Source organism: Camelus bactrianus, chromosome 25, assembly GCF_048773025.1.
Source record: "Camelus bactrianus isolate YW-2024 breed Bactrian camel chromosome 25, ASM4877302v1, whole genome shotgun sequence".
NCBI lineage: Eukaryota > Metazoa > Chordata > Mammalia > Artiodactyla > Camelidae > Camelus > Camelus bactrianus.
The window spans coordinates 5677515-5821693 of record NC_133563.1 but is presented as its reverse complement, the minus strand read 5'-3'; the positions used below and the strand labels follow the sequence as shown (position 1 = coordinate 5821693).

Here is a 144179-nt window from a genome sequence, read left to right as displayed (position 1 = left end):
TGACCACCAAGTAACATGGTCACAAGCCAAGGAATGCCGTCAACCACCGGAAGATGAAAAAAAACAAAGAATAATTTCTCTTCTAGAATGTCTAGAGGGAATGTGGCCCTGCTGGCACCTCGATTTCAGCCCAGTGACACTGATTTTGGACTTCTGGCCCCTAGAACTGCAAGCAAATAAATTTCTGTTGTTTCAAGCCACCAAGTTGTGTTTATAGCAGTCACTGGAAACTAACACGCCACCTAACTATTTGGTTGAATTATTGCAGTAGCTGTGTTTATAATTTTTATTTGTTTTTAAAGCCATTGCTCTCATTCATTATGTCTTCTAGAAAAAAAAATTCAAAATTAATGGACCCAAGATTCAACTTATAAGTAGCAAGTCTTGATGCCTTTTTATTTGCATTTACTGAGCAGTAAAGAGTCATTTTGCTCGATATGAATCTTCTAATGAGTTCTTCAGAGCTTCAGTACAATTTACATTTTAATACTTAGTTTGTATTTTAATCTTTAATAAAGAATCTGAATTTAGAGTTTTGCCGATCTGAGAGTTAGGTAAGAAGTTATTTTGTTTTCCTCATTGTAAGTTGTTTAAAAAACCAATTACTTATTCATGATGTTTCTAATAGAGTTAAATGCAGAAAAAGCTGGCTTTTACTTTACTATGAGGTTTAGATTTCCCACAGTGAAATCACGGGCTGGAAAGCTGTAAGACGCCTGGTTGTTCTTTTTACCTTGCTGGAAAAGGTTCCAGGGACAACTGAGCAGAATGTTTTAAACTGTGTGTACTCAGTGGAGGACCACAAGTTCAGGGACCCCGGGACTGGCCACTCCCTCCACCTTGTTTGTTGACCAAATAAATTCACTTGTTTGTGATGGAAAGAGGGTTCCTGTAAAGAGATCCAGGCCTTTTCTCCTTGTGAAGGAGCAAAGAGAGTTGGTTGTCATTATTTGTAGTACTTACGTTCTGTAACGTCACCGCAAATACTGAATCAGCAAATACTGAACCAGGGCTTCTAGGGGAAACATGGAGTTAGGGTCCTGCAGGCCTCTGGTCACACTTTCATCAACTGATCAAAGCGTAACCTCATAGCTGTATACTTTTGACACCTTACTGAGTATACACTGCTGATACTGTAACACTGAACTCACAGCCAACAGTACTGCAACTCACACCTGAATGAAGCTCACCTAACACAGGTGTGCATCAGGGACTCAGCATTTTCTTTGCTCTGCGTGTGTCCGCGAATGACCGCGAAAGCGCTTGGCGAGGTTATAAATACACTTCCAGTAGGAAAATTTGACAGTATAGGATCTGTGAATGATGAGAAGCAAATGTATCCCACAGTAAGCCAGCAAAGCGGGTTTTTCCCCCAATGTTTGCAAAACTTGATGTCAAGTGACTTTATCCACCACTGAACCTGAGCTCAGAGGAAGATGTGGTTCTTGCTGTCCAGGAGCTTAGAGTCGGGTTAGGGAGCTGGGCATGGAAACAGATGCCCGCACCTCTGGTGCCATCACAGGGCTGGGTCTGACACCTCAGGGCACACCGCAAAGAGCCGTGGCAGTGCCCCGCGGGCTGGGAGAAGCAGGCGTGGCGGGGAGAACCACAGAGAGCCCTTCCTGACAGCAGGTCTCTGTAAGAGACAGAGGAAGCGTTCTAGGCTCTGGGGACACAGGGTGGTGTCAGGGAAGAGAGGGGCCACAACGGGAGATTTGCTTCCGTCACGGTTTTGTTTGGCGTCCATGCACTGTGTAGTATTCACAGGTGTAGAAAGGTTTTAGACATGATTATCATCTGATTAATTGTTCTTGATAGAGTCATAGGAGAAAATGAATTATAAAGAGGATTCAGTTCAGGTGAAACTAAAATGCTTTGTGGAATGATTTAAGTCCCTGAATGTAGTTTCCATTACCCAGGACCTAGCACTCAAGGGGCATCAATCCTAATCAAGTCTTATTTCTTCACTTTCCAGAAAGGATCGAGTAGTTTGTCCCAGGTCTTAAGAGTGGCAAGGCTAGAATAAGGGTTTCCTAATGACAATTTCCACTCTGCATCATTTTAAAAAATAGACTTCATTTTTTAGAACAGTTTTAGGTTCATGGCAAAACTGAGCAGAGAGTTTAGAAAGTTCCATATACCCCTTGCCCCGATCCTCCCTCATTATCAGCATCCTGCACCAGAGTCATACACTTGTTACAGCCCACAAACGTGCACGGACACATCACTAGCAACCAAAGTCCCGAGTTTCTAGTCAGGCTCAGTCTTGGTGATGTGTATTCTCTGAGTTTTGACAAATATGTAGTGTCATGCATCCTCTGTTACAGCATCATACAGAAGAGTTTCGCTGCCCTAAAACCTCTGTGCGCCACCTTTTTTCTCCATCTCCGCTTAACCCCTGACAACCACCGATCTTTTACTGTCTCCGTAGTTTTGCCTTTTTTCCAGAACGTCACGGTTGGAATCGTACAGCCCGTAGCCTTTTCAGATGGGCTTCTTTCACTTAGTAAATGCATTTGTTTCCTCCATGTCTGTTCATGGCTTATTGCTCATTTCTTTTTAGTGCTGAATTGTCTCAACATACTGCGGTTTATTTATACATTCGCCTACTGAAGGATTATCTTGGGTGCTTCCAAGTTTTGAAAATTATGAATAAACCTGCTATAAACAGCTGTGGACAGGTTTTTGTGTGGACAGAAGTTTCCAGCTCCTTTGGGTAAATACCTAGGAGTGCGATTGCTAGATCGTATGGTAAGAGCATATGCTTAGTTTTTTAAGAAACTGCCAAACTGTCTTCCACACTGACTGTACCTTTTTACATTTCTACCAGCAATGAAAAATGAGAATTCCTGTTGCTCCACATCCTCACCAGCAATTGGTGGTGTCACTGTTTTGGATTTTCACCATTCTAATAGGTGTGTAGTCATATCTCATTGTTGTTTTAATTGGCATTTCCCTGAAGACATATGATGTGGAGCATCTTTCCACGTGCTCGTTTGCCATCCGTATGTCTCCTTTGATGAGGTATCTGTTAAAGCCTTTGGCTCATCTTTTAATTGAGCTGTTTGTTTTCTTATTGTTGAGTTTTAAGAGTTCTTTGTATATTTTGGATACCAGTCCTTTATCAGATATGTTTTTTGCAAAGATGTTTCCCTGATCTGGGGAGTACCTCCTCATTCTCTTGACCCTGCATCATCTTTTTAGCACAGTGTAGATGCTCAATGGCTATTAGTTAAATGAAATGAGTTAACGGCATCATATCTCTGAAATTAAATTTTCCATATGTTACATGTGGCTGTTCATTCTGGTCATTCATCAGGATATATACATTTTTTTTTCTATGTAGGTTAAAAACTTCAAAAAAATTAGAAAAATAGAAGTCCACAGGAAAGCACAATTTGAAAGACAAATGTCCAGATTATATGAACTGTCTACCTTTCTGAGAGAGAGAGAACTAGAATTTTAAAGTGATCTTAGAAATAATCTAGTCCAACTCTCACATTTTATAGATGATAGTACTTAATTATGAAGGGACAGTCTGACCTGTCACTTCAACTTGGGTCTCTCACTATGGGCAGAATCCCAACAATAAGCCAACAGACCTAGAATCACCTGCTAGTTGAGCCTCCATTTCCTCATCTGAAAAGTGATGATGATAATAATACACAGGCCATAGAGCTGTCATGAGGATCAAATAAAAACAATGTATGGGAAGCACCGAGCCTGCAGTGGTGCCGAGTATGTGCTCGGGAAATGCGGTTGTTAATATCACTGCTTTTGTTACAGCCCCATGCACAGGACTTTGCTAATAGCATTTGTCTAATTAATACGTACTGACTTCTATTCTGTACCCCATTTGGAAGAAGGTGGGGAATGATGGTCGTGGTTTTAGCATAGGCCAAATAGGATAGCAACCGTTCAAAAATTTTAGAAGACTTGCTTGGAATCTAAAATATCTGCCAGCCACAGGAGTGTGTACTGGTAAATAAATGGATGGCATTATTTCCAGGATCTTCAAATGTTCATGTTTACACAATGAACGTTCAGCATTTCTTGGCATGCCAAGTCCCCACTACTCACTTGCGTGCTGGTCCCCCCAACCAGCCTTGCAGAAGACTGTCAAGCTGTCACCTCCCACAGCTCTCAGATCAGCTTCCCACCTCTCCTCCCAGCCCCTGACCCCAAGGCCGCTCTCTGGGGTGGGTGTCACGGTGGCCACCAGCTTCAGAGCATCCTCAGAGGGAAACTCAGCCCAGAGCTTATCTCTTATCTCTACTATTCCTAAAGGCACTGCACGTTCATATTTTTAATAAGCATTTACTAGAGTGAATTTGTTAAACATCAACATTTAAAACGCACTACGTTTAAAAAAACAAAAGCCTGTTTTGGCATTTCCTCATTTCTACCAGGAGCTTAAAAAAATCCAAAAATGGCTTAGAGCCTCCCTCAGCCTCCTGAAAACCCTGTCACAAGGCCAGTAGTAGCATGACAACAATAAACTTACTAAGCAGGAGAGCAGAGGGGTGAGGAAGACCGTGGGCTCTGGGCCCCAATGACCCATTTTCAATACCATCCATCTTCTGGCCAGTGACCTCAGACAAGTCCCTGCAATTGTCACACTTATGGAACAATATCTTCTTAGTACGGCGGTCAGGAGGATCATGTGAATTAAAATATAATGCACTTAGAACACAGCCTGGCCCCTAACGAGCACATGATAAGCAGTCAAATAGAGAGAGAGAATTTTTTTTTTTTTCAGTTTAAATGTGGTTTCCCTGGACCCCTAACAACTCAGCGAGTTAGGTAGCATTGTCACTCTAATTTAATAGATAATAAAACTGAGGCTTAGAGAGATTAAGTAACTTGCCTGTGGTCACATCACTAGCTAAGTGGCAGAGAAAGAATTCAAACACAGGCTTCTTGTACGGTCAAGTCCACGTCTATTACCATTCTGCCCTGCTGCGTTATTTATAATTGTAGAAAATTGAGAAACAACCTAAAAGCCCAATAAAAATGAATGGTTAAATAAACCCTGGCAATTCTGCACAACGAAATGCAGCCAGTAAACGCTGCATTTGTAAACCGGGCAGGCGGCCTGCAAGCCCTGCCCCCTGGCACAGCAACGGCCGGGCGGCCGCCATGCTGACCACAGCGGGAGAGCTGTCCTGTGAGAACTCCCCAGCTCCCATTCTTGTCTTGCTGAGGTTCTGAGATGGAGGCCCCTGACGCGAAATGCCTGCTTCTTTCCATCCTGTTGTAGACCATCTTCGCACTCCCTGAAATCTCCATCCTTCCGCCTCCTCCAGGAAGTCTCCCGAGTGACCTCAGCTTAGGAGAGCCTCCTTCTTCTGTCCCCTGTTAGCAGGTAGGGAGTGCATTTGCATTTGGCTCTGGTGCGAGTGGCTTTTTCCCATCTCACCCACCTCGTGCTAGAACGGACACACACGGAGGATAGGAATTGCGTCCTGTATTCTTGGACTAATACAGTGTATTCAGTAAACATCACGTAATCATACTAAGAGTTAATATCCGTTAACAGCTCACTATATACTCAGCCCTGTGCTAAGCATTCTATGTGCTTTCAGGAAGCCAAGACAAATAGAAAAGGAAAAGGGTCAGAGCCTCTCCCTACACCCCCCACCCTGCCAGAGAGGCCTCCCACCCCCGGCAGATAAGGAACCACAGATTCAAACCAGTTCCCGGCTAGAATGTGAAGCGTCCAAGGGGAGATTAGACCTGGCTCTGTCACTTAAAAACCTAACCCGTATTTGACCTCCCTTGTAGAATGAGTGTAGTACTAGGACCCGACTCACGGGGCTCTTGGGAGGTTTACAGTTTAGCTTTTAGCACAGGGCCAGGCACATGTTAATCACTTAACAGACATGGGCGCTATTTCTGGGGACCTGGGGCAAGGGCCCCAGTCAGGGCTGCAAGGCAGAGATAGAAGGAGTATGCGAAAGGAGGAGGGGATAGCCCAGTAGCAGAGAGCATGCTTAGCGTGCACGACGAGGTCCTGGGTTCAATCCGCAGTGCCTCCATTAAACCAACCAACCAACCAACCTAATAACCACCCCCCCTCCAAAAAAAAAGAAACAGCATGGGAGCTGCCATTTCTATAATCCCCACCTAATACCAGCGAGAGAGAGCAGCACAGTGTCTAACCAGCGTCTCCCAAATTCAGCTGGTGAAACAAGAGGGGGCAATAACTGTGAAGAGCTGCCATACGTCCCCTCATCCTCAGTGGTCCTGAGCAAGATTCAGAAAATGTGGTGACTGAGGCAAGGGGGCCCTGGACCTTCCCCCGACCCCCTGGGCGCAGTGCCAATTGTTCTGAACTTTTGTGATTGCTTCCGTGGCGCCCCACCCCCACCCCAGCCTCCGCACTGCCTACGGAGAGGTGGGTCCAGCAGGCTGAGGGCGCCTGGCTGTTTGAGACTTTTTCTGGGGCCGAGTTGAGGCAGGACGAGTAGGGAGAGGATGAGGATGGAAAAGCTCACAGTTTGATAGATCAGACATTCATGTCAGACTCACTCTATGCCGATACTAAATACGTAACTTGTTAACTCATTCCATCCTCCTGGCAATGAGCCCGAGGCAGGTACCATCATTTCTATTCATGCTTTTTGGTGGGAGGAGGAAACTGAGATCGAGGTCCAAGCTGGGAAGTGGTGTAGCCAGGATCCCTGCTCCTCTGCAACCCCGACTCTTTCTCTGCCAGTCACACACCTTTCACCTCAGGAGGGAAGCCAGGCCTGCAGAATGGATCCCACCACCAGCGAGGTGCATCCAAGGCAGGACGGCAGCCCAGCCCAAGAAAAGGCTCCTGCGGTCTCAGCCCGCAGGGCAAACCCGCCACGCCAAGAGCGTCCTTCCCAAGCCTGGGCTTCAGCTGATTATGAAGTGTTTTCCTAAAATGTGGTGAATTTGACCTGTTTTAGGTGTTGAGTCAGGAAGGTAAGGAAAGCAGAGAGCTGCATCTGAGGTTTATTTATAAGAGGTGTTGGTTTGGTCTGGAGTTCAAGGTGACAGAAGCTTAACGAATTCCCTGCTCACGGCAGCCTTTCAGGGCCGGTTTCGCAGCTCAGCGCCTCCTGCTCTCATCACCGGCCCGGGTGTGTTTTCTCTGGGGACTGTAACCCCCTCACGCCCTTCCTTAGAAGGAACAGAGGGCCGATGGGATGGTGGATTTCCGGAGCAGACCTTGTGCTGACATCTTACAAAGCTTATCATCGGGAGTCAGAGTGCCTTGCTGATTTATAATGACATGTCACCCCCTTGGCAGCTGCTGAAAGACAGGTGTGTGTCTGCGGTGTGGAGGGGTAATAGGAGTAAATTGGTTTTATCTGCATGCCTGATGTAACGACCAAAAGCCTTGGCCTTCCTCTGGTCAAAATAGGAAAAGTCCATCTACAGTAATGCCTACCTTTGTGCTAAATTCAGATCTGTTTGCCCCATTCTGTTCTTTCAGTCCTTTCTCCTGCTGGGTCCCTATGGGAGCATAAAGGATCTTGTCCCTGGTCCCCAGGCTAAAGGTGAAACATCTTTCAAACATTTTAGTCCACTGAGAATATGCCCAGGGAGAGGAGGGACCTGGAGTCACAGCAAGGATGCTTGGAATTCCCCGGGCACCTCCCATCTCAGAAAGGGCAGAGGAAACCCGATTTAACAGGAGCCCCGTGCATGCATAGGAGCCCTGTGACCCGCTGTATGGCCACTCTTGTTTTCAGTTGAATCAACCACTCCAAATATATTTAAAGTGTTTTTTTAATTACTAAATAGTTCAGATATACAAAAAGGCAGAGCTATTATTATAATGACTAGCAGTTTACCAATTATCCATCTGAAGAGTTAAGATGTTACCAGGATGGCTGAAGCCCCTGTGTACCCTGTGTTCAGATCACATTCCTCTCTCTCCATTCTGGAGGTCGCCCCTGAACTGGCTTTGGTGTTTACCAGCCCATCTGATGGCCTTATATTTTTATAACATCTTAAATAGTCCCTACACAGCACATTTTTGTGGTTTCACTTATTTCAGTATTTCTTTTAATGGGATTATGTGGTGTATATCCTTCTGAGATTTGGTTTTACTGTGAAACTTTATAAAAAAAAGATATCGTGCTGGTACATGAGGTTCTGGTTTATTTTATTGGTCCAGTGTATTCCATTGTATGACTATATTATAACTTATTTATTCATGTTTCTGTTACTAGACAATTAGATGATTATGTTTTTGTTTGTTTGCTGTGTCAGTCATAGCTCTGTGCTGGGCAGAGGTGTGGGAGTTTCTCTGGGATGTCTACCGAGGAATAGAATATCTGAGTCACAGAGTTTGACCATCTTGAGCTTCGTAAGATACCGCCAGGGGCACCGCAAAAGTGGTTGGTCCCAGTGGGCACCCCCGCCAGCAATGATGAGAGTTGGCATTTTTCATATTCTGTGGGGGAGTAAAGATGATGTCAAGATGAGAATTTGCACAGAAGTCAGTTCAAGGTTTGTTTTCTATTTCCCTGAATCATGTGTTTATAAGTTTGCAAGGATTTCTTGAAAGACGCCCGAGGGCTCACCTAAAGGCTAGGACATCTGGAGAGGGGTGAGCGACAGGGCACACAAGGAAGCATGACATCACACAATCCCAGAGAAGGAAGGGCTCTCAGAGTAAATCTAGTCCTGCCTGCCAGCCTAAGCCTCACAGAAATCCACATGGAAGCGTCGCCTACAGTCATGCATTCATTCATTCAATGCGTGTTCTCTGAGCACCTACTAAATGGCTGGCCCCATACTGGGTGCTGGAAACAGAACGAGCAAGACCTTTAAGACACGTAGCTTAGTGAGAGGCTGGAGTGAAACCTCACACGTACGGAGCTGTGAGTGGACGCAGGGATGTAAACGGGGCAGTGGGAGTATGTAGGGTGGGACGGGGCTTCCTGACTTCCTGAGGGTGCAGAAGAACATTCTAGGTGCTGAGGGAAGAAAGAACCTGGGTGGTGTGAGGAGGAAGTCCAGTGTGGCCAGAGCCTCATGAGATGAGGTTGCTAAGAGTGGAGAGGTGCAGAGGCCAGACCGTGCTCCATGCGAGCCTGGTTAAATGTCTTGGTCTTTATCCTAAAATCAATGGAAGTCACTACAGGATTTAAGCCAGGGAGTGATGTGATCAGATTTGCATTTTAGGACAGTCCCTCATCTACAGGATGGGGAGTTGGTCGGAAAGGGTGTGAATGGATGGGGAAGACTAGCTAGGAGTTTATTCTGCTTCCCAGTGAGTAATGACAGAGGTGGCAGAGAGAAAAATCTAGCTGCAGACCCACTAGGTGTTAATTCTGTGACATGATGTACATGCATCATCTAACTTAACAAGACCTCTGAGTCCCACTGTCATCCCCCGTGGGTCAGTGATGAAACTGAGGCTTGGTGAGGTTAAGAAACTCATGTTTACACAGCTTGTTGAGTGTAGACCTAGGGTTCAAAGCCAGCTAATAACTCTTAACTCCTGTGGGTGAGGGTGGGAGAAGAGGGGTGAAGGCTGACCCAGCGAGCCCCCTATCCCATAAAAAAGAACAGGCTCAGGGAAATGGGGTGTAATCTATGAGCGTGGACCAGGAGGTTGGGAGATCTGATTTCAGTCCCAAATCCACCACTGACCTTCTTTGTCTGGGTGGCATCCTTCGTCCCTTCTGACTCTAAGACTCTAAGGTGACTCTATAACTTTGGGAGAAGGCATCTGACCTCTCAGCATCTCTTCTCTGCTTACTCCTCAGTTAAACAAGGATAATACCTCTAAGCTGAGATGACACATACGAGAGTGCCTTGGAGACTTTAAAGTGGTTGACAGACGTCAGTTGTTACTAGAATGAGCACCTCATAGGGCAGTCCATTTATTTAGGGTCAATTTTCCACATCAGAACGGGTTTCTTCATTTTGATGTGTGTTGGTTCACAAACTGGCCCCTGTACAATGAGAGCAAGGAGAGAGGAAAAACAGGGCAAACCACTCCAGGTTGGTTGGTGGCAGGTTTAATAAGCAAAGAAATATACTTAGAAGGCTGGTCTCGGGCGGCTGCAAAACGCCTAAGAGTGGTGGACCCAGCTCCTCCGTAGTCCCCACTCTCCACCACTTCCCTTGCAGCGTGCAGGAGTGCAGATCATATATCGCCAGGCGGGCAGAGGGCTCTGATGTGCATTTGAGGAACTCGTGACCTCCTCCTGCCTTCCCAAAAGGATGCATGCTATGCATTCTTAGGGGATTTAAAGAAAATAAAACATACGAAATACTGGGCTTTTTAGATGATCCAAATAAATCATAACGAAACACATAAGCGCATCTCATCCTTTCCTTCATTGCCAAAATCATGTGGCTTAATTTTTCATGTTTCAAAATTTCTTGTAATTTGGGAAAGAGGATTTTACTTGAAATTTGACAGGTCTGAATAGAAAGGTGAGTTTGGGGCAGGACGTAGACGTTAAGGATGATGGGAGATGTTCCAGCTGACTCTTACGGATGTGGGAAAAGATCATTTTAAAAATGTGATGCTGGTCTCCAGTATCGCCTCAAAAATGAGTTCCAACACTTTGAAACTTTAAACTTAGTGCTGCATCCTCAGTAAAATGCATGTGTTGTCTAAGTCAAAAATAAAAAGTGAAAGACCTCTTTCACTGGTTTCCGTCAGAGAGTTCCTTCTTTTCCACCTGAATTGGAGAAGGGAACATATATTGCATCCTAGTAGGTGGGAATACTTTAAATGGGGTTTTCTTTTTTAATATCACTGATGCTTGCCACAAATCTACTAACTAGAAACCGAGATACTTGATTAAATTTGCGCCCAATGGAGTGCTCAGGTAGTTATAGATGAGATGTACATAAAACCAACTGTAGTAGCCAGATATTTTCCACCATAACATAAAACCCAGGTACAAGTGATGAAAAATTCCCTTTTGCTTCATTTCCCCACATGCTGCCTTCACATCAGTACATGTTGTGTGTGCTTTCTCTTCTCCGCTGGTAACATTATGACATTTTCTCTTCCACACAGTCAAAATTTAATAACTTTACGTACAGTCAACATGCCATTTCTGAGAGCTAAGGCTCCATTTTATATGCTTCTGGCCTACTGAATAGACTTCTTGGAGGAGATGCCAAAAATATGTGATGCTAACCCAGTGGAAGTAAAACAACTGGCTCAGAAAAATGATTTTTTGCAAAACCAGTCCTTCTGACCTTAGCAATTACAGTGGACGAGGCAGGCTGTGGACCTTGCTCCTTGAAGGCGGGTTTCCTAGACAGCCTCAGAAAGGGGCTCATCAGGGAGAGAAACCTAAAATTGGATTTCAGATGACCCCCCCCGCAAAGCCAGGTGACCCCCATTTCACACAAGGGCATAGTCTTACCAATAAATTAGGTATTGGGACTCAAACTACCCTTTCTCATAGAAACATCAGGGCTAAATACCTGAATCTTTAATTAATTAATCAATTCACAAAACACTGGGAATATATCACGGCCATCCTTTGAAAGCCCGTGCTCCACAGTGCGTCTCAACTACATGCATCTGCACATTGGGAGCATGTCCTCTCACCACTCTCTTGCAAGAGCATCTCTGAGTGTGTCTGCTCTGCATTTTCCATCCTTGTTTGGCTGGCACCCGAAATCTGAGTTGACAAATCTGTGTTAGGACGCTCCAGTTTCCAACGTGTTCCTCATTTACCTCTGGGACCTCACCGAGAGCACTGTAAGCATTTATATTTCTAACAACGCTCTCTTCATGATGGTGGAAGCTTTCTCTCCATTTCTCCTCTTTTCTTTCTGAGCTCTTACCAGAATTGCTTTTAATGTTCATGTTCCTATCAGCAGTCTCTTTCAGGCAATCCAGGCTTTTTCTAACATGCACATCAGGGCTCTCCTACCCTTTTATCTAACACCCAGTTCCAAAGCCACGTCTACATTTTTAGGTTTTTTTTTTTTTTACAGCAGTACCCCATTTCTTGGTACCAAAATCTGTATTGGTTTGCTAAGATCATCATAACAAAACACTACAGACTGAGTGATTTATACAATAGATATTATTTTCTCACAATTCTAAAGGCGAGAGTCTGAAATCAAGTGTCAGCAGGACTGGTTTTTTTTTTTTAAGGCTCCTCTACTTGGCTTGTGGACGGCCGATTTCTTCTGTTATTTTCACAGAGTCTGCCCACTGTACCTGTCTGTGCCCTCATCCCTTCTTCTTATAAGTGCAGTCACATTAGGGTCCATCCTAGTGACAAAATTTTAACTTAACCTCTTTAAAGACCCTGCTTCCAAATACAGTCTTTTCTGAGGTACTGGGTGATAGGATTTCAACATATGAATATTGGGGGGACATGATTTAGCCCATAACATCATCCACAAACCAAATTCAGAGATTTCCCTCCTCCTTTAGCTGATCATCAGCATTTTGCTTATGGCTGGGAGCCGGGAGAGGTTTTCTCAACCAAGGCCCTAACTGCTGTAGTGGGCATTTAGCTCTCTTTGAAAGTTCAGCTTCTCTATTATGTCCTGGACTTGATCCTCAGTTTCTCCAACCCTATGAAGAGAGTTGATGAGAACTTCTTTGTGTGCAACCCAAAAGGCCCTTGGAGTTTCACAGCTGGCTTTGGACTGTGACTATTTCTCGTCTTTTTGTAGAGCATCAGTGGTGCTTAGCAATAGTCATTCAATACCTAAGAGTTACTGTTTTCTCCAGACATCTTCAAAGCCTGATACGGGTGACTTCCCTCTCACCAGCACAGCCTCCCAATTCACCGCCAATGATCGACACCTGTGCACCAGGGGCTGCCTGCCTACCGCCTACCACTCTTGATGGAGTTTCCACTGCCAGTTGGGCAGTGAAAGAGTTCGCCTCAAATCCTAACTTGTCAGCTACTTTCGCAGACCATGCCTAGCACCAGCTGTTACAGGTTCATTTCCCCAGAAGCACATGCTGCGTTGGAACTTAGGGTTCACAAGGCTTCTTAGGGACTAATGCCTGTAAAGTAAAGGGGATTGTAGCAGGGCAAAGAAGGATGCTGAGATGCCGTCCAGGCCTGACGATGTCTTAGCAAACTTGAAAGGTGGGTCTGGAGCAAGAACATAAGGCTCAAGTGGAACAGGCCTTTAGAGCCCTGCCTCGCCCAGAACTGGGTGCGGACAGGAGCCGCTTCCCCGGAAGGGGCGTGCTTGGCTGAGGAGCTCCACTCAGCTGAAGGATATAAAGAAGGAGCTGCGAGCGGGAAGCTGTTTGCTGATTTCACTCGATGCCTCTGGGCAGCAGGTCCTCCTTTGAAAGGAGATTTTGGCGGTCAATCTCCAGGTCCAGCAAAGGTACGTACGTCTTCTGAGTTTACACTTCAAAAGTAGAATTTCCGAGAGATAGAATACGTGTACCTTGAACTTTAGCCCGCAGTGCCTGCTGTGGATTTTGAGGGCAGTGAAACTGTTCTGATTAATACTATAATGCTGGATCCATGTCATTATACATTAGTCAAAACCCAGGGAACATACAACAAGAAGAGTGAATCCTAACGTAAACTATAGATTTGGGGTGATGATGTGTGAAAGCAGATTCATCGGTTTTAACAAGTTTTCCACTATGGTGTGGGATGTTGCTGGTAGGAGAGCTGCATATGGCAACGGGGGCAAGCAGTATATGGGAATTCGCTGTGTTTCCCACTCAGTTTTGCTGAGAACCTAAAGCTGATGTGAAAAATAAACTGGAAGTGTTTCCCGAAGCTGCTTTTTCCAAGTCCATGCAGCTAATAGTTGGCCGAGTCTCCCCAGAGGTCCAAGTGACATTTGAGTAGAGCTGCCATGTGTCTCTTGTACCTTTGTTTTCTTAAGCTAAATGTGTGAAGGTAGCTAATAGGACAGTGGTTTTCAGACCCTTTTCTCGGTAGGGATTCCAACCCCCCTTGAAATGTGGGGGTTGGAATTTGTCATAAATGCCCTGAACTACTGCAGAGATTGCCTGACCCTTCTCCTGGGACTCTAGGAAGGCAGCCTAGCAACATGTGGTTTGGGAAATGACGTCAGACGGTGGGCTCGCGTTCAGTGGGGCAAGCCACACTGAGGGACACATTAAGAGCAAGACATCTGAGATGGCCCCCAATTGCTCTGACAATAACCTGTATCAAGGAGAATTCAAAATGTGATCACGGAAACAAGGTCGTACTGTAGAGCACAGGGAACCATATTCAATATCTCGTAATAACCTCAAATGAAAAAGAATATGAAAAGACATATATATGTAACTGAATCACTATGCTGTACACGAGAAACTGACTCTACTTCAATTAAAAAAAAATGAAATGTGACAATGAGAAAGGAAGGAAGGGAACAAAGAGTTACTGTAAGTCTGCCACCTGGCAGGAATCGTGCTGAACGCTTTGTATACCTAACCTCTTTATACACCTAACCTCTTTCACTCTCACGAGGACCCTGGGAAGCAAGTATCACGTGAGTTCCTTTGGGTACCTGTTTGGAGAAGAGTCCGACTGCAAATGGCACACAAGCTGACCAGCAAAGACTTAAAAGATAGAGATCTATCTGAATTGCGACTTATTTTGCAAGCCTGGGGGTGGGCAGCGCAGGGCTCGCTGGGAACCCTGTGAGGTCATCAGAGAAGGGGCCTCCCTCTTCCTGTTGAGCCGTCCTTAGCCTACGGGTTTGTCCTCCTGTTTGTCACCTCACGGTTATGGGGTGGCTTGCTGTCCCTCCAGGCATTGTGTCCAGGTTCTGGGGGAAGTCCTTGCCAAGCCCAGACTGTCCGTTCGGAAACAGCCTTCAGTCAGCTGTGCTCCGTGGTTTCTACCCCCGGCTCGCGGCCGGTGTCGATGGGAGAGTGGAAATGAAAAGTTTTATCTGGCACATTTCAGCTCTAAACAAAATCAGGGTTTTATTGGTAAAGAAAAATGGGAAATAGATATGGGATAAGAAGTGATGGTCTGCAGTACTCTGTGTCACAAATGAGAAGTCGGTCAAGAGACAGAAAGTAACCGTTCACGTCCAAGCAGCTGAGAAACGGTTGAGCTGAGACTTGAAGGCAGGTCCCCCCAGGTCTAAAGCCCTCGCTCTTTCCATCCTGCCATGTGGCCCTTCAACAAGGCACAAAAGGGGTTTCCCTTCCTAACACTGGCGGGAAGCAGGGCTTCTCTTGCTCCGGGCCACTTTACCAATAGGGAAATGGAGGCACAGAGAGATTGAAAGATTTAGGTTACAGAGGATTTGAACCCAAGCAGTTACTCTAAAGAGGAAAGGCAGAAGTAACAGCATTAGTCTGAAACCGTAATGTCTCACGTACCAAAGAGAGAGACAGGGAGAAGCCAGAGAGAAGGAAAGAAATGTGAGTTAACGTGGAGCAGGAATGAGAAACAGATGTGAAGAGAATCGGTAGCAACTGTAGCTGGGCTGTGAGCTGCTACCAGCCCACCGAGGCGGCGGGCTGGGAGACAGCAGGCTAGGGGACAGTGATCTTGACATTCAACCTGGGGCTTGCAAGAAGGACTGATACAAGGGTATCGACTGATATATTAAAAATATATGTAGTCAGTTATTGAGATCCTGTGAATGGTTTCAAAGTTCTTCAGATTGTGTGTATTAAGTTATTCCGAAGAAACTCATTTTGGCTTTAACATTTTCAACGTAATGACCCTCAGGGATTTGGTTTACAGCAGAAATACCAAAAGCTGAGTGGAGCCCACTGTTCAGTTTTTCCTCCAAAGTGGTGCCTGTGCAGAGACAGCTGATCCTAATAACAACAAGCGTGTATTTAGTGGGAACTTAGTGATAAATGCTTCACATTTTTCCTCTCGTTTAATCCTTACCCATCTCTGGGGAAAGACGTTCTATTTTTCTCAATCTTCTGATGAGAACTCTGAGGTTCAGTGAAGTGAAGGGACTTGCTCTAAACATACACGTAGGCAAGAGCAGGGCTGGGGCTGTAATCCAGGCAAACCCCCCCCACCCCGCCCCCATCCCATCACCAGTGGCCCCATCTGTGGGGAAGTCCGGCTGGGGACCAGTAGGTAGCCTTACAAGTAGATGACCCCCTGAAGGCACTCATGCAGCTGAATTTTCACAGCTAAGTGAAGGCTATTACATCCGTCTCTTCTCATCTATAGTTTGTTAATTCAGCTCAACATTTTAGCCTGTTGAGATATTTTTAGACCAGCAAACCAGTGCCATTCTGAGGATTAAGCTACTCCAATTCCACTGCACCTCCCAACATCTGGCAGGCAGGTTTTTAAATTTTTATGCAAAAGTAAAAGCCAATGAAAGTTAAGAAAAAAAAATTTTTATTTTTTTTTAAACTTTGGCAGTCACGTTGCTTCCTTCCAGTTGTTCACAAATGAAACACACTGGGCTGGTTTCTGAAAACCAAAACGCCTGGAGAGAAATTTATGACTTCAAAACAAAATTTCGAGGTTGAGGGTTTTAGCCGTTTGCAAGGAACATAGAGCTAAGCTGGTGAGAAAGGCTGTTCAAAATGTCCTGGCCTGAGGGGTCAAGGTCTTTCTCAAAAGTCCCCGAAGAAGCTCTTAGGCTTCTGGAAGGGTGCAAATGAGGAGAGAGCATTCTGAAGACATCTTTCTACTGGGAGCTGGCACTGGCCAGCCTGTGCGTTTTCCCACACAAATGGGCTCGCCCTTCTGCGAGCGAGGCATTTCCTGTGCACCACGGGTTTTGTTATCCTTCTTTTTTTTCCCCCTTCTCAGGGAATTATCCAAGATTTGTAGCCAGCCGTCCCAGCCATATTTTCTCCCGGCGCTTACACTCCCATATATGGAAATCCTTATCACATAGCTCACTCCCTAAAAGGGGACATTTTATAGGAAGTGTTTAGTGCACTGTGAGCTTTATAAACTAATTCTCAGGATGGATGACACCACCAGCAGACATGGGGGTGTGTGTGTGTGTGTTTGTGTGTGTGTGTGTGTGTGTGTGTGTGTGTGTGTGTGTGTGTTTAAATAGCCTTTTTTGCCGCTAGGACATATCCAACCAATTTAAACTCAAGCCTTCGTCCCCTTCAGCAGTTTCTGGATTGCAAAGTGAATTTCAGCTATTTAGAAAGGAGTCCCTGCTTACTGCCTAGAAGTAAAGTTGCAAGGCATGATGGGGGATGTTCCCCGTGATAAAGGATTTCAAATCCCCTCCGCGTTTGGCTGCTTTCTCCGCCTAGGCAGCAACGGCACAGGGTTAGAAAGAATTACTCCATCTCAAGGGTAGTCCAGCTGAAAGAAACAGAAATCAAATGAATTTCACAGAGTGGACTTTTGGCAGATTTTCATGCCTTGGGAAGAATGCAGAAAGGCAAAAGTGAAAAGCTATGGCTTTCGTACATTTATGTGATAACTTATGCTGTTCAGAGAATTTGCACATCATTTAGTCCTTGTGCAAACTAATTCCTCTTACCAGAAACCTGAGCTTCCAAAGGACAAGTCATTTGGTTGCACATACACAGCTGAGACCACTCCGCATTCAAAAACTCACATTGGCTCCCATTGTTCAAGTCCAAACTCACTAGAACAGAATTTAAAGTTTAACAAGCATTTAATAAGCACCTACATAGTGAGGTACCTGTGGTTAGGCACCACGAGGGGCAAAGGTGAGTAAGACTAGCTCTTGGTGAGCTGTAATATAAGTGAAGGAATCTGCCGTCACACAAGTAATTAATTGCAGGAATATAAATGTCTTAGCCTGCTTGGGCTGCTATAACAAAGTACCAGAGACTGGGTGGCTTAAACAAGACATTTGTCACTGTTCTGCAAGCTGGAAGGCTAAAATCAAGGTGCTGGCCAATTCAGGTGCTGGTGAGAGCCTGCTTCCTGGCCTGTAGACAGACAGACACCTAGCTGTATGCTCACATGGCCTCTCCCGGTGCAGGCGTGTGAAGAAAGATGGAGATCTCTCTCTCCTCTTAAAAGGGCACTAATCCCATTTTGAGGGCCCTACTCTCATGACCTCATCTGGACCCAATCACCTCTCACAGGCCCCACCTCCAAATATCATCCCATTAGTGGTTAGAGCTTCATCAGAAGAATTTTGAGGGGACACGAACACTCAGCCAATAAGAAGTGAATGAAGAAAGGTGGTCTGGGATAGACATCTGAAAACACATCCTTCCCGATGGTCCCTCCCACTCACTCGTTTCTGGGTCTATGAATAGCTTCCTCCTGCAGCGATGGGCGCATCAGAGGAGCAGAGCAGAACGTGTTACATCACTTCCACAGGAGGACATGTTTATGCTTGTCTGTCAGACTTTCAATCACCAGATGAAAAGAGGGTCTGAGTTGTGGGTGAGGCCAGGCTGGGGAGGAGGGGGCGAGGAGGGGCTGGCAGGGAAGACCGACACAAGCCCATCAGCAATGGCCCTGGAAGGGGTTTCCCAAATTTCCTTCAGCGAAGATGGTCTGTACATTTTAGTCAATATTTTGTACACAGAATATGTACTTTTTTCTGAGCTGTGTGAAATTTTGAGACCCTCGCCTAAGCTGAATCCCCAGGGTCAGGGAGGTAGTTAATAGATAAATGAGATCGACTCCCAGACGTGATAAATCTTTTCTATAATCAGTGTCAGGTTCTGTGAGTCAAGGTTGCCTCCCGGCCTGTGTGCTGTTGGCCTGGGGCGGAAAGTATTTGCTTTGCTCTGGGAGTAACTGACCCCAGGCGCACTTCACCTGGGCAGAGTCTTGAAGTGGGCAAGGGTCTGTGCTCCGGAGGAAGCAGATGGACAGAACTGCCTGGGGGCCAGTCCATCAGCCTGGAGCCCAGCCATACTTAAGCCCTCCGGCATACAGGTGCCAGCCTTTGCGGGGGTGGGGTGGGGGGGGACCCTTTGCCTGTTCGTTGTGCTGCATAGGCTTGGATGGTTTCAAAAGCCGTTTTGAAATAATGGAAGCATCATATACAATTTCTCTTGGAAGCAAAATGCTGAGAAGTTGTATGGTTTGATCAAGTCAGAACCACACAAGTTAGCTGCTTTCCTATAAAAGCCCAGAGCTACACCCTCCCTTCCCACCTCTTCCCTGCTTCCCTCCCTTCCTCCCACTTTGATTGAACTCCCACCATGTGCTGGCACCGAAGTGCACACATGACTGAGGCGTGGCATGGCACCTGTCCTCTTTCATTCTAGAAATACTTACCGGAAGGGGCAGGTACTCTACTGCGTTATGCACTAAACAGGAAAGACAGACTCTGCACCATCCACGTCTCGTCCGGTAGGAACGATGTTGAATAAGCAATGTGGAGCATCGCAAAGGTCACAAGTGAAATGAATAGGGTTCCATGAGGGTGTATAGCAGGGGGACCAAACTGAATTTATGGGATCAAGCAGTTCATGCTCTAGGGCAGGAGCATGAAGAAAGTGTTTAAAACACGCTTTTAACAAAGTAAGCTGTTTTAGTTTATACTCTGTCTTCCTAAAATTGACCATCAGATTAATAATTAAAAAAACCTATCTAATCAAATTATTTTGATTATAAGAGTCAAGCAACCAGTCTGATAAAGGAATTAGTTGCTCAAGGTTTAGGTAGACTTAGTCTTAGAATGACTGACCTATTGAAATATGTCTGCTCAAGACAGTTAAATGTCCTAAGCTCGTATAGTAACTATGGCTGGCAGGATTCTAACACGGTCCCCAATATTCTCCTAGTTATTCAATCAAGCACTAAGTTAGGAACTCTTGCAAAGGGATTCTGCAGGTGTAATTAAAGTCAAATCAATTGACTTTAAGATAGGAAGATTATCCTGGGGCCGGGGCTGATCTAATCAGCGGAAACCTTCAAAGGGACTGGGCTCTTCCTGGTGAAACAGATTTGGTAAGTGAGACAGACTCAACACTGGCTGGCTTTGAAATGGGAGGGGGCCTTGTGGAAAGGAATGTGAGTGGCCTTTAGGAGCGGAGAGCAGCCACCAAGGAAACCTCAGTTGTGAAACCACAAGGAACTGAGTACTGCCACAATCATGTGACTTTGGAAGATGACCTTGAGCTTCCAAAGAGAACAAAATCTTGTGGACACCATTTAGCTTTGTGAAATCCTGAGCAGAGAACCCCGCCATGCCCTGCACAGCCTCCTGACCTATAGCCCTGTGAACTCACAGATGGGTGCTGTTCTAAGCCATTACGTTTTTGATAATTTGCTAATAGCAATAGAAAGCTAACACAGCAACTATCCTGCTTCCCTGCTCAACATCCTTCCTTTCAGTTCCTTCTAAGAATAGGCTCAAATCTTTGACAACAAAGATTAAGTGATGAGGCTGGTAAATCGTCATCTCTCTTGCCTCTGGGCATAGTGATTGGCTCGGGTGTTGGGCACCTGACCCAAGCTGTGCAATCAGTATCTTTACCTGTGAATTTTCAAACTTGAACTTGAAGAAGAGAGCTAATTTTCCTCTCTGGTCCTAAGCTGTAGAAATGTGAACCCAGAACCACCAGACAGCCATGCCCCTCACTAGATGGTGTAACTGGTCTAGCCCCTGACACCCAAGAAGCATGAGTCTTGACAGTGTTTGAGTCCTTGAATTCATTGTTCTTTGTCACCTGACCCACATTCTTTGAGGGATTTGCTTATGAGTGCCTAGGCCCCCCCTTTGGAGTTATGCTAAGTCAAGTTCAGTTTCTTCATTGGTGACCAGAGTCCTGAGCAATATAGCCAGAGAGGAGTCAAGAACTGTTAACTGGAAACACCAGTTCTGCTTGTCAGACAATTGCAAAGCATGGAAGTGCCTCTTTGCACATAGCCTGGGTTTTGTCTTTTTTAATCTGTGTTGAAGGACATCGCATGATAGCAAAAATGCTAAACGCTAGCTCAATCATCGTATTATTAGAGCTGCAAGAGACTTCCGATGTCATCTGGTTAAGGTCCCTCATGTTCTACATTCAGAAGCTCAGGCCCACAGAGGAGCAGCTAATTAGGGAGAGAGCTGGTCATTCCAGAATCATTGGATGAAAATGACTCCTTATTGATGTTGAATGATAAACAATGCTGCTTGCATCTAATCAGCTCTTCTCTTCTGCTTTCGCTGATTACTTGGCTAGTTCTGCCACCATTCCAGAGTATTTTTCTCAAGTTTTCTAAAATTGTGTCTACTGAGTGCTGTGACTCTCCAGATCCCTGTGGTGTATTTTCAAGTGAAACCTCAGCGTCTCTGAAACTCTGATGGTATCTCAGTTTCCCAGGATGATTTTTACTTGATTATACCAAAAAAAAGGTGTAAAACCCTTTCTTCCAGTACTTACTGTTAGAAGCTTAGCCTCAGCACGACTTATCTTTGTGAAGATTGCGTGGAGATAAATTCGTAAATGATTATCTCCCTTGAGTACAAATATAAGTTGTTACTATAGATACCTGTTCACAAGACTAATAAGACAAGTGTTTTCCAAAATCTGCTTGAGTGACACCTCTGACATATGAAATTATTAACTCCTTATTCTACCTGAACATAGAATCACAGATTGCTAGGGCTGCTGGGGGTCTCAGAGATCATTAGGCCCAGCCTCCTGCTGTTCAGAAAAAGACAATGGGTTCTAGAGATGAGGAAGGTCTTGCTCAAGATCAGATTCTCTCGATTTTAAAACATCAATCAACAGTCTGCAATGCCTTTAAACGAGATGAATGGGTAGAATTTTTTCTTTAAAATTTGCAATTTCTGCATATATACAAATAAAAATAAAACTAGCAAAAAGTATCGATTAAGATCATCCACCATCTGGATTTTATGTTTTCTTTTAAAAATATTTTATTTATTAATTATTGTATTATTTAATTATTTTAATTTTGCTGGAGGGGAGGTGGGGAGGTAATTTGGTTTATTTATTTTTAGAAGAGGTACTGGAATTGAACCCAGGACCTCGTGCATGCTAAACATGTGCTCTACCTCTTGAGATAAACCCTCCCCCTACCATCTGGATTTTAGAGCAACTTGGGAAAAGTTTGTTTCTAAAATTAAGAAAAATCTTACCAAGAAGGTATGTTAAAATGACCTATTTGTTATAAATCTACAAACTGAGGAATTGGGAGAGAAGGATTGCTTTTCATTATGAAAATTTGTACCAATTTACTTTTAAATATTTAGAAAATTCCAAGCTGTAGAAAGAAATAAGAAGGAAAAATGATCTTGATTTTCACTACTCAACAAAACCACACGTCAACATTTTCCATGTTTTTTCTTTCACTCTTCTTTTTCTATGTATAGGAAATTTAGGGGGCTGCCAGTCACAAATATTTTCCCATGTTATTACATCTTCTTTATGTCTAGTACAAGCGTGTGATGTGTTTTCCTTTTGCAACTTACTCTTCTATTATGGGAATGCTGGTTTTAAAATAACCTTACAGTGAGCATCTTCATGTATAAATAGCTTTTCCCATACTTAGGATTACTTTATTATTCCCCATAAATGGAATTTCTGGGTCTTTCTTACAGTTGGTGCTTAGCTCAGCTCAACAGAGATTCATGAAAAGAATGAAATAAGTATACTAATCAGAATAGGCTAGGTAAAAGCAGCTCCAATGTCTCAATGACCTAATAAAATAAGAATTTACTTCCTAGTCGTACATACATCTTTGGGTTCAGGTTACTCTCTGAAGCTGCTCTCTTCCATCTGCGGACTCTGTTCAGTCTTTGGACTCTATCTTCTCAGCAGGGGCCTCCTCTATGATCACATCTTCAGAGGAAAGTTCTTAAATGCTTCAGTCCGAAAGTAACACATCGCCTGTGCCCACAATCCAGTGGGCAGAACTAGTTAGCGTGGCTAGTTCTGACTCCAAGAGAAGGTGAAGCAGAGTGAGGAGGTGCAGCCTTCCCATTTAAATAACTAAAAATACAACTACCGTGAGACCCAGAGTTTCAATCTTAGGTATCCATCGCAGAGAAATGGAAACATGTTCAAACAAAAAACTGTACACAAATGTCCACAATAGATCTTCTGTTAGCACCCCAAAGCTATAAACAACCGAGATGTCCTCCCGCAGGTGAATGGGTAAACCCACTGTAGTACATTCATATCATGGAATACTTCTCTGTGGTACGAAGGAAGGAGCTATTGATACACATGACGATGGATGAATCTCCAGGGATTTATGCTGAGTGGAAAAAAGCTAATTCCAGAATGTGACCTACTGTATTACTATGTTTATATAACACTCCTGGAAGTGACAAAATTATAGAAATGGAGAACAGATTAGCAATTGATGGACAGGAGTTAAAGACGAACAGTGGAGGGAGAGGCAGGGGGCACGGGTGTAAAAGGATGGTAGGAGCCCTCTTTGCAGTGATGGTTTGCTCTGTAGCTTGATGGTCTCAATGTCAATATTCTGCTTGTGATCTTGTATTATGGTTTTGCAAGATGTTACCCTTGGGAGAAATCGGAGAAAAGGGTACACAGGATCTCTCTGTATTGTTTCTTACAACTGCATGTGAATCAATGATTACCTCAGAATGGAAAGTTTAATTAAAAAAATAAATCAAAAGTCGCACCCCTTTATCACCTCACAGTTCTGTAGGGCAGCAGTCCAAGCATAGCACAACTGGATTTTCTGCCCAGGTCTCACCGGGCTGAATCCAAGGTGCCAGCCAGGGCTGTGGTCTCATCTGAGGCTTGGGGGTCTTCTTCCAGGTTCACTCGGGAGTTGGCAGAAGTCAGTTCCTTGTGACTCTAGGACTGCTCTCCCTGGCTGACCATTGACTAGGGACTATTCTCAGCCTTCTAGGGCCTCCCTGCTACTTCCTGCCATGTGGCCCTTCCCATACTCCCTTTCATACTTGGAATCTACTTTCTGGAAGGGCCCAGGTCCACTTAGGGCATCACCTGATTAGGTCAGGCCCACCCAGGAATCTTTTTTTTTAATTAACTGCAAGTCAATTGATTAGTAGCCTAACCATGGGCGTGATACTCCATCATATTCACAGCTTCTGCCTTCACTCAAGGTAAAGAAGTTGTACAAGGTATGTACACCAGAGGGCAGGAATCTTAGATTTTGGCCCACCACAGACCTTCTTGGCCCCAGAGCTCTTGGTGGGATAGACTGAGGCCTTTGCTGGGACTGCATCACAGTGCAACTCTTCTCTCTGCCCAATCCTACTGCCTTCACTCCCCATAGTCATTGATCCCTAGAGCACTTGCCAATAAGTTTTCTGCCTGTGAGTGTTTCCCAAGGAACCGTGCTGCTGTATGGCTGAGCTAGAGGGTATGGAAGACAGATTGGTAACATTTTAAAAAAAGCTCTGAGGCAGTTAGACATGAGACTCTACATAAACGGATGCTGACAGAGCTGTGAGGAGTTATCCCTAGGTTGTCAAGTTAAGTCAGGGGCACCACATGGGTACTCGTTGACAGTGACAACCAAGTCACTCAATGGTCTGCCTCCAGATTCAGCTTATTTGAATCTTTTCTTTTTTAGGTTTTTTTTGGGGGGTAATTATATTTATTTATTTACTAATTTTTAGAGGAGGTACTGGGGATTGAACCCAGGACCTTGTGCATGCTAAGCATGGACTCTAGCATGTGAGCTACATCCTCCCCTTCAGCTTATTTGAAAAGTCAGTTCTCCTTTATCATCATCATCATCATCATCACTATGACAGCATTCTTACTGAGAGTTCACTCTGTTTCAGAAACCGTGCAAAGCATTTCACCAGCCATCTGGTGAGCCGGCACAGTGGAGTAGTTGAGAGCACCAGGGGTTAGGCTACTTGGTGCTGAATGCTGGCTTCTCTGTTTGACAGCAGTATGGTGCCAGATACTTAAGCTTTCTAAGGCTCAGTTTCCTCATCTATAAAATAAGGATCGTATCTGTTTTATAGAATAACCCTTCATGTAGAACTCTTAACACATGCTCAGTACAGAGCAAGCATTCTGTAAATGTCAGCAATTTTATAGCCTCATTTAATTCTTATGACAGCCCTGCAAGAGGGTTTATAGCTGCATAAGCTGAGGTTCAGAGAGGTTAAGCAGCCTCCTAGGATCTAACAAACAGCTAAAGAGTGCCAGAGGTAGGATTTAAACCAAGCTCCTTCTGACCACGAAGTCTTAGCTTTGACCCTTACTCTGGCTTCTCTCACACTGTAGGTGTCAGCGGGAGCAATGAAGCCAGCACAGCCTTTTAAGCACAATGGAGAAAGAAAGGAAAAAAAATGAAAAGGCACATGCAGAGTCTTAAAATCCCTGGGAAGGAAATGCAGGTGAGAGGGGGTTGCCACTGGTTCACTTGAAGGATGTCAGGGTTCCGGGCCTGAAGCTGGGTGCTGGTTCCTGGCTTTCTAAATGGGGTGGTGGAAATCAGAGTCTCTCTTCTCCAGACAGCCAAGCCCTACAGGAAAATGTTATTACAGGTCCATGAGCTCTTATTCAAAATTTTTGCTTCAGACAGCTCTGAAAACCAAAAGCTTTTCATAATTCTAACTTGACCCAAACAGATGAGAGCCCTTTGTCGTCTTTGGGGGCTCATGAAGGGATGAATTGTTGTATGTTTACTGCAGGAATTTCGTGTGATGATTTTCTGAGGTATCAGCTGCTGAATTCCTGTTCTAAAATCTGAGAAATTCTGAATTGTGGATGAGGGCTTGGGGGCCTTTAGTTTACTATCTCTGACAGTTTTTGCTACTTGCCAGAGCAAAGAACACAGACACACCAGATTTCATTCACGGAATGACCTTTATTTAAAGAACCTTTATCCAAGAGCTCTTCAGAGGATCCCGGGTTCCCCACAAGCAAGAATAATCAGTCCCAGGCCAGACGTCCCCTTCCAGCTCTCCCTGGAGGCGGGCCCGGGATTCTCATTGGCTGCTGCCCTACATGCTTCCCAGAACTGTGGTTTTCCACGCCTGGTTGTAGAATCGTCCTGCATCATTCTCCTGCCCGGAGTATTGATTCTGTGGCTTGCCTTTGTGGGGCTGGGTTGAGGTGTTTCAGGCTAAGAGGGTTGAGGTGCGGACAACGATGGGGCCGTGGATAAACATGTAGACGAGAAACAGGAATGGTGGCCCTCCCCAGCCTCCGGTTCCTTTCCTGGAAACTCTGGGGACAGTAATTACTTGTTCACGGTATTTTCTTTTCTTTTCTTTTCTTTCTTTTTTTTTTTTTTCTTTTTTTTTTTAACATTTTTCATTGATTTATAATCATTTTACAATGTTGTGTCAAATTCCAGTGTAGAGCACAATTTTTCAATTATACATGAACATATATATATTCATTGTCACATTCCTTTCTCTGTGAGCTACCATAAGATCTTGTATATATTTCCCTGTGCTATACAGTATAATCTTGTTTATCTATTCTACAATTTTGAAATCCCAGTCTATCTCTTCCCACCCCCCACCCACTTGGCAACCACAAGTCTGTATTCTATGTCTGTGAGTCTATTTCTGTTCTGTATTTATGCTTTTTTTTTTTAGATTCCACATATGAGTAATCTCATATGTTATTTTTGTTTCTCTTTCTGGCTTCACTTAGAATGACATTCTCCAGGAGCATCCATGTTGCTGCAAATGGTGTTATGTTGTCAGTTTTTATGGCTGAGTAGTATTCCATTGTATAAATATACCACATCTTCTTTATCCAGTCACCTGTTGATGGACATTTAGGCTGTTTCCATGTTTTGGCTATTGTAAATAATGCTGCTATGAACATTGGGGTGCAGGTGTCATTCTGAAGTAGGATTCCTTCTGGAGTGGGATTCCTGGGTCATCTGGTAAGTCTAGTCCTAGTCTTTTGAGGAATCTCCATACTGTTTTCCACAGTGGCTGCACCAAACTGCATTCCCACCAGAAAAGGAGGGTTCCCTTTTCTCCACAGCCTCTCCAGTGTTTGTCATTTGTGGACTTTTGAATGATGGCCATTCTGACTGGTGTGTTCACGGTATTTTTGACATCATCCAAAAGCATACACTTTCATATTTCAAATGCATAAATTCCACAGCATCCTCTCTCCTTCTTCACTATTTATTTAAATGAGACAGAATGTCCAGTGAGATCCAGGCCTGGTCTGATTTAAAATCACAGATGGTGGATCTGCGGAGGAAAAGAGTCCCGCGGAGGGATAAAGGGGCTCTGTCTCAGCGTTTCTGCCACGTCTATTTTCTGCCATGTCTATTTTCTGCCATTGAAAACCCTATTTAGCCACTTTGATGCAGGCTGAATAGGTGGGGCATCATTTTACCACCATTTGTTTAATTGCACTTTGGCAAATGTCAAGTCCTAGTCTGTGTACCTGGACTGTGGCGGACGAAATGAGGCCGGGCAGCCTCCTGCTGGGCTTTCTGTCTGGCAGACAGCACCTCCCTGACCTTCACTCCACTAGGAATTGCGGACTCCTAGGGACGTGTCGACCGAATAAGGTTTCCAGTGGCTTTCTTCTCTTCAGGGTAAATATCAGAGATCAGCCAACACAGAAGATGCTTGCCGCTACTCCAGCTCCAGAGCTCACCCTGAGAGCAAACTCAGTGACGACTTGGAGCATGCAAAGTAAAAACAAACTAAACATGTTTCTGCGTTTGGTCACTTCCAAATTAGTCTCATACTTACAATTTATCCAGGGCTGTGTCTCATTCATTTCCTTCTCATCGGTTACCTGTCTTTGGCCAACTAATCATTATCAGTGATTCTTTTTCCAGCACATGGATGGGAAGCAGGGAGGAAGAAAAAAAGAACTGGTTTCTTGTTTGAGTTAAATTCAATTTCACAAGCAAGTTGAGTGCATGCTAATAGCCAGTTATTCTGCCTGGTATGAGGGATAAAAGGACTGGAGATTATAGACAAGTGATGGGAAAGACCAGTTGATACTCAATGATGAGAAGTTAGTACACACGCTGGGGGAGACAGGAGAGTCACTCAACTCTGCCTTGGTGGGCATGGGAAAGGATCAGGGAAGGCTTCTTGGAGGAGGTGACAGCTAGTCTCAGTCCTGAAGATTGAATAAGAGTTACCTAGACAAATGAGTGAGAAGGGGGTGAAGACATTTAATGCAGAGGACAGCTTATACAAAGGTTCTAAAGTGAGTACATGGCATGAATTATATTGCATACAATTTACTTTCAAACACTTCAGCCAAGACTGAGAGACGTATGTGTAAGTTTCATCTACACCCTAGCAGCAATTTGTTAACATCTAAAGTACCCTGAGGAGGAATGCACATTCCTGAGTGTTTGTAAGCTTTGATAGATGCTAACTGGACATCACACTCCAGAGGTACTATCTACAAGAGTTTCCACCATCTTTTTTTCCTTCCAACTTTATTAAGATATTATTGACTTATATGTAAGTTTAGGACGTACAATGTGATAACTTGATACATGTATATATTACAAAATGATTACTACAATAATGTTAGTTAACACTTTCATCCCCTCACATAAAATCGTGGTTTTTTGTGGTGATAAAATTTCAAATCTATTCTATTAACAACTTTCAAATATGTAATACAATATTGTTAATGACAGTCGCCATGCTGGACATTGAATCTCCAGAATATACTTATCTTATTGCTGGGAGTTTGTACTTTTGACTAACATCTCCCATCTCCCCCACCTCCAGTCCCTGGCAACCACCATTCTATTCTCTATTTCCATGAGTTTGGCTTTTTTAGATTCCCCATATAATTGAGAATTTGTTGTTGTTGTTCAAGACAAATATTTGTCTTTCCATATCTGACTTATTTCACTTAGCATAATGTCCTCAAGGTCCATCCATGTTGTTGCAAAGGCAGGATTACCTTCTTTTTTTTTAATGGGTGAATAATGTTTATATGTATATATATGTTCCTTATATAGTGACTTTATATGGATACTTAGGTTCCCATGTCTTGGTCATTGTGGGGAATGCTGCAATGAACATGGTGGCACAAATATCTCTTCAAGATAATGTTTTCATTTTCTTTGGATATATACCCAGAACGGAGATTGCTGGATCATATGGTAGTTCTATTTTTAATTTTTTGAGAAGATCCATACTGTTTTCCATAGTGGCTGTACAAATTTGCATTTCCACCAACAGTGCACAAGGGTTCCCTTCTCTCCACACCCTCGTCAACAGTTGTCTATTGTCTTTTAATGGTAGCTATTCTGACAGGTGTGGGGTGATATCTTACCGTGGTTTGATTTCCATTTCCCTGATGCTTAGTGATGATTAGAACATATTTTTCATGTACCTGTTGACCATTTGTATATCTTCTTTGGAAAAATCTCTAATCAAAGCCCTATGCCCATTTTTTTGATTGGATTGTTTGGTTTTTTGCTATTGAGTTGTATGACTTTCTTCTATATTTCGAATATTAACCCCTTATCAGATAGATGGTTTGCAAGTATTTTCTCCTGTTCTCTAAGTTGCCTTTTTATTTGTATAATTCTTTCCCTTTTTTGTGCAAAACTTTTTAGTTTGATGTAGTCCCCTTTGGGTTTTTTTTTTTTTCCTTCCACTTTTGTTGCTTGTTCTTTTAGTGTCGTATCCAAAAACTCTTTGCCAAGACCAGTGTCAGGGGCCTTCTCCCTATATTCTCTTCTAGCAATTTCACAGTTTTGGGTCTTGCATTTCAGGCTTTAATAATTTTGAGTTAATTTTTGTGAGTGTTGTAAAATAGGGATCTAATTGCATTTTTCTGCATATGCTTGTCAAGTTTTCCCATCACCATTTATTGGAAAGACTATCCTTTCCCCGCTGAGTCTTCTTGGCTTCCTTGCCAAATACTAGTTGGCCATATATATGTGGGTTTACTTCTGGGTAGAGTTTCAGCAATCTACTTTCCACTAGCACTAGAGTTTGTTCATTTGTATAATGGGCTTAGAAATACTTTTCATTTGTTAAATGAATGATGAAAATGACATGTGGATACCTAGAAATATGATAGTGGCCCCCCGTGCTTACACTAGCAGCTTGTAAGAATTCTGCAAGCTCAGGGGTTTACACCCCCTCATAATGGCTCGTCAAACCAAAGACTCCATCTGATCTGTGTGCCGCACGTAACCGATGAGGCTATTGCCTGATTCCAACTAGTAGCCCAGAGGAATTCCACTAGAATATTGTCTCATCATGCAAGGTGTGTGTCCGAGAGCAAAGAGCTCATCAAACTTAGGGAAAAAAGATCGTGCATGTTTGTAGCGTCTACTTATTAGTTAAAGTTTGTATATACAGCAGAATTTGGTCTGGGTCTTGGTTTCAATGCAGCCTACTCAATGCAACCAACCCCTTAGCGGCAGACATGGTGGAGGAGATCTACAATCCTCTGCTCCCTCTATTCATGATAGGCTGTAGATACCCTACACTAAAAACCTAGCAATTATAAGCAGTCAGATTGGCTGGAGTACGTTTCTGGCAGCATGATTCCTTTGTTTTTAACCGCACGAGCCATCCTTCCCCGCCGCTCCAGAGAGGGAGTTATCCAAGGTGGCTCAATTCAGCTGAGCAGCAGGAAGGACAGAATCCCATGGAAAGGAGCCCGAAAGTCCAGCCAGGAAGACAAGACCAGTTCTGACAAATCTGCAGGGGGACACAGGGACAAAAATGAGACCACTTGGAGACTGGGAGCTGAGAGCAGGATGGAAAGGGGTGTGAAGCACACGTTAGGATGGGCGAGTCAGGACTGAGGCTGTGAACAGCAGGTGACTGACTGCCAGAGCACACCTTTGTCATAGTGCCAGAGCATGTTGTATACATGCAGCTGGACACTGGCCAACTACCACGGCCAAGTTTATGACCTGGTGCTTCTCCACTTACCTTCCCTGAGTCTGCTCCACCACCTGTGCTTCCCAAGCTAATGGCATCACCACCCACTTGACAATCATCTCGGGCATCTCTAACACCATCTCCCCAATTTTAATCAACCACCAGGTCTAAAAACTTCTACCAACTAAGTATGTCTTGACCCCCTCCCCAGTTGCCTTGATTCTGACTTTCATCCTTTCTCCGTGGGACCACTGCTGCAGCCCACACTGCAAGAGGTTCCTCGTGGCCTTTCTGCTTACAGCGTCTCCCTCTCCATGCCTGCCTCTCTATCAAGCCACAGCTGCCCCTCTACCCTTAAGAGGCTCCCCATTGTCCTTAGGAGACCGAATTCCAGACATGGTGTATTAGAACAGTTTTATTACAAGTAATAGAAACTGAAATAGGACTATTTGGAGTGAAAGGGGAAATTTTATTAGCTTACAGAGGTGAATTGGAGGAAATACACAGGTTACGTCCCAGGAATTTGAATCAGGAGCTCAAATACCATTGGAATTTTTTCTCTTCCTCTATGAATCATCAACATTATCTTTGCCCTTCTCTGCAAGTCTGAACCATGTCTTCTGGCCACGTGGAGCTCATATCTACCTAGTTGCTAATTCCACTAGAGTGTTGATGAGGCCCCCCTTTTCTTCAACTCTAATTTGAAAACTTCCAGGGAAGACCTGTTGTCCCGGCCAGGATGATGGCCCATCCCCGGTCTAATGAGCACTGCTGGGATGGGAAAGGGAGCCATGACAACTATGTATGTCCATGGTTCGGGGCCAAGAGCACAATGCACCATCAATATTGATGAAAATGGATGTCCTTAGATAATCCACCAAAGTTCTGGCCATGAAAACATGGTCCAAGTAATTTCCTCCCTGGCCAGCTAACCCCTAGCAGTATGGTACAGAAGTGAAGCCCTGATGCTCTGGAGTCACACAGATATAGGTTCAAATCCCCACTCTCCCAGTTATATTAGTTGTGAATAACCCCAGTGAGCCTCAGTTTCCTGATCTGTGAAATGGGAAGGGATGTATAATGTATAATGATGCCCGTGTGAACATTGAAGGAGACAGGTACCATGAACACTTAGAACGAAGCCTGGCTCCCAGTGGGAGCTCAGTCAGCCCTTCCTGCTCCCAGTAGCTCTGGCATGAGCGGGCAGCCTTCAGAAGGCAGCAGGGCCTCCGGCTACTGCCTGCTGCCAAAAGAATGAGCTCAGGGTTACTCAGAGGAACAGTCTGACCTGATTCACAGCACTCCAGTGAAGTGACCCATCTGACATCCCGGAGAAGGCAGTGCCAGGAAGAGGAGTTGCTTGGCACAGGACAGTCTCCAAAAGCAGGGATGAGGGGTCCTTTCAAAGCACCCTGTCTCCCAGCTGGAGGAGGCAACATCTGACAGGAGGTGCTTCTCCCGCGGGATGGTTATATCGCTGCCAGCCTTGCGGGTCACAGCCTGGAATCATCTCTTTATTAAATGATAATTAAGGGGCCCCTATAAAGGGAATCTGGGTATAATTACTTGACTCATTAAGATGCCCAGTCGAAACTGGGAGGCCGTTTTACTCCAGTGGCCACACTCTTAGGCAATTTCTGTGGTTCTGGAAGCAGCAAGTGGAATCTCACTTTTGTGGAGGGTCAGAACCAAGGGCGCGTGTTTAAGTGCACTCATCCCTCCAGAAGGCTCCAGCCAAGCCTCCGATTCAAAGGGCGAGTCCTCCCCTTTCCTGTTCCGACAGATCTAAATTGGTCTTGGAACACAGAACACAAGGAAGGGAGGAGGGACCAGATGGGCAAGGAGTCAGCTCGTTAGTGGCCTCCATGGAGGTGTTTAAATGAAGCAAGTTAAAAGCATATTAGTTTAAATGAGCCTTTTCGTCAATGAAGGGAGGTGTTTAGGTAGGAGACAAATGTAATCATTTTGTGATGGGGCATAATTTGATAATTAATGGGGAAGTTGTGAGTATGATCTTGAGGGAGTCCCAGGAAATGAAGAAATCTGTCTTTATTAAGGAAAACCCAGTGGGAAAAGTTACTGGAATGCAGATAATTCACCAGCAAGGTGCTGGCAGCACATTTTCATTAGATGCATGAGTTGGGGCAGTCTTTCTGCCCCATCTGTGTTTTGTCTTGATTTGTCCAGACCCACTGCTTCTCCTAATGGAAACGCAGACAAGAACAGAGGATGTTGTAGGAGCTGTGAGGCAAACTTAGGTTTATTTCTGCTTCTCAGAAGAGCTGGCCAGAGCCTCTGCCGTGTTCCTTGGGAACGGCAGGGAAAGACGAGCCCACCGGCTGGGCCAGCCAGGCTCCTGCTGCCCCAAGGGCTACGGGCGGTGTGCAGACTCTAGGGGCCAGAAGAGGCGTCTGAGAGGAAAGTCCTAGAAAGGCGCCCGTTGCACAGTGGTTAAGGCAGGGCTCTGGAGCCGGGTGCCTGGATTCGGCTTTCCACTCGAGGACACGATGGTGTGTGACCTCAAGCCAGCGACTCAAGCTTCCTGAGCTTCAGTTTCCTCATGTGTAATGGGGACAATAATTGTGTCTAGCTCACAGGGCCGTTATGAGGCTTAAGTGAGTCATTCCCTGGGAAGCCCTCCCAGCAGTACCTGGCACTTAAAGTCTGCCCAGCAAGTGTTAGTTATTTCCTCGGACTTCACTGCCCAGTATGGGCACCACTAACCATAGGCGGCTGTTGGACACTAGAAATGTGGCTGGTCTGGCTTGGTAAATACTGTGGGTATAAAACAGCTTTCAAAGACTTTGTATAAGAAAAAGAGTACCCTCATAGACATAGTAAACAATCTTATGGTTAACAGGGAAAGAGGGTGGGAAGGGATAAATTTGGGAGTTTGAGACTTACAAATGTTAGCCACTATATATAAAAATAGGCTTTAAAAAAGTTTCTTCTGTATAGCACAGGGAACTATGTTCAATATCTTGTAATAACCTTTAATGAAAAGGAATATATTTTTGTGCATGGCTGGGACATTGTGATGTACACCAGAAATTGACATGTTATAATTGACTGTACTTCAATAAATTAAAAAAAAAAAAAAGAAAAAGAATACAAAATATCTCATTGATAGTTGTTATATTGATTAATTTAAGTTGATATTTTAATTATATGTTGAAATGATAGCATTTTGGATATATCGGGTTAAATAAACACATAGAATAAAAATTGATTTCTCCCTTTTAAAAAAATTTTGGTAAAAAAACACATGACACACAGTTCTCATCTTAATTACATTCATATTGTGTGACACTGATCTCCAGGACTTTTTCATCTTGCAAATCTGCAACTCTATATCCATTAAATGATGACTCCCCTTCTCCTTCTCCCCCTAACTTTTGACAACTACCATTCGACTTTCCGTTTCTAAGAATTTAACTACTTTAATTTTAGAGTAAAAAAATCTGCCAGGGTTAAAGGAGGAGGAATCGAAAATGACTTTATACACTTTTATATTTTTTGAAATTTTTTCATTGAATAGGTGTACTTATTTAGTACTTTAAACATTCAATAAAATAGATCAAAAAAAAAAGAATTTGATTAGATACCTTATATAAATGGAATCAGCATTTGTCTTTTTGTGACTAGTTTATTTCACTTAGCATAATATCTTCAGGGTTTATCCATCTGAACATGGAACACATCCATGTTAGCATGTGACATGATTCCTTTCCTTTTTATGGCTACATAACATTCCATCCTTTTAATGTTTTTAAGTTTTCTATTCTAGAAAACTTAGAATTTAATTTGTGGCTTGTATTGTATTTCTATAGGATGGTGCTAGTTTAGAACCTGCAGTCCTCAACTCCATTAGTCCCAGCTCTTCCTTATAACAACCAATTTGTAATACCTCCTTCACTCTCTTGAAAGGAAAGTTACAGATAATATAACTCATCCATATGCATAATTAAAAAAAATCAATATAATGGCCTAATATAATGGCCTAATGATAATGTGAAGGATAAATGAAAGAAATCTATGGGGAAGAATGTATTTCAACTTATGGCTAGACATAAGTACTTGAAGACAAAATAATCAGACGCTTGAATACATTTGCAGAATCGCTCTTAATGGGGTCACTGTTAATGCCGAGAACTAATTTAAATTCTAGCAAAGACACTGCCATCAGAAGTGTGATTTTCTGAAATGAAACAACTCAGTCAAATTCCAGCAAAACAAAGTACAATTTGTTATTTACATGGTTACATTCTTGTGAAACTGAGTATAAATTTAAATGGAGCAAAATATATATTTGGAAACTGTAGTTAGATTCTAAGCTCAGAGACCAAAAAATTACTCTGGGTTCCTCTTGATTTCTAAATACCCCAAATAAATAGGACATTCATCTAGGTGAGAAGTCTGTTTATAGTCTATGTAAGTTGTGCAGAATGGTCCTGTGCGTCGTAGGACGTCTTGTACCCCCGTGCACCCTGTGTGCCTACTGGAGACCGGTGGCATCCTCCAGTCCCTGGGGTGACTGAAAGCACCCCCTCTGCTTTCCCACGTTCTGGCTCAGCGTCAACAGAGCCCCTGAGGAGCAGCGGTATTGTATACTGAGAAACAGCATGGAGGTCCCAAAGGTCCGGTGTTCAGTGGGCTGCCTGCTTCCTTGCCTGAATGTCCCATCCCTGGTCTTATACCTCAACAAGAGGCTAGTCCTCCGATCCAGCACCAGCCACCCTCCAGCAGGGACCATAGCCTAGACTGCAGTTCTTCTGGAACCTTAAACACAGCAGACTTAGTATCTTTCCCGTGGAATCTCTGCCTTCCCTGACATCCAGGTGTCAGTGTGGCCAATGCTTTCTCAGGGCTGGAAACTTTTTTCTCCCTCTAACCTTACTCCCGACCCTGGCATGTGGCAGAGTCACAAAAGCCTGTTCTTTCTTTGCCCACAGTCCTCTCTCCTATGGCCCATTTCCAGCTCCCTGCCCCTCCCTCCTAGCCAGCCTTCTCGGTGGTCCCCGCATCGCTCTCCTGACTTCCAGCTTCTCCCCACCACATCCCATCCTAACCCTCTGCTGCTCCACTCTTATTAGCTGCCTGTGGGCAAGTGTGTTAGCCTCCAGGTACCTCCTTCCTCGTCTATTAATGGGATCACAACACCTGCCTTGTGGGGCTGCCATAGACCATACAAGAATGTGCTTGTGGACCAAGCCATGGCCTGGAGCACAGGAGAAAACAAGCAAACGCGTGGTCCCTAGACCCCGCTTTCTCTTCTTCAGCCTGTTCCTTTTCCCTGTGCACCGAGCCAAATATTCGCCCACATCTCAAGTCATCCCAGCCAGGCAGATGTGCCAGAAGACCATAGGGGAGCTAGAATGTCACTAGAAATGGAATGAGATGAAGACATTTGTGTTCACTAGAAGACAGTGATGGGCGGTAAGATTCCCAAGGGGCATGAGACATTACAGCAGGTGGTCAGGTGACTGGGCTTGCTGGGCGGCGTGGGTGAATTTGGGTGGGGCAGAATCGCAGAGGTGACAGCGGCTGTGGCCCTCACCCCCTTGATCCTGCACGCCCTCCATGCTCAGTCTGCAGTCTCTCTTCCAGATAAATATCAAGCAAATATTTTTAGCACATAAATTTGAAGGAGTGTCTGATTGATGCCAGCCCAGGAAGGCCTTGTCTCTTCATCTGGGTATGGCCGCGTTCCCACACCCCAGGGCCCACCTGCTTTGGGATTCTTTTCCTGCCCGGTCCATCCTTGACCATCCTTCCTTTCTTGGAATACCCACCAAGCACACTCCCAGCAGACTTCTCACTGGGGCTGCCTTGTTTCCCAGTGAAGTGATGACTCTCTGAGGGGCAGGGACAGCACCTTCTACTTCCTCCATCCCTCACAGCCCCGGATGCAGCTGTGCTAAATGATGCACATAAATGTGACATGAAGGAAGGCTAAAGACAAATCAGAGGATTAAGGAAGAAATGTGGAGTGTGGGGGATGAAGGAGGTTATCAGGCACCGTCCCGACGGATGCCTTAGGGGGTGGCCCTGCCCTCTGGTCCCGTGGCACCTCTTCCGTCAAGAGCTTGCCGGGAATCTCAGAAGGATACACCCGTCTTCCTCTGGCCAGATTTTGCCACCAGTTATGAGACAGAGATCAAAATTAGGTGCAGTCACATCTAACTAAAAAGTTGGAGACCACCTCAGGATACCTTAAGAAGATGGACTTTATCTAAGTGCGCCTACTGGCAGCTGAAGAGGAAATTGTTTTGGCAAGAAAATTGAGCATCCATTTGGAGACCTCCCCACCACCGCCCCAATTTTAAAAAAAAAAAAGCTGGAAAGAAGAAGAGCTCATTCCTAAAGCCATTCCTTCTGAACATAGAACTTATTGGAAACAAAGTTTAACCTTTCTGGGGTTCAAGTTCATTCATTCTTTGCATATACAAATTCAGCAGCTTCTTTATTTCTAAGAACAAAGGCTTGTTGAAAAGAAAAAAGTCTCCTCAGACATCAAATGATTCTTCAGAGGAAACACTTTGATGAGTAAAGTGTAAATGAGGAAGAAACATACGGATTAGATTTCTCGCATAATACACATGGATTTAAGAATTAAGAGGAAAAATCTTTTTGGAAAATATGGTTTGGATTTGGGTTCTGTCTACTCCACAGACGCTGATGAAGTTCAAGAATATGGATTTTCTGTGGGTCTTGCTGTCCACCCTCAGCCTCAGGCATTAGCAATTATTCTTTCTAAAGAGTAACATCAGATGATAAAGGCCAGGGAGGATTTTTAAACAGGCAATTCACAGGTTTGTTTCAGAACCGAATAGCTTTTGTAACAGATTCTCTTCCCACCGGATGGGTTCTAAAGCGTTTTCCAGAAGCATCTGTCTGTTGGCCAGTGCCTGCCGCTCACTAACCAGGCGGAACTCCGAGCCCTGTGTGTTCATGACCTGAAGACACCGTTCTCTGGCAACCAGGCTTGGAGGCTGGCAGTCCCACTTCAAGGAGGCCTCGCCCCTCCCTCGGGTAGACGGTTTTACCAGTTGTGGCTTTGATGCGACATTGTGCGAACGCCACAAAGTCGAGCCCAATGGAGAATGCTTTTTTTTCAGTCAGCACAAGCTTTTACTCAGTGTAGATATGGGATTAAGTGGCATTAGGGATGTGAAAGGCATTGATGCTTAGTGGGGCACATGGAAGGTACGCATCATATTCTGGTTATGTCTGAAAAATCTGAGAATATTCTCCTCTGACCCCTGAGGATGGGAGCTGCTCATCCCACACAGCCCTGCTAGGGGGCGGGCCCGATGCTAAGGACCAGGCAGCCCGGGTTCCCTGCGCTGACACACGCTGGGCGAATGAGTCTCCATCCAGGGGACCTGAGGTTGGGTTACAGAGATTTCTGTTGTCTGGGCACTGGGCTGGATGGCGCATAGAGTAAACCCGAGGACAGCCCCCTTTTCCCTTGTGCTCAGAGAAGTCCTGGCCACAGAGAGGAAGAGAAATGAAGTGGAGGCACAGCGAAAACAGATGAGAGGCTGTTCCTCCTTCTCCAAACCAGCAGCAGGTCCCATCAGTTTACTCCCAAGTACGGCTCTTTTTAAAAACAAACAAACAAACAAACAAAGAAGGCTGCTTTATTGAGAAGTAATTCACATACCGTGTAATTCATCTGTTTAAAGTGTACAATCCAATGGCTTTTTGGATATTCACAGAGATGTGCAACCCTCACCGTAGTCAATGTTTTCATCATTGTAGAATGTTTTCATCATCTCAGAAGGACCCCCCCCATTTAGCTGTCTCCTCTCCTCCCATCACCCCTCCCCCAGCCCTAGGCAACCACCAATCCACCTTCTGTCTCTATAGATTTTCCTGTTCTGGACTTTAGCCAGATTGACTCATATCATATGTGGCCTTTTGTGACTGGTTTCTTACATTCAGTGTAATGTTTTGAAGGTTTATCCACAACATCATATGTGTCAGGACTTCATCCTTTTTATGGCTGGATAATATTCCACTGTATGAATATACCAGATCTGTATCCATCCACCAGCTGATAGGCATTTGGGTCGTTGTCACCTTTTGGCTCTTATGAGTAGTGGTGCTATGAACATTCATGTACCCCAAGTATGTCTTGACCCTGGGCTTCTCGCCACCTCTGGTGTCTCCATGTTGGCCTAAACCATTGCCTGCTGGAATCCCACCTGATCTCAGTCCCCAGCCTTCTCCCTCTCCAGTCCACTCTCCACTTGACCTCCAGAAGGATCTTGTAGAAATGTAAATTGGGTGATGGTGTCACTCCTTAGTTTAAAACTCCTCAACGGATTCCCATTGTGGTAGAAAAGAAATCCAAACTCCACTCCATGGTCAACAAGGTTCTGTGTGATCATGCCCGCCAGACATTCCTTTCCTTTCCAGCAGTTATGCTCCCCCTCACTCAGTCCCCTCCAGACTCATGGCCCCCCTCGTGGTCTTCTCTTCCTTAACGCAGCCTTCCCTCTGCCTGGAATTTCAAGTGGCTGACACCTCCTTGTCATTCGCATTGTAGTTTCAGGGTCATCTCCTCAGGGAAGCACTCAATGACCAACTCGGGCAAAGTTGGGTGCACCTACTTACCCCCGCCCCCCTTAAATTCTTTCTCACTGCATTTGCTTTTTCCTTCATACAATTTACAGAATTTGGAATTTCTTGTTTGTTTACCTGTTTCTAACTCATCTTCCCCCAGCATAAAGTCTTATTTTATTTACAGCTGTAGCCTTAAGGTTTAGAACAGTGGTGCCTGCTGTTGACAGAATAAATGTGGGTTCTGTAGAGATGAAGAGAGGACTTTGGTTAACTCCAGTTTCTAGATCCAGTCTTTCCTGGGGCCCCCTCTTGGCTACCAGGAGACACCCCTGTGTTCTCATAGTAAGCTCCTCTTTCTTTTCTTTTTTTTTTTTTTTTGAGCTAGTTTGAGTGGGTTCTGTTCCTTATGCCTGAACACTCCATGACTTTTTCTGTCAGCTGTTCATTGGTCTCCTTTCAAAACCATTGATCGGCATGACTTGCTTCTTTGTCTCCACTCATTTATAACCCCAAATCTCCCCTCCTCTCCACCTTTCCAAACTCTTAACTTCTGTGTCCCTTTAAAAGCATTTCCATCTGTACACCTATGTTCATAGCAGCACTATTCACAATAGCCAACAGATGGAAGCAACCCAAGTGTCCATCCATGGATAAATGGATAAATAAAACGTGACTGATACATGTGCGCGCGCACACACACACAGAGGAATATTATTCATCCCTAAAAAGGAAGGAAATCCTGTCACATCCAGCAACATGGGTAAATCCTGAGCACATTATGTTAATTGCAATAAGCCAGTTACAAAAAGGCAAATACTGTGTAATTCCATTTACATGAGGTTCCTAAAGTAGTTAAATGCATAGAAACAGAAAGTGGAATGGTGGTTGCCAGGAGCTGGAGGGAGGGGGAAATGGGAACTTGTTTAATGAGAGTTTCAGTTTTGTAGGATGAAAAAGTTTTGGAGATCTGTTTCACAAAATTATAAATATACTTGGCTTTACAAAACTGTACACTTAAAAATGGTGATGATGGAAAGTTTTGTGTTATATGGTTTTTTAACCACAATTTAAGAAAAATCTACAAAGCATCTTCATTCTCCTTCTCTTGCTTCCTCCTTTCCCTCCCTCCCTTCCTGGTTGAGTATCTCTAAGTCTGGGTCACGGCCCATGCTGGGCAAAGTACTAACCAAGATGCAGGCCCTGTCGGAGATGCTCACGGGGCCCCCAGGGCCTGCCTGCTGGACACTCCCTGTTCTGTAGAGCAGAACAACAAGAGGCAGGGCCATTTCCCAAGTGGCCACAGCTGGAGGCATGCTTGGTCGCCAGTGTAGGCTGACTGCATGCCAGGGGTTCCCTATGAGGATGCTTCAGACCAGCTCTGACCTTGTCATAGATTTTTTGGCCAAGGCCAGACTGCCTCCACTTCAGTGCCTTCACTTTTGCTTATTTCCAGTTGACTCCTCTTTTTTCCCAGCATGAATACTGCAGAAACTAGGGTAATAGACTTAAGTAGGCTTTGGGGCATGATGACTAAGAACACTGTTGAGGAGAAAATATTTTAAAATGAGTCTGCACGGGAGGAACCGTGTCATCCCTAAGCCTCTTACTGTGTGGTCAGAAAACCCCTATATAAGTAGTAAGTGGATTTAATTCACTCTTAACAGCAGTGACAAAGATAGTACCTTTATTGTACACTTACTGTTTTTCTAAGGAATCAGAATAGACTATTCATGTTCCCTCATAAAGCCGTTACTGCCATCTCCATTTTACAGATGAGGGAATGGAGATGCAGAGAGTAACTTGCCAAAGGTCATGAGGCCAAGAAGGAGAGCCAGGACTTGAACACATGCCTGTCTGAGTCCCAGGTCAGACCACCACAGACCTCTCTCACTAGTCCATCAACATTTAGCAAGTTCCCAATGAGGACAAATCCCTGCACTAGGCTGTAATGAGGCCCCAGAATAAGAGAGAAAGAACCCACACCCAGGGAATGGCCAAAGAATGATTTTAAATAGGCACACAGAAGTATCTCTTCAATATCTGTGAATGGGAGCTGAATATACATGAGTTGACTCCACATGGAAGAGAACAGTAAACAGTCTAGCTGGGCCTTTGACTCATGGAATCTCAGAGCTGGAAGGCACCCGGGAGTCATCTCATCCCATTTCCCACCCAGGGCAGGGATCTCGTCTACAGACTCTGTGGTAGTTCCCCTGCCAACCTAAAGGTATCCAAGCCAATATTTTTGTTTTCCAGCTTTTTCTTTTCAATTGAAGTCTAGTTGATTTACAATGTTGTGTTAATTTCTGGTGTACAGCATAGTGATTTATTGATTGATCCTCTGATTGATTGATTGATTGATTGATCAGCACAGTGATACTGTTGATTCTAACAAGTCTCAGTGGGGTTTTGTTGGATTCCTTTTCATGTTCTTTTTCACTATAGGCCATTCCAAGGTACTGAATATAGTTCCCTGTGCTATACAGTAGGACCTTGTTGTTTATCTATTTTATATATAGTAGTTAGTATCTACAAATCTCAAACTCCCCATTTATCCCTCTCTGCTGTTTTCCAGCTTCTGATTATTCTAAAGTTCCTACTTTTCATCAGCCAGATATACCTCCCTTTGGGGAATTCTCCCATTGGTTCAGTTTTTACCCAGGATCTATATCAAATAAATCACCTTTCTAATGCTATGGTTGCCCATCTTCACGTGGAGAAAGAGAACAGGCAGTGACAACCGACACTACTCCAGGACCATCACAGTAACCCCACTAAATAGAAGAAATGATTCCTTATCTAAGGGCTCTGAAGCTAAGAGATGTCGAGAAAGTTGTCTAAGGTCACACAGCCCAGGAATACTAGAGAAGAGACTTGCGCACAAACTCACCCCTTTTCTGCTCTACTACATGGCCTCCCAAAGTCAGTTATCAAATAGTCCTTATCTTCTCCTCTACAGATCATCTAAATGACCCCAGTTTCTGCAGACTTTCCTTCTCAGAGCACATGTTCTTCAGATTTCTCCTGATGTTGGTCATTCTCTGAACACACCCCAGTCTGTCAGTGTCCCTCTCAAAATGGAACCTAAGACCAGAATACCATTCCCGGTGTGGCCAGACCAACTTGCCTGCCTTGTTTGCCTTCCAAGCCATCTTATCTGCCCAAGATGGTTCACTGACTTTAGAAGCATAGTAGCCCCATCACACATTTGGGCTGGTCCTGGTGTAGCTGCCACCCCAGGTCTTTTCCATATGAGCTAGTTTCAAGTCAAGAGTTCATCTTTCCTTTATTTATACTATTGATTCTAACAGGTCTCAGTGGGGTTCGGTTGGATTCCTTTCTTGGTTTTGAGACTGTATTCCAATGTGTTATATAGCATATTAGCTGCCTCTCTTGCTTTAGGTTATCTGAAAAATTTTAAAGTAGTGATACTTTTAAAGTGACACTTCAGTGCTGTGATAAAATGTTGAACATTCCAGGAGACAGGGCAGAGCCTTGAGATATTCCATTAGAGACCCCTGCCCGCCACCCATAGAGTGGCTATTAATCAATTAATTAATGCTCTTAGGTAGAATTGTCTACCTAGCTATGATTCCAGCAAGCTGTTTTTAACCCTGCCTTTCTCCTCCTCCTTCACAGTTGATACAGTAAAAAAAAGTTAGCAAAATACCTTGCTGAAATTTATCTAAAACATCCTTTCTCCGAGTGTGTTCTGTGGATTACTTGCTCAGTAAGATAATGTTAAGTTCTTTGGTGCAGGACTTCTCAGAGCCTTTAGTGAGTTAACGTGCGCTATGACTGTCAAAAAGGAATTCTAATAGCATACTGGGTTTCTGAAAGCTGGGGTAGGTTTTGTTTATTTGTTTCATTTTTTGTTTTTTGTTTTTTTAGTTTTTAGGGTTTTTTTTAGCTCAGGTGGGATTTATACTCTGAGATTTGCTCACTTGTGGTATTCCCTTGAACTCCAAATCTGGTATTCCTGTGAAAAAAAGGACACATTAGCCTTGCGTGGCTTGTTTAGTGAGCTTCTGCTAATGCCCAGTGATTAACACTTTCTTCTGTAAGGATGGACGCAGACTACCTTTAAATAACCTGCTCTAGAACTTTACTGTGCACGACTACCAAGCTTGGTGATCTGCAGGTTTCAAAAATCTACCTCTTTCCTCCTCTCTCTTAATGACACTTTCTTGTTTCTCAAGGTTTAACCCACAACAACTCTGAAATTCAGCACTGTGATATTTACATGACATTTACCTAGAGATGACATTTTTAACACAGTTAGGTGCCATCTTGGGCTTCATTTCCCTTCTACTGATGCATTTTTCTGCCTTGTCCATTGAACATCACTCTATTGATGGAGAAAATGTAAATGAAACATCCATCAGCCTCATGGTCAAGGCAGATTCCTCTCTGACCCTGCCTCAGGCTTTCATGCTTTCTCTTTGCCTTCCTGGATCTCTGCTCATTCATATCATTTCCTTCAAAACCTGCCTGGACCATCCCTCACTTCGTTCAAGTCTTTCCTGACTAACCACCTCGTGCTCTTCCTTTCTTTGTCATGTGTGTTTTGACTTGTCTTGTTTTCTCTATCTTTTAAAGAATTTATTCAAAATATTTGCTGAGTGCCTACTGTGCTAGGTGTGGGGTATCTAAGAATAGACAAGTCAAAAACAGTCTTGAAGTTAGTAACCTGGCAGGGAAGATAGCTGTTGAACTGGCACTAAGTTATAAAAGGAGACGGATGGTGCTATGGCTGTGATATATCAGCTAGGCTGGGTGTCGATGAAGGTCTTTTTACCAAAGTGATGTTCCAATTGAGAATGAAAGGCTGTGGATGAATTTACTAGAAGAATAGTGAGGGATGGGACTATGATGAATATTCAAATAATAAAAATAGGTCAGAACGGCTGAAGGTCAGAGATTGGGGTTGGGGGGCAGTGCACAGGAGGGCCTGAACTTGACTTATGAGCCATAACAAAGAGTAAAGAGGAATCACAAAAGGACCTGCAACAGGGAAAGGCATCATTGGATTGAACTCTTTTTCCAAACAGTGGACACTGCTCTTTTGTTTTCTCTTCCTGTCCTCTATGTGACTTTAAATGCTCTCCCCACCTTCATTTGAAAGATTGTTCTCAGCACTTTCCAAACACCTCAGATCACCCCAGGCTTTGGCCACTCTGGATACTCTACTTTTGGGGAGGGGTTGCTACCCTTTTGTAAGGATCCTTGGCTCTGTGCACTCTAATTTTGTATATGCCCCTTAACTTGAACTTGTTAGTGATAGAAGGCTTCAGAGAGTGGAGCTGGATTCTGAAGGTGAGGAACGTGCAGTGATGAGGAAAGGAGAAAAGAAGTTTGGTAGAAAGGACAAATACCCTACACGCATGGAGTCTTGGCAGCTGCACAAGCAACACACAGTTCATCTTCTTCAGTAACTTGCGGGAGGACATGATGTACTGGGGCGGGACGCAGCCCAGACCTTGGCTCTGGTACAGGCAGCTGTGTGACCCTGGCCAAGTTACTTCACTACTCTGGGCCTCAGTATCTTTTATTTTCTTTCTAATTTTTGTCTAAATTTTAATAAAATACACATAAATTTTACCATCCTGATCATTATTGAAGTGTACAGTTCAGTTGTTTTTAAATATATTCGTGGGGAGGAGGAAAAAGCTCAATGGTTGAGTGCATGCTTAGCATGCACGAGATCCTGCGTTCAATCCCCAATACCTCCATAAAAAAAATCATTATCTTAAAAAAAAATACATTCATCATGTTGTCCTACCATCACCACTATTCATCCATCTCCACATCTCTTTCCATCCTGTAACAGGGAAATTCTCCACCCATTAAGCAACAACTCCCCATTTTCCCCTCTCCCCCATCCCCTGGCAATCACCATTCTAGTCTCCGTCTCTCTGACTTTGACCTCAGTACCTCAGGTAAGTGGAATCATACAGCCCTTTCATGTCCTTATTTCACTCAGCACAATGTCCTCAAGGTTCACCCATGTTGTAGCATGTTGCAGGATTTCCTTCCTCTTTAAGACTGAATAATATTCCATTGTATGTATATACCAAGATTTTGCCTACCCATTCACCTGTCAGTGGATGCGTGGATTGCTTCCACGTTTCAGCTGTTGTGAAGAGCACTGCTATGTACCGATCTCTCTTTGAGTCTGCTTTCAGTTCTTCTGGATGCATACCCAGGAGTAGGCTTGCTGGATCCCATGGCATTCTATTTTCACTTTTCTGAGGATCCATCATATTGTTTTCCATTTTACATTCCCACCACAGTGCCCAAGGGTTTTGGTTTCTTCACATCCTCACCAACATATGTTTTTGTTGTTGTTGTTGTTATTTTGTTTTGTTTTTGTTTTTTGGATACTAGCCATCCCAATGGGTGTGAGGGTACCTCAGTACCTGACCTATGAACAGCAGGGGTGCAACCGTAGGCTAACCCTGAGCCCCTTCCTCCAAATGTCTGTGTGCTCTGTCTGCAAGTGTGTGTTACAACATGGAAGTTATGTCATGTGGGCCCTCTGCCATCCAGCCCACAACCTCCTTCTTGAACAGTTGGCAAGTCAGAAGCTGGACTACAGAAGCACCATCTGGGAGCAACTTGCTTTGGATTGGAAAGGAGGTGAAAATGTGCTATTCTGTGTTGTTTCCTCAGCCTTCTTTTAATACAGCCCAGTCTTCTGGCTTCTATCAGCAAAAGGGCTCGGCAGGTTGATCACAGGGTTGTAATCTTGCTGGATGGGAGCTTCCCCTCCCCCTGTAGCCAGGTGAGCGATTCATTTTTGGCTGGAAAGAAGTCAGATTCATAGACACTTGCGTGGAAAAGGCGGGATGTTCCACACGGGGGTGGCTTTCTTGAGGAAATATATTTTCAAAAAATACATACGTGCTCTATTTAGGGGATAAAACATGTTACTCAGTGGTCCGTTGTTGCCTGTTTGGTAAGCTTGTGGTGAGCAGCTGCGAGGGGGGAGAATGTTTGCTTTCAAAAGCAAAAATAGTTTCCCCAACTAAACTGGTCCTGGCAGGATAAAGTGAACAGGATGAAAGAGAATTGCTTCAGTTTGGGGAGAACCACCAATGCAAGCACCCCCTCTCTGGGGCCCTTCCCTCATTCAGGCAGTCACCGGGCCTTGCGAGATGCAGGAGGAAGACCAGCAGATGCAGCTCCTGGCAGCCCAGACCCTGGGGCTCCAGGAAGAGCCCCCGAGAATGCTGCCATCACCATGTGAAAACCAGGGGGGCTGTGGGTCCCTTCAGGAAGGATGCAACTTACACAGGAGCAGGAACTCCTCTGTAAGCTGTCAGATCCGATGAAGCAGATCCAGGCAGCTCCTAATGGGGAAAGAACCAGAGAACTGGGCAACTGGGGGCCTGCATCAGCAGGATTTCTGGGTTCTGCTTCCCTGACCTGGCAATATCCCCTATTAGCAAAGCTGTTCCCAGCAGGAGGGGACAGAGCTGCAGGGAGGGCAGGAGGGGCTGAGAGCTCCATCCTTTCCTTCTGCAGCCGTGCTTATGGAATGTCCTTCCTAGATGGCCTAGCGTGGCCCTGACAGCAATGGACGCTGAAGCCCCAAAGGAAGACTCATCATGATGGAAAGAGGGCTGGTGACCTGGGCTCCATGGGAATAAAACCTGGGTCTGGGGCAGGTGGTATTTGAGTCTTGAACATCCAATAGCCCTCCTGTCCCTGGCACAGTCTCTGGCTCTGGGAGTGACTTTCAGGCATGGTGCCATCTGCCACCCCAGCTGGGACACTACGACCATGGGGTGGGGACTGACAAAGTGTGACGGCAGAGTGGACAGTTGTCCATTGCCCTGAAGACACCTGAATCATAGTGCTCCAGGGTTGACAAGATGGCCCAGTTCTCTGACTCCGTGCATGGAACAAATCCAGAAAGTTCTGGGAGAATTCAGGTGGGGTGGAGGGAAGCCTCAGCAGGAAAGGCTCCACTTCCTGCTGATAATGGCATCTTGCAGGTTGCGTGATTAACTGGAAGAATCTGAGACGTGGTTTGTTTGAAGCCCCAGCAGGTGCAGCTTGTGGCACTGGTTCCTGTGGAGACAGGTTTACTGCAGAGTTAATGGAGCTGCTGCTTCCAGGTCCCCGTTCACTTGGCCCGGCCTCCTCCAAGCCTCAGGGAGGTGGCCTAGGACTGGGGCCATACGGCATTTGGTTTTTGTATCAGAGTTCAAGAGTGAGAGCTTTTTATATTGTTTTTCTTTGAAAGGACTTCTACTGTTTTGAATCCCAAACGGAGGGCCCCACAAAACTTGGGAGTTTTGAGTTACACACATGAACCAGGATCCAAGGGAGAAAATCAGAGCATTTTGGAGGACCTTGCAATATCAGAACAGGTCCTGGGGAGGAGAATGGATGTTTTTTGGGGCTTGTCCCAGCCCTTGTGTGGAGAACCAAGACGTGGTCCCTATTCATCACCTTCAAAGGAAAGATGTTCTAAGAAACTTGAAAGTCAAGTATTTTCTGGTTAACACTCCAAATGGGGCACTACCAGTTTCCATCGCTGGTGGAAGTCTAAGAGAAAGAAAGCAAGCAAGGCAGCCCCCTATGATGCCAGGCTGTGGGCCCGGTGGACGGAGGTGCAGGTGCTAGGTGAGGAAGTGGAGGGAGGTCTACCGTGTCTTCAGGGAAATGAAAATTAAAACAATAAGATATGGCTACACACCTATTAGAATGGCCAAAGTCCAGAACACTGACCACACCAAATGCTGACGAGGATGCGGACCAGCAGAAACTCTCCTTCACTGTTGGTGGGAGTGCAAAATGATACAAGCCACTTTGGGTGACAGTTGGATGGTTTCTTACAAAACTAAATACACTCTTACCATATGATCTATCGACTGGGCTGCTTGGCATGTCCCCAAAGGAGGTGAAAATGTATGTCTACACAGTAACCTGCACACAAGTGTCTATAGCAGCTTTATTCATAATCTCCAAAGCTGGGAAGCAACCGAGATGTCTTCCAGCAGGTGAGTAGATAAACTGCGAGTCCATCCAGACAATAGAATGTCATTCAGCACTAATATTAAATGAGCCGTCAAGCCAGGAAGGAATCCGAAAGGCATACTGCTAAGTGAAGAAGCCAATCTGAGAAGGCTATATACTGAATGATTCTAACTACATGATATTGTGGAAAAGACAAAACTATGGGGACAAAAAAAAGGTCAGTTGTTAACCTGAAATTCTGGTGGGAGGAATGAACAGGCAGAGTACAGAGGCCGTTTAGGGCAGTGGAAATCCTCTGTCTGAGACAGAAATGGTGGATACTTGTCAATTATGCATCTATCTAAGCCCGTACAATGTACAACGGCCAGAGTGAGCTGTAAGGTGAACCGGAGACTGGGTGACAGTGATGTATCAGTGTAGGTTTATCAGTCGTGACAGATGTACCACTCCGGTGGGGGTGCTGACAGTGGGGGAGACTCTGCGCGAGTAGGAGCAGGGGGTATATGAGAACTCTTGTATCTTCTGCTCAATTTTCCAGTGACCCAAAAACTCCTCCTAAGAAAAAAATAATTTATTTGAAGAAAAAAAAGTGGAGGCAGCAGGACCTAACTGCAGACCCAAGTGCAGGCCAAAGTGTGTCTGGGCCAGGGGGCCCCAGACAGGATTCCTGTGGAATCAGAGAGAAATGAACAGCCACGGACTGCCTGCCCATGGTCTGTCCTATAACCACTCACTCACACACTTGTTCAGAGAGCATTTACCCAGCACAGCTGTGGGCTGCGTTGGGGATGAATGCTGTTCGGAGCCTGGGCCGAGTGGAGGAGACCTGAGACAAAACCACCCTCCAGAGGCGGATGCAGCACACAGGGAAGGAGCGTGTCCATGCGCATCAGGGATCCGGGGAGTTTCACAGAGCACAGGGTGTCTGAGCTGAGACCTGCCGGAGAATGAAACTCACCAGGCAGGACCAGGGACAGACGTTCCAGGTGCGTCACGGGTGCTGAGGAGCCTGAGTGTGGCCAGCTGGTGGCCATGGGAGGGGCTGGGGGTTCCAGAGTACTAAGTCCCAGCACGGAGTGGAGGGCACGAGGTGGGGCTGGGGGTGAGCAGGAGCTGACGCTGGACACGTGGCTGGGTCGGACCATGCTGACCCCTGAGATGCCAAGGAGCATGGGCTTGATCCCAAACTTCTCTCTCATCAGGTGCTGGCCTCACTGCCTCTCTCTGTAAAGCCTCTCCAGGCTCTTCTCCAACGGGGGTCTTGTGAGGTCAGATCAGATGATCCATGGGAATCATCGAGCATGGCTTAGCTGCTTTAGGTTTTACTATTAACCATTTTGCCACATGGGGCAAAAATACCATCTGCCAGTCACATGAGCATCTCAACAGCAAAGCAGTTGGGGGATGTCAACACACTAAATAAGAAACTTATTTGGAAAAACTAAATATTCTTTCTCCCTCTCCCAGTCTAAGCAGCTGCTCATTAAAGGATTTTCTTAAACAAGATACAACAAATTACAATGGCTTTTTTTTTTTTTTTAAATCAAGGTTTGGAGTAGGATGAGTGGGAAAAGCTGCGGCAGTGGGTCCAGTGTGTGATGTAGACTTTCTTTCCTGTCCTCGGGCCAACTCTGTTCTACCCCTTTGGGGCAGATTTCACAGCCCTGGCCAGCTCCACAGCAGTGCACCCGAAGTTGTGTTTACGCCATTGTTCTAAACTTAAAAGGCAATTCTGCTGCTCACAGCAATGTTATCTGAAAAACCAGTGACAATACAAGCTGATTTACAGGCCAACAGTACATTTCGGGGCATGGGTTACTCAAGAACTCCGATTTTCTCATTTCCCTTTGTAAGTTTCACTTACAAACCCTAGTCCCAGTACAAGGCTTTTTGGCAGTATTAGTCAGGGTTTTCCAGAGACGCAGAACCAACAGGAGATACATATGTCTGCATACGTGAGGAGAGCTATTGTAGAAACTGGCTCACACAGTTGTGGAGGAATACAACCCCAAACCTGCTGTCTACAAGCCGGAGAACCAGGAAGGGTGGTGGTAAGATTCAGTTTGAGTCCAAAGTCCTAATTGTGTGTGGGGTGCAGTGTCTGAGTTTGAAAGTCCAAGAACCAAGAGCAATCACATCAAGATAAAGAGAAGATGGACATCTCAGCTCAGGTGGAGAGGGAACACATTCACCCTGACTCTGTAGTTTTGTTCTATTCAGGCCTTCAACAGATTGGATGCGGCCCACCCACACCAGTCAGGGAGATCTGCTTTATTGTCTACTGATTCAAAAGCCAATCTCTTCAGGAGACACCCTCACTGACACACCCAGAAATGCTTTACCAGCTGGCTGGGTGTCCCCTAGCTCGGTCAAGGTGACACCGAAAATTAACCTCCAGTCCACACATACGGATTCATGGCCATCACCGCTTGGCTTTTCTTGGACCCTTTCTGCTGAAATTATGTAGACGAACAGAAACAGAAATTTCCGGCGGAGACACAATTTTAAGGAGTGGACCTGCAGCTGAGGTGATCCTGGTGGCCAGTGTACACATCCACCTGGACGTTTCCGAGAACGTGGCCGTCTCTGCTGCGCCTGTGTGTGGTGTGGTCTGGCTACTCCCACACAGGAGCTGAGCCTGGCATTTTGCGATTCAACTGTGGTCCAGAGAAAAAGACAGGAAGACATGAAGGCGAGTGTGGGAGTGAGTCGAGGCTTGTGAGCTTGTGTATTTCTGTGGGCAGACACGCCTGTGGCCTCAAGCATCATGTCCTCACGCACGCTGCTCTGGTCAGCGGACTTCCTGACCACACGAAGGAAAACACAACCCTATGGCCCTGAATAGATGCTCTGGCAGACTCGGGCTGTTCTAATGGTAGCTTGGGAGCTCTGAGATTCTGGGTGTTTCTGCAGCTTCCATCCAGCATGTTGAACTGGGATGAGGTTGGGTTTAAGGGCAAACATGATGAACACCAACACAGCAACCTCAGGCAGCAGGAATTCACGCGGTGACCAGCGGCTCCCTCCTGCCTCAGCAGAGTGGGGAACGGCTTCTGCCCAGCCCGTGAAATCGCAGCCTGGAGCTGACCCACGGCTGCGATGAAAATGCAGACCAGCCACTGTCCAGCCTTCGGAATGACTTGGTGGCCATCTTCACTGCTCACAGCAGTGGTAAGACATCTGATCCCAGTTAGTCAGCAGACCTTGACTGTTTAGAGAATTTCAGAAACCTTACAAGAAAACCTCCTCCTGGAGAGTCAGACTCGGGGGTGGGGGTTGCCAAGTGAGAACACCAGGGTTGGTTTGGAGCCGAGCTACCAGGTCAGCGGGCTGACGAGTATGGAGGTGTCAGGGTCACCTACAGCCTCATCCCTCTGTGAACGGCGGCATTTCAGTCCTTGGCCAGTGACTCATCAGAAAATGCTGTTTCTCATTTTGGAAAAACACCCTAGCTCAGCAGGACATTTCACTGTTATCTGTTCTCCCTAGAAATGTGGTGGTGGTGGTGGTGGTGGTGGTGGTGGTGGAGGTAGGTGGGGGGACCCAGGCCCTTTGAAATTAAAGCCATATGGATACCATATTAAAGAAAAAAAGCACAAAACATAACCCAGGCCATTACATTATTGCTGACTGTAGGAATTCAGTATTTATAATTTACATTCTTTCCCATACTTTGCTGTTTTTCAGAAGTGAAGGAAGAACAGAGGTTTATGGCCTGGCCAGATCGTAAATTGGATTCCTGAGGGCAGAGGGAGCGGCTCCAGGAAGGAGGAGCTGCCTTCCAACAGTTTGCAGGATATAGCAAGACATCAGGAAGAGAACCTGATGGAGAGATGGGACCCTGCTTCGAAGAGCACAAGACACCAGTTCTCTTCCACCAACCACGCAACCAGCTGAAATCACACCGTGGCCACAGCTGACAAAGTAAGCATCGGGGTGGGGGGGAGAGAAGAGGCTTGTGCGCCCCAGGGGCTCCTCGCCGTGCATTTGCTGAGGCTGCTGGGAGCAGGGCAGCAGTGTGCAGGGTAGGGGGAGAAACAGGTGGAAACTTGAGTCTGTTAATGGGGCTTAAGATGTGTACAAGGAGCCTGGAACCGGAGAAAGCACGAGGCTCTGGGTGGACCTGATGCCCCCTAGTGGCTGTGTGCTCTTAGGGCAAGTACCTAAGCCTTAGAACCCTGGAAGACAGGATAACACTGAGAACTCACAGGATTGAAGAACGCACGTACATCCGGTGCTGGACACACAGGGATGTGGGGTAGGGTCTCCGGGACATCCTTTCCCTGGAGCTGGAAGTGCCGCTCCGGCATTCAGCTCTCTCGCAAAGCCCCTGAGTGCTGTGGTGGCCACTAGGGAGATTCAGAGGGGGGAGGGGGGCCCAAGAGCCCCATCCAGAGGTCTTTCTGGAAGGAAGGATCCCAGTCCTCCGAATGCTTCTGTCTGGAAGATTTGTTAGCAGTGGCCCCGGTGCACTCATCCCCCTGCTCCTGGCCTGGATTTCATCCTCTCTTAGAGAAGGTAAGAGGATTCTAAACATTTTGAAACCTAGGGAACCTTCAGAAGCCTTTCCCAGGCTGCACCCATAAAATACCCAATCAGCCCGTGATGTGTACTGTTGGAATGAGAAAGTCAGGCGAGTGGGAGCAGTAAGGTTTACAGTCCAGATCTCCCAGTATGGATTGTCCCGTAAATGCTGCCTGCAGTTTGACACTGCAATTAAGGCTATTTTGTGTATACTTCAGACATGAGAATGCAATATTTCAGGTCTTTGGTCTCAGATTTATCTACTTTTCTTTTAAAGGCAAACAAACCTTATTTCCTGTGGTTGTAAAGCCACACACATGGTCCCCTTTACTCAACCTCCAGAAAAGGGACACACCCTACATAGGACCAACGGGACCCCAGGCCTGGGGAGACTGTGTGGAGGGGCAGGAAGCCAGGCAGATCGCAGAAAACCTTCCTGCCATTTGAGGCATTATCGGTGCCCACAATTTGCAAGCCCTCGGAGAACAATGTTTCCGAGCATTTCAGTAACAAGACAGACAAAAACCTGGGGCACAAGAGCTTCAAGCATGAGCTAAGAATGGCTAAGGAGGCTGGGTGGTTGGTTGCATCAGCTGTGAAAGCAAAACTCTTGGGCAAATTCTATTTTCTGAATGGTGTACCGTCCTCACTGGGTTTATGAGACAGGGATGGAGCTGCCAACACCTTTCTCCTTCCAAAAGGACAGTGCTGAGGAGTAGGAGGCCCTTTTAAAAGCCAGCACTGTGGGCAGGAAGCTTGCCTGTCACTCTCCCCCGCCCTCTGGGTCAAACAGGTGCTGGCCACAGAGACCAGTCTTCAACCAAAGCATCTCGATGGATACACTAAAGCTTAGCCACGTGAAGCCTTGGACCTGCAGCAAACCCTTGACAGTGTGAGACTGTGACAACAAATAACTTCTCATAGGACAGGCAACTTTAGAACCTACCCAATAAAGGTTCAAGAAAGGGAACGTCAAGGTAGACAAAACTGCAGATGCATTTTGAAATGGATTAAAGACAGTCATTAGTAAGCACAGGAGACAAGGAAGATTTTTACATTTCGGCATCCCACCCGCTGAAAACAGAAACAAAACCCCAAACACAATCCAACTATTTCCCCCCTTCTTTGGTTAATAAATAATAAATAATTCCTTTAAATTCACAGAAGATAGCAAAATTAAAAAAAAAAAAGCCGTAAGTATTTATTGCATCAAAGATAATGTCAGAATTCAATTAAAATTTTTCATAAATTTTTACATCAGGTTTAGAATAAAATGTGATCAAGGGAAATGCTGGAAAAGTCCATTATGAGCTAGCAACAGGACTCGGCAGCCCTGTTGGTCTTAGCCATCAGTGATGCTGAAAATTGCAAAAAATCAAATCTCAAACATAACCCTTACCGTGTACACACATGAGGCCAGAGATGCACTTGAAAAACTGATGAACGGAAGTCCTGGCTCTCGTCACGTCCTGATTTCAACCATAAAAGTGGGAAATGCATTGAGGATTGCAACTGCCTACCTGGGGGGTCTCGAGTTTTCGTTAGCAGTAAGAACTCCATAAATGAGACCCACCTGGTGAACACGCGGTGGGCCCAGGAATTCAGCAGTGGTCACTGAGCGCAGTTCAAAGAGCATGCAAGTTAATCCCCCTGTTTAAAGTGCTCACTTCCTCTGGTTTCCAAGGGTTAAATTTTTTCTTTTCCACCCTGCATTTAGCCTCTCCCTGTAAGGGCTGACCCAGTGCACTGCTATAAACAAACAAAACCACCCAAGGGTCCGATTCCAAAGGAAGACCCCTGACAAAAAGAGGTATCACTTAGAGAGGCCGTACAGTGGCTGTGGCTGGGGGGAGGCGGGACCAACAGGGCTGTGCCTAATGTATTTGGTAAAGAATTTTGTTTATTTCTCCTAGGTGAGTACTTCCCCCATGAGTTCCCTACAGAAGCAGTCATAGTGAAACTAAGACGCGTTTATAGGATGTCTTTTATCATCAAACTGCTTAGAACGGGTCAATGAAGTGTCCCAGCGTTGCTGTGGGAGCAGTTCATCCAAGGTTTTTACAAATGGAGAAAACAGACACAGGGAAAGACCACAGAATGACCAAAAGACAAAGGGGGAAAAGCATGTAACGCTCAATACGATGCTACTTATGGAGTAAAATGCATACAGCACTGCTCGCGTATCCTATCCAAAGCAACGGTGTCTTTTAAGAGGACAGTTTGCAAATGGCGAGTGTGAGATCATTTGCAATCAAATCGTTTCTAATATTAAATGACTACTCTGATCTATTTCCATCAATTTGAGGCCCATTTCCATAGAAATGAGTGGAAAAACTAGGCCAAACCCAGCAGCACAATTTCTCAGAGGAAAGGCAGCTGTGGTTCTGGCCACTCATGGAAGGCACTGGTTTTGTAACCACTGTAGTCAAGGGCTCTAACTGAAAGGGGAAGAAGAAAGTTTATACTCAGAGAAAGGGCAAAGAAAGCATCTGAGGACTTTCTTGGCTGTTCCAGACAAAGCCCTGGAGGAAAGACGGTCCCACATGCACTCTGCTTTTCGCGCATCCCACAGGAAAGCCAAGTCACTGTGTGCCGGTCAGGTGCCTCCCCAGGCCCGCCTTGGAGAAGGAAATGTCCTCTTCAGCTGCACCAGGCCAGTGATCAGAGGGGCATTAGGGCACCAGGCCCGGCTCTCACAGAAAATGAACCTGGAGACACGGAGGGACGTGGCCCCGCATGAGGAAAAGTCGAGGCAGACGTTGCATACGGTAACACGAAGCATTCAGAGAAGCAAAACGCAGGGAAAACAAAACAAACTCATCTACTTTCAAAGTAAAACCATGTTTACATCATGCCTCTGTTTAAAAAGGCCTCTCTGATGGGTTATAAAAATGTAAGTGGGTTTAGGGAACAAGCACCGCTTTGCCTCTTCAGTACTTTCACGGGAAGGACAGGGCCTCCGTTCGGCTGGCATGTGAAAGCTCAGAGCTGTGACCCCTCGGCCACGGCGGCCAAGCGATGGTCACCGGGGACGCCTCTCAAAGAGCAAGGCGTCGGCTGCTGGAGCAAGTCTGCGTGAGGCTCTCAACCAAGTGGCCCGAGCACAGGAAGTGACCCTAGCTTTGCATGATTCATTTAACCCCTTCACCCGGGAATTCTTTTGCAGAAAAAGAAAAACATGACACTTCTGTGGTTAAAGATTTCCTTAAAGGGGGAAAAGACATGGAAACCTTTGTGCTCTGTGAAATGAGGGAACAAAAGGATTGCTTCCATCAAGTTTATATCTGTAAGAAAATCAACTAGGTACCGCCCACTTGTTAGAGAAAAAAAAATCCAACTTGGTTAAAAAAAAAAAAAAAGCCATGACTATCTTGTTCATTTCCTATTGATCACTTAGGAAGGTCAGGAAACAGGACTGTAAGCCCTCTAAAATATACATTTTTTTCCTTTTCTTCTCACTGTATAAAACACATACACATTCGTAGTATCCTAAAGTCACTGGAAAAATACAGTGGTTGCTCACAAACAGTGGAAAAGACCAGTAAGATGCAAAGAAATGAGCATTTTGCGGAGACAGAGTTTGATGGGCTTTAAGGTGAATCGTTTTATTTAAAACAGGGATCCAGAGGTGGTGAACTACCGGGGTCGGTGTTGCAGAGCATGGCACGGAGGAAGGTAATACTCACCAGCACCTCACATGGGACTAAAGGACAGTGGCAGCCACACACCGTGGAAGGAGGACAGACGATATGGAGAAGGCACCTGGCTGGGGGCGGGGCCGCGGAGCGCTGCCTCTCTGCGGGCTCACGCCTGCGCGCTGTGGAGAGGTCTGGACAAGGGACACCCAACAGGGAACAAAGCGGTTCCCCTCTGAAGCCCGGGATCCTGTGTAGGTAGCTAACCTTTCCTCTGCCTGGTCTCTTAAGGTCCTAAAAGGGGGAGGAGGTGGCTAGACAGTAACACAAATGCCCCCTCCTTTCTCTTTCTCTAGAATAGAGGGGAGCCCTCCCCCAATTCAATGTCAGCAGTGGCTTCTGAAGGCTTTTAAGTGTCCTCACTCACGAACAAGGAACAACAAAATAAAAGACAGAGAAGTGGCCTGGACTTAAACTCATCAGTCAGAGAGGCAGATTCCGAAAAATAAAACCTGGTGACCGGTCCATGAACTGTACAGTTGATGCCCTGTCTGAAGATGTTTACCCTGCGTCTACAACACACGTGAGCACAAAGCTGCTCTTGGCAACTGTGAGTAAATAGCTACCCTCTCCTCCAAACACAACACACCGCTACCAGTGACCGCGTGCCAAGTGCAGAAATTAGAAGAGATCCCCAAGTGGACAAGGACCCCAGGCAATGGTCCACCCGGTGTGGCCGGGTCTGTGGGAAACAAGGCTTTTGCTCTCAAATAATGACCCCCCCAGCCCCCGCTCCTTCCCACTAGCGCTGAGCATTTCATCCTCCTCACAGGGAGGTCCAGCCGGTTCCACCCCCTCCCAGTTCTAGGCACTCCCCGGAACATCTTTGATTAACCAGGGTCTTTCATTTCTTTCCAACCCCGTTGGTGACTTTTGACTTGGAATGTCGATTCCGTCTTCTGGAAGAATGGCTCTCGTTGTTGCCTGGGTGCTTGGGCGGGCCGTCTTCAGAACCTGGCCAAAGGAATCAGGACACGGCATCACTGCGGGCTGCGGGGATTCCGGGCTCACGCCTCTGAGGCCTCTGACTGGTGGCTCCCCGGCCCAGGCCGCCGAGCGGCTGCCCAGAGTGCGGGCTCCTCCACCGGTCCTTGCACTCCATCTAGTGGCCTCTTTAATAAATCAAGGCACAGAAATCCCTGCACTGAGCTAGCAAGGGACCACCCCCCAGAGTCGGGGGGTCCTGAAGGATCTGAACACTCACACTGCAGGGTGGATGGTGGTCATGGTGATGGGGACCAGAAGTGAGAGTACGGATGACACCCAAGCACGAAGGAGGGACAATTAAAGCGTGAACCGCATGATTGTCAAGTCTAACTGTGCAGCCAAAGGATGCATTACCTGGGTCTCCATACCTGGACCTCCTGCACTCCGGCATTTCTAAATCCTTAAATTGGAAAGATTCTTGCCTTGACAAAATCAAAGACAGTACAAGCACTCTGCTGCTTGACCTGGAGGTCCCTTGACAAATCAGGCCCCTGGCGCTTAGGACAGACAGCCCCTGAGCCATGTGCTCACGGTGCCACACGCCCCCAAGGTGCTCAGTCTCCAGGGGCAGTATCGTCCATTACACTATCATTTGTTCTGGAGCTCAGAGAAAGACTCTACACTGGCTGAGAGCTGGGCAATCAGCAGGCAGCAGCCAGGTAGAGGGTGGATCCGGAAGTGGAGTGGGGTGGGGTGGGGGGAGTGGGCATTCGGGGTAGGGGTGTGTCAGAACTTCAGCACTTCCTGGCATCAGGTTGGCTCTGCCCTCAGGCTGAGCACGTGGACAACCCCTGGCCAAGCCAAAAGGTTCTCTGCTCCAGGGCTCAGATTTTTTTTTTTAACTGTGTACCTTTCATTTAAATATATCTCTACCATTACTTATTTGAGTCTTTTCAATGGAGAACCCAGAAGTGCCATGGATGGATCTAATACAGGGGGTGGTTCTGAATAAGGGAGCCCTGGGGAACCCCTCTGCCCACGTCCATCAGCATCTCACAGACGTCGCTGATTCAGGAGAAACTGTCTCAGAAAGGGCGGCCAGTACTCTGGAGCATTTTCCCAGGGAGCGCTGGGATGCACTTGACCCCAGACGAACTCAGGAGCCCAAATGCCTCAGAAGAACTTTCCACCCCCGCGCCCCCGTTCCTCTGAGCAATTCTCTGGGTTAAAATTCATCTCTGGCATTCACGACTCTCTCCCTTTGGTCAAGCCCCACAGCCAGCTCATCACTGCGAGGAATTACTGTCCAGTGGAGCCTCCTCAGGGTCACTATTCCACACGCCTAGTTTTTAAAATAACCAGGTGGCCCCAAGTCTTTCCAAAACACTCCTCGGAGAGGGACCAGTGGGAGATCCCTGACTGCATTCCTGAAACCTGTCTTGTTCTGGTCTGTCTCTTGAATAAATGCAGTTCAATTGACCCACCTCTTTTGAAAGGCTTTTCCCCCTGGCACACAAATCTCCCTGACCCTCTGCACTGATGATGAAAGCCAAGACCAAGAACACCCCCAGCAGAATGCCTGAGACGGGGGGGGTGGGGGGTCTCGTCACATCTTCCTGTCTCAGAAAAGGCAGAACCACACAGTGCCTCTTATGCAGTGAGTTTTGGGGATGGGGAGCAGAGTCTGCACGCACCTTGCATGTTTCTTAATTAATAACAGGAGACATGCGATGAGGAGGTTTGAGACCCTCTGGGGCGCACGTTCATCTACATTCAGAGGATAAATGCCGATCTTACATCGCTTTACTGGGTCTTGGGAGGAAGGGGCCCCAGGAGAGTGATAACAAGGAGGGAGAGGTACCTTTTGTGCCTTTTCCGTGAGGCCAGGAGATGTCTGGACTGTAGGTGCTATCTTCACACTCTGAGTAGGTCTAGAGAGAGAGAGGCAGGCTTGGTGATGGAAGTTTGAGTGCTCCCGGGAGGAGGGTGCCGGCAAGCAAGCCAGGGTGCGCTATCCCTCCCTGCCTGTCCGGGCTGGGGGGTCCCCACTGGCAGGCACAGAACCTCCCTGTGCTTGTGCTCAGCTAGGAAGTCAAGGCTATCTCTTGGGTGATGCAGAGTAAGTCTCCTAGAGAGCACCTTTAGCTCCTTGGACTAAAGATGTGAATAAAGGATAATCGCTGCTATTTTTGCTTAAAAAAAACTACTGCTGATGAAACTGCTATGGCATGTAAGCTCGCTCACATCTACCATGAGGGGGGCGGGGCAGGAGTTTCGGGGTGGGACCCCCAGGCTGGGACTCGGGAAGAGGTGAAAGGCCTGGAATAAGACCCAGCTTTCCAAAAACTGGTCCAGGGATTGTCCTGGAATTTTTTTCTTTTTTTTTTTTTAACATAAATAAATAGTTCAGTTTAAAATCTAATGTTGGAAGCGATAGGGAACGAACTCTGAACTGGCTGCGTTCGGACTGCAGGGAGCCTGGCGCCCGGCTCTCCACGTGCCGTCCTGACCGCAGCCCCGCGGGCGCGCGCCCTGGGCTGCAGCGCCGAGCAGGACGGCTTAGTCTCAATACAGGCCCGTCTCTGCCTTCCTGCTGTACCTTTTCCCGGTGACCGTAGTGCTCTGCGTACCAAACCATGCCGTACAGACACAGGAAGGTGGTGAAGGCCTAGAAGACAAAAACAGCACAAAACTGTTACATAAGTGAGGCTGCGCAAAACAGTTCCGCTTCCCAGAACCTGGGGGATTCCATGGGAATTCCGGCGCGACGGCTCATCGTGTGTCCGCCTTCTCTCTCAGGACACTGGTCACAGGATGGCTGGAAGCATCCCTGAAGCTCTAACAAGAAGGGTTATGACGAGACCAGAGTTGCCGCCATGACTCTGCTGTCGGGATGAAGATTATCTCTCGACGTGGGATCAGGTGGGACGTGGTTTCTCATCGGCCCTGCAGGTCCTGCTGAAGAGGACACGATGGACCCTACACTGCGTTTCTGATTTTCATCGCCCACACTGTGCACCCTGCTTCCATCACCGGAGAGAGTCAGAGGACTTAGTCAGAGGGGAGGAGGACTTCTGAATGAAGAGGAAGTTGCAGGCAGCCCGGGGTCACATGGTGTGGAGGGCTCTGAGGACAGACACCCACAGAAGGACACCGCTGCCCTGGGCCTGGCACTGCTGTTTAGTCTCAGAGGTCCTACTCTGACCCCAGGTCTGGCTGCCTTTGTTTTTCTCAGTTAAGTAGACAGGGAAAGAAAAACAAATGTCTTGTGAGCCCCTGTGTGAAAAGAGGAGGGTGTGGCCCATGGGTACCCCGGGGCCGGGATAACCCCCACTTCGCTCAGTGTCCCCACTGGCCCCGGCCATGCCCTAAATTTTCCTCTGAGTTAAGGAAAGAACAGTATCTAAGAATCCAAAGCTTAAAAATGTATCAAAAGCCTGAAAATCAGGGAACAGTTCCTGGCAGCCTGGACAGGGCAGTGAAGGAGCCAGGAGCTTTATCAGAGGAACTGGGGCCAGGCCCTCCAGCCAGGCCTCCCGGTCCCCTCGCGACTGTAAGTGAATCACCAAAACAAAACCAAACAAAACAACTGCCCGTCCTGCTGTTATGTTTCTTCAGAATTCCTTGCTTTAGCAAGGACACTGACAGCAAATCCTCAAGGTCTAACCGCCATCTCTTCCACTTCATTTCCTGCTAGGGACCCATCACCTTGACCCAACCGTGGGAATAGTTGTGAAATCATGGTGGAATCTTCTCTTCTGGCATACTTTTAATCCATTCTAAGAATCATAACTTAAGATCTAGAGGCATTGCCTCAAAGATTAATTTCAACTCCCCTCGTTACACAGTAGCGCAGTGAAGGCTCAGAGAGGTCAACGGTCTTCCCAAAGACACACAGCTACTATGTGGCAAGACTGAAGCCAGAACACAGGTCTCTTTATAATCCCTGGATCGAATTTCAGGGATGGCTATCGAGACAAATACTGATTTTATGTCTACAAATCTTATATACGTCTGTCCATTTATCTGTCCACGCATCCACTCCTGGAGAAAGAAAAGCATCACGGGGAAGAGCCAACCCCAGCAGCATCCCTCCGCACAGCCCACAGTCTGGACTGTGGAGCCAAGACTGCGGGGGAGGCAGGGCTGTGCACTCGCATCGCCGCAGCTTGTAGTCTAGCCCTGGCCCAGTTCCTTCACGTCAGTGACACTGACCGAGGGTCTGCCGGGCGCACAGCGTCATCTTCAGTGTCAGAAAAGGAAGGAGTCTGAGTGCTCCAGCTGGCCATTCTCCTTCCACATGAACGAAGTGGGAACAGTGGCATGGTGGAGAGACAACATGGAACAGAAGAAGACTCACTAGCTCGTTTTATATTAAATCCGTGTGCAAACTGGCATACACTAGGAATTCAAAGAAAAAGCTCACATCCCCCGGTGAAAAAAATTAGGCAATGAATGAATACATTAAAATTATAAAACGAAAACCACGTTTAATCTTTAACATACTCCAGTACTTGTTCAGATTCTTAATAAACACCACCATTAAAGGTGCCATTTTCCCGGCGTGGCCAGAGTGGGAAGACTAGAGGACCTGCAGTGTGTAAGCCTATGTATGTGTTGGCTCCTTAACAAAGAAGAGAAGAGGTCGGCCTAGGATTCACACAGGGAGGGGGAGACAGGGAGGGCAGGGCCACCTCCGCGGACCAGTCAGTGGCTCTGCGGTGAGGGTAGGGAGGCAGGTTGGTCAGAGACCTGTCACTCCGCTGGACCAAGGGAGCCCTGAGGGCTGGGGCGACTGTCATTTCCCATCTTAGCCACCAGAGGGCAGGAGCGCGGGGGTCATCCTCTCCCTTCCCAGGGAGGGTAGGCAAACACTGGCAGGTGCGGAGCAACAGGCTTATGTATGTATCATCATGATCGCCATGCAAAGGGCCTGCTGAGGTTGCCGACTTTACCACTTCACCTGGGTACAAGAGGCCCATTTTGCACTTGTCCCGGGGGCAAAAGCTTGTCATTTATGGGTTTGCAATCACACCGGTGGAAATCTAGGGCCGTACCCACTTCAAATGTCAAGGCCTAGATTTAAAAGAGCAATTGTGCAGATTCTGTTTAAAGGGCGGGAAGGAAAAAGAAATAGAGAAACGTGTGGGCTTTAAGCCAAGGCAAGCGCACAAGCCCGAGTGTGGCTTCCAGGTCATGGTAACGAGCATCACGTTCACCAAGACCCGTCAGACAGCTACTGCTGGAGCAGCCTGTTACCCAGCGCGCTTCTGTGAGCTCTGCTTCCAAATTCGTCTCAAATTCCGAGGACGCTGTCTTCCTAAGCAGGGAGAGTAACTCAGGGCTCTGCTTCTCTCAGTGTGGTGTAACTTACACTCTCTTCCTGAATAAGATTCACCTCACTTCTAAGTTTGAGACCAGTCTCGACCTTTAATAAAGTCCATGAATATAAAAATGTGCCAGGACCTTGCTTCCACTGTTCCTGGTAAATGTGCAAGGCAGTGGGGACTCCTAATCACCCCAGCTAACGGCCTCTCTTTCAGGACCTGCCCTGGAGAAACAGTGTCTAGACAGCAGCAGAAGTGGTGGGCAGGGATGGAGGGGGGTTCCCTGGGGGGAGGAATAGAGTCTGATAACCCCCCGACGTGAAGAGTGATGGAGGAGAGGGAGCAGTGGCCTCGGTCTTAGACTGGGGCACCCGAGAGGCGGGGGAGCCGCTCACCACGGTCCCCGTGACTCTGCTCCACACTGCCTCTGGGAGCTTCACCCCTGGCTGGCCTGGTGCTCTCCCCAGAGTTCCTCCGTGCACACGCATCTTTTACGGTATTTGCACATCAGTAGTTTGCACGTGTCATTCTCACGTGCACTTGGAGCTCCTTGGAGGTGGACCAAGAAACCTTTAGCCAGACTATCTGGCTTCAGCCCTGGCTCTGCCACTTACTACCTGTGTGACCTTGGGCAAGTCAGTGAACCTTTCTGTGCCTTGATTTCTTTATCTATAAAAAGAAGTCAGAAAGTATCTCCCCTTGAGGCCTAAAGATCAAATATGCGACTCATGTAAAGCACTCAGAACAGTGTCTGGCACATAGTAGGCATTAATAAATCTTATCATCATCATCTACCTGTGGTTCCAGCCTCAGGTGCGGCTTTGACCAGCACCCAGCACCATGACGGACTTACAAGGGACTGTGAAGGAGACACTGATGGGAGAAGAAACGGGTTAGGTCCTCAATAAAGTTACAGTCACACAGACACAAAGGCAGAGCAAAACGGCCTAATCAGGAAAACAGTGAGGAAAGTCTCTAAAACTCAGAGAAAGACTGGAGGGTCCCCACCAGCTGGGCGACCAGAGATGGGTCCTTGGACACGGCCTTTGGGAGCACTTTCTGGCCGCTGACGCCCAAGGGGGGAGGCCCGCAATGGGCCGTCGGGAGAAGGGCCATCTGCCCATGTCCCAGGAGCCCTGCCCGCCTCAACCTCTCCGTGGTCCCCGTGGTCCCGGTGGCGCCAGGCGAGGGCCGCACCCAGTCCTGCCCGCTATTCACTACTGGTACCGCTACAATTCACAGACCTGGGGTGCACACGCCAGAGAGAAATGCTTAGGTCCCCTGCACATCTGACTCACTCCCCTAACCAGCCCCTGTATCTCGTCTGTGACAGAAAAAAATACATTGTGGAGTTTCAGCACAAAGGAGGTCATTATTCCATCTTACTGTTCAAGACAGGACAGAACAGGCTCAAGGTGCCCTGATAGGCAGGATTTCTAACAAGTAACCCTAAAAACAGACACCACGAAAGGCAGTAAGAAACGCTTTAGAAATACAAAGTTTAGTCTTGCCAAAAGGAAAAAAAAAATTAGACCTGAATCTGATTTAGCCTCTAGATCCACCTACTGATTTACAGAAAATACTGAGGACAGAGACACCTGTTAAATTACAGTAAGGCTGGAATCAGAAAAACTCAGACTGGGGCAAAATCTGCAGGACAAAAGAGCTTATTTCTTCAACAAATAAACTGCAAAGGAGAGAGAACTAGAGACAAAGGGAAAACTCTATATTAAAAGAGACGGAAAGGCGCACCAACCAAGTGAATGAGCGGATGCTGATTCAAGTAAATTGTTGAAAAATATAAAATTTAAGGAAACATTAGCAATGTGAACACTGAATAGCTATTTGACAGTATTAAAGAATTATTCATTCTTTTTCTGATGTGATAAAGGTCCAGTGATTGCATTAAACAAAAAAGTATTCTTAGCTTCTTTTAGAGATGGATCCTGAAATAGTACAGATGGCTCTGTTTCCAAGTAATCTGGGGTGGGGAGAGTGAGCACGGAATAAAAGGAGACAAGACTGGCCAGGAGTTGATCATTATTGGAACTGGATGATGGGTACAGGCGGGGCCAGCTACTCTGTCTTCTTTTCCATGATTATTATTTAAAAAAAAAAAAAAAAAAAAAAAAAGCCCAAGTTAGTTTTTAGGACAAGTAAGTAAAAGTGAAGAATCTTAAGTGTAAAGTAAGACTTTCTCCAAAATAACAAAACAATTAAATGAAAAAGGACGACAGAAGAATGTTGAGCCAGGTAAGCTCTTACTTCATTTGAAAGATGAAGGAGAAGCCCCAGGACTACAGGGCTGGAGGCCCCTGGGGCTCTTCCTTTCAGGAGGAAGCTCACTCCACCCAGGCTCGGCTGATGAAGTTGGCCTTCAGGGAAGAAACCGATGATCTGATTACCTTCAAAAACATGTCACGTGGCCTAAAACCCACCATCCGTCACTTTGTACATAAAGCCTTTTCCAGTAATGCAGGGCACTGTAACTGTCCTTGTCCCCTCACGGCAGGCCTGGAATGTTTAGCACGTGTAGGTGAAACAAACGAGGGTATGACACACCTACCGGGGGCGTCTGACTGGAACCGGCAAAGGTGGCCGCGTTTGGGTGCCATATGCTCCTGCATTTATTCTTGAAGTTCAGCCTAGGGGCCAATCTTGGGTTATTACAAGTCGAAAGTCCTGTCTATGAATTTCTACTTGGTGCACAAGAGGGTTTTGTTTCATTCTGTTTTAGGAGACACCATGGGGAGTTTAGCTAACACTTTTGGGTAAAAAAGTAATGACTTACCACACAAAGAAGCCACAGCACAACATAGAGTATTTGGGTCTTAGAGAAGAGATCTTGTCCAAATTTTATGCAAACGATAGCCTCCAGGAAACCGATGACCCTGTTAGACAGAACAAGAGGTTAAATACCAATCCATCTTCTCAGAGCACAATGCGTCACCAGAGAGATGCAGGACTCCACCAAAAGGCTCAACTGATCATAAGATTTCTGCCCCCAACACAGCAGGTCCCCCCACCAAATGACACTGTTCCAGCCCACTGTGCTTTCTTAATAAATAATATATACAGTATATATGTAACTACATATTTAGATTTAATACAAAGTTTATGTTACTGTTACTCCTCTCTTCTTTTTTCAGAGTGTTTTTTTAGAGCAGTTTTAGGTTCATAGCAAACTTGAGGGGAGGGTCCAGAGTCCCTATACCCTGTGCCCCGACACATGCACAGCCACCCCCATTATCAACGTCTCCCCCCAGAGGGGCACATCTGTCACGAGTGATGAACCTGCACTGACACATCCCAGTCACCCAAAGTCCACAGTTCACATCCGAGCTCACTCTTGGTGTCGCACACTGTGTGGGTTTGGACAAAGGTACAATGACATGTATCCACCACTACAGGATCATACAGAGTAGTTTCACTGCCCTAAAAGCCCTCAGCACCCTGCCTATTCATCCCCCTAACCCGCTCCAGAAATAATGAAATGTTTTTTACGTCTTCCTTCCTCATAGACCAAAATCTCAACTTGTACGTGTTCACAGCTGGAGGCACCTGGCATCATCTAACTCAGAGCCCGTCCCAGCGCTGGGCAGTCACCCCCCCTGTCGGAGCCCTCGCAGGGACAGGGAGCCTACTATCTCTGCGGCAGCTCCTTCCGCCGCTCAGTCCCTTTAGCTGTCAGGAAGCTGTTCCTTGTCTCAGGCTGGTCTCTGCCTCCTTCTCCCCGTGCGTCCTAACTCTGCCCTCCGCAGTTATGTGTGAATCTTCCAAGTGAGTCTTTCAAAAACTCAAAGTGGCAACCGCATTCCCTCCCGGCCATCCAGAAATTTCCAGATTTAATATGCCCTGGTTCTGATGACAATATAAACCCTTTATCCTCTCTTCATCTATAGGCAATTTTGCTAAATACAAAAATGTTTAAAAAAATTCGTGTTTTTACTCTTTAATTAAAACATCAAAGAAAAAAGCCTATCTTGTATTCTACATCTTCATTTATAAATATTAAAATCAGACCTTTATTAAGGATCAGAGCTTAAAGATAAGAACAAGTGAGGTAATCGAGACACAGCTGGTCATGGGATCCCAAGGCTGCCTAAGAATAGCCAGCTTCAGATGACGCCACTTCAGGTGTTCCTTCCCCGAGATGGAATCTGGACAATCAGGGACTGGTCTTGTTGTACAGATAATCTCTACAAAGGCAGGAAGGGGCCCAGAAGGCCCTGGGTTCCCTCCCCACTGGCAGACATAGAAGTCACCGCCACAGTCAAATGGATGGATGGCTTTAAACAAGGGAATGTCTGGAGTCAGAACCACTTAGGCAAAGCAGAAAGTCTCCTGAATGTGTCTCTGTTCCCCCAGTCCTGACTGGGCAAGGTTTAGAAGTGGTTGCCTGGATCTTCCTCCCGCCCCTGCCCCAACAAGGTCCCTCGCACTTTAAGGTACTCAAGAGGCCCCTTAACACTGAAGTCTAGCCGGCGAGCTGCCACCAGGGGGCAGCCACACAGCGAGGGGAGGGTGCCAGCCCCAGGACACAGGAAAGATATGAAACCTCTGGCTGGCACTTTTTGAAGGACTACAACAGAAACGGTCAAGCCCAGGAAATAAGTGCCTGTCTGCCCGTAACCAGACAGAACACCCGGAGTTCACTATGGGAGGTTTCTGGATATTCAACTGATGGAGGCACCCTAGAGCTGTGTTTCTCAAACTTCTGTGGGCTGAGACCCACGGCAGGAAACACATTCCTCACTGTGACCCAGGACACGCGCGCACACACACACACACACACACACACACACACACACAACTGAGACAAAGGTTGCACAAAACAACTGTCCTCTCGCTCTGACATTTTTCTACTCTATTTCATTTTCAGAAAATGCTGGTCAGGACCTACTCAACTCACTTCACTAAAGTTTGTCCTAAAGACCAGAGCTTTTCAGTCAGGAACTTTAGATATGATTTGATCCCACGTGCTGAGGAACCTTGGCTAAGCTGTTGTCCAGGCACGTGGCTGTCTCAGTGAGAAGGTGACCTGAGTAGAGACTGGGTGGGGATAGGGGTCAGGGGTGAAGGGAAGGGGCAGAGTGAGGATAAAGAGCAACAAGGGTCTTGCGGGCCAGCCCAGAGCTTGGCTTTTAGCCTGGGGGACATGGGAGCGCCCAGAGGGTTTGGAGCAGAAGGTCTAACATGATTCGTTTTACATCTTAAATGATCATTCTGGTAGGTGAACTGAGAACTGCTGTAGGAAACCAGAGAGAGGCAGGGAGCTTCTGATGCAGGGCGAGGACCAGGGGAGGAGCTGTGAGAAGCAGTGGGAACATGGATGCACAAAACCCAACAATCACCCGGACACTTGATCACCAGCCACGGCCCCTCACCATTATCCCTGTCCCTTAGAGGAAGTCCTAATGAATAACATTCTTCCGAAGGGTCCACACTGCTCCTGTACAAAGCTCAACTGGCTGCTGGTTTAGGGCTGAGGCCAGAGGCTTGGGCACCATGGGAGCCCATACAGAGTGGGTTCAGGGACACAGCACCCACCTCCTCACCCCAGGGGCTTCCCTCGCACCCCTCTGACCTTAACTTTATGCAAATGTCAGTCTTTCAGATCTTGACCAGACAGAACAAGGCGGTCAAACTGTGGTTGGAGGGAATTTAGTGGGCGTTCCTACTCCCTTCAGTGCATCAGGGCATCCTTATCTTGAAGAAGCAAGTTCAGAAGACAAACATTTGGGCTGCCTGAGGTGCTTCTGCCTGGCTGATCTACTGACTCACTCTTTGCTTGCCTCTCAGAAATAAAGATGCCCTTAATGTAGAGCCCTGCGCAGGGAGCTCCTCGGTGAGCGGGGCAAGAATGTGAGCAGGGTTGCGACTGACACCGGGGGCACGGGAACTCCAGGCTTGGTGTGTGTGCGCTGGGTGTGCAAGCCAACCTCGAGAGGCAGACAAAGTTTTCAGTTTGCCAGCACCACCTGCTCTTGGATTCTGAGGACGCCACACCCTGCGTGTGTCCCACAAACGCTGCCCTGCAGCTGCACACACCCTCTCCCGGGACGGCTCGGGCCGTGGGTCAGCCGCTCTCCAGCCAGCCAGGAGCTGAGCTGACCCTCACACAGTGGAAGTGAGGTGTGTACACGTGTGACACGAGCATCACACAACCCCACAGGGTGCCAGGAACAGCTCCAGAAGTTCAAGAGTGAGGTTCCAGGTCTGGTTAGGACGAGCAAAGACACCTTTCCGGTGGCTTCTTGGGGACAGAGAAGAGACTGGAGGCCGGGCCCCCCGTTTCAGCGTCACTCCGTGGAGGCAGCTCCTGCCCCGGTCCACGCGCCGGGCGGGTCCGCCCTGTGTGCCTTATGCAGCGGGACCTGCTATTTTGAGGGCACGGCCCACTAGTTCTCAAGGTTCACCAGCCTTGATGCCACCATTCGGGAGCCCTCAGTTCTCGGTAAAGCGCCCTCGGCCACATGACCTCTGCGCTGCGGGTCCGGCTCAGCTGATTTCACCACTTTTCTGCAGCTGCGTCTGCTCCCTGTCTCCAGCCTAGCTCCTCTGGGCCATTTCTCCCACCACAGGGACTGTATTTTCTGGCCACTAAATTAGAAAAAGAACTTGGCTGTAACACCACCTCTCTCTCCGATCTCCATCTCCTTTTCGTCAACAGGTGAGCAGACACAGTTCTGTGGAAGATACATCTACCCGCAGTAGAATAAGACCCTGGCATAGACTTGTAAATGTGAAGAGAAAAATGCACGTGCAAAGAAGTACACAGCAGAAGAAGAGCTCAAATGCAGAAAGGTCCCCCTTCCTTGGGCAAGACAGTAAGGAAGCTCACCGCCCCCTTCCCGTGACGCAACGACCGCGCCTTCACGCGCCCTGTGGTCCGGGCCTCAGAACCTGGGAGACGCGTACGCTGTCGCTCCCGCCAGACCACTGATGTTAGAGATCAGAGCCATCCTATCGCCCTTTGAGCTACTTCATGTAGAAAAATTAGTTTACATCATAGGATCTATGAGAAACAATGACAGTGGCCCTTCGTCTTCTGGGGAAGAGGGTGGTGGGAAAGTTGCCTAAATCTAACTTGAGTAACCCCCTCAAATCCAGAATGAGAGCTGGGGACACACACACACACACACACACACACACACAGGAAATCATTTGGAGGGAAAGACAACGCAGTGTTAGCAGCAATTATTGCTCAACAGCTGATGTCTTTGGGTGATTTGCAGTTTCTTCTTTTCTTAATTATCAATATGCGGGCATGTTACTTTTTAACTAGAAAAGAGGGGTTACTCTATTTAAAAATCGGTTGGGGTTTTCATCAGATTCTCTTTCTGCTGTCACTCTCAGTTCAGAGCCTAGGTTAAGTGGTCCTGAATCTATGATGCCTGAGAGACTAGACTTCACGTAAAGACGTGCTGGATGTCTCCAGAACTTCGGGTGCTAAATGGCATGGTGAATTGTTGACGGTGTTTTAAGCAGAACAGCCACTTACCTGAGACACTGAGGAGGGCCTGACATTTACTGTTGGGGGGTTAAACCAGATAGCCTATGCTTTCTCTCAAATCATTTAAATAATAGTAAATTCAGATACAGCATTTGCAACTGCAGTGAGATAATAAACTGTGACCATGTGGCCATGTGTTAGTTCTCTTTGGGACAATAAAACTAGACTTTGGTATACAGCAAGCAGCTGTTTTCTGGGGTCTTTTTGGTGTGAAAGTAACATGAAGTGTGGTTAAGTCCATCAGGAGATGTCCCTAACTCACCACTGATTTGATGGGGAATTTGAACAATACATTTTCTGTTTAGTTTACTTTGTGAAACAAGGTCTCCAAGTTCCATGTGGGAAAATATCTTTTGGTTTCCTAATATTTTTTTTAAAAGCAGTTTCTACAACTTCTTTCTATAATTTGCCAATTAACTACTCTAAACTTAAAGCAGAAAAGGAATGTGAAAAATGAGAGACATACAAAAACAACATCAAGCCTTCACAGGGAGATTACACTGAATGTAACAAAGGGTCAAGAAATAACCAAAGCAATGTAGGGGCTAAATTAGTTTAGAACGTCCACAGTAACAGACTACTCACCCGAACACCCAGCACTGTGTTCCCACGCGTTTGCACTGTGTGTCGGTGAGGTAAGCGTAGTACTGTCTGAAAGAACAAAGGCGGAATTCACTGAGAGCTTCTGGAAGACCAGCAAGTCAGTGTAGAATTCAATCACAGACAGAGTGACTGTAAAAAAGGTCTGCCTTGTTCCACATACTCCAGCTGCCCGGTCTAGTTCTATTCAAGGCGGCAGGAAGTCAGTGCCTACGGAGACATTCCCATATGAGGCTAAGAACTCGGGTCAGGTTGGAGGGAGGGGAGCACGGTTTAAAGAGCCAGGTTATGGGCAAAGGTGGTCTTGATTCAGACACAGATGCCCACAGCCTTGAGCCAAAGCCACCTCAGGGGGGTACTTCAGTCTCTCTCCAGGGAGATGATTCCAGAAGGTCACCTGCACGGTCACTAACTGTCCCTTGTGCTCCCTCCAGGACAAAGGCTGCTGACTGTAACCAGGCAAGAGATATTCACAGTTTTGGCTCAGAAACTGGAATGGGACTGTAGCTGCACCCATTACTGAGGCCAATGACTTTGAATGTTACTGACATGGTCAGAAAGGAGGTGATGACATGGGGTGGAAAGGCTTAGCAAAGCAGCCACCCAACAGAAACACAGTATGAGCCACAGATGCAATTTAAATTTTTCTAACCATGTTAAAAAAGTGAAAAGGAACAGATGAAATTCATTTTAATAATTTGTTATTTATATATATATATAGCCAATACATTGAAAACATTATAAAGAAGTATTTTATATTGTTTCTGCACTAAGTCTTCAGGGTCTGGTGTGTATTCTACGTATAGCACATTTCAGGGTGACTGGCCACACTCCCAGCGCTCAGGAGCCACACATAGGGTGGCTGCCTGTAGGACAGTGCAGGCTTGGAGTCTCACACCTGTCCCCGAAACTCAACCTACCCCTGCAGGGCTGCATCTGAACCTAGAGCTTTTATTCTGGTGGGGGGATGTGTGGTCAGACTCCTCTGAGGGTTTGATGAGAGCCATGATATAGGCACATGAAACACGCACCCAAAATTTTGCATTAAGCTTCGGGGGTTCATAGACACCTAAAGTTCATCCATGAACTATCGTCTCTTTACCCCAAAGGCCCGAGTGAAGAATTCTAGCTGTAAAGAACTCAGGTTTTTCCTGTAACTTCGCATTTTCGTTACCTAATTTGCTTTCACCAGCTCAGCTACTTCACCTCTAATTGTGTCCATGCTCTTATGTCACACATTGTATCATTAAGTTAAAAGAATGCTCAAACAGCTTCTCAAAGCAGAGGCATGTGAGAGTCTAACCAAAAAGGAGGAAAACAGAGACGTGGTGTGTATGTGTCATCGATACCAAAGCCCACGGGCTGCCTCTCCTTTCAGGGCCTGGCGTCTGCCAACCAGCATGGCTGTGCTGGAACCTGTCAGAGAACTTTCATCTTTTTAAGAAGCTTGTCAAATCATCTCCTCACAGAGGAGCAGCCTCAAGAGGTATAAGAACACAGAAAGTGGCTAATTTCTAAACAAAAAGGATTGTGTAGAAACCCATAAGGTTTAGCATAAATTCTGAAGAGCTCTGAAAAAGTCCAAACGCTGGATTTTTAGTCTCTAGTTTTTGTTTTGAATATTTAACAATATTGAAATTTCATGATAAATCACCTGGGGTCTGCTGTCCAGTTTTACGAGAGATTTCCTTCCCTGTTTATTGACTTTGTTGATTGCTCCTAATTTTATGAGGGAACTGCTGCTAATAATCTTTCCTGAAAATAATTGTAAGCCTCAAATTAAATCAAATGTTAAATATGGTAGGGAGGCTCCAATCCAAGGGGAAAACGGCATTCACGAGATAACTACTCCAACAGACCACTGGTTCATAAAGTGCCGAAGAGCTGTGGTTTACCAGCTGTTATTATTTCCCTGTTTATATATATATACTCACACATACATATATTATATGTAATAAATGTTAACATATTTGTAATAGCGAATGAGGACAAGAGGAGGTTCTAGCTGGGGGTGAGGGGGCTTTGCCCAAGGAAAACGCCCACTTTCCCTGGCAAATGAGACCCTCTACGTGCACAGCTCGCAAGCACATTAGAAATAACAAATTAAGTTATCCTAGAGCTTCTGAAGAGTAAGTAAACCCTTTCAACTGCTTAGCCTGTGTATGTATCAGCCATGCAGAAACTGTGGGCGTTTCTACTGATCAATGCTGGTACTCCGTATTTATAAAACCCAAATAAAAACTTATAAATAAAAACTTATAAAACCCAATTGCCACTTCTAAACAGAAACAAGGAAACAAATGAAAGTGTTCTGCTTTGAAGTTCACTGGGATGGGTCCATGTGAGGGACAGTATGAACAGTGCCTCATCTCTAGGGCCTGACATGAATCACGAATCCAGGGGGACCACGGCACAAACACACAAGTGTGTCTCCACTGCCCTGGAGGACTACAGGAAGGACATTTTAAACAGGAAATTAAATTATTGCCTCTGAAAGAGCTAATAAAGTCTCATTCTAAAAATAACATCATTTATGACTTCAATCTACCATAAAAAAAAATTTGTATTTTTCTGTAATCTCATTGAAAAAAAAAAGTCACCATCTGTTACTCATTTTGTTTTAAACAGGATGTTACGAGGGGAAAGAAGGACAGCAGTGAAGATCATAAAGGGGTTTGAAAATAATTATGTGGTACTGGTCTTCCTGTTACTAAGGTCTGAGAAGCAAAATATTTCCTTCATATTCTGGAGGTATAATTTTTTTTAATTGAATTAGAGTTGTGTGACAATGTGTTAATTTCTGGTGTATAGCACAGTGACTTAGTTATATACATACATTCCCTTTCAGATTCTTTTTTTATTATAGGCTATTAAAGGTATTGAATATAGTTCCCTGTGCTGTACAGTAGGACCTTGTTGTTTATGTTATATATAGTAGTTAATATCTGCAAATCCCCAACTCCCAATTTATCTGCAGGTATAATTTTTTAAGATGATATTTTCATGGAAAATCTGTTAGTTTATGTGACTTCCCTTAAACAGGAGAATACAGAGCAAGTTAACATGTTCAATGACAGTCAGGCTAACACAGAATTACCTCACTGTGGGAGCCGTGATGCAGCCAATAAAGAGAATTCTACACCAACTTAGTGGATGACTGGCTTGGAACACAAAGATATGTTTCAGGAAGAAGGTATTCAATTCAGTCAGCTGCAAAACAAGGAGGTGTTAGTCAATCCGACGCTTTGTGCTCAGTCATAACCATGTATTCCTTCAATGGACAGTCTACAACTAAAAATAACTGGTACGTTCAAAGCATTTTCAGAAAATATATCGGTCTCAAAGGGTTGCTGTTTAAACCGGGTAACAACCAGTACAACACGGAGACCAACCAAGTGGGGTCTGGGGAGGTGCTGGGTGGTGGGAGGGGCACAGGAGGCACCAGCCATTTGTCACGTTTCCTGGTTCGCGTGATTCTCACTTGGCCGGTGTGTGTGATCTTCTGGGATAGTTGGGAGAGAGATGATTTGAGGACAGCAAAATCGTGGAAGCAGATCTGTGCCATGGAACACCCGTGCAGCCTGACAGAAATCAGGCCAGGTCTAAAAGAAGTCCGACTGCAGGAAAGCCAACTCTTTAATAACCAGAAGAAGCTTGAGATCCGTCACTGAGCAATGACTGTGGACTTGTTTAGCACATGCCTGGGACCAAGCAGAGCCTCCACCAAAGGCAGCTCTTAGAAGCAGGTGTGGAGGCTGGTCCAGGCTTCAGCTGGGGCAGTGGTACTGTCCCCGAGGGCAGAGCAGGGGCAGCACACCACATGACCCCGTCCTTGGTGGCACAAAAGAGATTTCCACCGGGATGTGCTCAATGCCCACAAGCTCCTGCCTTTTCCCTCCAGACTGAGCAAGGGGCAGAGATTAGGGAAGGTCGCTGCTTTAAGAGCACATTATACAGACCAACAGCGACATCAAACGCGCGTCCTTCCCCCCAGTGCTGATTTAAGGATATAAAATAAAAAGAGTTCACTCATCAACACCACACAGGAAACGCTGACCACAGCAGAGTGCTCACCATCAAGAGGACAGCGTGCCCGTGGAGAGCTGCATCCTAGGAGCACACTCACTGTCTCTCCCGACAAATCCAAACACTCCTCAGCCCTCAGAATACAAAAGAATCTCTACCTCCCCTCACACTGCCCTGGAAGGTAAAACCTGATCGCAGTCATTCACATGCCTTTCTTTACACACGGACTTCCCCACACCGAGGTGACTATTTAACTAGCCGCATACACTGCTGTAGCCAGGAACTCCATTTATGGAGATGGGCATTAGTACCGTCCATCTGCGCATCTTTAAAGTGACACGTGCCGATTTTTTCCTTATGCTGGGAGTATTTTATACATATGTGTTCAAAATATCACGTTTAGTGAATCTGAAAGAATCCTCAGATGAACATCGTTTCCCTCAGTGCGTCTCCCAAAGTTGTGAAACAATTAGCTTAGAGACAAGAGGATCCCTAAAAAAGGCTGCCTCTGGAAAACGTCTGGTAATCCCTTTCTGAGACCCTGACATCTGAGTCGCCTCAGTCACGTCGTGGTCCACCTGGAGCGAGAGTCCCTCTCCATGGTCGACACCACTGCGGAGGACCCAGGTCCCCACAGGGCGCCAGTCCCCACAGGTGGCAGAGGGCTTCTTCAATTAGCTCTCCACCAATCACCCGAAGTGGGGACAGCTGGGGCCCAAGTTCAGCACTCAGACACTGAATGTGGACTGCAAGCAGCAGCCTTCCATGGATGCTCTGGTCCTGACAGTGAGCACTGCAGAAAGCAATCCAGTGCCTAACGCACTGGGTAATGGAAGCCGAGCCCGAGGTTTTTCAGGGAATTTTAATCTGTTTCCAATTTGTAATTCCAAGATCCACATTTTAAAACGCCTCCATGATGAAGCAAGACCTTAGGTGTGATAACCGCACTTTCTTTAATTATTCTATGTCAGCTGCAGAAGATTCTCTCTTCCAAAGCCTTGAGCTGGCATGCAGTGTCAACTGCAGGATAAATTCTAGGATGGCTTTTATTTTGTCTCTGTTTTTTTCCCCTAGTTCTGAGCATCTAAAAAAATTACCTGCCAGATGATCATGAAAAGGTAGACTCCTGCCACTCTCTGAAATGAAGACTTGGGGTCAAACCATCGAACGTAGGTCCAGCTGGCAGGAGTGAACTGGAGGACGGCCCTTTTGATTTTCCCCGTGGTGGTGTGGATGTCCCTGCAGGAAGAAAACGGGCCAAGTGAAAATCAGAGAGACGGGGAAGAAAAGAAAAGCTGCACTGAGTATTTTATAACCAAGCTTTTTAGAACAAAAAGATTCCTTCCTATTTGAACTGTCTCTCCAATGACAGCCTCTGTTCACAGGTGAAGCGCTGGGAGCAGCACCCCCTGAGGGGAGTGTCAGTGGTGACAGAGGTCGGGCCACCGCGGGACCAGCGCAGGCCTCAGCGTGTGACCTGGTGACAAAAGGAGCTGAGACGTTAAAGACGAGCACCTGGAACTGGGCCAGGAAGGAGGAGGAGGCAGCAAGGGCACAATCCCACCCTCGGCTCAGCCCCCACCTCGGGCGCTTCAGTAAGACAGGACATGCTCCGTGTTATCTGAGGTGACCCACAGCGTCTCCTCTCCCTCTTTCTTCTTCAGTTATGTGAATAGTTTCGGGTGATGAACAGGGATTTTTCAACTTTCTTACTTCTAATCCTAGAGATCACTCAGTTAGAAAGTTCACATTCCCATGACGGAAACAGACAGTTCCACGCGCGACCAAGGAGGCCATTTGGGCTCAGACAGAGGAACGGGCTGACGCCGGCTCAGCTCGTCAGGCTCCGGGGCTGGGTGTGTGTTCTGGCCCTCATGCCGGACCAGGAGAGTTGAGATCTAAGATACTAGCATTTAATAAATGGTAAAGATTTTTTAATTTAACAAAGACGTATATCAAGGACCTCTAGGTCTCGGGCACCGTGCTAAGTGTGACGGCATGAGGATGAACAGACCAGGCCTTTTATTCTTGCGGGCAGTGGGGGAGGGGGGAGGAAACCAAGTCTGTCCCTTCGCTCACTCACCTGCCCGTCAACAAGCCTGCAGGGAGAAAATCTCCCAGCAAGGAGATGCGAGGCACAGGGACGACACAAAAACAGAGACTGTCCAAAAATAAACAAGAATAATGAAGGTCCTGTATTCAAAAATGGCGAAACTTCGTGGAAAGAGGCAGAGGAAGACAGGAATAAACAGAGACAGTGTGACTGCGAACTCGAATCCTTAATGTAGTGAAGAGGTTAATCCAACCTGATCACCATTCATTCAGAAGATAGTTAATGTAACTTGAGAATGCCAACAGGATTTTTTTTTTATTAGTTGGCTTATGTTTTGGGACTTGATAAGCTGATTCCTGAGTTGAAGTTGAAGCATAAATGCATGAAAATAGGGGGGCATTACAGTGTTTAAGGAGCCAGACAACCTGATGCAAATTCAGACTCAACCGCTTGCTAGCGGGTGTCCTCAGGCGAATTACTAAACGGAATTATCAGTATGATCACCACTAAAGGAAGACAATTCTACCTAATAAAACTGAAAAAAAAAAAATAAAAAAAAAAAGGTTTGAAATTGCAAAGACAATGCCTGGCGTTTCTCTGCAAAGAGGTAACCCCATAATTACAAACTCTGAGGAAGTGTAACAAATACTACAATGGTAGCATCAAGCGCTAGGCTTAAGGCTCAAGTGAGATACGGCGTGTGAAGCTTGCTCACAGCACCGCCCAGCACAGCCATATTTCTGTCACGTCATACACTGCCCTGAACGTGTTAGAAAGTGTCCTTTCAGGTCAGCAGCCACAGAAAGGATTATTAGCGCCAGGGGTGGGGAAAACTGGTTCATAAAATACAGTAACATTGTGAAATCTCCCCGCCACATCGCATACCAAATAAATCTGAGACAGAGTAAATAAGTTACTTATAAGAAAGAGACTAAACCCACCAAAAACTAGGAGAAAATACAAGTTAACATTTATCTAGACAAAAAGATTAAAAGCTTCTGAAGTTCAAATAAAAACCTTTCACAAACAAAATTAAAAGGGAAATGACAAAATGAAAAATAAAGTCATATTCACTGACAGAGTGTTAATATCCTTAACTCTCAAAAGCCTGGATAAAAGAAGAAAAATCCAATAGAAATAGATAAGAAATTCAGTATCATACAATCTTATATGCGATAAAATTGACAAAGGTTTAAAAATAAAATTCAAAGAAAGTGATGTATGTACACATTGCAGAATGTAAACTTATGTACTCTACTTCTAAGAATTCATTTACCAAAAAAAGTCAGATGCACACAAAGCTATATGTTCAAGAATGTTCAGTCAAGCTTTCTTTATAAATACAAAGCAAAAACTTTGAAACAACTGAAGGACCATACACGGGACCTGATTAAAGACTCTGATTGATCCATATGCTGAGAGACAAAGAAGCTCTTTAGAATTATGCCTTAGAAGGATATTTAATGATGTAGGAAAATGCTAATATTTTGTTACATAAATGAATGAAGTTTTAAACACAATCAAACAACCAAACTTTCATCATCACTACTGTTTTCTCCTCCTGATCAGTGGCACGGCTCCTGTGACGGTCAGTAAGGAGCAAGTTCAGAGAAGCAGGATAAAGAATGATGGGGTTGGGGGTGTGCCCTGCCCTTCATGGAGCAGAGGAGGGACATGCAGTGTGAATTTGAGAGTCCGAGATGACGACCTGCAGAGGTGACAAGTGAGCTGAGTCAGGAAGAAAAGGAACAGCCAGCCCGGCCATGGGAACACAGCTCAAAGGCAGGTAGAGAGGGGTTGGTGCACAGGCTCAGGCTTTGGGTACCTGGAGGGTGCGGACGAAGGGCCCTCACTGCCGAGCCCATGGGCTTGGTCCTAAGGACCATGAGAGGCCATCACAGGGGAAGGACATGATGACCTTTGCTTTCTTAAGATCATTCAAGCAATGGTGGCAGAAGGCTTGGAGGGGTTAACCTGGGGACAGGGGACTAGTCAATCCAGCAATGGGAGTCAGAGTACAGGCATAAGGATAAAAGGAGGAATTTGAGAAAATTATAAATGATTTAGCATTTTCTGGATCAATGCCTGAAATTATGTTTATAATCATTTGTGAGTCCCAATTACCAATGCATAATTTATTCATTATTATCAAAGACCGTGCTAAGGCTGCATGCTACTGAGGCAGTTACATACACATTGTGAAAACCTGTGACTCACAGCCAGGAAGAAGGCGACTCACTTGAAGCTTGCCCAGTGGTAAGTCCTCATCTCTAAAAACCGGCAGACGACCATGCCCAGCCAGATGCCGCCGCCATTGCACAGCAGGATGTCCAGGATGACCTGATCCCACCAGCACTCGGCAAAATTGGGCAGAAGATGCATGAAGAAAAGCTGAGAAACACAAGAGAGGATGGTTGTAAAAAGAAAACAAAACAAAAAACTGGGGTATCACGCAGAAAGATACATTTCCTTTTAATAGTATATTCTTTTAGGAAAAGTTGTTGACATTTCAGATTTTCCTGGTGTCCTTTAAAAAAAAAAAAAACAAGGTCTGTAATCAGGTTTTTGTTTTTTATATCATGGATGGTTTGCAAATACTGCTAATCCAAACAGCTCCTCTTTTTGGACACAGGGCTTTAAAGAAATGATACATCTTGAAAAATACTACCAAATTACCTCGGCTGATGTAAACACGACAGATCCAGGAGAGGAAGGGGAGAAAAGTTTTCACACCTGCCTACAGAGCACTGGCAGAATCCTCAAAATTAGCTTGAGAATTCAAGCTGCGCATTTTAGAAAAAGTCCACAGATAACTTGGGTACAACAGTGGGTAAATTTTAAGTTAGCTTAATGGGAAATCTCACACAAATCGACTTGCAATGATAATCTTTTTATTAAGTGCTTACGACGTGCAAGGTGGTGAGACACAATGGATCAGGGTTCTGGATCTCAAGGGCAGGAGCCAGACGTTTATTCAGAACGGCAACATGAGGTGAGCTGCGTTAGGACGGTGACACAAGTGCAAATGGTGGGGATAGTAAGAGAGCTGTTCTTTCGGACAGCAACTGCGGCAGACTTCTGGAAGGAAGACGGGTTGGAGTGGGGTCTTCAGGGACAGGAGTGGCGGATCTCAAGAGACAAGAGATGGAGATGAGAGAGATGGAGATGAGAACATTCCAGAAGGAGGGAACAGAGAGATCAAGGGTGGAACAGAAGTCTCTCATGGAAACAAAGTTTTGTCTGAAACAAAGGGCCCATCATGGGCTGTGTCCAGAGCAGCACGGTGTGCTGTGTGCAGGCCCACATTTAAGAAGGGCTAAAATGAACAGAACATATATATATATTTAAAGAATATGTGCAGTGTATTGTGTATATGTATTTATATGTAATATATTGTATATATGCAGTTAAACTGTAACAATTCTACCTAATAAAACTGAAAAAAAATTTTAAAAAAAAAGGTTTAAAATTACAAAGACAATGCCTCGCAGTTCTCTGCAAAGAGGTAACTCCATAATTACAAACTCTGAGGTAATATAACACATACTACAAATTAAAACTACCCATGAAAGCATTTCATAGACTGTAAAACAGTACAGATACAAGGGGTCTGCCTTCCTGACGTGCCTGCGGCCGAGAAGACAGAAAGCTACCCAGTGTGATGGCGAGTTGCTGTGTTCTGACCCCGGGCGGGCGGCGCACCACCCCAGTGTGCTTTCCTGGGATCCAAGCCATGAGATGGAGCGTGAACAGACGCAGGGAAGAGGGGAACTTCAGCAGAAGCCAATGACACAGATTTGCTGAAACAATCCTATGCAGGGGAGGGGATGTGGAGGACCATCCGTCCGTCTGAGAGCCTTCCTGAAAGCACCAGATTCGGGGGTGAGACGGCCCGGGCAGAGCAGAGGCGCGGCTGGAAGGAGCCACCTTCATTCACTCACTGGGGATGTGGGAGCGGCTGCCAGTGTAAGGCAGAGCACTGGGGTCTGGGACACGGGCCCTGCCCTCGAGGTGTAACGTTTAGCAGAAAAGAGACCCTTGTCAAGTATCCAACATGCGCTGAGCGTTTCAGAGAAGGGCCAGAGGCCCTGCTTCCAGGTGTACAAACACAGAGCACGGCCCGTGGACTGGCAGCGGGGAGAGGGGGGCACTCGGAGGGCGGATCTGCGGGAAGAAAGGACACAGGACCTTTAAGCTGAAGAAACGAAGGTGCCGGAGCACAGGAGGTGATGGGGGAGACCTCAGAGGCTCGGGAGGTGGACCCAGCCAGTGAACCCCAGGCCTCGCAGGCTGGTTCAGAAGCCTGGATTCTGTCTTAAAAGCAGTGGACAAAACTGAAGAGTTTTCAGTAGAATGACAAGATCAGGTTGAGGTCTGAAAGGTTCACTTTGGCAAAAGATAGTGTGGAGGGAGGAGACGAGGAATTCAGATAAGAGAGTCTGGTGGACTAGATACCAGTTGGGCAGAGGTCTGAATTAGAGAGGTGTTTAGAAAAGAGAGCTGCCTGGACTTGGGGACAATGGGACGCTGAGGAGCAGGGCAAGGAAGGGGCAGGAGGCCCAGCCCTGGCACCCTGTCGCACAGCAGTGAGGTTCTGACGATGCCTGGAAGTCACAGAGGGAGAACGTCGTACAGAAGCAGGGGCACGAGCCGCGCTCTGGGGTCAAGCACATCCGGAATCCACTCCTGGCTCTGCGCTCTGGTCCCCATCAGTACACTGGGAATATGCATACACTGCCCTTGTGGTTTGTGGTGAAGATTCAGGATGCTATATGCACAGCGGTGGGCACTGTGATGGACGGAATCGTGTCCCCTCCAAATCCGTATGCTGGATGCCCTATCCTCTGATACAGTGTGAGCTTATTTGGAAGTACAGTCATTGCAAATGGAATTAGCTAAGATGAGGTCGTCCTGGAGTAGGGTGGGCCCCCAATCTAATATGATTGGTGTCCTTATAAAAAGAATACCCTATGAACGCACGCAGGGAGAAGGCCATGGGAAGATGAGGGTGGAGCCTGGGGTGATGCGTCTACAAGCCAAGGAACGGCAACGGTGGCCAGCAAACCACAAGCAGCTGAGGGAGGCCCAGGACAGGCTCCCCCTCACAGCCGTCGGAAGATGCCAACCCTGCCCACACCCTGAACTCAGGCTTCTGCCCTCCAGGGCCAGGAGGGGCACTTAACAGAAGCCAGTACCTAACAGGCACGTTTTGCTCAAAGTTAGGGCCAGGACAATGACTGGCATCGAGAAAACTGTGCACGTGGCCAACTTTTGTTCCCTGGGGATGATTAAGAATAATGTAATAACTGAGCAACAAATGAACTAGTTCCCCGAAATTTCATCTCGCTGATAGCTTTTCAAGAATATCTCACTCATTAAATGAGACAAACGTGATTACTGAGATAGCTGAGCTACAACAGGAGTCCATTTTTCAGGGACAAAATGTCCCAGGTGCCCTCCTAATAATTCCTAAACGCAATTCTGTTTATCGGGAAACCGAGAGTGGGTAAACCAGCTGTTTACCTCTTAGCAGATGTCCTCATTGCCACTGAATTGTCTTGCTTGGGATTTGAACTTCAATCTTTGGCTTGATTTCATTTGTTTCTCTTTCAGACTTGAGATAGACCAGATCTTAAGTTAGCAAGGAGTTTCTTTTGTTTGTTTGACAAAGGTGTAAAATATTCCTAAGGGATTTAAATACTTTGGTGCCACAGGAGCTGGAGAATGGATTAGCTGACTGTTAAACTGACAGACTGCCTTCTTCCTACATGTTCACAACCCGCGCTGCAGGGCCCAGATATCCCCTTCTTACCTCCGTCAGCTCCCACGTGATGCTGATTGTCCAGCAAAGGCCATAACTTCGGATCAGCAAGGCCTTCATGGCCCAGCCCCAGAAATGTCCAAATGCAAATATATCAAAATGGCTGATAATCCTCTCCCAGGTGATGACGTGGCAGTTCACAGCATACTCCTGTTTAAACCACAGAGGGAAGCAATTCATAATAACATTCTGGAAATCACCTTGCTTCCAGGGTTTGGACAACTAACAAAAAGAACTGATTGACCTTGACAACTACTGAATGTCCTGCCCAATAAAACTAAGTTTTAGTAACTGAAGATGCCTGAGGGAAAATGGACAAATACTAGAGTTTATAAACCAGAGTTGCTTTGTTCTGAACGGCAAAAGCTTGGTAAAAGTGGGAAGCAATATCATTTTTTGAGGGCTTAATCCATCTTAAAGAAACGGTATCACACAGCCTGCCACGTGCAACTGTGTTAAAACCTATTAACAAAAACATAAACAGAATCCCAGTAAGTAAAGCACAAGAATCTCAAGAGGTTCAGAAATTAAACAACACATTTCAAATATGCTGGAGTGAAAAAAAGAAATCATAATAGAAATCCAAAATATATTCAGTATTAAATGAATAATAAAAATATTACATATCAAGATAATGAAATGCAGTTAAGCAGAATTTAGAGAAAAATATAAAGCCTAAAACATTTTTATTAGAAAAGAAGAAAAGCTAAAACATCCAACTTCAATATGAGAAGAAAATGGAATTACCCACCCCGAACCCAAAAATGTGTCAGATATTACAAAATTTAATTATTAAAACATTGTAAAGCTTTTAAGAATTTTGGTTCAATTTTGAATATCTTTCTGTTTGTAATATATTTCAAAATAACTTTAAATCCACTTCTTTATATTTCTGTTCATTATGAAAGTAGCTGTGACAATATAACACTTCTCAGAAAGCTCTACACTTCACATTCCTTGTTCCCCAAATTAAGCTGGTAGAAAGGGGTAAGATTTCAGCCAGCCGACAGCATTCCTGTAGAGCATAATATTTTCAAATTCTAGAAACGATACTTTCTGAGGGAGCAAAAGGAGCACCCTGTGCTCTGCTGTCTCCTCTGAAACCCACCACATCAGACTTCTGAAACCATTCTCAGGGCACACGCATTTTAATTTGCAAGGCAAAACGGGTATTTTAAAAAATTACACTTTTTGAGAAACATCGTGCTGTGATATTATGATGTGTGAGTGGGAAATCTAGAGAAAAGAGAGAAAAATCAAGAGGGATGAGACACGATAAGGCTTAAAAAAGCCAAACTGCAGTGCAGTAAGAGGAAGCGTCTCCTTCCAGGCTCCGGAACGCGTGCCTGTCTCGGGAGTCACAGCCAGACGGAGAGCAACGCCCCGGGGCTGAGCAGTGCATGTTAGGTTAAGGAGCGGCCGGGTCAGCCCCAAATTCCTGGACCACCCCATCGTCTTCTTTACTCTGGAGCACACTGCTTGGGGGTAGACAAGAAAGGGCTGAGTCCTGTGTTCAGAAGGCTGCTCACGGGCTGAAGATCACTTTTAAAGGCCTCTCTGCCCTATGAGAATAGTTCTGTGCTTCAGTGTACAGAAAGGCACTTTGGAAACGTGTCTGTTGGCATTATAACCACCAAGAACAAATTTGCCAATGATCACGTCCAGAAGCTCCTGAGGTCCTGGTCCTGAGAGGGACGCAGGACACTGCAGTTTAATGCAGCTGAGGAGCCGCACGTGCAGGCACAACCCGGAAGCGGGAGGAAGAGGCACGAAACGAGGACACCTGGGGCCAGAGCCCGGCGGGGGGGCCGGGCCAGGGGAGGCCGGGACAGCAGGTGGTGAGGAGACATTCTATCACCTGCGACGGGTCAACAGCTTACCCAGGTGGCTCCACTCTTCCCCATGCTTGCCCAGCACTTAACCAGATACCAGACCCTGTTCATTATCCTCCCCAAGGTTTTTGATGAAAAGTACAGATGATGCTCTGATAAGTACCTGACTACCCACCTCTAGTTTAAGACTGATTAAGATCATTTTAAGATTTTAACTGGTCTCTCTGTGACTGATTCTGTGACCGAAATGATTTTGCAGATTGTGAATCAGGTGACTGTGGGTGTGTGTGTCTGGTGAGGCAAGAATCTCCAGGCCTCCTGCCCCACCCTCTCACTCACTCCTCCCTGGGTAAGGTGGTGACCTCAGAAGCAGAAAGAACACGTGTACTCCACCCTCTTTTGGGTCCTCTCTTTGGAAACTATTTGCCTACAGACAGCACAGGGTCCTCCCTCAGTCTTGAAGGAAGTTTTGTGAGTCAGGCTCTGCCCTGTGGGAAGCAGCCCACAGTTGTGGATGGTCCAGGGGAGCAGAAGCCTGACTAACAGGGCGGAGGATGAGCAAGGTCACATGGCCCAGGTCTAAGGCCACTGGCGCCACTGAGCTGTAACCCAGAAGAAATCAGCTGATATTTCGCACTTTTAAAAACCTGTTTCCCAACTCGACTGGAGATGGGGTAATAGTTATTGACCCGCTGGAGCACCAGTGGAGATCATGTAACTCCTCTGCTTATAAACCTCCAGTCTTCTATTACACTTACGGTGTGACCCTAACTCCTCCCCAGCCTCAGGACTGCCCTCCTCTGCCCCTTATCCCTGTCCTCCTTCCTCCTGACTGACCCCAGAGCCCCAGGCTGGGGCTCCACACAGGCTGTGTTCCTCCTCCTGAACAGTGGCCTCCACCCACTACTCCCACTCTGCCTGGCTAATTCCCACTCATTTTCCAGTTGTCAGCTTATACACCCGCCCTTCACAGAAGTGTTCCCTGACCTCTCAGACTAGACTGGGTCTCTTTTATAAGTTCCTGTAGCACCCATTTCTTCTTCTTTACCGCACTGCCCTCCATACTGAAATCACGATGCCTTCTTGATTCTGACGCAGCTTTTCACACTGCAGCATTTTGAGAATTGGGTAGGTACTTCCACATCTTACGTTCGGTGCGTACATAATGCAAGGTTCCTTTTCTCCCTTCCCAGCAGTTATGCCTGTAATCGATGCTGCATCCTACAAGTGATGCTGACCTGCAGACCCTATGGTCAAGCTTAACGTTATCAAAAGAGAGACACCTAGACATCGTGCGCCTCCCAGTGTGAAGCACAGCAGCCCCTGTGAGCACCCTGCCACGGAAACTGCACCGGAATCTGGATCCCCCTCTAGCCTCTTCATCTGTAACTTCCAGGTTACAGGAAATTCTGGAGGACAGAGAGAGATGCTAACAACACCCTGCACACGTGAGCTGCAAAATCCAGACACAAGAAGCTCCAGAGAATAAAGAACGTGGGTTCTCTGACAAATAAACTTCGAGGTTAACAAAAGGGCCAGAGGGACTACAGATGAAGAGATGTAAGAGCTGCAACAAATGCAGTATGGGGACCTTGTCTGGATCCTAATCTGAATAAATCAACTGTAAAAAAACCTTTACAACACTGACTGCATACTGTTAATTTTAAGCAGTTGCAAATGGCATTGTGGTTATGTTAAAAAAAAAAAAAGTCCATATATTTCAATATAATGTCTGAGAACTGCTTCAAAATAATCCAAGATGTGTCTGTGTAGGGGGTGGAGGGTGGAATGAAACAAGACTGGGCATGTGTTGATAACATTTAAATAAAAACAAACTGTTGAAGTTGTCTCAGACAACTCTCTTGGAAAAAGAGCCAACCCTTATTTCTTTAATTTGCCTTCTTGTCGATTCTCAGCTCCAGGAGGACAGGAGGCAGGCCTCCCTTTCCCCCACTGCCACCAGCACGGCGTCTAGCACACAGGAAGAGCTCGGTGAGTGTTCACTAAACCGAAGACCGCTGCTTCAGACACGCCAAGTTACAAATCACATGGGCGCTGAAAGCTCGTCTGAAGCTTAGAACACATATTTTAGAATAAATACTCACGAATATAGCAAACTTTTCAGACAATAAGACAAAAGACTGCCTCTAACAGGATTTCAATGGTCCCAAACCCTATTTATAATATTAATAACTCTTAAAAAAAAACTTTATTTAGTGGAGGGAGGAAATTAGTTTTATTTACTTGCTTGTTTTTTTAATGGAGGTACTGATGATTGAACCCAGGACCTCGTGCATGCTAAAGCACGCACTCTACCACTGAGCTATGCCCTCCCTCCATAACATTAACTTTATGGGGAAAGGGGGTCTGAATTTCAAAGTACGATACCAGGCCTGGACCAGAGCCTGATGGGATTAGGGACAGGTGGCAGCTGAAGAAACAGGGGGGGCAGAGGGTCCAAGGAACTACAGGCATTTGTCTTGCATAAGAGTACTTGTCCTTCCAACGAGGTCTAAAAAGGGAAGGCATTTCTCTAGAGCCATCAATGAACAGGTTCTTAGAACTGTGAAAGATGACTTGAAGGAAGTAAAAAGTGACAAGGGATGAGAGAAAGAGAAGACTGGGGCTGGTCTAGCACCAGCTGCAACTCTGGAAGCTGAAAACAGCCTCAGACTTGGCTTTGCTTGGCAAGAAAGAATTAGCCAATCCTTGAGAACTAGATTTTAAACACCAGTTTCAGCTCTTTGAGGGCTGTAATTGTGACAATCAGATGTCCCTGTGATGTCAGGTTCCTAAGGAAGGTGGATATCTAACCATAATTAGATTCAACCTCCTCCCACCGGCTGCGAGAACAGGACCAAGAGACACACCAGCAAATTTGCCCGCAAGTTCGTTTACTTCATAATACGACCAACTTTGCTTCGAAGTCCAGGAAAACTGGGGGGGGGGGGGGATATAATCTGGGCCATTCTCCTTCCAATCTCTATTTCATATGGCTACAATGAGTGCCTAACACTTGTTATTATAACCATATGCCTAAGGCACAGTCTTAAGGGAAAGTATAGGTTTTGGACCTAAAGGGATCTTATTTTAAGCTTCTAACTCCTCCTCAGTAAAGAGGGAATATTAATACATAGACTGCACATGCAACACTCAGCACAGGGCCTGGCAGGGCAGACAACCCACACTCAGCAGCCGCTACCACCCTCACCACGACCATCATCTTCAGCATCCTTATCAGCTGTAAATCACCCTGCAGCATTCTCCTCCTCAGAGTAAGGAACTCCAAGACAGGCTTGAGACTTTTAAATACTTTCTGACATTCTTATTTTTGCCTTTAGCGTATCCTTTATAAAAGTTAAAAGAGAAAATCTGGGAACACCATTCCAAGAAGGGTCTGAGCAATCTTAACTATGTGAGAATGATCACTTCTTGGACTTTTTATTAAGTTTTTCTGTACTGCTTTTTCGTTTGTTGAACAAGGACCCATCTACGGCCCAAATGCCCGTTCTTTTCTGATCATCTTCAATCTGCACTAAATGTTAGGCACTTTAAAGAGTTAACAAAAAAGTTGGGGAGGGGTGTGTATAGCTCAGTGGTAGAGTGCATGCTTAGCATGCACAAGGTCCTGGGTTCAATCCCCAGTACCTCCTTTAAAAAAGAAAAAAAGTAAAAAAGGAAAGGAACAATACTACAGTATAAAACAGCCTCTTCGCTAAAGGCCAAAGTACAGAGTTTTAGCTGAGAGTAAAATTATTTGCTGTGGTTTAATAAAAATAATGAATGAAATGGCTGACATCACTACAACCGGCCCCTTCCTGGCAGGCAGGTGGGAGGGTCACGGCGTCGGGGCCGGAGCTGGGGAGCAGAGGCGCCGAGGGTGACGCTGACGGAGCAGGAGCCGCTGCCGTCACTGAGGACCTGCTGGGTGCAAGGCACCATGGAGGCCTTCACTTAGTTCACAATAAACTCCCCAAATAAGTATTACTTCACTTTACCAAAAAGGGAACAGGCTAACAAGTTCATGGCCCAAAGTTCCAGAGCTTACAAGTGACAGAGGCAGAATTCACGCCATGGCTGCCTGGTGTAACGTGCACGCTCTTCCTTCCACCCACTTTGCTCCAGCAGGATTCAGTCCCCTGCACTGTGTCACTCATGACACCACGCACCGCACCAACCTGCCCAGGGACCTGGTTTTTAGATCTCTACGTGGGAAACAGGGAGAAGGACCAATTTAAAATGGGAAGTCAACCGCCTCCTACTGCACCCAGGAGTCTACCAGTTTCTCTCAGAGACAGCTGACGAGGACGTACCATGATGTCGGCTTCCCTGGTGGCATATCGAAGATTGGGGTCCAGCCAGTACATGATGGATTTCACCTGCTCGAAGTTCAGGAAGAGCAGGAACACCAGGAACAGGAAGTAGAGCACGCTGAGTCCTGGGGGAAACAAGAACATCCCCCTGTGTGAGAGCGATCGGGTATCAGACACACGACACACGTTGGACTCCACTCACATAGAGCCAAAAGCAGACACTGATATTGCAACCTGGGCTGTGGACACCACCGTTACAAGTGGCCTTTCCTTTGACGAGAGTCTGACACACGGTCCCAATTCAGATGAAGGAGTCAGTAACAATCTCTGAGAAATGGTGCTGGAGCTGAGAGCTGAAGGAGCGGCAGACCATGCGCGTGGCTGTGGGTGTGGGCGGAGGAGTGGATGCAGGCAGAGAAGACAGGCAGGTCCCTGGGATGAGAGGTCTAGGAGCTGCCATGTGGCTGTGGTACTGGCAAGAAGGTGAATGGAGCAAGGTGGCTATGAAGTGATGGTCACAGCTCAGGGCCACGCTGAAGACCGCAGACTCGATCTTAAGTCAGAGGAGGAGCATTTGATGGGTTTCAGATAGGGAAATAAGATGATCTAGGTAACATTTCACAAAACGAATTCTGGCCACTGTGTAGAGAGTAGACTGGAGGTGGGGAAGCCAGCAGGTGGACGGGCCAGTCTGGGGTAGTGACAGGTGTAAGAGGCGAGAGGTGGCCCAGGGTCACTCATCCTCACCTGCCACCCCAGGTGAGCCCTTTCGGGCATGACATTACTGTCACATCACATTGCCATCAGTATCCTAATAATCACCCCAAGTTGTTTGAAAAAGGGAGTTGACAATGTATTCTAAGAAGGCAAAAGCCTATAAACACAGTTCAGAAAGGCTTGGAAACCAACCAGCAGGGCTTCGCCACTTCCCTTCCTGCCGAGCCTGCTAGAATGGACATGTTTACGTAGGACGTCTGGACGCTGTGATACAAATGACCTTGGATCACAGCACCCCATCCAGACTTGGCTGGGCACCAATCCCCAAGGAGCTGCTCCAGAGGAGAGAATGTCCGCGGCTGGAATGAAATCCCCTGTAGCAGCAACAACCCAGGGCTTCCAATGAGGGGGCCTCTCCCGGCCCTCGGTGCTCGGGGGCCGACTCAGTCGTGCACCCCAGGGCCCAGGGAGCATGCGCGCACATTAGGCAAGCTGGCATGAGAACCTTCTCAGGTTTGAACTTAGGTACCAGCTACTTATACAGCTTTTCACTTCAAACTCTCCCCACTATAACCTTTTTATTATGATCCTTTTGAAGGAATGATTTTAAGGCAGAGAGAAAGTACCTGTGGGGCAGGGGTTCTTAAGCTGGGGCTCATGGGGGGCTTCAACATCTCTGAAGCCCCAGATACAATGGGCAGAACTGTGTGCATGTGCGAGCATGTGTGTATAGTCCTCATCAGGTTCTCAGAGGGTTGCATGACCCCATGGAAGAAATACAGCTGCTCATTATTTATACGACGGACCATGTGAAGTAGGAAAAACTCAGATGTAGCCAACTAGGTATATCTTATACCTTTAGCAGCAATATTAATTCCATGAGCTATAAGTATAATGCAACCAGGACTATGTTTTAAGAAATGTAAATGAATCATGCACTTCTCTGCAAAAAAAAAAACAAAAAAAAAAACAACAACAAAAAACCCTCCCGCATGACTTCCCCTGCCCTCACAAGCCCTGCGGGGTTCCATCTGTGCCACCCTGCCTCTCTCACTACTCCTGGGCCTTGCTGCACTCCAGCCACACTGGCCAGGGACACACCAAGCCCTTTCCAGCTGGGTAGAAATTCCTACTTCGGTAGTCTTGCCTGGCCTCCCTCCATATCTTTGCACGCCTGGATCCTTCTTTGCAGAGGGGTTTCTTGCTTAAGCCTCCTTCCTTCAAGGGGGCTTAGTCACTGTTGCCTCTCATGGTTTTAATAAACTTCCTAACACTGAGTGACATCTGCTATTTTTGGACTATTGATTTGTTTCAGAGTGTGTTTGCGGTAGCTGCCCTCTGTCCCAGGGGCCCCTCCCACTGCAGTCTCAGGGCCAGGGCACCTGCCACCCAAGCAGAGGGCTTCAGTGAACACCTGCTGAGTGGCCAAGATTCGCCACTAAATTCAGTGAGATTTACCTATGATCTCTGAAGGGTGAAAGAAAAATTGGCAAGCATAAGCAAAATTTCCATTTTTAGGATCCTTTTGCATAAGATTAAATTTTCTGAACCTCAAATAATTTATGTGATAATTATTTAGGTAAGAGGAAGCCAACAGCTGAAGTTTTGAAGATATGCTTTAAATCCAATATTTGGACTAGAAATCGAGTAAACACAAGATGTCCAATGTTTACACAAGATGCTTATCACTAAACCTCAGTTCAAATCAGGGCTCTCTGCTAAGACTTCTTTCCCATTCCCAGCACTGGGGAGATGGCTGGGCTTTCAGACTCTCCCGGATGCTGACAAGACAAACGTGCTCAAACGACGCATGTGAACTTGAACTAGCAAAGAGCTACAGCAAGAAACCACTTTCCCTCACGTCAAATCCCATCAGCTTTAACAGACCACAGCGTGCGAAGCGGGCAGGTGGGGATGAAACAGTTCACATGTATGAGAATTTAAGCTGCCACCAAGCACTTTATTTTGTGGCAAAGCATTTCAACTAAAAATTGATATCAGCAACACCAAAAAGGAAAACAAAGATTTACAGTAGAGTTGAAAGGAAAACTGCTATAAAAATATACAGATAAAGATTTTTTTCTTAAGTAGAATGGATTTTTTAAAATCCATCAATGGGAAACTTACCAAAAACCATTCGCCACAAGGCCGGATGAGGTCGAGTAAACGGACCTGCAGAGGTAACATTACAAGGTCAGAACAGATCAGTTTCAAACAAAGACAAAAATAAAGACAGTGCAGCTGATGTTCATAGAGATAAAGGGTTAAAAAAAGCTCTTGACTGCTAAATTTTTTTCAATATAAATACTCTGAGGTCAAAGTCTAGGTTGAAATGTTTTATCCACACTGCAACAACCATTCCTACAATTGTAACAGGTGCCAATCTCCACAACCAAGGTTTTTTTTTAAGGAAAAGCTTTGTTTTAAGGACTCAGACCATAATTCCCCATGGAAACGATGTTAAAACAGTGAGTAGGTTACCAGGCCACCCTGTAACTGTATGTAATACTTAACTTGTACCGTAACAAGAAACCTCACAGCTCCCCAGGAGCTCCAGGGAAAGGTGTTCTGGAAATCCTGTTGGAGGGGGAGGTGGGAGAGGGGCAGGAGGAAAAGAGAGAGATGGGGGAGGGGAGAGGGAGAGACATTCTGATGAACTGACAATGAGAGAACTACTGTGCCTGGAAAACAAGTGAGGCGGGGAGTGAGACTGAAAGCAACCCGCTGGAGCACTGAAACACGCTGCTGCAGGGGCTTTTGATCATGACCTGTGGGGAAATACCTTTGACATGGGAACCCAGCTCAGATACTCCGATGTAGATTGGACACAGTGGAAACAAAAGTTTCACAGAATGAAACTTACTCTTACTACAAGTGATACAACCATACTTTGTCTTCTATTTTATTTCATTTTTTAAAAAAGTAATAGAAGAAGAAAGCAAGCAAGCTGAGCCTTGATCCATTACATTGATTTCCCACCCACTGAACGGTTATGGCTCACAAATACTGACCACGGCTCTGGGGCGGCACCTGACCTATTTGGGGCTGCTGGTGCCTTTGGAATAGCCTTCCTGCACTTGGAGGATTTCTGGCGTTAGGAGTCCCCTGTCTCCAGGAGGGGTGCCAGAGCTTGCTGCCCAGTCTCCTTTATAGCTGGGGCTCAGTCCTTCAGTATGTCAGGAGCTGGTGGCAGTGGAGGGAAGTACGTAGTGCTCTCCTCTCCACTTCTCCCTCTGGCCCCGGCCAGCTGGGTCAGTCATGGGGAGGTGGCACTCCTCCACTGGTGAAGGCGGTACTGGTGATTGTGGTGGAGACAGTTCTATTAGGGTTTGCTGCAGAAGTAGCAGTGGGACAGACCAGAGCCAATGCTCACTCATTAGACCAGTTCTGGTTGATGTGCCAGTTCCTAGAAGATGAGCCGGGGGCCAGTTTCCAAGCCCTCCTATGATTCCCGGAGCCTGTCGATATCCTGCGGCAGGCTTCTGCGTCAGCAGTCAGCTTCCTTTGCTTGCAAGCAGGAATCCTCTCTGAAGCAAATGTTACAATATAATTTTTATTCTGGAACTCATTCTGCACCGCCCATCTCTTCTTAAAAAGACTACATTGAAACACATTCTAACTGCTGTCTTTGGATGAATCAAATTCCTATTAAGCATATCAGTTACAAGTATCCCCTATCATCTGAATTTACCCAGTTGCTGAGTTTAGATGGTGAGAGTTCAGAAGATGAGGTACATTTGTGAGGGACTCTGCTTTATCCAAATTAAACTGGTGTCTGAGTAAAAGCAGTGAGAGCTCAGTCAGTGGGGGTTTGTCTAAAAGTTTATCTGTTCCCGTTCCATTTCTGAGTTCTGACAGCAAAAGCTCGGACAGCAAGGAATACCTATAATCCTTTAACTCAGCTGCTTCCCCCTCCCCCCTCAGCATAGAAACCAGAATCCCCTCCTGGTACCATAACCTAAGAATTTTCTTCAAAAGTTTTTGGAAAACTGATGGTTCAAATTGTCATCTTTTAAGTAAATGTCTTCTCCAAATGCTCTTCTTCGCTGATATTAGGTTAATGGCCCAACTTGTCACCAGGAAGGATTTCTGTATTACAACAGCTGTCTGACTTGCAAATAGTCCTTCATCCAAACTACTGAATTAACCCTTCAGACATAACAGGGGACCCCAACTTTCTCTATAGTTTCCTCTTGTAAGATGACACTAAAACTTTATCTATTATTTGCCTTGCAACAGAATTCCATGCCCAACCGACACACACAGTGTTACTCTCAAGAGCAGTTATACTAGTCAGGGCTATTTTCCTGAGCCCGTACCATGTAGCAGGTGGGGGGATGAGAGGCACACACACTATCTTAGTTCTCCTGACAGGGCGCTACCATCATTCCCATTTCACAGATAGAGACACGGGGCCACAAGGAATTTGCCCAGCATCCCAACACTCACAGGACTCCACCTCCGGTCTGAGAGCCCATCTGGACTTTCCCATCAACTCTCAGAACTGGGCCAACTCAGGAGGAGGAGAGAACAGGGGAGGAGGTGAGGGTCTGAGCCAGGACGGTCTCCGGGCCAGGAAAGTGAGCGCAGAGAAGCAAGCTAGTGGGTGGTGTTTAGAGCTGCTGTGACGTGGAACTGCTAAGCAAGTTCAGGAAAGTCGGGAAGGACCAGGGAGAGGGCAGGGGCCTGACACAAGTTCCCTCGCATCGACCAGCAGAAAGGCCTCCAAAGTGGTCTTCAGCCCATGAGCAGCCTTCTGAACACTGGACTCAGCCCTTTCTTGTCTGCCCCTAAGCAGTGTGCTCCAGAGTGAAGAGGATGGGGTGGTCCAGGAATCTGGGATTGGCGGGGCCCCCTCCTTAACCTAGCAGGCAACTGCTTCAGCCCCAGGGCATTTCTCTCTGCCCAGGTGTGATTCCTGAGACAGACAGGAGTTCCAGAGCTGGAAAGAGCAACTTCATCTTATCGTACTGCAGTTTGGCTTTTTAAAGTCTTACCTTGTCTTACCCTTACTGAATTTTTTCCTCTCTTCTCCAGATACCCCACTTACACATCATAATATTACATCATAAATGTTTCTCATAAAATAGAATTTTTTAAGCTATCCTTTCTGCCTTGCATTTGATCTGAGAAAGAAATTTGATGTGGTGGTTTCAGAAGAGACAGCAGAGCACCGTGGTGCCCTGCCCTGGTCCAGGGAGGTGGGGATGAATCACTTTTGCCTACAAAAGCCGAGATAAGGCCCTGGAATGTCAGGTGACCTTTCAGTAGCTAATTTTAAAACCCAATCCAGGCCTTACTTCAGTCATCAAATCTGTCCACTTCTTTCGAGAAGAAACTCTGAATGCTTTCATGTAGTATATTCAGAAAGTACATTCCAGGAGCATTACTCACCACGAGGAGCATCTTTACCATCAAAGACAATAATATTGCTAAAAATATACTATTTTGCTCTTAAAATATCAAGGATGAGGCTAGCGTTTTCCTGGACAATAAACCTTGATGCTTACACTCCCTAGGTCACTCAGACTTGGCTACTCCCGTCAAGTCACCTTTAAAGCCATGCTTCCTACAGCATCTACCTGCCCAGGTGCATGCATACCACGTATAGCTTTCCTGGAACAGAATGGGGCAGAACCCTCCGGGACCCCTCCAAGCATAAAGACTTGGTCAACTACATGCCCTGCCTCTTGTCTGCAGAAAAGCTGAAATCTTTCATGCCTCCCCGAGTCACCAGAGAGCAAGCTTAAGTGGCTAATGATCAGGACAAGAGAGTCACAAATTCAGTATCCGATGCACATTCCTGAGTTGTTTTATAGATACTGTTAATTGCCACCAGAGGGGAAAAGCTGACTGCACGATGACCAGACTGCAGCCATGACACAGGCTGCTCCATCATGAGCGGTACTGAGTGGATGGCCAGCACAATTCCAAGAACTGGCCTTAAGAGAGCGGAATTAACACGATTGCTCATAATAACCTATACCTTTGTGGGTATCAAAATAATTGTAGCTTGTCCCACCTGTGTATGTAAGTGGGCAACTGCAACTGTCAGCAAACAGATGCTACAGACCCACCTCGACATCTTCCAGTCTAAGAATACGACACCCTGTGTCAGTATGAAGAAGTTACATTAAGCAGATCTTTGTCCACTATCCCATAGAAATGGAACGATGTTCTGACAAGGGGGGATTCTTAAGCAGCTTTTGGCAGGAAAGAGCTCTCTGCAGGAGGCTCCTTTGTCTTGTCACTAACTTTAAACCAGGCCAGCCCCACGCTTGACTCATCTCTGGCCCCCTGCACACCTTTAAAACCTTGTGATCACATAATACCTTGCCTAACCTGTTGGTTCTTTCCTTAGATCAAAGCAGCAGAAATGGAGAATAACTAACAGATGAGCAATGGCCAGATCTCTTCCCCAGCTTCCCCTTCAGCAACCTTGCAGAGAAACTGTGTAAACAAGACAGCATCCAAGCAAAGAGCACGAGGCATGGGCAAGCCTGCATCAGTGGGAGGTGGCTGTGAGTCTGCTGCCCCATCTCAGTGATGAACCAAGATGACTTCCCCTTTTCCCTTTAAAACGTTGAGAAGAAGCTTGGGAGTTGGTTTTTGCGGTCACTGAGGTTACCATCTCCCCAGACTGCTGGCATTCTGATGAAAAGCAACTTTCCTTTCTACCAATATTTGCCTCTCTTGAGTATTCATTTTTGAGCGGTGAGCAAGCTGGACCTGAATCCAGTAACAGGAGCGTTTACCTTATCCCCGTGCCTTCCCACAGACCTTGCCACCCAGCAAGCCATTTTCCCAGGCTCTTCCTCTGCCCAGGGTCATGTTCAGGAATAGGGGTGCTCCATCTCCCGGTGTGCTTCGTGTCTGTTCTTTATTTCTGATTTGGTAAAAGCTGCCCGGAAGAGCCTGGGTCTTCGGTTACGCAGGAGAGGTGGGGGAGGCACCCTAGGGCGGTGATGAAGAAACAAGCCCTGGTTTTGTTCACGACTGTGGTTTCCTTACAAGGCACAATGAGAAGCTACCTATTTTATATTTTTCTTCCCATTCAGTCCCTGTGCCTAGAATAGGTCATTTTCAATCAGATATAAAGAGCAAGTTTGATTTCAAAAGAAATAGAAACCCAACATCTTTGAAATGAGAGAGCTAGCATTTAAAATACTTCCTCAGAAATCAAAAACTAAGATCACAGCTTGACTTGCCAGCAAACTATTGTCATATCCATGAATAACCGAGTTCCAGGGACCAACCCAAGGGAGGCTTCAGCCTTTCAACCAGAGTCAGAAGCTGCCTCTCTGACAGCTGCCCACCTGTGCCCTCGGGCCTTCTCAGTCTGCCTCTCCTATGATTTTTTTTTTTTTTTTAGCTTTATGAGGTATAATTGACAAATGAAATTGTGAGATATTTGATTATTATTATGTGAAAGTTGAAATTCCCCTAGGAAAAACCTAGAAAAGGTGAATGAAATTATCTCTAAGCAAAGTTTAGACCTAAGAATTTTTTTTTTATAAGAAAAAGTAGTGGAGCAGGAGACAGAGAATAGGGGGAGATGATAACCCTTTTTTTTCTTTTTAATTTAGGAGACAATGAACCTTCTCTGGATCACCTTCACACCTCAAGGAGACGTGGTCAGCACGATCTTATTAGCTCAGAGAAATCAGATGAGGCTGAAGGACAAACAGAAAGATAAACTCAGGAAAATCAAGAAACACTAGTATCTCAGTCTCCTCAAAATACCTGAAGAAGTGCTGAATGGTGTTCCTCTTGCAGACGAGGAAAGGAAAAGAGATGGCTAATTCTGTGAACTATTTCCTGGCAGATTCATTGCTTAATTCATATTTACTGAGAAGCTACTATGAGCTGGGCACTGGGGGTGCAAGAGAAGGCGTGGGCAGTCTGGGAAGGAGGAGGAACAGTCCACAGAGGTCCCCAGAAGCTGGAAAAGCACACAGAGGTCACCTGTTGAAAGAAATCTCACAGCCAACTGGAGACTCAACATGTTTCTAAATTTCACTCCAGTGATAGGGTGATGCAGTTATAATTACACTCCAATGATACAGTGGTCCAGTTCAAATTACACTCACACTCCAGTGTCAGTTGCTATAAGGAGATGGAAGTAGCATTTAAAATATTTTTTTCAAGGGAATCAAAAGACAATGGGCGAGAAGATGGCAGGAAAGAAGTGTGTGTGGGTATCAGACCCTCTCCTTCCCTGGTCTCCCCCGGGCTCTCTCCCTCCTTGTCTGTTGATAGGACTGAAGGAGAGAACTCTAGAACCCACCCCAGGCACTCACTGTCAAATGAAAGTCTGTTTGAGTCTCCACTCCTCTCCCATATAACTCAGCGACAACTTCTAAGCCAATGGAGGAATCCTGTTTCTCTCTCTACTGGAGATCTCTGATGTGTCTATGATGCCCTCCGGGCACTGTCAACGCCTGTCCTCAGGTCCGGCTGGAGAAGAGGCATGGGGCCTAATCCTAATCAAAGGGGACTGAGGGCAAGTGTGCTGCAGGGTTTCAGAAAAGGCCTCTTCAATTCTAAAAAGACGCACAGGGAGACATGACTTCCTCTTCTGCTGGACACTGTCCAGGACCATCCGTCAGCCGGGCACCAGCTGTCTCAAGATCGTGAGGGCAGCGAAGCAGGGTGTCCTGCTGAAGATGGTAGAGCAGAAAGAGGTAGAGAACTCGGGTCTTTGCAAGTCACTGAGTTGCTGAATCGGCCAACCCCGACACCACGCTATATGAGAACTTCTTGTCACATAAAAAAGCAAACATTTTATTTATTCTTTAATCCTTTTTGAAACAGGTTTCCTATTACTTATGGACAAAAGCATCCTGACTGTTATAAACCTTATTGAGAAAGTCAGTGGCCTTCTGTGTTGTTCAGACTCTGGTCAGAAAGAACCAGAGGGCCCCTTCCTGTAGGAGTTGACCAATTCTAGCACACACACAGCATTATGAACTCACGTACACGAGACACATGGTCACCATCAAACTTTGGCCTGTACTTCAACATTCAGGGCAGCCTTTCCCACTCAAGGGTAAATGCATTTGAAGTTGCCAAAACAGAAACATTCTGGGAATGCCACCCACTGCAGGCACCTCCCCCAAGCTGCCCTTCAAGGAGAAGGCAGACACCACGCTCCATCTCTCCCATTCATTTCATGACTTGCTTGAGGATCCCTGCCAAGGGCGGGGAGAGTGGAAGACAAGTTGTCGAGATCAGAACAAGAAGAGGCATGTCCGCTCCTCTCTGAGAAGCACTCACCTAGCATCCTGGCTCCTGGACAGGCCAGAGTCTGAATGCCAGCTCTGGGCGGGGGGAGGGGGGCACCCTGTCCCCGTGGCCATGCCAGCTGCCCCATCATCTCTATGGGACCTCCCAAAGCCACCCCCAGTGTAAAAATATTCAATCATGCACTCTTTAATGTGGAAAACTTAGAGTTTTCCTACTCTTATGTGAAGTGTGAGTACATGGATCTTTAGAGAACAAGGTGGACACGGTGTCTGCTTTGTACACGTGGCTGCAAGAGAGCCCGGCGAGCACTGCCTCCCCGACGTCCTAATCTTCCCTACACAGACTCCGGAACGGACTTTGTCCTTTTCTACATCTGAGACCTTCTCTTTGGCCTGTTCCACTACAGACCAGTGGCGTGTGAGCCCACACACAGGAGGCAGGGGAAGGGTCACACCAATCCGCTGGGTGACATCTGGGGAACAGGGGAGAGGGGGCACCACCACCGCCCACAGGGCGTGGGATCCAAAGCATACTAGGCGCAGCCCAGCCACCCTAAGACTGCGCTCCTGGGAAAGAAGAACCCCAGAGACTGATGGGGGACGGAGAAGCAGAGGGAGACCGAAACCTAGAGAAGACAGAGACGGAACATCTCATGATGGGCCCTGAAAGACCAGGGCAAGGGACCAGGAACGCGCGGGAGCCGGGCCCTAACACCAGGCTGGCAGCAGGGGCTGGTGCGGCCTGGGGACGACTGACAACCTTGGGTTCAGCTTTCTCAGCTGTAAGCCGAGCAGGCTGAACCCGATGAGCCCCGCGGGTCCTCCCCACTTTGTATGTCTCACAAAGTCCGGGCAGCCAGCCAGGATAAGAAAAGCATAAAACAAACAACTTTTATCTTTCCAGAAGGAAAACAAAAGCCCAGTCCCAAATGACAGACTGAGCCAGTTAAGTGGATGTTGAAGACTAGAGGATGTCATCAGGGAAGAGAGGAGAAATCAGCAGAAATCACACAAAATGTTACATTCAATAGATGGAATCCCCCAAACTTCGAAAATGGCTCAGAAATAGCAAGTTTAAATTAAAAATATATATATATAGCAAAAAAAAAAACCTTCAGAGCTGTGAAGAACTAACCCTTGGGAACAAAGCAACAATTAACACACAGCCCAAGAAGGCTGAAGACTTGAAGACGCGGTCTCTTGGATTGTTCGCTTTCCTGAGCAGGTACTATGCTCTGATTGGCTGATTTAAAACAAAGAAAAAGGTGATAGGGGCCAGATGAAATGCGAAAGAAATGGGAACAGAGGTCACAGATCAACAAGGGTCAGGGCGTTGAGTGACGGCAGGGAATCAAGCAGCAGATCTCCACAGGATGCAGAAGGCTGTGGGAGGGTAGCACTGACCACTACCTGAAATGTCACCTCCTCATCTTCCCTCGGGGCGTCGGTGGCCTGAGGCCTTGTATTGGTACCCAACTTGAGACGCAGCTCACCACTTCCTTGCTTTGGGCTGTCTTACGCCACCTTTGTAAGGCCAGGTTCCAGCTCAGGGGGCCCACTCACAGCCTCTGGTGGTTCCAACGTATGGAAAATGCCTGATGCCCCAACTGGCCACGGAGGCTGTCCTCTAGCACCCTTGACAGAGGGGATGGGTTCCATAATGTCCAAGCTCTCCCTAAACATAAAATTCTGAGATTTTGAGTGTTGGAAGTGGGACGGAAAAGAAAGTCGGCAAATAGCTTAAAAAAAAAAAAAGGCTGTTTGACACTGGGGACTTTTCCTAGAAAGTGAATTCCATAGCAGGGTCAACCCCCCTTCATTCCATGACCTAGCCATATCATGAATATCTTATCTTCACACCCCAGTAACTGTGTGTTAGCAGAACTCCCAATGGTTGAGGAAAGGCCAAACTCTGTCTGTCATATCTGCATAAGGTACTCAGGTGCTATTATTACGGAAACGACAGGCCAGCCAAGAAGCAAGCACCACTGGGAGGGCTGGAGTACCCAGATGTATTACGCCGGCGGGCTCAGAGGGGCTTCTGCTCTGAAGCTCTGAGCACCTCCAAGACGTGCGCGTGAGGTTTTATAGGGTAAAGTACAAGCTCGGGGTATTCGGCCAATAGGCATGGAACAGCTTTAGCAACAGCATTATCATCACAAAAGTGGAGGCGGGGAGGCAGCAAACCAACATTCCAAAGCCAGATACGTATCTTTGAAAACCCAGCTGGCTAGCAAAAAAACATGAACAGCAAACCAACACTAATTAACTTAGATTTACGAGTTAGTCCAGCAGAACTCAGATCAGTATTCCAATACTTAGATTTGTGAGTTACCTTGTTAGCCCAGCCCAGCCTCTCCTTCACATTCCCAGACTTGTGAGTTACCTTGTTAGATCAGTCCGGTTTTTCCTTCACACTATGGACTGAATGTTTCTGTCCCCCCAAAATTCACATGTTGAAATCCTAACCCCCAAGGTAAAGACTGTTCGATCTCCTGAACCCTACGGGGCCAAACCACAGGCCTACTGGCTGTGAACGCTTGCTGCTCTTCAAGACAAAGGGAAGAAGGACCCCAAGGTGACTCAGAGATCATTGGGGCTGTCACTTCTACCACAGAGCATGGGGGAGAGGAGGACTGCATCCACCTTGGCTTCAAAGGGTGAGACCAACGCCCGGCACAGTCACGGGAAGAGCCCCCAGGAGCCGTGGGGATCTGACCCCAGCCGGGCAGAGCTGGGAGGCAGACCACTGCCCCAGACGGTCTGGAAGGAACATCAAGCCAAAGAGGATTATGCTTGAGCCTTGAGATCTCACAGTTTGACCTGCCTGGGACTTGTCATCCCTTCCTTTGTTCCTGTTCCTCCCATTTGGAATGGAAATGTCTACCCTGTGCCTGGCCCACGATTGCACTCCGGAAGCACAGAACTGTGGGGCCAACTGACGTCCTTCAAAGTCCAACGACCCCCATTTCTGGGCTCTCAGATGTCTACATTCTTTGCTGGGTGTGTTTCCCTAGCAAACTGACAGCTAATGCCTACGTATCAGAGTCACAGACCCCACTGCCCAACACGGCCCCTAAACCCCTTACCTCGCCTACAACCAATCAGAAACGTGTGCACAAGCTGATCAGGCACCTTGTGACCCGGCCTGATAAAACACCCCAGCAACCGGCCCTCGGCGCTCACACAGACACCTCTCTTCGTGCGGCCGGCTGTCGTCTCTGGCAGTGTACTCCTAATAGACTCCTCTTCTATCCTCATACTTGATCTCCGGTAAATTCTTTTACCAACACACATGTCACCATGTCACCGACAAGAAACACCATGTGCCACAACAAGGATTTGATTGGTTTCGCAGGCTCACGGCTGGAGAAGGTTCTGCTACAGGATGAGTCTTCGGTTAAGTTGCTCGGTGTACAGACTCTGTTGTAGCAGCTTGCTACACAGGTTTTCACGTCTTAAAAGGTTTTCACAAGTAAGTAAGTAAGTAGGTAAATAAATAAATAAATAAATAAAATTTAATCTAAAAGCATGAGTGATTAGAGAACTAAACTCAGTTGTCAAGTAACTTGGTGATCTAGAACAACCTGTTGCCTGCAGGGCTCAGAATCATATTTTTACTGGTCGGATTATTATGCTACCAGCAAAACCCACAATACAGAACAAAATTTTGATGCCACCATTTTGGAAAGCCTGAAGGACTTGCCCTGCATGCTGCTGTGACTTACATAATAAGAACTAAGTGTTTGGTCTTTGTCCCCTATTCTGGAACAGTCCTAAAACCCTTGGAATTTCCTAAGTTATGAAAGTGATAAGAGTGTCTTCTGTTAAGTTAATGAGGTGACTTTTTGGAAAACAGTTACAAGAATGGGGGCTGATGGCTGGTGGAGCCAGCAGCGAGATTAGAGGGGTTGGAACCCTCAGCCCCACCCCCCTGACCTCTGGGAATCAGGTTGAATCAACTGCCAATGGCCACAGATTTAATCAGTCATACCTAGGTAATGAAGCCTCCACAGAAGCCTACAAGGATGAGGTTTAGGAAGCTTCTGGGTTGGTGACCAGTAGAGATCCCGGGAGACGGCACAGCTGGAGAGGCAGGGAAGCTCCCGGCCCCTCCCCACATACTTCACCCTACACACCTCTTCACCGGGCTGTTGAGTCATAGTCCCTGTAATGAACCAGTATGGTAATCTAGTGAGCAAACTGGTTTTCTGAGTCTTGTGAGCTGCTCTAGCAAACCCAAGGAAGAGGTCATGGGAACCTCTGATTTTACAGCCATTCGGTCAGAAGCACAGGTGACACCCTGGACTTGTGACTGGCGTTTGCAGTGGGGACAGGAGCAGTCCTGTGAGACTTAACCTGTGGAAGTGCATGCTCCCTCCAGGTAGACAGTGCCAGGACTGAGTAGAATTGTAGGACATCCAGCTGATGCTCAACAATTGCTAGTTGGTGTAGGGACCCCCCTGCCTCCCCGGCCACCCACCCACCCACCCACACATGTGCTCACCCAAATTAGAATTGGTATTAGAATCCTATCACCACGGTACAGCTCCAGGTAGCAATCAGTAACATTCATTAGGAGCTCCTTATAAGGCACATTATATTCAACTGAAAGATGGGAGGACAGAGAAGCAGCACAACTTAAAGCATCATATTTAAAACCTGAGTCAGGCCCTTGGAGCATAACTCACACAAAAGACTGAAACGGTTACAAAATATCCTAAGCACAAAAGAATCAGAATATAAAAAGTGAACATCCAGAAATCACTTGCAGAGAGTAAGCAGAGAATATTCCAGGGAGAAAGTACTGAAGGGGAATAAGAAAAAATACAGCAACTTGTAAGGGGCAATTCAGAGGAAAGGAATGAATCCCAAGTGTGGCAGAACACCAAGTCAGCTTTTGCCTCAGTCTATAAACATGACAGGGGGAAATTTCACAGTAATAATTGTTTTTCTTTTCAACCTGATAATGAAAATTCATATCCCAGCAAAGTTCACCGCGATAAAAGATCACTTAAGACAACAAATTATTTAAGTAATACTCATTAGAGCACTGACCCTGTCCTTAGTAAAAAGGAGTAACTGAGCAGTCGCTGGGTATTTTATGACCCAGCTGATGATAACAAAAACAGCAACAAGAGTAACAGTTGACATTCACTGAGAGCTTACAGTCCGTCGGCCCCTGTTCAGAGCATTTTACATGTATTGATTCAGCTAACCCTTACAAGAGTACTTCCCTCCATTTCACAGAGAGAAAATGAAGGACTATTAAAAAGAGAGACAGAGCTGGGAAGCGAGCAGTCAGCCTCCGAAGCCTGTGCCCGTCACCACCCTGTGACACTCAGCGTGTTTATTTCACCCTCTAGTTTCATCTCCCAGGTGACATGCATCTCAAAAATACCCAAAAGGGCACAATGAACAAGAGAAACGTGAGAAAGGATAACATCACTTACCATTGGGGAAAGCTAACACACTGATGATAAGAAAGAAGAAAATTACAGAGAGGATACCCCTCCAGATGTTGTCTTCTGGGACAGAGTCATCCCTGGAAACAGAAAAGAAACATTGAGTATTCATCCTCAGATCTGAACAGTCAGCCTAGGAGGGGTAAGAGTTCCCGTGTTTTAAAAACTGGGGGAGGGCTAACTTTATTTTGCTGAGCTAAGTCACTACACACATTACTTACTGTTCACTGTCCATTCCTAAAAATAGTACAATCTCATTAATAAAGTACAGTTCTTACATGAAAAGCAATCGGCAACTTTACACACCAACACACATTCTACTCAGACAAGCATTTGAGAATCACTGTTCTTTAAAAAATACCCAGTATGTCAAAAGGTAAGGTTTATTTTGGGGAAATGCCTTTTGGTGTTAAGGATAACTAAAGATGACTTCACTATATGGACTGTGGCAAAGAAACTGTTCGGGAATCAGAAAGGAAGCATAAGATTATAAGGAAAGGGCATAGCGCCATGAGGTTATATAGTCAATTGTTAAATTGGGGCAGTTGGCTATTTAAGGGATGAATGAAAACGGCGCAGTGTAGCGTAAGTAATCAGAAAGCACTGGTAAAAAATGCTAAAAGAAAAATTAAGAGAAAAAAAATACAAGATTTAAACACAGAACAGAAGCAACATAATCGTAAAGTAAGGAGATAAGCTTCCTCCCTCCTGTGCCGGGTCACTTCTAACGTCCTACTGTATTTAACTCCTGCGTAACCCCATCAGCCGCTGCTGCCACCCCCCGCCCCCGACAGTGAGGGGAGGGGATGCAGGATGAGGACAAGCAGGCAGCCAGGCCTCTGCAGCCCCCCCAGCCGTGCCCCCCTGAGGGGACTCAGGATGTGGAAGAACAGGGCACTGACCCTAAATAGCCAAGTGCATATCCAAGGAATGATTTCACTGAGCCCAGACCTTTGCACCTTCCCAGACAAAGAAAAGCACCAAATTCTTTAACTTGAGATAACCAGTTTTCTTTAATTAACAGTAAACTTTTGATGTTCTGACTACCTGGTCTTTGTCGCAAAATCTCTTATCTCCTGGCTTCTACCTTGCCCCTTTGGAACAGCCTCTTAGAGTGACCTGAGATGCCGTGTCCCGAGCTTGAGTCCACAGGAAATCTGCCGAATAAAACATAACTCTCAACTTTTAGGTTGTGCATTTTATTTCAGTCGACAAGAAGGACTGTAGTAAAAGACTTTTCAGAAGACAAATATTAAATTAAAATTAAACATTACAAATCAAAAAAATCTTAGAAGAAAACCAAGTTTGCATAGGAAAAAAAAAACAAAACCCAGAGCACCAGAATATATATATGAAGCGGTGTGGAATGAAACAATAATGAATCACCTAGTTAAGGACTGTCAACTTCTGTTTAGGCTGCTAAGTTTCTGCACCCAATGAAATAATTTCCAGACTAAAGACAGGATTGAACCCAAGGTTCTAAAATAAGAGAGCATACAGATCTTAAATGTCTCCTAGATCATATGGCCAAACAGTCCTAAACTAATGCTGGACAAATAATACTTGACTATTAACATCACAGATCTGATTACAAAACCAAACTACAGAATCAGACAGACGTCCTCTTGCAGTAAAGTACAATCTCATTTTAATGGACATCCTAACAATGAAACATCTGCCCAGAGGTTATAAACACAACCTAAAAATGCCAGCCCAGCCACTACTGGGGTACTTGTGATGCCCTCTGGTTTATGCAGGGAAGCCCCATATCCGGTTTCCAGGAACACTGGCTTTTACTGAAGAAGAGCTCCCCACAGCGGGGGCGGGGACAGAACGTCCCCATTCAGACCAACATCACACGACCGAAACTGGTACTGATGACAGCAATGATACTAGCTCCTGCTTCTCAAGCATCTACTGTGTGCCAGGCCCTGAACAGGCAGTTTATAGACATCACCTCTAATTGTCACAACCCATTTGCAAAATGAGGTGTTATCAACCACATCTTACAAATGAGGTAACAAAAGCTCAGAGAGGTTTGGTGACTCGCCCAAGAAGTAAGAAACTGCAGAGCCAGCATTCAAGACCAGGCCTGCTAGACTCCACAGATGGTGATCTTTCCCCTACGCCAAACTGCCTCAGGGAAACTTAGCTGTCATCCTACATCAATCTGATTCATAGTAAGTGCACGGGGGTGGCATAAGAGAGTTTGACAGGCCATGCAACTTGTAAGTTACAAAATAAAAGCAAGGCTAAAATGAGTAACTGTTGCCTAAAAAAATAAGATGAAGTTCCATAAGTCATACTTCCTACCAAAATATATTCTGGATGATTCAAAGAATTAAGTAAAAACAAGACAGAACAAAATTCTAGAAGAAATGAGAGAATTAAAAAAGCCAAAAACCAAAAAACCCAAAACGAAACACAATAGCCTCAGAGTAGGGAAGACCTTTCTAAAGGATGACACAAAACCCAGAAATCATAAAGGAAAAAGCTAATAAATTTGCATGGCAAAGAAATCAGTAACAAAAGCAAAGGAAAAGCGATAAACCTGGGAAAAATATCTGCAACTCACATGAAGGCAAAGGGTTGATCCCCCTAATTACAGAGCACTCGCCCCAGCATCAGTTAACAGAAAGAAAAGCAAACGGACAAAGAGAAACAAACAGAAAAATGGACAAAGGATTTGAAGAGACAGTTCACAGAGCAAAAAATCTAATGGCTCTCAGGTGGAGTGAAGAGATACCCAACCTTGTTCGTGGTAAGAGATGGACAAATTAAAACACAGAGAGACCATTTGTATCTACCTTATGGACAAAGGTAAAGTTTGATGACTGAGCTGATGAGGATATGCAGAAACAGATAAACAGGCACTCTCACACATTGCTAGTGTGTAGTATAAATTTACACTGCTTTAATGGAGGGCAATCTGGCAACATGTTAACTTATAAATGTATATACCATGTGACCCAGCAAATCCATGTATGGGAATTTATCCCACAAATCTATCCTCATTTATGCAAAAATACAAGGTGGTTCACTGTGGTATTATATGTGTTAGCAAAAATTGGAAACAACTGAATGTCCACCAAAAAGGGACTGATTAAGTAAATTATGGCCCCGTCTCATAATGGAGTACTAGGCAGCTGTAAAAAGAATGAAGAGGCTTTTTATTAATTAACTGATACAGAATAACTTCAGAGATCAAGTTGTAGAGCTGTGGGTATAGTAAGCAACTTTTTCCACAAAAAAAGCGAGCATGTGTATGTGTGTGTAACTTGTAACCTGTGCTCACAGCTGCACAGCATGTCTCTGGAAATCCACCCAAATGGCGACACTGGTTTTCTCCAAAGAGGATAAAAGAGGAGTAGGGTAGGGGGTGGAGATTGGACTTTTCACCATATACCCTTTGGGAGAGCTTGGATTTCAAGCAACGTGGATATGCCACTTTTCAAAAAATTTAATTATATATCAACATTAAATTCATAAGAACAGTGATAAACAGTGAAACTGCACTTTTGTAAATTTTGAGTAATTTTATTAGAAAGACAGGATCAAAAGAAGAGCCTAGTTTCTGGAGCCAAAAAAAAAAAAGCCCATTAAATCTGAATAAAATAGCAGTGGGTCTGAAAAGCTGGCTGTTTCCTATTTGCCTAATTAGAAATAAAAATGTATCAAAGATGGACAGTGAGGTCTTTGGCAAAACTGAAAACGTACAGTACAGGAGGATCAAGTTCCTGTGATCAAAGATTTAGGGCACAGGGGAGGGCAGGTGGTGAAGAGGAAACCTCAGTCCCATCAGACTGGCAGCCCCAGCTTGACCCTCTGGGTTTCCTGGGAGCGGAGGCTGTTCCCAGGGCCCCCGGAACAGTCCCTGCAAGTGGTGGGCGCCAAGACTGGAATGCATGACTGAGAAGGCCGCCCACCCACGCCGGCCTCCTGACAAGCTGACCACACAGGGCCATTCACCAAGGCCTGGTGCAGACTGTCCTCTGTCAGCTCCCAGTAATCCAGGGACTTCACCATTTCCCAGTTCATCACGAAAAGCAATGTGGCTGCAAAGGCCACAAAGACCACACTAGGGACTCCAGAGACACTCAGAGGACAAGAAAGGGTGGCCTCTGGACACCCACTATGCCTGTGCCTCGGAAGGCTAGCTGCTCTGTGTGTTAGTTCTCTTGAAGGGGGTAAACGATCATATTCTGCATTTTACTGACTCCAAAGTCTAGGCTTTTTCCCCTTTAGGAGGCTGCTGGGTGCAGTGACAGGGAGGACAGGCTTGTGGCCAGAATTCTGACTTTACACTCTTCGGCCTGCGTGACCTTGGGCAGAGCACTTAACCTCTCTGTGCCTTGGTTTCCTCATCAGTACATCAAGGATAATAAATTGCACCTCACAGGGTTGTTGTGAGAATAAAATAACTTAGCATATGTAAAGACTGAGAACAGCACCTGGCACAGAGGAATTGTTACTTATTAGCTCCCGATTTCTGTCCACTCATTCCCTCAGTTAGCTGACACCTATCACTGGGGACAGAGATGAACAGACATGGTCTTGAGTCTTCAGAGAACTATGCACCACGACATATACAATTAAAGTATTATCTTAGCAAACCCTTGGCCAGAGAGAAAAGTTTTTTATTTGCTGGAACTGTCTCTGATTAACCTGACAAACCAAAAAAATCAACCAAAAAAACCATTTTCAATTGCTCACACAAGACCCCATTACCATCTCCTCAGGCTTTGCCGGGGGCGCAGTACAGTTCCCACTTCCCAGGGAAGATGATAACTTGTGGTCAGGGCTGCTAGGTCCCCATCCTGACTCTTCCTGGCCTTAGGATCCTTGCTCAACCAAGACATTTTGCTTTACAGCAACAAAGAAAAAACAACTTCAAGCTTTCATCTGCGATGCTGTCAGGCACCCTGACCTCTTTCCCAGCTCTACTGAGGCTCCTAACACCAAGCACCTGAGCCTCCGGCGCTCTGAACTTTCTAAAGAACTTTCCCAGCTGGCATTTTGTTTAACTGCTCCACAGTTCTGTCGGGGAGCATTTTATCTTTACTTGGAGGGTGAGGAAAATAGAGCTCTTGCTTTATCTTGCCCACACTGACAAATAGAAGCCAAGAGGAAGTAGGTGCCAGGGCTTCTGGAATGCTGGCTCTGGGTCAAGACCGCTACACTCACCAGTGTGATACAGGCAGACAAGCTTAGGGAGGCAAAGTCCTTTTCCCGCTCTGCTAAATTTAGGTGTTCCAGGAGCCCGCTGGGGTAGCCCTGACCATTCGCAGTGAAAATACCCAGTGGACAGAGGACAGGAAAACTGTGATTTAAGGTCCCACCTCATTAACCCGCAGCAGCTCCAGGGCTCAGCACAACACCTGGCACAGAGCAGGCCTTCACAATATGGGGGGTTCCAGAATGAGTGAGGGGCTAAGGCTGAGGCGGTCTGCGACCCAGGTAATGCGAGGGAGAGTCCCAGCACCAGAGCCTACAGGGCCCACTGATGACGACTCTCCTGTCCAGGCGCTGAGGGACCAGTCAAGTACTCAGACAGCTCAAGTCCTCAGCCATCCCCATTTCAACCAGGATATAGGTTAACTGCCAGAGAGGAGAGCATCCTAAAAGCAGGGCAGGTATAAGGAAAGCCCTGAGTTTTGGTTTTTTTTTTTTAAACAAGTTTGCACTCAGAAAAAGTTTTGGACTCAGATTCTTAAACTTGAAAAATGGACTACAAGCAGCGGCCAAGGAGACTTGGGAAAGCGAAGCCGACTCCATTCACTAGCACAGAATCTTTAGACAAGGCTGTCTCCCTGGGGCCAGGAAGGTACGGACACTTTATCCTGACTCCTAAGGCTGCTAAGTTGATTGTCTCCCCCCACATCTTTTCCTTTCCATCCCTTTAATATGAACCCTTGTAACTGAGACACCCAGGTAGGGTCATGTTAATGGGGCCAGTCACTGCTAAGGGTCCTCCCTCCCAATGGAAACCTTAGTCCCAGGTTACAAGGTGGACCGACGTTAACTGGCTTTGGTATTATCTTCGAAGATTACATGCACTTCATTTCATAGAACGTTATGATCCTTGTCAAGAATTATGGCTGAGATATCAACTAAAGGAGAAGAGTGATATCTCTTAAAAGTTCTTACCACATAAATGATTTTTTATATTTGATTCATTGAACATTTCCTGGGTATGTATTCTGTGATGATGAAGGTATCTGGCCTCAAGAAATTGATATAGAAACAAATAGAAGAGATACAATAATAAACAATGTTTGGAAGGATATAAACATTTCTTCCTCTGTGCTTTCTGGAACAACCAAGAAAGGTGTGTGGGAGGCGGACCAACCAGGTGGCTTGTGAGGGATGCCACGGGCTCCTTACGTGGGAGGTACAAGAAGGTGCTCTCCAGTCGGAGGCAGGTGCCTGCCTGGCACTAAGGGTGGAACCGGGGAGATGTCTGGGCCTGCCGTGTGTACTGTGCACTGTAGGGGCAGGCGTAAGGATGGAGAAGCAGACCTACTCGACACTAACGGAAGACCTTAGGGTCCAGCGAGCACTTCCTACAGGCGATGGGGATCCACTGAAAGTCTGTGAGCAGGGAAAAGGGACAGATGAGCTCATGATCTTGTCTTTAAAAGGTCAGGAGGAAAGCAGTGTGGAGGATGGACGGGAGGGAAATGGAGTCAAGGCCTGGGAGTGTCTTATTCCAAAAAGCTGGGCATTTGCTGAGCTAAAACCAGGGCACAGGAAGAAGTAGACAGCTGTGAAGGCTATTAAGGCCCAGTTAGATGCTGTGAAGACGATCTAGATGAACTCCACGAGAGCAGAGCAGAGGACCGGTGGGTGGAATGCAGACTGTTAAACCAAATTAAACGTGATGCCAGGGCCTAGGGCTCAGGAAGCCATCCTAGCTGCCTGGACGAGTCCTGGCTTCCAGCGTCAACCAGACTGAAAACCTGCTAACTTCTCTATGGAAATCTGGGGCTAGGGGATTATGTCACAAGAAAAACTGTATTACACTTGGTAACAGAATTATATCTAAAATGCTAAAATGCAGGCAGCAGTTCCCAGGCGTGTAATCTCTCTGAGGTAAGCAACCTCTAAATCAAGTAAATACTTGGGGCATCTAGGCACTTATTCATTATTTATTGCAGAAGAGCCCCAAGAAATCTATGACTCATTTTCCCCTTCAATAAACTTATAATCTTATTAGGGACATAAAACACCAGAATTAAGAATATGAAAGGATGTAAAAAGATGCTTATTTAAATCCAATAACAAATGATTCAAATAGGAAGTGAGGGAGAGAATGTTAACATGGCTGTTAAGTGGGCCTCTCTAGAGGGCAACACCCAACAGTGCGCTGCGGTCACCTCCAGGGCTGGTGCAACCCCAGGACACAGCCACTCGGGACGACCACTTAACCCTGCTGGCGCCGGGGAGCAAGGACTTCCAGTCCAGGCCTTCTGTTGTTGGGAGAAAGAACACGACGTACATAAAGGAAACAGGAAGGAGACAACTGAATCAGCAGGATCAGATGTTTTCTAATGGGAATTGATATGGTCTGAAGAGAAAGAACAGGGGAGGCTGGCAGGTGTCCCTGAGGGCGGTGACACAGAGGGCGGAACCGCGGCTCCGTGATAGGATGTGCTGGAGCTCCAAAGCTGCTAAAGGAAATGAAGTAGACGCCCCTATCACAAATAAATAAAAATAAATAAATCAAGTCTGTCCATGTCCCTGCTCGCCTCTGTCTCCTCAGTCCCACACCAAGGAGAAACCCAGCACAGACAAGTGGGTGACCCCTTGGGGACAGCACCCTGCAGGCAGACAAGCTCTCCCCGGTCACGGATGATTTCCGCTGAACAAGTGTCACTGGAGAGACTGATTCCATGGCTCTACGGCCAGGTGCCTCTTCAGGAGGGAGGAGGCCACTACGTTTGTGATTTAGTACATTTTGGTGTTTTCAAATCTTAAGCCTGAGTTTTTGACACCAAGGTCATTCAACATTTCCAAGTTTACCAACCTACGAAAGCAGAGTAAAACGAGGTACTAGGAGCTTGAGACAAAGGTTCTCCTTGCCCCACTTCGGCTGAACGAACTTATAAGACATGTGCCAAAGTATTTAATTTCTAAAAATACTTACCCTACAAGGTGGCAAAATGAGCTTTTTCAAATCTTAGGGAGAATGACTCAGTAGCACCTAGTTTTACTGTTAGTGACAGTGCTAGAGACTGGAGACTGAAAACACTATGGTTTCACAGTGCGTTGGCCTAATTGCTGTTGAATAAAAGAACTACTTGATAAATCCAAATTTGTCTCAGGCTTCTGTGTGAGGTATCTAATCCTTCGCAATCCTAAATGCTCGCTGTCTTTGCGGCATGTGACATGACCCGGGTACTGTTTCCAACATACAGGTAACATGACACCCCAAAAACTTCTATCGCCTATCCTCTTCAACTACTAGTCTTTGAAAAACAAATATTAAGACATATCCTTAAAGTTTTATTGAAATAATTGCACTGAACAGTCATCCAACTAAAATCTTCTTACAAAATAAGGATAAGGTACTAGAAATAATCACTGTAAGGAAGCACAGAATGAGTAATTTTCATTTAAGAAGTCATTACTTTCAAACTTTATGGAAAAAGACACAGCTATTACTAACGTCTCAGTTTAAAGGGTCAGAAATCATTGCGAAAAATGAGTTAAGACATAGTAAGTACTACTTTTATTCATGGTGCCTATGATTTTATATAAGATGAAATTTGTTATTAAGTAGTTCCTTCATACATGATTCCTTCTCTACGAAATGAGTGAAAAATAAAATTATGATCATTTTTGAACCTCAGATTTTGGAAAAGGCCATAATCTGAACCTCAGTATACTTCAGACAAGCTGTTAAAATTCATATTCATTTCTTATACTTTCACTGCTGGAATTTATTGACTGCTTCAGCAGAACATGCCGTAAAGGGGAAATTCCAGAAGAATGTGGCTTTCTATGTTAGAAAAGAGGAAGAGAAATCTATTCTGAAAGGGCCTAGAATAATATTAAAGATAAAAGGTTGAAACAAACTGCTCATTCTTCTTTCTCATTATTTAAAATAAAGTACCATAATTACTTGGCTAGTTTCAAAGAAACACCCTCAAGAATTCCATCCTTGCCAACCCACATGAGACAAAGTGAAACTGAAGTTAACATGACACAGGCATGTACATTATCCAAGCAAAGCAATGTCCTTTCTTCCAATGTCTTTATCCTTTGTCTCAGTTATACAGCATACCACACCCTCATTCAATGACAAATACAATTTAGAAGGCATTAGTGTACAACGAAATGATGTAATAATAGAAATAGCTAATGTTTACTGAGTACTTACTATCTGTCATTCACTGAGCTGAACACAAATTATTTTTTAAAAACTGGACTGAGCCCTTACAGCACACAATCCTATGAGGTATTACAAGATATTTTAATTTTACGTACAGATGAGGAAACCCAGGCTTAGCAAATCAAGTGGCCACACAGCTATTAGGTGGTAAAATCAGACAAATGATGAAGTATTTGAGGGTAACCATAATTAGGGACAAGACTGATTCGTCTCCAAAACTGGGAATATGTTCTGGGTTGGACACTGTGGAAAAGCCTGATCTTATCCCACTGCAGAGCATCTGCAAAAGATTTTACAATAATAGTAACTGTATCCCTCAATCATTGAGAGTAATTGTTACATATGGTTTATGGCTTTGAGTAGATTCGTGCCAATAAATGAACACTTACAAAATAAGAACCAAGAGTCAAATGGATGATAAAGGTAAGGAACAAGTGTCATGTGGGAGAACATTATTAGTTTTTATGAAAATCTGAAAAAGTGCAGTGATTCTCAAAGGAGACACTACTGGCATGTGTGTGTATACAAGGGTGTATGTGCACATGGGTGCCTGTGTACAGGCGACAATTCTTTGTTGAATAAAGCCATCCCTTGTGTTGTAAACATTTAGCATCCTTAACCCCCAACCACTGAATACCAGAGGGTCCCCCAATGCTCATGGCCACTGAATATACCCCTGCACATTTTCTGCTGATATGGATTGAGAACCATTGGCTGTTGGATAAATACACTGGAAGAGAAGTAACTGACACCAACTGTGCATCATGCACCTGCTAAGGGCATTCACGCATATTCACTTTATTCTCATAACTCCATATGAAGTAAGTACATATTCAACCCCCATTTCACACATGTGGATCCTGAGGCTCAGAGAAAGCTTAAATAACTTAACCAAGGTCATACAAATAGTTTTGAGACCAACAGTCTGGCTCCAAAACTACACATCCCTGGGTTGGACTTTTAAACCATTAGTGTGGTAGGCATGACTTTCCTTTCTTTAAAGAGGTTCACTCAGAAGATATAAATCCATTTAAGTAGGGCCCATGGTGTGCCTGTCATTTGGGCATGAATCAGTTCCCTGGGTTAGGGGTTCCACATGTCAGTGAGGTGGGTTATAAGATGCAGGCACCAAGAGTTGGGCCAGGTAGCTCCTATGCACAGGTATATATTAGAAGTGCTTCCAGTGTGTGTGTGGTGTGTGTGTGTGTGTGTGTGTGTGTGTATGCGTGTGAAAGTTTTCAGAGGAATAAGACAGTTGTGCTACAGCATGTGAGATTTACGTGTTTTATTTAACACTTTCCATAGCATAGGAATGCATAGGATGCACCGGGCACTGCTACAATTGCCTGACAATGTCTCATTTCCGGTTGCATGTTAGGTGATGAAGAGAATCCAGCGTGCACTGTCTGATGGGTTGGTGTCTGTATGGCGGTGCTGGGATGTCCGCTGTGATGTGTGTATCCAAGGCGATAGTTTGTGTTGTGGTACAGACGGCGGTGTCTGAGGTTGGGGGAAGGGTCGTGCTAGATGATGTGTGTGCAGTGCATACTGGAGGTGCTGCATGGGAGAGACTATAATAATAGTGTGCACCTCACATGTGCATGTTGTGCATGGCGGGTAGTGTGAATGCTGGAGGAGTTCAGCGGAAAGGGGTCTGCACCTGGGCCTGTGCGTGGTGCGTGGAAGACGCTGTGGACTGGGGTGTGTTCAGTGTAGTGGTATGTGCCAAAAGTGGTGCATACCAGATGATTCATGCGGAGTGCTAGCGAAGGATGGGGGCTGGAGAGGAGGGGGCCGACATCGTGACGTGTGTGGGGAGGGATGCTAAGAGCAGTAGGAGATGTGAGGCGGGGCGGCGGGAGGGGTCGTGCTAGGTGACCCAAGAGTGTTCCTGATGTGGCCCGAGGCGGTGTATCGGGAATGGTGGTACAGAGAGTGGTGGGGGTGGGGTGGGATTGGAGGGTAGGGACGAATGTCGGTCCAGAGGAGCTGGAGGGGAGGAAGCCGGGTGTGCTAGGTGAGACACCGGCGGGTGGAAGAGCTGCGTGGGCGGCGGGTCTGCGAGCGGGTGCGAGGAGCAGACAGCTCGCTTCCTCTCCCGGCCACGCTCCCCGCCAGCGCCCCCACCCGCCCCTTCCCTTCGCCCAAGGGCGCGCCCCCAGCGCGGCCCGGCCCGCCTCACCTGGTGAAGGCAAAGTACATGAGGCTGACGATGGTGAAGCTGAGCAGCGTGATGGTGTGCGGCCGGTAGAAGAAGTCGATGGTGATGTCCTCCACTTGCTGCTCGTTAATCATCCGGAAATGCATCTTGTAGTTCACATCATCTTTACTCAGCGTCCTGCTCCCCACGCAGGACGCCATGGCCCGCCTCCCCGTCCTGCGGCGGCGGCGGCGGCCCCGGCCCGTGGAGGCTGGGACCCCGGAGGTGACGAGCCGCAGCGGGCGGGCGGGCGGCCGGGTCTGGCGCGGAGCACGGGCTGGGAGCCGAGGGAAGGACCGGCGCAGGAGGGCGGGGTCGCGGCGCCGCCAACGCGGCCTCGCGCGGGGGGCGCCGCTCGCCGCGCCTCGGCGGGCGTTCCGGGAGGGGCATCTCTAGGGACTCACGGTGGCTTTAGATTCCTAGTGGAAGAGCCTTGAGGGGAGCGGCTCGCAGGAGAAGGGAAACTGTGGCCCTGGCCGGCTCTGTCCCCGCACGCCGCCCGCTCCCCCCCCGCGCAGCCTCGCAGATAGTCTCGCCCACTCCCGCCGCAGCCCACGTGGGCGAGGGAGCGCGGCGGCGCCGGCGGGCAGGCGACCAGCGGGTGAGCTGCGCTGCCGGGCGGTACGCGCTGCCTGGCTGGGCGAGTGGCCATCGCGAGAAAGACCACGAGGCACAGGCCTCGCCACAGGTAATTCGGGGGCCGCCGGAGCGCGAGGGGCAGCCGCCCGGCTGGGTTCGGATCCGGCCCCATCCCGATCTAGGCCGCGCCCCGGGGCCTCTAGGCCTTCGTGGCCCAATCGAGGGTGACTAATTTTGTTTTGTATTTTTCCTTGGCTTATGAAAAGAAGACGCAACTATGCCTGTTTATTAGCGCTCTTTGCGGAGGACGCAGAAGGAGGTCCAGTGTGTTAACGGGCTTCCTCCGGAAGTTCGGTGTGGGAACTGAAAAAGGAACTTGTTAAAATGGCCTCGGGAGGGCGTCAGGCAGCCGATGAGAGGCCCTTTATTGCGAAATCATTCCCCCCACCCACCTTTCATCTTCTGATTTCGTTCATTAGCCTTGCGGAGGTCGAAATCTTGAACCCTCACCAAGGAAAATTTAAGTGCCAATTACTACTCCTGACTAAGTACTAAGGCGCACAGTTGCGAACTAGTATATGGTGTATTAATGAACTTCAGAATTATTTAAGGCTTTTTTCCTTAATTTTAACCTTGGTGAAAGAGTCGTGTTAGAGGACTTACCACGATGTAGGGCTTTTATACACATCCGTAACCGCTTTTGAATACTCTGTAGGCAAATGAGTTAACCGTAGTTGCAACTGATTCATTTCCGTCCAATAACCACTGAAACAGTGCAAGGCCCTGGGCTAGTGGGGAGTAGTCCCTGGGAGGGTGGATACAGAGATGAGACCCAGCCCTGCTCTCGTGAACGAATAATTAAGCAATTGTTAAGAAGTATACACAGCAAAGAAATGATATAGAAAAGATAAAAGCAGAAGGATAAACATTAGTTGTTTGCATAAAGATCTTTTAATGAGTATTGTTACAATTCAAAAGTTAATCTTCCTAATGTGGGAGGAGTTTTCATTTGAACCTAGCTCTAGCGGCTTCAGAGTGAATTTGGGATTTCAGGAGTTTTCTTTGAAATAGCACAAAATACGTAGACCTTGAAGTCAAAACTTTGATAGGGATCTACGCTGATAGGGATCTTAAGAATTATTGTATTGTACCCATAAACTTTTTAAAGACTCATTTAGAGAATGGTTATTGAAACCCCTATCATGGACTAGTCATTGTGCTAGACCACCATGAGAAACAGTCTTATGGTCAAGTAAGTCTTCTGTCTTCCAATTAAATGCTCTTCCAACATTGCTGTGCAAAGAAGGAATGTTGTAGGATTGAGGAAAAACGCAACAGGTTTGGAGACTCATTTCCTACTAACAAAAATATCCACCCCCCAAGGTTATTGTGAATACTTTTTTCCTTTCTAAAATCATTTAAGAATGACAGTGAGACATTTCACTTTTATAAATACCTTTCAGGAGACTTCCTAAGCTGCAAATCTCTAAGAGGAGGTTAGACCCTCAAGTATTTATATTTATTTGGTCTATTTCAGAGCATAAAGCAAACTGAATTTCAGGATAGAAATCAAAAAGTTGTAAGCAACAATTAACTCAGAATTCATTTATGTTTGGTTGTAATCAGTAATGATGATGATGGCTAACATTTTTTGGGCATTTTCCATATGCTGGACTCTACGCTGTACTTTATGTGGATTATCTTATTTAATGTAAAATACTATGCATCAGATTTACCCTTGAATTAATCAGGCTAAATATAAAAGTCCTTCATATTCCTGGACTTTAAAGCAATGACAGCCTTTCCTGATGAAAAATCCTTCTAAAAACAACTGCTTTTCCAGTCAAAATATGTATGTATTTATTGCTGGATGCTTATATATTTCTGTCTGTTCATTTTGCTTGTCAGTTTTGACTTTTTTTTTTTTTTGGAAGGCTTTTTTTTTTCTTTTTTCCTACAGAGAAACAAAATTTGGCAAAACTCGTTCAATTCCCTTTTGAGAAACAGCTTTATCTGTGAAATAGTCCGTAATGCTCAACCCTGAGGATGAAGCAAGAAGCAGCCTTCTAGATAGCGATATTTTGATGATTCATTTAAGACTAAGTAGAATTCTGCTTGTTTTTATTTTGTGACCAATGTACATACATAAAATATGTTTGAATAATTCAGTGTTATTGTTTTGATCAGCAGTCTGCTTCTTACACGTCCTTTAAACAAAATTTCAAGAGCACTTAATGGCATCACCTTGTCTTTAAATATTAAATTAACAGGTTCAGCTGTAATTTGAACATTTATAGATTTTTGTTTTAAATAGTTTTTCTCACACCATTGATTTTGCTTTTGGTTTTTAACTTGTACAGCGTATCTTTATTTTTCCAGTTCAGAGGTTCCTGTATTTTGGTTTGTTACTGAAACTTCCTTGTTTTGGGGTTTTCCTGTGCTTGAAAACATCTGACTGCTTTAGTCATCTAATTCGTTAAGCACCTTTTAATTAGAAAAAAACAATCTCCAGTTTATCTTTTTGCTGTTTGAATACTGTTTTAAACACTTACATAAAGTAAGTTTCTCTTTTTTGATGGTTACATATTTCTTTTGTAGGCTACTTTAAGAAAAATGGCCCTGTCAGCCCAACAGATACCCAGGTGGTTCAGCTCAGTTAAACTGAGTAGCTTCATTACTGCTACCCAACTCAGAAAACGTTTTCAGAGACCAGGAAAAACATTGTCGCATCGCTTTTTTGCTCAACCTCAGCTGTCCTCTGACGATTGCTTTCTCCGGTGTGGTTTTAAGACTTATAAGACTTCCTCCTTATGGAATCGTTCCCAGACTACCAGCTCAAATAGTCAAGAGATTAGTTCTGTCCAAAGCACTCTGCTTCCTGCCGTGAATGCGCGGTCACAGAAGACACAGAAGATACCCAGCTTTGACTCTGAGCCGTCTGAGGAAGGTAATTCTGAACTTTCAGAAAATTCCCCTTTACCCCGCTTTGGTAGTTTGAGCAAGCTGCCTGTTTATATTTTGTTAGCCCATTTCAAGTCATACTTTGTGCCAGGAAAGAAAAAGAACAATGCCATTTCTATTCATTTGTTTCTGTTGTGCCTCTAGTTTACTAAGAAAAAGTTTATAGACTAATACGTGTATGATTATTTTAAGCTATATGAATAACATTTGCTTTCTGAATTTCTTATTAGATTCTTTAAAAAATTTTTTTTCTTGTGGTAATTAGGTTTATTAGGGTCTAATTACCCTATTCTTTGTACCTAATTAGGGTATAATTGTACCCAGCTTAAAGTCATCCTTTTGGGGGGATACGGTTTTATGAATTTTGACATAATGCATTTAGTTGTGTAACAGCCATGAAACCAACAAATAGAACAAAGTGAACAAGCAGAACACTGCAAAAGTCTGCTCCCTCCTAAATGCTTCCTATTCTAGGAATATTCCTATGCAAGGACTGTTTCACTGCAAATGAGATAACATTAGGTTAAGTAGAATATGAAAGCAAGCCAGCTAGAGGGTAAGGGCAGGGTGGGGAGGCTGGGCATGAGAAATGAGAAAGGGTAGTGATTAGAGGCAAAAAACAGAACAAAAAAGTCACAGCCCTGATTCCTTAGCTCAAGGTAGGTTACAGTTCCCAGCATCTTTTTTTTACTGTGTTTGACTTTAAACTTCAGAATCAAGGATGTACTAAAGGAGGGTCACAACCTTAGCAAAGCATCACAAGTGGTAGAAACAGAACACTGCAGTCCTCTTACAGACATATTTGAGAATAACTTGGAGGAGAAGGGATTGGATCAACATGAAGACATTTCAGGATGTGATGACTTTAACCCACATAATTCAGGCCTGTAGAATGTGCTGTACTTTTGGCCAAATGAGCAAGCCATGGCAGACTCGATCTCTTTCTCAGAATGTACTTGAAGGTCAGTCGATCTTTCGCATTCATACCTGTTGATTAAAAGTGTCAGAAAGGAAAGGAATTTTGTACAGGACGTCCTTATGGAATAGAAACTTACCCACAAACAGTAGTTGATATCTCTAAATAGTCTTAACCTTACCTCTTAGAAGGTAGGCAATATAGGGACTTCTCAAATGTTGAACTCAGAAATGATGCCAAAGTTTAAAAAGAGGCAAACTAGGCAAAAGGCTGTCTTTATAGAAATAGCTTCAAGTGTCCAGACTGACAAGCTGACTTGCTTCTACTTGTCCACATCCTGGCTCCAAAGGACTGGACGATTTGCCTCCGCTGTCTCCACTGCAGCCAGTTTCTGAGGAGGAGGCTGTTCAGATTATTGCAGACCCTCCACTGCCCCCGTCCTCATTCACGCTTCGAGACTATGTGGATCATTCGGAGACTCTGCAGAAGTTAGTGCTCCTCGGTAAGTCTGAGCAACCCAGAAGTCCTTCTTTAGTGTACTCGGCACTTAGTTTTTCACCTTATTTTTTATATTAGCATTTTTAATCTCTACCAACGTACATACCCATGCATCAAAGTCAAATAGTGTGGAAAGGCATCTAGAGAAAAGCCGTCCTCCCACCTTCCTTCTTCCTGACCTTGTATCCGGATCCCCAGAGTATCTGCTTTTATAGCTCTTTCTGTTTGTGTTTAACCTCTAAATGTTTATGTCATTGTTGACAGTGCTGTTGCATGGTTCATCAGTTTTAGACATCAGTTAGTCTCTTCCACACACACACATACGTTTCCCCTAATTCTCTTTAATTCTCCCAACAGTTTTTAGATAAATCATTAGTCACTGATACTGTTATAATTCTAAGCATTGCTCTCTGCTCTTAGGGCGTGTACTATGATTGTTTCCGTTCCGCTGCAGTCTTTCATTTTCCCTGAGTTAATCATTGCTTTGTTTTTCATTTGATTAGTTTTCTCTTAAATTTTCCCACGCCTTCCAATGGCCACTCAGGACAGTTTTTCCTGCAGTCAGTCCTATCAGATGATTTTTCACTTGTCCCTACTACCCCCGACCTTCCTTCTGGAGCCCACTACCCTCCTGGTTTGGATGGTTTCTCTCTAGGCCTGCTCTGTAACTAGCTTAGCTTGTTGACCAGTAGGATGCGCCTAGATCTGGATGGTTGAAGGTAGCCAAGAGATATCAGTGCAAACTTTTATTAGTCCTTTTATTTTCAGTCTAGCGCCTTATTGCAACCTTCTGTTTTTCCCATTATCTCTGGATCTGGTGCTTTTATTTGATTTTTTCCAGATAAAGAACCTCCTTTGGGGAACTATGTTCAATATCTTATAATAACTTTTAATGAAAAAGAATATGAAAATGAATATATGTATGTATATGCATGACTGGGACATTGTGCTGTACACCAGAAATTGACACACTGTAACTGATGGTACTTCAATTAAAGGAAAAAAAAAAAAAAGAACCTCCTTTGGGGGATTGAGGAATAGGACAGGTAAAGGATTATCTCTCAAATCCATCGCTTCTCTCATTTTTCAGTCACTGCCTTAGTTTAAGCCCTCATTTTTCAGTGAAAAATTAGGAGCTTCCTACCTTGATAGTCTTCTTTTCAGCAGCATTGCCCTGATAATCTCTCTGACGTCGGTGCTCTTTCTGAAATGCAGGCCTGATTGTGTCAGTGACCTGCTTGAAATCCTGCAAAGCGCTTCCTGGCCTGGCCCTTACTCACCTTTTTTTTTAGCTTCACTTGCTTGCCACTCCCCTCCTTTTTGTTGGCCAGGTCTGATAACTGGAGAACTTCACTCAAGTTCAGGTAACTTCCTGAGTGTCGTCTCTGACCCTCCGGGCAGAGTGACCCCCTTTTCTGGGCTCTTCGCATCACCCCCTGCTCACTTCAGTCCTGGCACTAGTAACACTGTTATGCTTATTTACTCGTCTGTCCCTGTGCAGGTTACTCAGATGTACAGGGAATGGCCTTTGTTCTCAAGAAGCTTCAAGTCTTCAGAAGCATCTAAATATACATATAGAAGAATAACTGAAATCCAAAAATGAGAGGTCAAGTGATAAATCCCACAAAAGAGATACAAATGAAGTGTTCCCGTGGGTTCAAAGACGAGAGAAAGGTGACATCTGCTTCAAGCAGGAAAGCCGGTCCCCTTCCTTTTGGAACGGCTTTCCCAGCCTGTGATCGGTGCTGCGGGTAATACAAGATAAACGTAAGACCCACGTGGTCCCTGCCTTTAGATAATTCACAGTATGCTTGGAGCTTTGAAATACGCTTCAGCCATTCCCTCATCTGTCTGCTGATACTTCAATGGCATATCTTGGCAGTAACTTAAATGACAGCACCTTAGAGAAACCATGATTACATTGTCAAACAGTATTTTTATTTTTTATATTTTTGTTGAAAACCCATAGTCCTTCTTTATTTTATAACAAAATTGGAATTAAATTACAAGGATCCATGTGACCCCAACTTTTGTCAATCATTTCATGATTTTTGAGGCTCTGGCTCCTTTCCTTGGCATGGTGGCCCAGCCTGAAAAAAGTATAAACTTTGTTGTTTGTCCAAAAGCATTTTTGAGGACCCAGCTATCCTGGCTCTTCTCTGCTTCTCAGATCTGCTTTCTGCCTTTCTGTCTGTCCTGTATCCCAGGAGGCTAACCTCTGCACGGGGGCTCCTTGCCAGCTGGCCTCTGAGCAGCGTCAGCCAGTGGGAGGCACTCGCAGGGGGAGAGGGAGGGCAGGTGGGAATATTTCCCCCATCCCCTCCCTGCTCTGGGTCATGTAATCACCGCGCTCCATGACAACAGCTCCCACTGGGCAGCCCTTTCTTAATCGCTTCCAGCTCCCTCTTGGTTCGGGTAATACTTTTTTCTCCCTGTCTCTTTAGCGCTAGGGATGCCCTTGTTTGCTCCCTAGACTCTGCTCACACCACTGTACAGAGTTCCTTCATTAAAGTTCTTTTCACTTGAACTTGGTAGGGCAACTTCTGTTGCCCGTCAGACCCCGATTGATACACTAAATGTGTGTATCCATGGCTGAATACAGTGGTCATTTTAGTTACTAAACTGATGGGCTAAAGCCAGCTTAGAACGTGGTCATCTAGAGTTAGAATCATGTATTACTCATTTTTTATATTCCCGGAAGTGCCTGTTCCGTAGGAGGCATTCAGTGACTATTTTTTCAAGTTAATGAAATCGTGAGTAAGCCCAAGTGATTTGTGCTGACAGCAGTGTGCTCTCCTGGTGAGATTCTGCTCTCCTGTTGCTGTTAAAAAGCAGCTTTTCAGGATTTCTGTTTCAGCACAGTCAGGGTGTGACAGCTCATGCTGAGCAAGGCACTTCAGCACATGTCAGCTGTAATGTTTAGTTACACTTGAGGTCTGAACCCTTTATGTTATTTTTAAAGCATCCCTTGCCACATTTATCACAGATTTTTGGAACTAGTTTCTGTCTTACTTATCCATCCATCCATCCATCCATCCAATAATTTGATTTTTCTATTAATATTTTTAAATTACAAAAGAATTACATCCAGTTGCTAAAAGTGCACCTGTAATGCTAAAAGTGCACCTATTACAGGAGGAAGAACTCTTACCTTATCTACATCTCCAGTTCGACTTTCCAAAGGTAACTACTGTCACCAATTTGTCGAGTAGCTCTTCCCATCTTTTTCTATGCAAATATATGTATGTTACAGAAAGCCATACAGCGGGTCTTATATTTTTATGTAGTCAAACTTAATATTATTTTTAAAATTCTGTGTTTTCTTCTAGTAGCTTTTAAGTTAGTATACATTTAGATTCTTAATGTATCTGAAGTTAATTTTTGTATCAGATATAGAAGGAACTCTTAATTATTTGTCAAACATATAGCTAGAGGTCCCATTATATTGTAATGAAGTCTGTCTTTTCCCCCATTGATTTAAAATGTCATTATTATTGTATACTAGGTTTTTTTGTTCATCCTGGATCTGTTTTGAGGGTGTGTGCTTGTGTAATCTATTTTTCTGTTCATGATCATCTCATATCAATACCTGTTTAATATCAAGAAACTTGGGTTTGGAATTATATTTGCATCTAATAATACATAGAATTTTACAATTTATTTTTCTGGTTTAGACACCATTTTAAAAAGTGTTTTTATTTCATTACTTTTATATTTAAGACTGTAAAGTTGCATTTAGGAATCCGTTTGAGTTATTTTTTAACCTAAAGAAATATTTTTAAGGATATAAAATTTAAGTCTAAGTAAAAGTTTTAGATTGTCTTTGAATGTTTATTTTAAAGATAAAGAACGGGCCTTTCCTATTCATGTTTAATTTTTTTTTAACGAGAGAATAAAATGCTCAGTTTTAATGAGAATTTGGAATCAAAGGTTACTCTGATTCCCTGCCTAATTAATGTGGACATCTAATTATATCCATGACCAAAGAATACTTTAAAATAACAACTTGCTTTCTCCCCCTTCTTCCTTCCTCTCCTGTCCCTTGTCTCATTTACTTAGATTACTTAAGATTATGAGGATATGTGAAGGTTAAGGTGGGGCACTTTCTGCTTTGCTGTGTATTTCAGGGCAGAGCTACATATGTTTACCTGTTTCATGCAGACATTTCTTTTGCTCCTTTGAGGTACTTGTCTTTATGCTAAAAACCTGGAGAATGTAATGAGTAAGACATAGGGTCACTTTTATTCCCCCTTGAAGGGGATCATAAACAAATTTTTTAAATAATACTTATAACTAAAGAAGTGATAAACTCCAAAGAAAGTAACAGTTTATTCATAGGGTTTGTTACCCTGCAGAGCTACCAGTTAAGAAGTTACCGTGGAGATCATTAGGGGTTTATAAGAAACCTGCAAACAATATTCAAGAAACTGTAGGTAAAAATGATGATTCTAGGTCAGCATGAATTGGTTTGGGTGGAAGTTTAGCCCCAAATTTACTGTTTCCCTCTATACACGGCTTTGAAATAAATTCTGCATTTTTATTTTAATTTGTTTTTATTTCTGCAACCAATTTAGTTTTAAAATATTTAGAAGCTTCTGTTGACCTGTCTCAGGTCTCCTTTGGATAGGTTGTTGATCTCCATCACTGACTTCTTATGTTTCTATCTATGCAGTTTAATGACTCAGCTAAGGTTATCTTTAAGTAGTGTTTGTAATTTATTGCAGGAGTGGATTTATCCAAGATAGAAAAACATCCGGATGCCGCCAACCTCCTTCTGAGACTGGACTTTGAAAAGGACATTAAGCAAATACTCCTGTTTCTTAAAGATTTGGGTATAGAGGATAACCAACTAGGAACATTCTTCACTAAAAACTACGCTATTTTCTCTGAAGATCTTGAAAATCTTAAGACCAGGTATGGCTTTTAGAATGATTTTCACATAACCCAAGAAGTGGTTATGAAAGGAAGTATATGTGTAAGTTAGTTTTTAAGTCTCAGTGGCACCAGGATCTACTGACATGATGAATGTGTATACTGTTTTTTTTGTTGTGGACGTTCTTTGATCAGAATTAAGTATGTGGGTCAGTTCTTTTGTTCAACTACCCAATATTTTTATGTTTTCAGCTTATTGCTAAGTTAATACTTAACTGTTTCTCTTTGGAAACTTGAATAATTTTTTTTTAATCTATTAACAAATGGCTAAATTATCTGAGGTCACACTTAAAGTTATGAGAGCCTGAGCTTTTTTATTGTTTTTTCTGGCCAATTTTCAATGGTTGACATTTGACATTCTTTGGCAAGTTATTGTATAATTTGCTTAATCATTTCCGTCAGTTGGCTATTTTGGTTTTTCCTTTTTTTTCTTCCTTAAATAACATTTCTATAAATATCTTTGTACTTCTCTCTGTGAGAACTGATTCAGTGAGATAGTATTGATCTGTGAGGTAGGAATCCTTCTAGGCATTGGGAACACCACAGAGTAAGACAGAGTCCTTGTCTTTAAGTTCACATCTTGGATTTATCATCATCTCCACCTCTCACCTAAATCAGGTCTTCCCAGATTCCCTGAGTGAGAGCACTGTTCACCCTGTTGCGCAAATCAGAAACACTGGTATGAACTTGACTTCTCTTTTGTCATCCACGTCTAATACCTTACCGAGGCCTGTTGGTTCTATTTTTCTGTCTCTCAAATCAGTCAGTGCATTTCTCGTAATCTTCACTTTGAACACCTAACCTCAGGTCCCCATCATTTCACATGAAAAATACTACAACGGTGTCCTAACTAGTCTGCAGACTCTTCTCACACTGATTTCAGGGAGCTTTGCAGTTCCTTGAACCATCAGGGTCTAATGCCTTATCTCTGAATTAGGGAAAAATAGAACAAAAAAACTGCATTCCTTACATTGAATAATTTGAGCCCATATTATATACGAAGGCACTTAGCTAGTCCTGAACCATGTAAGACAGACACACTCTCTCCCTTCACGGGACTGACAGTCTGGTGTGACTTAGACCGGCTGTTACAGCACACGGGAGAGAAAGAGTGATTCTAGGAGACAGGCTGACATATCTAGCTCTGCTCCTCCTGGCTGCCTGGAACACTAATTCTCTCCCCATTCAAGACCCAACTTGCCCTTTTGCTCAAGGTTTATTCAAGGGAAGAGTACACACCAGGAAGTGGAGATCACTGGGAGCCATTTCAGAGGCTGCCAGTGCACCATTATTATTTATATCACCATTTTACAGGAAGGGCACAGAGACGTTAAATAATTTGCCTAAGATAACCCAGCTAGTGTAAGTGGCAGAGCTGGGATTCAAATCACTTGGTCTAATTCCAGAGTCCTGGCTACTACACCATACTGTCTCCCTACTTTTAATTCTATGCAGGAAATATAAGGTTAAAAGGAGCTTAAGTTACTTTCTCAAGATTGCACGTGCTGCTAACAGTTAAGGTATATTTTCACGTCGATAGTATAGACTAATGGTTCCCAAACCTGGCTGACTGACAAAGCAAACTGTGGAGCATTTAAAAAAATTACTGGGAATTTTTTAATAGGTAATTTATCCACATGCACTCAAAAGGATATATAATGAAAAATAAGCTACTGGAAGAGGCAAGGGTATGATAACCTTTACTGAACTTAGCTTCTGGCTCTGTTATGTACGGCAGTCTTATTTTCTAGAATTTCTATAATACTGATTTCATACGCTTGTTTTCTTTTCAATAAAGAGAATTTGAAATGTACAAATGAGTAATCTGCATTTAAATTATCAGAAATTTTTTTTTGGCTGGGCCTTAAAACTTAATATTTTAGTGGAAAAGTTATCACAACATGAACAACAGTTTCAATAACGTTTTAATCAGATACTGATCTTTGATGCAACCAAAGGAAAAAAAATTGGTGATCCTCCTTCCCACCTGCTTATTCCTGACCCTTGTCAGCCTTGCAAGACCCATCTCTGGAGGCAGCTACGATTATCAAGTTTTTTCCTCAACTTGCTAAGAATGTTCTGTCATACACAAGCATGTGTGTGTATCTGTGTACACACATACACAAGAACACACATATACAGTTGGTAGCATTTACACACACTATTCTGCACCCAACCATAACTACATGTTGGAGATAGGTTTTTGTTGGCTTTTCTTATTCTTAACCCGACTATGGGTCTGTCTAGTCCCCTCCTGGTAAAGATGGGGGTGATTTCTGGTCTTTCCTATCACAGAGATGCTGCAGTGACTCCCCCGGTATGTACATCATTTCACACATATTGGTGTGTATCTGTAGGATGTATTTTTAAAAGTAGAATTACTAGGTCATTGATGGGGTGTGTGCATGTATACTTTTAATAGATATTGACAAATTGTCCTTCGTGTAGGTTAGTTGTAGTTTACATTCCCACCAACAGTGTACAGAAGTGCCAGGTTCCCTGTTATCCTCACTAATCCAGTCTCTTCAAACTTTATGAGTTCAATGCATTTTATAGATAAGAACAGTGCCTCTTTTTTGCTTTGGAAATGACGTTTGGCCCATCAGATATTTGGAGGATCTTTTCATATGTCAAACTTGTGTTTATATTTCCTTTTCTATATGTCCTTTGCCATTTTTAATGGGCTTTTTTTTTTGGTAAGCAGTCTTTTATATATTAACAAAATTAGTTCTTTCTCTGTGACACGTTGTAAGTATTTTTCCCAGCTTGTCACTTGTCTGACTTCGTTGATGGTGGGTTTTTTGTTTTTGTTTTGCCTTGCATTTAAAATTTTTATGTAATTAAAATTTATCAATCTTTTCTCTCATCACCTCTAAGGGACTGGCTTAAAGGAGTAATGTTATTGAGTATAAAATATAAGTTCTGATATGTGGTATAAAAATATGGGTATTAGAAGTAGGCATGCATGAGTTTAAATTTCAGCTTTGTAATTAATTAGCTGCTGGTCTGAGACAAGTTATTTCCGAATCTCTGTTTCTTCAGGTGCAATGTGGGGCATTTACCTCGTCACACAGGGTTTTTTTTGTTTGTTTTTGTGTTTGTTTTCCTGGTGAGAATTAAACAAGATCATGTCCTGGAATTTTAGGCATTTAAGTAAACTGCCTTTTGTATATTTATAGATTTTTTTTTTAAATAAATAATGTAATTTTATAGTCAGACTCTCTATATTTTACTACCTTACTTTGGTTCCCAGAAACTTATCAGGAAAGTTCTCAGTTGTTAACAAAATACATATTGAAAGATTCTAGTAACAATTGTTTATGAAAATACATTCTCAGTAAATGTACTGAAATAAAAAATTCCTCTTTTCAGTGTTAGCCATTCTTGACGGACTTTCTTCATAAAAAGAGTTCTGAATCTCTTCTCTTCTTAATTTGTGTGTTTTCTACTCTTAGCAAAGAAAGAAAGAAATTCTTAAACAGAAGCTATTTCGTTTTTTTTCTACCAACTAATAAAATGTCAGGTTCACTGAAAAGGGAATCTGTCAGTCGATGTTAGAAACACTGTCTGTGTCTGCGTGTACGTGGAAGCCCTTCTAGAGCTGGTGAATGCTTGTTTTCTTCTCACCATTTTGGGGCCCTTATTATTGAAGTCGCGTGACACTAAATATTTCTCTTATGTGCACGTATTCTGTTTGTTTCTCTAGAGTGGCTTATCTACAGTCAAAAAATTTCAGTAAGGCAGACATTGCACAGATGGTCAGAAATGCACCATTTTTGCTGAGTTTTTCAGTGGAAAGACTGGATAACAGATTGGGATTTTTTCAGAAGGAACTTGAACTTAGTGTGAAGAAGGTAAAGAAAAGGGGAGAATTTGTATGTTTCCACATCAACTACATTTAGTAACTGCTAAATCTGTTTCTAACCGATACCTGTCCCATATGAATTCTATAAATGCCTAGTATTTTCTGTACAAAAATGAGTTACCTTGCTAGGGTAATCATATAGCTGTGTTGTTTTATAATAATTCCATAAAATTAGTTCCTTAAGTTTTATTCTCAGCACTAATTTTTTCCTCAAACAGTGTTAAGTTTATGTATTTCTGGGCTTAGCATTTCTCTGCTGGGTCATATTTTACATTTTAGTTTTGTATTCCTAGTAATGCTTTGTTTTTTTCCAAACCAGTTGAATATGCAAATGTATTAATAATAGATTGTTTTATAACTGTAGACTAGAGATCTGGTAATTCGTCTCCCAAGGCTCCTCACTGGAAGTCTGGAGCCTGTGAAGGAAAATATGAAGGTAGGACACCTGTAAGTTTTTTCTTGTTTGTTTCTTGTATAGTCAGTTTACAATGTTGTGTCAAGTTCCAGCGTAGAGCACAATTTTTCAGTTATACATGAACATACATATATTCATTGTTGCATACTCTTCACAGTGAGCTACCACAAGATCTTGTATATATTTCCCTGTGCTATACAGTATAATCTTGTTTATCTATTCTATATATACCTGTCAGTGTCTACAAATTTTGAACTCCCAGTCTGTCCCTTCCCACTCCCTTCCCCCTGGCAACCACAAGTTTGTATTCTATGTCTATGAGTCTGTTTCTGTTTTGTATTTATGTTCTTTTTTTTTTTTTTAGATTCCACATATGAGCAATCTCATATGGTATTTTTCTTTCTCTTTCTGGCTTACTTCACTTAGAATGACATTCTCCAGGGACATCCATGTTGCTGTAAATGGCATTATGTTGTCATTTTTATGGCTGAATAGTATTCCATTGTATAAATATACCACATCTTTATCCAGTCATCTGTTGATGGACATTTAGGCTGTTTCCACGTCTTGGCTATTTAAATAGTGATGCTATGAACATTGGGGTGCAGGTGTCTTTTTGAAGTAGGGTTCCTTCTGGATATATGCCCAGATGCCTGTAAGTTTTTGAGAAATCCATTTCTTTAAGTGTTTAAGTCCTCTGAAGAGGATAGATTTGCTACCATCACCTTAAAGAAAACTAGATTGTAAAAGAAGTTACTTCTAAAAAGACGGACAAGGAAATGATACAATAAATATCTAGCAAGCAGTTGATTTTAGTTTCTGATATTTTCACATGTTGAGCCGGTGTGGCATGAATAAGTGGCCTTGCAGACACTGATCCCCGTAATCCTCGAGTAGCAGGTTGGGTGTCTGCTCCCTTTGCCCAGTGTGAGGGTCTGTGTCTTTGTCACCTCGGGGGAACATGAGCTGTGGAGCCTGGAGCCAAAAGGCTTCTTTGAAGAGAGTAGTGGCCAGTGTGTTGCTCTCAGAACCTGTGCCACCTGCCAGCTCTGGTTCTGTCACAGAACATCCCAGACCTTCTTCACTGTCCTCCCTCCATGAGGACAGTATAGAACCAAGGGCAGCTGGCATGTTAGCATACGAAGCTGTAGTGGTATTTGGAATTATATAAAGCCTATTTTCTGAGGTGCTTCAAGTGTCTCATACTCAGCTGTTGAAGAATTTTATTGAGTACCTGCTCATGCTCTGGGCTGGGGAGATAGTCCCTGCTCTGTGGTGCTTACAGCTCAGCGAGGGGTTGCATGCATGGTGGCCAGAACAGTGGGCTGGTGAGGGGTTCAGGAGACTGACTGCACACAAGAGGACCTAACCCACATTTAGGTGATCTCGAATTTTGACATGTAGTTTTTCCAGATGACATGTATATGAGGGTGCTTGGAAGCAGAGGCTCAGGAAGCACTTTGAAAATCTTACTGCCCGCCTGTGTGGTGTGGAGCCCACACAGACAGCCTGACCAGGCCCCTTTGTCCACCGTTATTCTGTCTCGTAATTATGATAGCTCCTTGGTGATCTTCATGATGATCATCAGGCTGTGAGTAGCTCACTCTCAGGAGAGGGGTTTAAAGTTCAGGTTACCCCAGAAGCAGGAAGCCATGAACCCTTAAGGGCATTGGCATAGCCGTCTCCAGATTTTAACATCCTAATTTTAAATTTTGAAAGAATCAATGTGTCCTCTGGCATATTACCAAAATAACTATTTCTGTCGGTGATTCATAGCAACTCTGTTTTCTTTTAGGTTTATCGACTTGAACTAGGTTTTAAACATAATGAAATTCAACATATGATCACCAAAATCCCAAAGATGTTAACTGCAAATAAAAGGAAACTTACCGAGACTTTTGACTACGTGCACAACGTGATGCGCGTTCCCCACCATATCATTGTGAAGTTCCCACAGGTAAGGAGCGTGTGGCTCTCTGTTCCATAAGCACTGTCATCGCCCTTAGCACACAGTGCTGTCCACTTGTGAAAACCCCTTGCTGTTTGTGAAGGAATTGGACCAAATGCAGTATAGTTCTGAGAGTTGCATTAAGATCTTTTTTTTCCCGCATCTTTTGATCAAGAACACGTCTAGCAGATGTAGTCGAGGGACCACCTGTGAACAGTCTACAACTTCTAGGGCACACATGTACATCTTGGGAGGACATATAAGTGACGAATCTATTTCCCTGTGGTTTGCACCTATTCCTGGTTCTACCTGTTGGAATCTAACTTATTCTCTCTTACGCTTTTCTCCATTTAGGTTTGAAATACGCCACTGCTCTTAAAGGTTCTTTCAATTTGAAGTGTACTTTTTTATTCACAATCTATCTAAATCCATTAGTTAACAAGCCATATTGTAATGATCTATCAAAGCATAGAACACTTCTAGTTAGCCATCACGCCAAAGCCATAATTACATTTTCTAAAGTAATTAGACTTTACTGTTCTTTACCGAGTGGATGACATTATCTGCTTGTTCACAAGAATGTTAACTCTTTGTAAGCAGAGATCTTGTCTGATTTATATACTGCTGAATTCCCAGACTCTGAAACTATACCGGGCCGATTAGTAGGTACTGGATAGATATTTGTTGAACAGATGAATGATTGAATCTCATAAAAGTCATCCTTCTTCCCTGTGTGGCATGTGAATAGACACTCAGTGAGTATTCACTGGATAAATGAAAGATTGGATTTCATCAACGTAATCCCTCTACTCCATTTGGTACATGTGTTCCTGATGTAAAGGTGGGCAAAGAAATATGACTTTAATATAACTCTCCGAACTGGACTGCGCTCAGTACAATTCCCCTTCACAAACAGCAGTGTTTATTTATCTATCATGCTTCACTATGAATGGGTCCTTAATAGAGAATTTTTCCGTTTTATCATATGTATTCATTATAAAAAGTGTTAGAAGCCTGGTGGTGCAAATTTGGCTTATGGAAGCACTGTAAAGTAAATCATCTTCAACTAAAAAGCAATAACAATTTGTTTTCCACTGGGTTGGTTGATAACTCAGTGACTGTAGAGCATGATAGAAAAGATCTGAGGATTAAAAAAAAAATCAATGAGTCATGTGTTCTTGTGGAACCTGTATTCTAGTGTGGAAGACAAGTTCTTAAAATGTAATCACTTTCCATAATGTTAGCATCTTAACCAGATATCTTACAGAGCTATTGATTTAATTTAGGAGAGGTAGGAAAATCACAGAAATAGTAATAGCCATTGATTGCTTATTTACTATGTGCCAGCTCTGTCTTTACTGCTTTACTTAAATTCATTTCATCCTCACAACAAGCAGATGTGGTGGGTACTATTATTATCCCTATTTTTACAAATGAAGAAATTAAGCATAAAGAGATTCAGTAAGTTGTCCAAGGTTACCCAGGTAACAGGGGCCAGAGCTGGGATTAGAACCCTGGCAGTCAGTTTGAAAACGCACATGCTTACCTAGGATATACTGCCACTCTAAGAAGATGACAGCTGAGCTGTCAGTAGAATGAGTGGAGTCTCAAAAATGGACAGAGACTTTCCAAGGAGAGGGAACTATAAACTTGACTAGATGCATCAAAATCAGTTGTTTGAAAAAACAGGTTTTAGGCCCCCCACATCCTAGCTCTGGGAAGTCCAATTGTAGAACAACTGTGGCTTCCATAGCAGGAGGATTCTCAGACTCCTAGGGGTCTGGGTAGTATTGTAAAAAAAAAAAAAAAAAATTAGTAGAAAAATACATTAATTGACAGCAGGACCATGAGGGAACTGATACCGACTTTAAATTTTTGGCTGGTGCTTTAAAAATTTAGTGTTGTGAAACAGCTTTCTCATGCAAAAACAGTTTAACAGTTCTGGTTGGTAGTTATTTTTACGATTAATTAAAAACAGGGAAACAATTTTAACTTAATAAGTATGGTTGATTTACTCATTTCAAAGCAGTGGCGGTAATTAACATGAGGGAGTCACTAGTGCAGGAAAGAGGCTATATTCTGCTTCCTCTAAGACCTTGTTTCTCCTCTTCGCCTGCGGGCTTCTGCGAAGGCAGAGCTGGAGTCCAGTTAGGATGAGAAGGGATCAGTAATTCTCCACTTAGAGAGTTTTTTTTTGTTTGTTTGTCTGTTTGTTTTTGCTTATTTGCTGAGAATTGAATGGATCATTAATAGGATGAAACTTTTCTGACATTGCATAGTGGTCCCTGGTGGTCAGCAGCGAGAGTGAGAGAGAGAGAGTGCGAGAGAGGGAGGGAGGGAGAGGTTGGGGGAGGGGAGAGAGAATCCAAGCCTTTCCAAGTGATCTGTTAATTAGTTTGTTTCCACTTGAACATAATGACTCCTGGAGGTTATGTGCCATGTGGAGCATCCCCAGTGTATCTGAATACAGCCAAGAGAAGAACCTGAGACGGAACACTGAACGTGGTTCATTGGTCCTGGCCCCGAGCCTCACAGATGTGTCTTCAGCTTGGGGCTCTGTTTTAAGTCTGGCCACATCTCCCAGGTCTCCCTCCTTTCTTGCATCTGGCTGTCAGGACTTAGCCCGCTTCTGATTCCTTTTTCAAGTTATTGCCCTCATTCCACTCCCTCAGGAGTTTTAACCCCAAGGCGGGTAAGCCACTCCCCTGAGGTCCAGGTACATTTCATTTTGATACCAATCAGAGGGAGCACCAGGAATTAAAAAAGAAAGAAAGAAGGGAAAAATAGGGGAGCGTCACAGATTATGAAATCTTACACAATCTTTGATGCCGTAAACCTTGATCTCTAACTTTGGGTCTCAAACTTGGCAAGCATGAGACTCCCTTGGTGGACTTGTGGGCCCCACTCTCAAAGTCTCTGGATAAGGAGGTTTGGGGTGGAGCCTGAGAATTTGCTTTCTTAACAGCTTCTCCCATCTCCCTGGATTAGTCTGGTCTTTGCCTGTAATGTAGCCCTTTATTATTTTATAACTGTTGTTTGTTAAGTTTTGAGTCCCTTTTTAATCATAATTTCTTAGCAGAAGCCAAAGGGTTTAAACCCTCTAGCATACTTAATGGAGCATGTGGTCAAAACTTTGTACTTGCTAGCCTATTAAAATTTTTAGCCAAATAAACAGTTCATTTTTCAGTGCATAATGTTTTTTTTTTTAACTTTTTTTTTTTCCCTAGGTATTTAATACAAGGTTGTTCAAAGTCAAAGAAAGGCATTTGTTTCTTACCTATTTAGGAAGAGCACAGTATGATCCAGCAAAACCTAACTACATCTCTTTGGACAAATTGGTATCTATGCCTGATGAAATATTTTGTGAAGAGATGGCCAAGGCCTCAGTACAGGACTTTGAAAAATTCTTAAAAACTCTTTAGTTTTTGATGAATGTTAAAATGTAATAATGTAAATGAATGTATATATGAATAAATTAATATATTTTAAAATAAATGCCTTAAGCCTCAATTGATACTGGAAACAATTTCTTGTTATTGTAAATTTGGGTACACTTTTGGTGGATGTTTCTTACAAGTTCCTGGTAGCGTAATTCACCTTTGACTCAACGATTTCCTTCCTTGGGAAAGAGAACTAAAGTTACAGCAAGCTTAGAGAAAGAGAGTCATTGTACTGGAGGCTGGTGTATTGCCCCTCTGGTGAAGATGAGAACAGTAAGGATTATCCTCTTTATTTTCAAGGTCTTTTAAAGTGGTTTCATCACAAGACAGCTCTATTTTCTTTGAACTGTTAGGAGCTTCTGTAGCATAAAGTATTACCTACGTAATATACTACTCACTTAGATAATGCTACAAAACACAGTCGATTTTGGATTAGCTACACTGTTACGTTCCTGAGCACAGATATTCATAGTTGGCCACAGTTGGCTGCTAAGAATAAGGAAAGGACAAGGGATAGGGACGACAGTAGTTTGTAGGTAAGCAGTGAGACCAGGTAAAAGGCCATAACAAACCTTTGACTTACTACCAGTGTGTAAAGATTTATAGCATGAATTGATACTTTTTTTTTCCATTTACCATTTAGACATATAATTCTGAGCAAGTGATTTAACCTCTGAGTCTGATTCTTTATTTGTAAAATGAGGCATCATGACTTCGGTTACCTGCCTTGGGGTCACAAGATTGAGTAGACTTAATACTGGTGGCCCCCAAGGAACCAACACCTGGTATTTGCACTCGTGTTGTAGTCCCCTCCCACACTGACTCTGGGCTGGTGCACTCTGGTTCATGGGACACTTGCACATCTGTGCTTATCCTCTTGGAACCTCGAGTCAGGATTTTTCTTGGCCCAAGCATCACAGGACCATCCCTAGCTTTAATGGGGGCAGAGAAGTGCAATCCTGCCATATGCCTGGAGGAAAACCAAAAATAATTTTTGAATCAATACTAATGATTATCAGCAAACATCCAGGCTCTCTAGACTTAACACCTGTAGGAGCTGGATTTTGCGGCAGTCTTGGGTATCTAATCCCTCAGCAAGGTCTTCCTTCTCACTGTCTTCACCCAGGAACCAGCAAACTGAAACTTGAAGGGTGAAAAGGAAGGGAGAAGAGTTTACGGAGTACTTCCTGTGGCAATATGCCAACTTACAAGTGTATTGCATTTCTTCATATCTCAGACTTGACTTTGGCTGGTGTAGTCTGGGAACAGCCATTCATCACTTCTTAGTACTATGTGTGGCACTGAGTAACTTGAGAAATTGGGGGGGGGGGCACAGAGAAGGGAGAAGGCAACAGAATTTTAGAACTGGATTGTGACTAAGATCATCAGATCTTTTGAATTTACAATTATATGGAATTCCGTACTGTCCTAGGTCTCAGGATGGAAGAAAAAGACATTGGTGGGTAGTTGCTATGGACTGAATTGTCCCTCCACCTCCAAATTCACATGTTGAAACCCTAACCCCCAATGTAATGCTATTTGGCTAGGGCCTTTGGGAGATAATTTAGGTTTAGATGAAGTCAAAAGGTTGAGACTTTCATGATATTAGTGTCCTTATAAGGGACAAAAAAGAGCGTGCTCTCTCCCTGCCATATGAGGACATAGTAAGAAGACAGCCCTCTACAAGCCACATGAAAAGAGCTCTCAACTGAAACTGACCATGCTGGTATCTTGATCTCATGCTTCTAACCTCCACAACCGTGAGGTAATCAATTTCAGGTTTTTAAGCTACCCAGCTCTATGGTATTTTGTCATGGCAGCCTGAGCTGACCAAGACAGTAGTGCTGATAGAAGTTCATCAGTAACTGAGTGAGCCATCAGTCATCCTAACTCCAATTGTTTTCAGTCCCTAGGTATTTACCCCCCACCCAACTTTCAAATCTCTAATATATCTGGAGCTTATTTTAGTGAAAGGGGTAGAGAGAGGGTCGGACTTGCCCCCTTTCCACCCTGCCCCATGCCTACTAATTAACCAATTATTTTGTTCTGCATCCTTTAGTAATAATTTTTCTCCCTCGACAATTTGTGATACGGCTGCCCCCAGTTTTTCGTACCTTAGATTTAACATGTTGGGACTGAGACCTTAAAAGTGTACTTGCTTTTATCTTAAAATTGCATTCAAATTCTGCTATGTATATTAGATTTAATAGTAAACTTTTTTTTCCTCAACTAACCACTAAAATACTTGATGTAGAACTTCACCTAGAGAAATTGAAGGTCATAGAGGGTTGGTGTCTCCGGGATTAGCGGTGTAGCATATGGCCCTAGAATTAAGGAGTGCCAAAGTTTAATCTGAGTCCTTCAGATTCTGGAAGATGAATCTGAATTTCTCCTAGCTTATGTGCCCTTGGACAATTTATGCAACCTTTCTGAACCTCGGTTTCCTTTTCTCTACAGTGGTATAATCATAGTAGCATTCATTTTACAGATTCGTAATTAAATGAAAATATGCCCACAAAACGCTTAGCGTGTTGTTTGGCACAAAGGGCACAATAAATACTGCCGAACTCTCAGAGCTCGTCAATAACAGAACACAAGGCTAAAGACCTGACGTCCTAATTCCTTGCCTAGTATCTTTCCCATTATGTCACAAGGAATGCGTCTTGCAACTGAGCGGGATTCCAAGCCCACCGGATTAGTACAGCCCTGACGGACAGGCGCGCTCGGCAGGTGCCGAACGTCGGCAGCCAGAACTGCGCCTGCGCGAGCGTCCCCCTTCGCCCCGCGACGTGACGTGAAGCGCCTGCGCTCTGCGCCCTGCGCGTCCTCTAGGACTTACCCAGCAGGCAACGCTTCTGTCTTGGGTCAAAATGGCGGGCAGGCCTGCCGGTAAGTGAGCGGCGTCCCGGTCGGCGGGCATCGCCGCCCTCAACCATTTATTCTGGCAGCAACTTGCTCCTCTTCCTCTGCTTTTTCTAAGTGGCCAGGTTTGCGGCGTAAGGGAAGGCGGCGGCTCCGGCCGGCCTAAAGGACGTCCTGGCCCCACGTCCTTGCTGTCTCCTGGCCGGGCTCCCCCGGAGGGTTGGGATGAGACCTGCGGGTGGTGAAGGTGCCCGCGGTGGCTCCCACAGCCCTGGCGTTCGGGCAGCGCGTGCTGCGCAGTCCTTCCCCTCGGCCTTAGAATTCTGAGTTCAAGGGCATCAGGAGACGGTTAGTGGCTGACCCAACCCAAGTGAACTGAGTGCTCGCTGTGAGCCAAGCGCTGTCATGTGCGTTGTCAGTTCGATGCATTTTCCTGCCCGCGCGACAAGGACGGTATTAGTTTCCCTTTTACGCTGATAAGATAACTGAGGCAAAGTGACCGGAAGAAATAGGATTGGAAACCTCACTCCATCCCTCGCGCTTCTCCTACTGGGAATTAGAGCAAGGGTTACGGCAAAGCTTCAGGTTAACCTTGGCTGATCTGGAACGTCAGCTTGATCTGTGCATTTGGAGAAATTTGTATTCATTGTAGGCATTAGAACAAACGTATTTGTCATGGAATAGGATGCAGAAATTGCCGGAATATTTAAAACAACGTGAACATCAAATACGGTTTTCCGATTTTTTTTTTTTTGCCAATCCCTGCCCTCTGGCGGTATAAATTGAAATAGCTTTTTTAAAACGTTGGTCCCTTTTCTCTCTGCCCGCAGAGCAATTGTGAAGCTATCAGGAAACGTCAGCTTGCCAGAAAAATTCGTTAACCTAAATGACATTGAGCCTTTTGTGGGTGGGAGAAACATTTAAGAAAACATTATTTCATTAACTTGACAAATATTGACGGCATTCTGCTTCTGTGCTGTGTTTGGAAAGCAGATAGGCCTGGCCTCAACCCTAACTGCCTCTAATCTCGGGTGGGATAACTGAGTAAGCCTTATTCCTCTTCTGCAACGACAGACGAGTTGTAAATAACCCGAGCTAATGAGGGTAAAGCAAATAGGATAGTGCCTGATGCACAGTAAGTTCAGTGAATGTTAATCATCACCATCACTGATAAATATGTTTACAAATAAGTTGTCTCCTGCAAGTATGTTTATAGATTGTTGACTGTTAGTTATTTTTCTAAAAGCAGTGTTACACATGGTGCTTAATTTCCAGGGAGATTTACCAAAGCCCTGTAATCTGTGATGTGCTAAAGAGCAGGGGACGAGGAGAGATTGGAGTAAAAGGAAAATTTGCTTTCCTTCCTTGGTAAGGGGCTAGACCTAAGACAAAGTTTTAACGGAAATTTGAACTTGGCATACCTCCCCTTCTATACCATAGCTCTTCTATAAACATCAGGCACTATGATGTTGCCCTTAGTACCTACCGGGTAACCCATTAGGCTCAGTCCTGTTCCCCAAAGAGTTTTAACGGTACATATTTCTCCTTGTTCATTCCCTTGGTGTAAAGTTAGCTGCTTGGGAGAAGGAAAATGGGCTTCTTTTACTAGTCCATATTGATATTAAATGACAAAATCCTAGAAATACATGTATTTCTAAAGAGAGTAACCAAGTGAAATAAAGGTAATGTAGAATAAAAATTTGGGGGGTGGGATTAGGGGTCATTTAGACCTACCTGCATATTATGAAATCTCACCTGTTCATAAAACTCCAACTCCCTTGAAAAGTTTAGTTTTTCCTGTAATCTATTTCTGAAACAACAAATGATGGAGAAGTTCCTAGTTTCTTTTCCACCCACCCCTTCAATTTAGATGATAGCGGAGGGACATAAAGGAATAGGGTGCTTGACTTTGAGAAGTGAGGGTGGCAGTACATTTGGCCTTCCGTGTCCCCAGTTCCACATTCGTGGATTAAGCCAACCTCCTGATCGAAAATCTTTGGGAAAAAAAATTCCAGAAAATTTGAAAAAGCAAAAACTTGAATTTGCTGCTCTTGGGCAACTATTTACCTAGCATTTACTTTGTATTTACAACTATTTACATTGTATTAAGTATTATAAGTAATGTAGAGATGATTTAAAGTATACTGGAATGAGGGAAGGGCATAGATCAAGTGGCAGAGCGAATGCTCAGCACCCAAGAGGTCACGGGTTCAATCCGCAGTACCTCCTCCAAGTGGAAATCAATGAAGAAGCCTAATTACCTCCCCCTCATAACACAAACAATACAAGCTAAAGTATACTGGAAGATGTGCTTAGGTTATATGCAGATACTTCACTATTTTACGTAAGGGACTTGAGCATCTCAGATTTTGGTATCTGAGGAGGGTCCTGGAATTAATATCCAGTGGACATCGAGGGACTGTAATTGTACCTATGATCTTTTGTATATTTGATGTTTCAGTTTACCCTTTTTCCCCATGACTTACTGCCTGATTTTTTACCTGCAGTCACTTTTGTTCATAGATAAAGTAAGCAATTTTTATCTACAGTATATACAGTATATCCTTTTAAAAGAAACTCCTTCCTGTGTTTGTGTTCTCTGATTGCTTCCACACAATAAGTGAATTGTTAGCAGCTAACAATGTGACAATATCAGTTGCAGCATCAAGCCGGTGGCTGGACGGTATTCGAAAATGGTATTACAGTGCTGCCGGGTTTAATAAGCTGGGTGAGTATCTGTGTTTTCTTCTGTTTTTCAAGTGTTAAAAATGTCTGACGTCGTTGCAATTATTTGATGCCTGAACTTTTTTTTAGAACTGTGTACTTGGCCATGAATGTCATCTTGTGTAATTGAAGCCTTATGGAAGCATCACTGAATGTTATTGATTTCCTTAGTACACTATCCTTTTAAGATTCTTTAATACCTTGATGTCAGAATTAAAGTATAAGAAAGTAGGGATGTGGTTTATTGATACGTATTTAAAAACAAGGTAGACATTTTAACTTTTTAAAATTACTGTAGATAAAATTGGTAAAAGTAGATTTTAAAAGGCTCATATTGTTTCCATAGTACCATTTAAGAAATAACCCATTACTGTATATGAAGTGCACTGAGTTTCCATCATACTTAACTGTTTATTTTTCACCCAAGTTAATGACTTAAGTTATAACTCATAAAAATGTTTCACTCATTTTTTAAAAAATTCCCTAATTTGAAATGAATATTTAGTCTAACTCTCTTGTTTTCTATCATAGGCTTAATGCGAGATGATACAATATATGAGAATGACGATGTAAAAGAGGCCATAAGAAGGCTTCCTGAGCACCTTTATAACGAGAGGGTGTTTCGCATTAAGAGAGCACTGGACCTGTCCATGAGGCAGCAGATCTTGCCTAAAGAGCAGTGGACGAAATATGAGGAGGTAGAAGAAGAGCTTTTATGTATCTGATAATGTTGGCCGTTAAGGATTGAGCATTAGAAACAGAAGCACATTCATTTGTATAGTACTTTAGTGTTCTTAAAGTTGTGTCAAACAAATCATATCCTTATGACAGTCTGGTGAGGTTAGTAGAGCAAATGTTAGCTCCGTATTTCAGACATAAACACACTGAGACGTAGAGGTAATGTGACTTCCCATATCGCTAAGCGGGTCTCTGATACAGAGATCAGGACTGGAATGCAGGTCTTCTGCCTCCCAGGTGGTGGTCTCCCTCTGCAGTCTGCTTTCTGCTCAGATAAAAAAAAAATGGTGGTGCTCATGGGATCAGCCCGTTGAGCGGCCTTCTGGCTCCCAGAAGGACTCTGAAGCAAACTCTCACCCTTGGAGCTGCGTTGAAATCAGGCCAAACCTTTAGGCTCTCATTCCTTTTTCTTCTCCGACAGACTTTCCTCTAATAACCTGTCAAGGCAGCTTGTGACAATATCTTTGTAAGTTTTTACATTTTAGGAAAGCAGACAGTTTTTAGTCTGCTTGAAAATATATTTTCTTAAGTTGGAAATTAATTTTGATGGATTTCTTCTGTTTAAGACTTAATGAGTATTTGCAATATATGAGTATGTGATGGTGGCATATAATACATTTTTTAATTTATTCTTTAGGATAAATTCTACCTTGAACCATATCTGAAAGAGGTTATTCGGGAAAGAAAAGAGAAAGAAGAATGGGCAAAGAAATAATCATGTAGTTGAAATCTGCAGATGCCGCTGTCCTCAAAATATTTTTATGAAGTTGGTTAAACCTGAAATGTACAACGTAGAACTTTCTGGGCTATAAATGTATTACTTTAAATAAATATCTATTATAATTATTGTTGGAGTTTTGGAATTCTAAACCTTATTCCGAGTAACTACTGAATTTACATATCTGTGACAGTTCTTTCCAAACTTCTAAAATATTTTTCAGTTAGTGGTTAACTGCCTCCTGGAGCTCAGAGGAGCCACTTGAATCTGTTTTCTTCACTGGTTGGATAACTTTTTAATTTACTGAAGTAAATCACATCCTTCCAAGTAGAACAGTCCCATTTGTATTGTCTTTGTAGGTTAGCAAGACACTTAGAAGGGCCTCCCTTACAGGGATGGATGGAGTAAGAAATCAGTGGCTGTTTGACCCGAAGCAAACTGCACAAGCAGACTGGCTCTCAGACTTTAAAAGTTACTCAGTGAAAGAGAGGACTCACCCCCTAGGTTGCCAGGATTGGAAGACAGCCTTTTCCAACCACTACTCTCCAAGTATAATTGATTTTACATCCTATCTTTTAAAAAAAATTATGCAACCCCTGTATGCATCTGTATAAATTATATATATATATATACATGCACCTGTATTAATATGTGTATTAGAAAACAAAAAATAGGCCTTAGAAAAATAAACAAAAATATGAAGACAAATCGTACTTTCTTCCCAGTGACTTTCCCACTTTGAAAGTGGTTGTTAAAAGTATATTTTTAAGAATTGGATACTAGTAATATTTAAAGGTCTAATTTTTAAATATAAATTAGAACCGTTCCAATAATGTCATCATTCCCACCCCTAAATTTTAAAATGCCTTCTTTGCTGGAAGTGTGGAACCACAGCGAGTAGGGAAGCAACTGTGTGGAGCCTGCAGACTACACGGTGTTCCACAAGCCATTGCTGTGTGTCGGGGGAATATCTGATTGGGGTCTTACCTTGAAGAACAAAACAACAGAGTGGAAAGCAAGTTTTGTGTGATAGAGCGTACCCCAGGGATTATTGCCAGTTCAGTTCCAGACCCCCAAAATAAAGAAAACATCAAAATGAAGTGGGTCATGAATATTTTGGTTTCCCAGTGCATGTAAAAGTTACGTTTATAACTGTGATCTATTAAGTGTGCAAAAGCATTATGTCCAAAAAAATAATGTATATAATTTTAAAATATTTTGTTGCTAAAAAACCCTAACCACCATCTAAGCCTTCAAGTTGTAGGTAACATCAAAGGTCACTTGTTATCATAGCAAATGACAATAGTAGTAAGTTTGGAATATTTCAAGAATTGCCAAAATGTGACAGAGACATGAAGTTCCAAATGCTATTGGAAATTGTGCCAATAGAGAATGTCTAAAATCTTGCTAAAATATTAGAAACCCTCATTAAATTCTTTGAGAGCCTCTCTTCTCTTGATACTCAGGTTATTTTCTGAAATACCTATCCTGAAATCGTTGTCGATTTTTTGGTCTGTCCAAGCTGCCCAGATTCTCGTTTGATAATGGTTTTGGTCATGATAAAAGCAGTTCTTCAACATGCTTGGTATTTTTGTAAAATTTGTGATTTGACTTTGCAATCGAATTACGCTGTCAGAACAGTATTGCAAAATCACAGAGAAACTGAGAAATGTAGGTAGGTGCTGATGGTAAGGGATTATTTGCTTAAGCATCTG

General features: G+C 44.9%; 3 protein-coding genes across 5 annotated transcripts; 2 read left to right on the top strand and 1 right to left on the bottom strand.

The window, feature by feature from the left end:
* Positions 1-57140: 57140 nt before the first annotated feature.
* PTDSS1 (phosphatidylserine synthase 1) lies at positions 57141-116151 on the bottom strand. Of its 3 annotated transcripts, XM_074352591.1 has the most exons (14): positions 115851-115976; positions 105322-105431; positions 104263-104354; positions 91692-91736; positions 88848-88972; positions 82694-82852; positions 79121-79272; positions 75926-76067; positions 73900-74012; positions 70788-70853; positions 65478-65577; positions 59959-60027; positions 59221-59290; positions 57143-57386 (listed from the first exon to the last, which is right to left on the bottom strand). In XM_074352591.1, exons 4-14 carry the CDS (start codon positions 91699-91701, stop codon positions 57277-57279), a joined length of 1116 nt encoding a protein of 371 aa, XP_074208692.1. In that variant the 5' UTR covers positions 91702-91736; positions 104263-104354; positions 105322-105431; positions 115851-115976; the 3' UTR covers positions 57143-57276. The 3 variants fall into 3 exon arrangements, with proteins under 3 accessions (XP_074208691.1, XP_074208693.1, XP_074208692.1); XM_074352590.1 differs by lacking the exon at positions 105322-105431 and having other exon boundaries at positions 57141-57386; positions 115851-116151; XM_074352592.1 differs by lacking the exons at positions 104263-104354; positions 105322-105431 and having other exon boundaries at positions 57142-57386; positions 115851-115945.
* A 130-nt stretch (positions 116152-116281) lies between these two features.
* MTERF3 (mitochondrial transcription termination factor 3) lies at positions 116282-135492 on the top strand. The gene is made up of 8 exons (XM_010968018.3): positions 116282-116556; positions 119046-119394; positions 120674-120826; positions 125547-125736; positions 129461-129608; positions 129984-130055; positions 131830-131991; positions 135210-135492. Exons 2-8 carry the CDS (start codon positions 119061-119063, stop codon positions 135402-135404), a joined length of 1254 nt encoding a protein of 417 aa, XP_010966320.1. The 5' UTR covers positions 116282-116556; positions 119046-119060; the 3' UTR covers positions 135405-135492.
* A 2732-nt stretch (positions 135493-138224) lies between these two features.
* Positions 138225-142593, top strand: UQCRB (ubiquinol-cytochrome c reductase binding protein). Its single transcript, XM_010968019.3, has 4 exons — positions 138225-138311; positions 140941-141012; positions 141540-141706; positions 142384-142593. Exons 1-4 carry the CDS (start codon positions 138293-138295, stop codon positions 142459-142461), a joined length of 336 nt encoding a protein of 111 aa, XP_010966321.1. The 5' UTR covers positions 138225-138292; the 3' UTR covers positions 142462-142593.
* Positions 142594-144179: the final 1586 nt, after the last annotated feature.

What these genes read in the sequence shown, in the direction of transcription:
- PTDSS1 (XM_074352590.1), bottom strand. Translation starts at nt 116,029, where the DNA reads ATGGCGTCCTGCGTGGGGAGCAGGACGCTGAGTAAAGATGATGTGAAC. An exon ending in TGTGTTAGCTTTCCCCAATG is followed by an intron (nt 91,737 to 104,262) that starts GTAAGTGATGTT and finishes TTACCTCTGCAG; the next exon opens with GTCCGTTTACTCGACCTCAT. An exon ending in ATCACGGCTCCCACAGTGAG is followed by an intron (nt 70,854 to 73,899) that starts GTAATTCTGTGT and finishes TTGTTCTTTCAG; the next exon opens with ACAGTACTACGCTTACCTCA.
- MTERF3 (XM_010968018.3), top strand. Translation starts at nt 119,061, where the DNA reads ATGGCCCTGTCAGCCCAACAGATACCCAGGTGGTTCAGCTCAGTTAAA. An exon ending in CTTGAAAATCTTAAGACCAG is followed by an intron (nt 125,737 to 129,460) that starts GTATGGCTTTTA and finishes TTGTTTCTCTAG; the next exon opens with AGTGGCTTATCTACAGTCAA. An exon ending in CTGTGAAGGAAAATATGAAG is followed by an intron (nt 130,056 to 131,829) that starts GTAGGACACCTG and finishes GTTTTCTTTTAG; the next exon opens with GTTTATCGACTTGAACTAGG.
- UQCRB (XM_010968019.3), top strand. An exon ending in TGCCGGGTTTAATAAGCTGG is followed by an intron (nt 141,013 to 141,539) that starts GTGAGTATCTGT and finishes TTTCTATCATAG; the next exon opens with GCTTAATGCGAGATGATACA. An exon ending in AGTGGACGAAATATGAGGAG is followed by an intron (nt 141,707 to 142,383) that starts GTAGAAGAAGAG and finishes TTTATTCTTTAG; the next exon opens with GATAAATTCTACCTTGAACC.